General features: G+C 50.6%; 7 protein-coding genes across 11 annotated transcripts; 6 read left to right on the forward strand and 1 right to left on the reverse strand.

The window, feature by feature from the left end:
* Positions 1–2,515: 2,515 nt before the first annotated feature.
* Positions 2,516–7,419, forward strand: pbdc1 (polysaccharide biosynthesis domain containing 1). Its single transcript, XM_042344458.1, has 6 exons — positions 2,516–2,537; positions 4,025–4,090; positions 4,695–4,754; positions 5,608–5,748; positions 5,995–6,106; positions 6,765–7,419. Exons 1-6 carry the CDS (start codon positions 2,517–2,519, stop codon positions 6,920–6,922), a joined length of 558 nt encoding a protein of 185 aa, XP_042200392.1. The 5' UTR covers position 2,516; the 3' UTR covers positions 6,923–7,419.
* A 721-nt stretch (positions 7,420–8,140) lies between these two features.
* xpo7 (exportin 7) lies at positions 8,141–39,426 on the reverse strand. 3 transcript variants are annotated; one of them, XM_042344451.1, is made up of 28 exons: positions 39,356–39,426; positions 32,465–32,611; positions 31,649–31,742; positions 31,027–31,193; positions 28,901–28,966; positions 28,450–28,554; positions 26,700–26,865; positions 25,052–25,125; positions 24,172–24,291; positions 23,225–23,371; positions 22,406–22,578; positions 21,642–21,835; positions 20,901–21,006; positions 20,631–20,766; positions 19,849–19,922; positions 19,395–19,475; positions 18,571–18,634; positions 17,902–18,010; positions 16,200–16,306; positions 14,540–14,628; positions 13,904–14,011; positions 13,484–13,566; positions 12,445–12,659; positions 12,004–12,142; positions 11,061–11,221; positions 10,325–10,423; positions 9,671–9,798; positions 8,141–9,428 (listed from the first exon to the last, which is right to left on the reverse strand). In XM_042344451.1, exons 1-28 carry the CDS (start codon positions 39,371–39,373, stop codon positions 9,335–9,337), a joined length of 3,264 nt encoding a protein of 1,087 aa, XP_042200385.1. In that variant the 5' UTR covers positions 39,374–39,426; the 3' UTR covers positions 8,141–9,334. The 3 variants fall into 3 exon arrangements, with proteins under 3 accessions (XP_042200385.1, XP_042200384.1, XP_042200386.1); XM_042344450.1 differs by having other exon boundaries at positions 22,406–22,581; XM_042344452.1 differs by lacking the exons at positions 31,027–31,193; positions 31,649–31,742; positions 32,465–32,611; positions 39,356–39,426 and adding an exon at positions 29,054–29,073 and having other exon boundaries at positions 22,406–22,581.
* Positions 39,427–43,025: 3,599 nt separating this feature from the next.
* On the forward strand, positions 43,026–55,710 carry LOC103172320 (docking protein 2). The gene is made up of 5 exons (XM_042344456.1): positions 43,026–43,179; positions 48,645–48,947; positions 50,438–50,552; positions 53,883–54,055; positions 54,657–55,710. The coding sequence occupies exons 1-5, from the start codon at positions 43,120–43,122 to the stop codon at positions 55,668–55,670; spliced, it is 1,665 nt and encodes a 554-aa protein (XP_042200390.1). The 5' UTR covers positions 43,026–43,119; the 3' UTR covers positions 55,671–55,710.
* A 9,180-nt stretch (positions 55,711–64,890) lies between these two features.
* gfra2b (GDNF family receptor alpha 2b) lies at positions 64,891–72,718 on the forward strand. Its single transcript, XM_042344457.1, has 10 exons — positions 64,891–65,118; positions 67,143–67,400; positions 67,582–67,665; positions 68,267–68,553; positions 68,802–68,863; positions 69,134–69,243; positions 69,751–69,882; positions 70,865–71,037; positions 71,514–71,567; positions 72,459–72,718. The coding sequence occupies exons 1-10, from the start codon at positions 65,088–65,090 to the stop codon at positions 72,597–72,599; spliced, it is 1,332 nt and encodes a 443-aa protein (XP_042200391.1). The 5' UTR covers positions 64,891–65,087; the 3' UTR covers positions 72,600–72,718.
* A 16,504-nt stretch (positions 72,719–89,222) lies between these two features.
* anxa4 (annexin A4-like) lies at positions 89,223–102,545 on the forward strand. Of its 3 annotated transcripts, NM_001292807.1 has the most exon segments (14): positions 89,302–89,396; positions 91,311–91,342; positions 94,130–94,217; positions 94,756–94,850; positions 96,861–96,974; positions 97,566–97,656; positions 97,878–97,957; positions 98,857–98,913; positions 99,072–99,165; positions 99,707–99,802; positions 100,575–100,633; positions 101,210–101,332; positions 101,635–101,966; positions 102,246–102,545. In NM_001292807.1, coding segments are annotated over 12 exon segments (966 nt in total). In that variant the 5' UTR covers positions 89,302–89,396; positions 91,311–91,333; the 3' UTR covers positions 101,695–101,966; positions 102,246–102,545.
* Positions 102,546–106,133: 3,588 nt separating this feature from the next.
* gmcl1 (germ cell-less, spermatogenesis associated) lies at positions 106,134–123,424 on the forward strand. Its single transcript, XM_007912052.2, has 14 exons — positions 106,134–106,305; positions 106,862–106,985; positions 109,979–110,075; positions 110,528–110,625; positions 111,107–111,219; positions 111,797–111,862; positions 112,653–112,737; positions 113,400–113,490; positions 114,817–114,957; positions 115,438–115,507; positions 117,537–117,612; positions 118,620–118,765; positions 119,422–119,509; positions 122,388–123,424. Exons 1-14 carry the CDS (start codon positions 106,175–106,177, stop codon positions 122,526–122,528), a joined length of 1,467 nt encoding a protein of 488 aa, XP_007910243.2. The 5' UTR covers positions 106,134–106,174; the 3' UTR covers positions 122,529–123,424.
* A 4,075-nt stretch (positions 123,425–127,499) lies between these two features.
* On the forward strand, positions 127,500–139,260 carry tgfa (transforming growth factor, alpha). Its single transcript, XM_042344545.1, has 6 exons — positions 127,500–127,572; positions 133,003–133,053; positions 135,765–135,882; positions 136,522–136,671; positions 138,075–138,178; positions 138,972–139,260. Exons 1-6 carry the CDS (start codon positions 127,533–127,535, stop codon positions 138,977–138,979), a joined length of 471 nt encoding a protein of 156 aa, XP_042200479.1. The 5' UTR covers positions 127,500–127,532; the 3' UTR covers positions 138,980–139,260.
* The last annotated feature ends 1,056 nt before the right edge of the window (positions 139,261–140,316 follow it).

Here is a 140,316-nt window from a genome sequence, read left to right on the forward strand (position 1 = left end):
GGGGGGGTGGGAGGGTGGAAGGTGGGGGGGGGGGGGGGGGGGGGGGGGGGGGGGGGGGGGGGGGGGGGGGGGGGGGGGGGGGGGGGGGGGGGGGGGGGGGGGGGGGGGGGGGGGGGGGGGGGGGGGGGGGGGGGGGGTGGGGGTGGGGGGGGGGGGGGGGGGGGGGGTGGGGGTGGGAGGGTGGAAGGTGGGGTGGGGTGGGGGTGGGAGGGTGGAAGGTGGGGGTGGGGTGGGGGGGGTGGGGGGGGGGGGGTGGGGGTGGGGGTGGGAGGGTGGGGGTGGGGGTGGGAGGGTGACCGAAGGTCCATCTAAAGATCTTGCACTTTAACCATTGCCTTCTGCTTGTTCCTCGTCCATTCCGCTCCACCATTCGCTGCCGCTTTCGCCCACAAATATACAGTCAATTCACTTTACAGTCTATTCTGTGAAGCGCTTTGAGATGTCGAGAAGACGTGAAAAGTGCGATATCAAATGGAAGGATTATTATTATAACATATAACATATATTATTATCATCTGGAACTCTCTCCCTCTCCCTCCGCCTCGCCCCCTCCTTGTCTATCTTCAGATCACACCTAAACACCTTCCTCTTTGACAGTGTCACCCCCTCCCTCCCCCCGACTGGGTATCGTGCTCCGCCACTGTCAAGCGCTCCGTCTGAGCCGCGCTGTGTAAATGCAAGTTGTTGTTGTCTCTGATTTAATGATATAGATATAATGCGCTGTGTGTCTCAGTCGCAGTCCGTCCTGATCTGTTCCCCCACATGTTATATTGTCTCTAATATACTATACATATATATAAAGTTAACAGAAAGACATAATGATATAAAGACCTGTGCGATGTGTGTCTCAGTCTGTTTGTCTCCCACAGTCTGTTACATTGGTATTGTCTGACATTATAAAATAATAAAATAATAATATGAAGATAAGTAATAAAACAGAGTACAATAATGTAAAGAGCTGCAGTGTGTAGTGTTTCTGTCTCTCTGCCCTCAGTCTGTGATCTGTTACATTCTATTTTCTTTCCGATATAACAACAATGTAAAGGTTTTATATAAATACAATAATACCTGTTCTCTGTGTCGCTCCTCACTATTATACAAATACAATATAAATAATAAAGATTTGTCTGTCTCTCTCCTCACTTAGTCTGTGTTATATCCTCACTCTGATACAACAGTAATAACATAATAATAATCATTGAATGTCTCAAAGCGCTTCACTTTAATCCACAACTGTTTGTGGGGACACCGCTGTGTGCAATCGGCTGCCGCATTTCGCCCACAAAACACAGTCACTACACTTTACAGTGTATCCTGTGAAGCGCTTTGAGACGTCTCGAAGACGTGATCAGGTGCTGTATCAAATGCGGGGATTATTATTATAATATTAAGGTTTTATATAAATAATAATAAAGATTAGAAAGACTTGTATCTCTCGGTGTCTGTCTCCTGCTGTCGTGCTCTCTCTCCCTACAGTCTCTTATATACTCTCTCTCTGATATGGTAATGATATAAAGGTTTATATAAATATAATAATATCAATACTACAAAAATCTGTGTGTATCTGTGTCTCTCAGTCTGAAACACTGTAGGTGTCTCTCTCCCGGTTGTGAAATACTCTCTCTCTGTCCAATAATAATATAAAGGTTTATATCAATATAATTGTATAAATATTATAAAAATCTGTGTGTGTGTATCTCAGTGAGAGCCACTGTGGGAGTCTCTCTCCCCCCAAACTGTGATGTTAAACCCTCTCACTCTGTGATATAATAATATAAAGGTTTATATCAATATATTATAAAGATCTGTGTGTGTGTTTGTGTGTATCTCAGTGACAGTCACTGTGGTTCTCCCCTCAGACTGTGTTGTATTACACCCACTTTCACTCTGTGATATAATAATATAAAGATCTCTATAAATATTATAATATAAAGATTATAAAAATCTGTGTGTGTGAGTGTCAGTCACTGTGGTCCCCCCTCTCCCCCTCTCCCCTCAGACTGTGCTGTTGTATCGCTTCCTCTCTGTCTGTGATATTACACATATGACAATAATGAGTGATGTAAAGGTTTATATGAACAAAATAATAATAATATAAAGACAATACAGACCTGAGAGTGTGAGAGAGAGTGTCAGTCGGAGCCGCTGCGGTGTCTGTGTGTGTGGGGGGAGGGGGAGGGAGGGGGGGAATGGGGGGAAGGAATGACGGGAAAAGATAATAAAAAAGGGGTAATTTTTTATTTTTTTAAAATAAACAACTCCACTATTTTCTGAATCGGAGGGAAAAGGCGGGAAATGTATCAAATAAAGTAACAAAACCCCCAAACAAACAAAACGATACAACGTCGCGAAAATGTATCCGTTTGCGGCGCGCGGCGACCCCTGACCCCGGGCCCCGCCCCCGCCCCGCCCCCGCCCCCGGGCCCCGCCCCCTGACCCCGGGCCCCGCCCCCTCCCCGGAGAGAGAGAGAGAGAGAGGCGGAGCCTCACACTCACTGTGACTCACACTCACCGCTATGGCGGCGCTCAGAGCACTGGTCAGTGACTGTCTCTCATATCGCCATCTCTCTGTCTGTGTCCCTCTGTGTCTCCCCCTCACCTCGTGACTGTGTCTCACTGTGTGTCTCCCCCTCACCCTCGTGGCTCTGTGTGTGTCTCACTGTGTGTCACTGTGTCTCACCCTCACCCTCGTGGCTGTGGGTTACATACAATCTCTCTGTGTCCTCACATGTGCGTCTCTCTCTCTCTGTCGTTGTGTTATATATAATCTCTGTGTGTGTGAGTGTCTCTGTGTCTGAGTGTGTGTGTGTGTGAGTGTGTCTGTGTGTGTGTGTCTCTGGGTGTGAGTGTGTCTCTGTGTGTGTGTGTGTGTGAGTGTGTCTCTGTGTGTGAGTGTGTGTGTGTGTGTGTCTCTGTGTGTGAGTGTGTCTCTGTGTGAGTGTGTGAGTGTGTCTGTGTGTGTGTGTGTGTGTGAGTGTGTCTCTGTGTGTGAGTGTGTGTGTGAGTGTGTCTCTGTGTGTGAGTGTGTGTGTGAGTGTGTCTCTGTGTGTGAGTGTGTCTCTGTGTGAGTGTGTGTGTGTGAGTGTGTCTCTGTGTGTGAGTGTGTCTCTGTCTGTATCTGTGTCTATGTGAGTGTGTGTGTATCTGAGTGTGTGAATGTCTGTCTGAGTGTGTGTGGAGTGGGGGCTGTGGGGTGGGTGGTGTGTGGAGGGGTTGGAGGGAGGGATGAGGGGCGGGTGGTGTGTGGGGGGTTGGAGGGGGGGCTGAGGGCGGGTGGTGTGTGGGAGGGTTGGAGGGGGGGCGGGTGGTGTGTGGGAGGGTTGGAGGGGGGGCTGAGGGCGGGTGGTGTGTGGGGGGGTTGGAGGGGGGCTGAGGGCGGGTGGTGTGTGGGGGGTTGGAGGGGGCTGTGGGGTGGGTGGTGTGTGGAGGGGTTGGAGGGAGGGATGAGGGGTTGGGGGGTTGGAGGGGGGGAATGAGGGGCGGGTGGTGTGTGGGGGGTTGGAGTGGGGGCTGAGGGCGGGTGGTGTGTGGGGGGGGTTCTTATGGGCCAATCTGCCTATGTCGGCCGGTGTGTAAAATTGCTGACGCTGACCGGTCAGCGAGTGACAATATCATCTGGTGACTGACTCAACAACAACAACAAGATTACATTTGCATTTACATTGACTCACTGCCTCTAATGCTCACAGCATCTCCCTGATCACCTTTCCCCTCCCCATGGGGGCCACCAGCTCAGCTCTGACCCTTTTCATAGTGGCGGGGGCTGTGTCTATAGCTATTTCACTCACGAAATACACAGTCACTACACTTTACAGTGTATCCTGTGAAGCGCTTTGAGAAGTCTCGAAGACCTGATAAGGCACTGTATATATCAAATGCGAGGATTATTATTATGTGGGTGTTATTCCCCTGGAGGTCAGCCTCCCCTGGAGTGTGTGGGAAGTGGGTGTCCGTCGGCTCCATTTCCCCCCCGCCTCCCCCGGGGTTGCTGGGCTCTGGCTAATTGTCGCTGTCTGTCCCTCAGGGTGCTTCTGAGCTGATGCCTGCGGCTGCCGCACTCTCTCACTCCGCGGAATCATATGGCAATGACGTGAGTATCTACTTCATCATAATGTCCCTGTAGCTCAGGGGTTAGAGCCCTCGCCTCGCCCCAAGGACCCGGGTTCGATTCCCGGGCGGGTCAGGTCAGGGCGAAACATTGGGCAAGTTTCCTTACTCCCCCCCCCCCCCCCCCCCCCCCCCCCCCCACACACACACATCTGTTCACCAGCAGTCAGTAGGAACCCGGTTGTTAGTCGATTGGCGGATCGCTTTTCCGGGGGTAATAATCCCTTCCAAAAAATAATGATAATAATAAACTGGTCACTCAACCCACGGCTGTTTGTGGGGACACCGCTGTGCGCAATCGGCTGCCGCGTTTCACCCACAAAATACACATTCAATTCATTTTACAGTGTATCCTGTGAAGCACTTTGAGACGTCTCGAAGACGTGATGAGGCGCTGTATCAAGTGCCAGGATTATTATTATTATTATTATGGACTTTAGGAAAGAGGGAGAGACAGAATCGTTCCAGTGGGAATACAGTGGGAAGGAGCTGGAGAGAGAGGGAGTAACTTCCTCTTTGTGGGTAAAGCCACAGGGAGCCTGGCCCGGCCTCTCATGTGAGCTGATGTTTCTGTTTGTGTTTTTCAGCCGGAACTAGAAATGATGTGGGCGATGAAAGCCTATCAACACGCCGAGATCTATTTTAACGTACGTAACGATTTGTCGTGACAGACACCAGAATGGGTGTGTGGTGAACTGTGAACTGTGCTCTCTGACCTCAGATACTAGCGAGAGGGCACGGGTTTGATTCCCGGGCGGGTCAGGGCGAAACTTTGGCAAGTGTCCTTACTCCACACACACACACACACACACACACGCCTCTGTTTACCGGCAGTCAGTAGGAACCCAGTTGTTAGTCGATTGACGGATCGCTTTTCTGGGGGTAATAATCCCTTAAAAAAAAGAATAATAATTTGGCCACTCAATCCGCAGCTGTTTGTGGGGACGCTGCTGTGCCCAATTGGCTGCCGTGTTTTGCCCACAAAATACACAGTCAATTCACTTTACAGTGAATCCTGTGAAGAGCTTTGAGACGTCTCGAAGACGTGATCAGGCGCTGTGTGAAATCCAAGGATTATTATTGTTGTTATAGTGTCGGTGTGCGTGAGTGTAGGGAAGGTCTGTGAGCCAGACAGGACAGTGTGACTTAAAATCAAGTAACTGGTGTCAGTATTTGTGATGACTCTGTTTTTAGTTAAGAAATAGTGAAAACTTTACCTTTGTGTCTCACTATTTGACCATAAAGTACCCTCTCGCTGCCAGTAGGGGGCGCCCACGTTCTTGATTTGGAATGCTCTTGTCATTCTACGGCTGTTTGTGGGGACGTCGTTGGGTGCAATCGGCTGCCGCGTTTCGCCCACAAAACCTACAGTCACTACACTTTACGGTCTATCCTGTGAAACGCTTTGAGGCGTCTCAAAGACGTGATAAGGCGCTGGGTCAAACGTAAGGACGATTCTGACGTAAACGTGAACCCTTGCACTTTCCTCTTTCCCGGCAGCTGATCTCCTCAGTGGACCCGAGATTCCTTAAACTCACGAAGAGCGACAGTCGGATCTACTCGGAATTCCGAAGCCAATTCCGAGAGCTGAACGTCCGTCTCCTGAATCCTGAGGACCTGAAATCGGAGGCCGCCAAAGCCGTGAGTCTGGCCTTCGCTCTTCCCGGCTCACAGCCCAGCTGCTTCCTGTTGGCTGTTGAGACAGTTTGGGAAAAAATACATGACATTTATGCAGCGCCTTTCACGTCAGGAGGATCCCTGGTTGGGATCAGGAGGGTGGGGGTAGGAGGGTAACCGAAGGCGCGGTTGAAGAGGAGAGTTTTGAGACGGGTCTCAAAGGAGGCAAGTGGGGGGAAGAGAGGCGGTTGACGTTGTATTGTATTGCAGGCATGGAGGTCATTCTGCATGCAGTTTGAGGGCGAGGTCGAAGATTTCAACTATGGAACACTCCTCCGCCTGGACTGCTCGAAGGACTACACAGAGGAGAACACCATCTTCGGTAAACGGGTCAGGAGTTTAGGAGCTCACTCAGCCCGAGCCAGGCTGATACAGCAGCAACAACTTGCATTTACACAGCGCTCCCCCTCATATAGGGCAGCGCGTCACAGAGTGGGGGGTGGAGGTGACCATAGGTACGGTTGAAGTGGAAGGTCTTCCGGCATTTTGCCCAAATTACACAATCGTTACACTTTGCAGTGTATCCCATGAATCGCTTTGAGACGTCTTGAAGACTTGATAAGGCGCTGTGTCAAATAATAATAATCCTTGCATTTGATATAGCAAATGCGAGAATTATGATTGTCTAAAGGAGGAAGGAGGGGGCAAAGGGATGGGTGGGGGGAGCGGCTGAAAGTGCGGTCACTGACAGTGGATCAAAGGGGACAAGCAGGAGGCCGGAGCCAGCCGAGCATAGACAGTGGGGAGCTTAAGGTGGAGAGGGAGGGAGGTGTCAGGGCCTGTAATAATAATAATAATCCTGGCATTTGATGCAGCGCCTCATCACGTCTTCGAGACGTCTCAAAGCGCTTCCCAGGATACACTTTGAAGTGCAGTGACTGTACACTTTGTGGGCGACACGTGAAGAGGTCGCTCTTAACAGACAGGACTTAACGCTCAGCTCCGACTCTGTTTTTTTTCCCCCCTTTTCCCCCCCGCAGTGACGAGGATCCAGTTCTTTGCCGTGGAAATAGCCCGGAACCGGGAAGGCTGCAACACAGCGGTGTACGAGAGCTCGGCCAAGGGGAAAACCGGGAACGTCGGAAACGGGAATCCACAGGAGGGAGAGGATGAAACAAAGTCGGTGGCCGGCACGTAGCTAGCCTTGGTCTCCGCTCTGGGAGCCAGCGAGTGAGCCTGGCACTCGGATACCATTGGGGAAGACTGTTTGGAATCTTAACGTGGCCTTTAAGTCACCCGGAGTGTTACTGGAATCTCGCACACACACACACACACACACACACTCGCCATGGGCAGGAAAAGCTGATGGCATCGAACAGTGGTTTTACAAGGTGTACACAAAATCCTGTTACCCTGTTAATTGTGTCCAGCAAAGGGGGTGGATGGGTCTGCATTATAGTCAGTGTTGGGAGTCACTGAGCCCTCCCTTCCCAGGTTCCCACGTTGTTGTGTTAGACCCTCAGGCGTTTCCTTCCTCGTCAATCAGCCAACGAGAGGTATCACAAGCTTTTCTCGCTGAATGTGGGTGAACCCAGATTTTCTTTCTCTCTCCCCCCCACCTCCAATCAAATCTTCAGGTTAACTGGAACATCAGTTGTGCTATTTAACCCTGAAATAAAAAAATGGCCACAGTAATCGTCTCATTTGTTTATGACATTGACACGTTGCCTGCGAGGGAGGGGGAGAGGGGGAATGGAGGATACCTGGACGAGCGCGAGCGACACAAGCAGAGAAAGAGAGAGGATGTCTGACAGCCTCAGAATTCGAGGTCCTGAAGGATGCAGTATCGCTGCTGCCTTTGCCAACATATAACACTCACTGCCCTCCGCCCTCGCTGTAAACCGCGGTGAGATGTTCCAACAGCCACAGAGAGAGGTCTGGATTGCTGTTGGGCGGAGCCCTGTTGGCACATCAAGATCAGTGACCTGCCAGCGCCACAGCCCGTTGAGGCACTGCAAACATCCACTTGCAGCCACAAAGCCAACAGACCATTTTATCTACAATAATAATATTGTAGATAATCCTTACACTATACAGCGCATCACGTCTTCGAGGCGTCTCAAAAGAGCTTCACGGGATACACTGTAAAGTGAATTGACTGTTTTTGGATGAAATGTGGCAGCCAATTGCGCACAGCAGCGTCCCCACAAACAGCCGTGTATTGAGTGACCGCATTATTTTTTATTTTGGACGAATTATCACCCATGGAGGTGAGGGCTCTAACCACAGGACTACACAGGACTAAAAGCTCAAAGCCTACAACTCCACCCTCTGCTACCGATCTTACCATCACCAATACTGCTGACTGCAGTCCTCGATTCTGATGTGATGAAAGTCAGTCCACTCTCAAGGCAAATTCAGTACAGATCATTAAAGTTTATTTGCAATCACAATGCGTACACTATAGGCTTCAAACATCCTGACACATCAACCAACCCCACTCCCCTCACTCACTCACACAAACACGTACTTGGGTTTGTTGTTGAAAGGGGGCATTAATAAAAATATAATTGGTGTTTTTTTTTCTCTCCCTCTCTCTCCCTCTCCTTCCTCCCTCCTTTCTCTCTGTTCATTTTGATGTGGTTTAAATGAGCTACGCTCAAGACACAATTAGCAGCAACAAATTTCTTTATAATCTCTTCCTTTCCATCTATCCATCTGTTCATTATCGTTTGTGGAAGGCAATTTACAGAGCGTTAGAAAAATATCACACGCACACACACGCACTCAAAATGGACCCAAGTAAGTGGTAAATTACCCCAGTTATCGGGAATGCTTGAAATCCGGACTCGATCCCATTTTTTCATATTCAAGATTTGTTATTTTTGTATTCTCTCAGCTAGTTTTGTACATCTGTCTCTAACAACCCCTTTGCCCCCTCCCACCCCCCGCGCCCCCACCCTCCCACACACACACATTCTGTTTCTCGCACTGACGCATTCCCCCTCTTAAAACATTCGGTTTCAAATTCACGGGGGAAGGGGGGGGAATGGGGGAAGAAAATAATCCCCACTGCCCACATCCCCCACTTTCGCTTACACCGCCTCTCGTGACTGCCCATCCTTCCATCTCTGTAAAAATGTCAATCACAGCAACTGTTCTTTCCATTTTTAATTGATTTCATATAAACATTGTTCAAAATGTTTTTTTAAGAAAAAAAATGTACAAGTTTATACAAGGCAGAGCCGTGCTCGCTCGCTCTCTCCTCTCTCTCTCTCTCGCCCGCCCAGGGTTCTCGTTGCCAAGGGGCGGGGGGGGGAGCAGAAAGTGGGGCAAGAGATCGGGAGTCCCTCAGTCCGATGCCCCGGAGGGCAGAGAAGGGGGGAAAGGAGAAAAGGAGTTTCGTACCCCTTTACGCCTCACCCCCCCCCTTGGAGAAGGAGGTGACACACACCAACCGACTTCCCTCTACCCCCCCACACTGCCCGCCCCTGCCCCTCCCCCTCCCCACACATACAGAGAGTCAGAGACGCACCCCAACCGACACCCCCCGCACCGGCTGGGGGGCGTCCCCCACCCCCACAGCCGGGGAGGGAGTCTGCGATGGACGTCAACTCATCATGTCGTTGCTGTTGACACCGTACGACGAATTCTTCATCGAGTCGTTCACTTCTCTGCGAAATACTGAGAGGTTTTGTGTGAACCTGAGAGAGAGAGACGCACGTTAGCTGGTGTTATTCCACCAATATCGCTATGTCTTTCTTTCTCTCTCCCCTGCACCCCCCCTCCTCTCTCTCTCCCCATTGTGTCTGTGCTGGGGATCGCTCCCGCACTGGAGCTCTCTACTCTCACCCCATTCCCTGCTCTCTCCCCATCGTGTCTGTGCTGGGGCTCGCTGCCCCTTTAGCATAGGATGTGAAGGAAACTGCTCAGGACTCTGACATACCTGTCTCTGTTTTTTGTAAGTAGGTTTCGTTCAATTCCTTCCATGAGGTTCTCAAAGCAGAGGTGCATCGCCTGCTGTTTCTCTGGTGGTTGGCTGTTCACTATACTGTTCCGTAAGTCGGCAAAGTACTGAAACACGTACAAAAGCACTTCATTTAGCGACGAATCACACGGCGAAGGCAACACCTCTGACACAGTCAGTCGTCCTGCGCTGGCTCAGCCACTCGCTCTCTCTCCTCTGGGTGACAAGTTTGTGGGTTCAATGCTCAACAAGATTCACTGTAAAGTGTAGTGACTGTGTATTTTTGTGGGTGAAACGCAGAAGCCAATTGCGCACGGAGGCGTCCCAAACAGTTGCATGTTGAGTGACCAATTTTTTATTTTTTGTATTTTGATTATTTTATTTTTTGATTATTACTCCTGGTAAAGCGATCCACCAATCGACTCACAACCCGGTTCCTACTGACTGCTGGTGTGTGTGTGTGTGGAGTAAGGAAACTTGCCCAGTGTTTCGCCCTGGGCTGACCCGCGCAGGGATTCAACCTGGGTCCTCTCGCTTGTGAGGCGAGGGCTCTAATCCCTGAGCTGCACGATTCCACTGACTCACTTACTTACTGCTCGTGGTAAACGTGCTGGCGGTTTGACGGAGACGTACCTTCTCGTTCAGCAGGATTAACCCGAGCAGAGGCCGTGACATGGACCACTGGTTTCTGCAGTCTTCAAATATGATGATGTTTAGAACAGTGGAGAGCATCTGCAGGAGTGCGAGTGAGTGAGCGACACAAACAAAAACACATTACACCATCACTCCACTGGCTCCCCATCACAGTTCAAGATCCTGGTCTTCACCTTCAAAGCCCTCCATGGCCTTGCTCCTCCCTACCTCCGTGACTTCCTAACCCCCTACCAACCTGTCCGCTCACCGGGCTCCAGCCTGTGCCCCCCGCCTCGCCTGCCCCACCGTCAACGGTCGGTGACTTCAGCCTCTCTTTCTGCCCCCACCCTCTGGAATTCCATTCTACAGTCCCTACGCCTCAAGACCCTATGTGAAAGGTGCCAGATAAATGTCATTAGTTGTTATAATTCACAAAGCACCTTTCTTGTCGGGAGGACATCCCAAGGCGCTGGACAGTCAAAATTTTGTGCCCAAGCTGGGAGCTGTATTTGGGAAGGGGTTGAGCACTGACCTGCTGTGGGGGTGGTGGAGGTGGAGTTTGGGGAGTGTGGGGGAGGTAGGGTTTGGGGGATGTGGGGGAGGCGGGGTTTGGGGGAGGTGGGGCTAGGGGGTGTGGGGAGGTGGGGCTGGGGTGTGGGGGAGGTGGGGGTGGGGGAGGTGTGGCTGTGGGTGTGGAGCTGGGGGGGTGGGGTTGGGGGGTGGGGTGAGCACTGACCTGCTGGATCATCTCTGGATGCTGTTGCATGATGTGCAGGAAGCGGTCACTCTCTTGGCTGATGGGCGCTGTGCGCTTCTTGGTGCTGCGTGACAGCTGTTTGAACAGGTAGGTGACGATGTGGTCCAGACTGGAGCAGCAGCCCGTACACACCATGGTGTCTGCAACACAACACAACACAGCACAGCACAGCGTGTGTCAGAGTCACCCACAACAACTTTATATAGTGTCACCTCACGCAGGGTGGCGTCTCAGAGCGCCCGAGGGAAGTAAGCAGGGGGGCTCCTCGGGGCTGAACTGGCTCCATGGTGACACGCTTGCCAATGGAATGTCGGAATGGAGCCCCCGGTTCCTGAGGGGCCGCAGAATTCCAGGGCACTCACTGCTAATGGCAGCACAGCACAGCCCGGCCCCGGCTCATCAGCAGGACCTGGAAGGGCCGACCAGTCACTGGGGGCAGGGAATCCTCCCCCTCAACTCCTGGTCACCCCGCAGTCATAACGGGGAGGGGGGTCGGAGCTGCACAAGCAGCGGGAAAGCTTGGCCAGACAGTGATATCAATGGCCAAGCTCTGTGTGGGTTCACCTGGTTAGACTCCAACACACACTCTGGGCTCCCCCCACAAAGCCTTGGCTCTTGCCAACCTGCGCCTAATATTCTCCGGAATTAGGTAAACAGGACCTCCAGAGAGAGAGGGAGAGAGAGAGAGAGAGAGAGAGAGAGCATTCCATTCCAAGAATCTGTCTCTGGGATTTCCATGTGTAGGTGGGATGTGAGGAAATCTCAGTTTGGTTGAGACTCTTAAGCAACGGTGATAGGTTTCCGAGTGTGTCAGATTCCCGGCTGATAAAAAAAAGAATTGATCAACATCCTCAAACCCCTTGCTTTCACTTCCTCAAAGCCGTAACGCGCTGCCTCCCTCCTGCCCGCCCGCCCGCCTTACCCAGTGCGGTCAGCCCTTCGGAGATGGAAGAGAGAATGTACATGATAACGTGTGGCTCCAGGCTGGCAATAAAGTTCATATGGTCCTGGGTGAGAACTTCTAACAAGGAGTAGTATGACTGGCTGAGTTTCGGATAATCCTGGCAAACAGAAAGATCACAACGGAGGGTCAGGCAAAGACACCCGCATATATCGCTGGGCAAAAACAGAGAAAAATAGAGAGACAGAGAGTGAGAGAGAGAGAGAGACAGAGAGAGAGAGAGAGAGACAGAGAATCAGGGAGAGACAGAGAGTGAGAGAGAGACATTGAGAGAGACAATGAGAGAGACAGAGAGAGAGACAAAGAGAGAGACAGAGACAAGAGTGAGAGAGACAGAGTGAGACAGAGAGAGAGAGAGAGAGAGAATGAGACAGAGAATGGACCAGACACACACGCACTAACCAACAGGTCGCTGTGCGGGATTGACAGCAGGAGTTTGATGAAGGTTTGTAGAGCGTTGTCCAGTGCGTCGTCGCCGTAGAGACGGAAGACCCCGAAGTTGACGTAGCTGCCGCTAAGAGCGGCCTTCAGCATGGAGAAGCAAACCGAGATCCCCTTCAATTTTAACCCATACACTTGGTCCTTCGGCACCTCTCCCAACGTGAGGATACGGTTCCCTGGTTCACACGAAGGGGGAAGGAAGTCAGCATCAACAACTGTCCTGCGCCTTGGGACTCCTCCCGACATGAAAGGCGCTCTATAAATGAAATCTTGTTGTATCTTGTTGTTGTGTTTACACAGCGCACCCTCCCCCTCTCTGGGTAGCATTCCAGAGTCCTTGAGAGTAGCGGAGCACGACTATGAGCTGGGGGGGGGGTGATGGGGGATGGTGAACGTAGACACGGTCGAAGAGGAAGATCTTCAGGGGACCTGAAGATGGGGGCAAGGTAGGGGGCGAGACAGAGGGAGGGATTGAGGGAGAGTGTTCCAGAGTTTTGGGGCGTAGTGGCTGAAAGTGCGGCTGCCGTTGGTGGAACGGACGGCACAAGGGACAAGCAGGAGGCCGGAGTCAATCGAGCTGAGGCAGCAGATAGAGGGTTGGGGGGTGAGCAGGTGGGCGAGGGAGGGAGGTGCGAGGGCGCGAAGGGGTTTGAAAACGAGTGAGAGGACCTTGAAATCGATCTATTTGATGATAGGGAGCCAGGGCCTGGCGAGCGCTGGGGTGATGGGGGACAGGGTTTAGGGTGTGTGATAGGGAGCCAGTGGGGCCGGGCGAGGGCTGGGGTGATGGGGGACGGGGTTTAGTGTGTGTGAGGGGGAGCCAGTGGGGCCTGGCGAGGGCTGGGGTGATGGGGGACGGGGTTTAGGGTGTGTGATAGGGAGCCAGTGGGGGCTGGCGAGGGCTGGGGTGATGGGGGGACGGGGTTTAGTGCGGGCGAGTACACGACACTTTATAGTATATGACGTGTACAAATAACTGTGCTCAGTGCCCAGAGCTTACCGTATGTCGTGATCATCTTGCTGGTCTCCCTGAAGAGTAGGATACCATTCGGTGAGGACACGTCAAACTGCAATCGCTGTGACCTGCCACAGAGTAACACACACACAGAGGCTCAGAGGCTCTTCAACTCAAGCGAATTCCTACTTCTACTTTGAAGTGACAGGAGGGAGAGAGGGTGCGGGGAGGGAGAGCAGGTTGGGAGGAGTGGAGGCAGGGGAGAGGGCAGGTAGGTGGGAGAGGGGTGAGGGAGAGGGCAAGAGGGAGAGGGGGCAGACAAGGGAAGAGATAGAAGGTGGGGTGGGGGGGAGGAGAGGGGGGATGGGTGGGAGAGAGTAGAGAGAGAGAGAGAGCGGGGGGTGGGGAGAGGGTAGAGAGAGAGAGAGAGGACAATGATTCCACACTGCCCCCACATGGCTGTACCTGTTATGGACCAGTTCTGCCATGAGTTTGAGTATGGGGGTGGTACAGGCTGGGTCGTGGTACCACAGTTCTACGGCTCGCTGCAGGATGGGCATGTAGGCTGGGTAACTGAGAGTCCGAGGATAAGGAAACCACAGCCACGGCTCAACAACAACAAGTGACATTTATACGGCGCCTTTCACGTTGGGAGGACGTCCTATGGCGCTGAACAATGAGGGATTTGAACTCGAGCTGGGGATCGGGATTGGAGGGCGGGGAGGGAAGGGGCAGGAGAGTGACCGAAGGTGCGGTCGAAGGAGTGTCTTAAGACGGCCCTTGAAGGAGGGAAGGGAGGGAGCGAGGCGGAGGGAATGAAGCGGAGGGAACGTGGGATGGAGTTCCAGAAGGTGGGGGCAGAGAGGCTGAAGGCCCGAAGGTTGATTATGGGGTGGAAGCGAAGATGATTGATGGCATAGTTGATAAAGGAAGGCCTTGACTGAAACGGCTTCACAATGAGGGGAGAGACATCTAAGTGAAGCACTCTGAGGCTTCTCAAAGACCTGATAAGGCGCTGTATCAAATGCAAGGATTATTATTATAATTATTATTGCTATTAGTATAATGGCGATGGGACAGACTGGTTTGGGGGAAGGATACATCCAGTCAAATAACATCATGAAGCTAGTCTTGGCGTTGAAGGCGAAAGCGATGCCCCTTAGATCCCTCACCAGCCCCACCAGCGTCCGCTGTAAACAAGCAGAACCTCAGTCAATTCAGCAACTAAAAGCAACTGTGCTATAAACACAACAGGACACCAGTGCAGAGCGTTCACAAAGTCCTGTTACCCCCCCATGTTTTTCTTTCTACAATGACTTTTTTCCTTTCTGCTGCTGACGAGTTGGAGCAATGTCTGACACTACCAACTCCCTCCTTCCTCACCGACTCCGTCCACGTTACGGAAAACATGGCCCCGAACATGGCAACGGATAATTATCTGTGTGAAAGTGCTGGTGCTGACACACCCCCCACACTCACCCCCACCCACACCGCTGCTCTCACACGCACACCGCCCCCCCTACCCCCGCTCTCATCCCACCCACACAGCTGCTCTCACACGCGCACCACCCCCCACCCACACAGACACACTCTCACACCCGCCCACACCCCCACCGCTCTCAACACAAACACCTGCTCTCATACACACCCACATCCCCGCTCTCACACACACACTCTCACACACACCCACATCCCCGCTCTCACACACACACTCTCACACACACCCACATCCCCGCTCTCACACACACACTCTCACACACACCCACATCCCCGCTCACACACTCTCACACACACCCACATCCCCGCTCTCACACACACACTCTCACACACACCCACATCCCCGCTCTCACACACACACTCTCACACACACCCACATCCCCGCTCACACACTCTCACACACACCCACATCCCCGCTCTCACACACACACTCTCACACACACCCACATCCCGCTCTCACACACACACTCTCACACCCCCCCGCACCCCCAGTCTCACACACACACCTCCCCGTTCTCACACACACACTCACACCCACACACACTCGCACCCCCGCTCTCACACACTCTCACACCCCCACACCGCCGGTCTCACACACACACATCTCCCCGCTCTCACACACACACTCACACCCACACACACTCGCACTCCCGCTCTCACTCTCACACCCACACCCCCGCTCTCACACACACTCTCACACACACACCCACATCCCCGCTCTCACACATACACATGCTCTCACACAAATACACCCTCACACACACATACACCCACCCACGCGCGCGCACGCTCTCATACATCCCCACACACGCTCTCACACACACACACGCGCACACCACCCACACGGAGAAAGGCCTGGATCAGATAGAAATGTAGACACAGGAGGCCATTCAGCCCCTCGAGCCTGTTCTGCCATTCTATCAGATCACTGCTGATCTGTACCTCAACTCCAATTACCCCCCCATATCCCTTGATCCCCTGACCTGACAGACATCTCTCCACCTCAGTCTGGACAATGTGAATGGATCCAGCCATAATCCACAGCCTTTTGGGGGGAGGGAGAGAGAGAAACAGATTCCCACTAAACCTTTGGGGTGAAAACTGCTCCCGATTTCACTCCTAAATGGATTAGTTCTGATTTTAAGATGCTGCCCCCACCCCCTGTTCTGGATTACCCCCAACCCACCAGAGGAAATATCAATCAGATCAAAGGTTTACTATAAATATTATATGATTGTTATAATTATTTTTGGCGTCTCTGTACCTTGGCGTCTTGTTCGTTGTACGTGCTGGAATTGAACATCTGAGCCACGGTTTCGAACGCCGCTGTTAGAGGCAGCATGAACTGTTCAAACTGATCTTCATCTTCACCTGTGTGTGTGTATGTATGTGTGTGGTGGGGGGGACATGTGGGGAAACAGATACAAGGCACTGCATCATTGTCCACTCTTTGTACTTCTTTCTCCTGCTCTCAAGGTTTGCCTTTCCGCCCCCACCCTTTGGAACTCCATACCATCACATTCCCTTTGCCTCTCTCCCTTCCTCTCTCCCTCCCTACCTTCAAGGCACATCTCAAGACCCTCCTCTTCGACCGTGCCTTCGGTCACCCTCCACCCTTCCTGATCCCAACCAACTCCCCAAATCTATGACTGTCCAGCACCTTGGGACGTGCTCCCACACTCACAATTGCACTTAAATATCCTGAGTTTTCTCATTCCCTGCCAGCGCGGAGCTCAATGCCGTGCGTGTGGGACCTTGTTGAGTCTTGTAGCTCAATGGTTAGAACGCTCGCCTCGCAAGTGAGAGGACCTAGATAGAAGCCCATGGTATAAAAGGGACAGTGGCAGCATGGATCCAGAACTGTGGTGAACGGCTGCATTTCTGACTGGAGGGAAGTGTACAGTGTCGTCCCCCGGGGATCGGTATTAAGACCACTGCTCTCTTAATATACATAAATGATCTGGACTTGGGTAGAGCATACCATTTCCAAGTTTGTGGACGACACAAAGTTAGGGAGGGGGTAAACAGTGAGAAGGATATCAGACAACTGCAGGAAGACATAGACAGAATGGTAAAATGGGCGACACATGGCAGATGAGTTTCAATGTGGAGAAATGCGAAGTAATGCATTTTGGTAGAAAGAATGAGGGGCAATATAGGCGGTAATACAATCTTAAGGGGGTAAAAGAACAGAGAGACCTGGGGGGGCAGGTAAATGAATCCTTGAAGGTGGCAGGACAGGTAGACAACGCTGTAAAAAGGGCATATGGGATACTGGGCTTTATAAATAGGGGCATAGAGTACAAGAGTCAGGAGGTTATGATTAACTTATATAAAACACTGGTTAGGCCTCAGTTAGAATACTGCCCCAGTTCTGGGCACCGCACTATAGGAAGGATGTTAAGGCATTGGAAAGGGTGTAGAGGAGATTTATGAGGATGGGACCAGGAATGAGGGACCGTGATGATGAGGAAAGGCTGGAGAGGCCGGGATTATTCTCATTGGAGCAGAGAAGGTTACGAGGACCTGATAGAGGTCTTCAAAATCATGAGGGGATTTGATAGGTTAGAAAGGGAAAAACTGTTCCCACTGGTGGGTGTGTCGGTGACTCGAGGTCACAGATTCCAAATAGTCTCTAAAAGAAGACGAGGGGCGGTGAGAAGACATGTTTTCACGCAGCGAGTTGTTAGAATCTGCAACGTATTGCCTGAAAGGGCGATTGAGGACGATTCCATAACTACTTTTAAAAACGCGGTGGACGGGTATTTGAGGAAGACGGATTTGCAGGTTATGGGGAAAGGGCCGGGAGTGGGACTGACATTAATTGCTCTTTTCAGAGAACCGCACAGACACAATGGGCCGAATGGCCTCTTTTTGTGCTGTACGATTCTATGATTCTATGATCGGGGTTCGATTCCCCCCCCCCTCCCCCCCCCCCACACACAACGTCCCCAAACCCGTCTTACCCAGGTCCACCATCAGTAGCCGCCCGAGCGCTGTGTAGAAGGTAGTGCGGCACCTCATGTCACTGAGGTTTGACTGGTTATTGATGCCCAGGAATGAGAAGTGTTCACTCTGTCAATATATTGAAAAAAATGTAGTCACTTAACCCATGACTGTTTGTGTGACGCTGCTGTGCACAATTGGCTGCCGTGTTTTGCCCACAAAATATAGAGTCAATTCACTTGACAGTGTATCCTGTGAAGCGCTTTGAGGTGCCTCAAAGACGTGATGAGGAGCTAAATCAAATGCCAGGATAATTATTATTATTAATAACAAGACGGCAAATAGACATCAGCCAGGGACTGTAAGCTGGGAAGGTAACACGACAGGAGGAGACTGGATCTCCCCTAGATAATACCACTTGGTCGCTTCTCAGCTGTTTATGGGATGTTGGGGTGCACAAAGTGGCTTCAGGGAATGGGGTTAGAGTAGAGAGCTCCAGTGGAGGAGCGAGCACCAGCACAGACACGATGGGGGTTGGGAGAGAGAGAGAGAGAGGGAGGGAGGGAGAGAGAGAGAGCAGGGAATGGGGTTAGAGCAGAGAGCTCCACTGGGGGAGCGAGTGACTTCTTTGAGCTAGAACGACTGATGAAACAACACAAAGAGAAGAAAATCGTAAATAAAGTACTTACTGTGTGGTTGTTCAACATGAACTGAACAGCGGTGAGTTTGACCAGTTTCCTGACACTGCTATACGTGCAGGTGGTGTCAAGGAGAACAACAAATTACATTTGTAAATCGTCTTTCGCATTGGGAGGAAGTCCCAAAGCCCTGAGAGTCAGTGTGTGTGTGTCAGCCGGGGTCAGGCACTGTGAGTGTCATCCTGACACTGACAGTGTGGGCCAACGCAGCCTGACGTTACCAGATCATTACCAGCAATGCCTGAGCCTTCAGTCACTACATCCCTCCCTCCCTCCCTCCCTCATCTTTCTCTCTCTCTCTCCACCCGTTTCCCTCATCTCTCTCTCTTCCTCATCTCCCTCCCTCCTCATCTCTCTCTCTTATCTCTCGCTCCATCCACCCCATCTCCCTCCCTCCTCCTCTCTCTCCCTCCCTCCACCCCGTCTCACCGTCCCTGCACTCCCATTTCCCTCCCTGTTCTCTCTCCAACCACATCTCCCTCCTCATCTCTCCCTCCCTCATCTCTCTCCCTCCTCATCCCTCTCTCTCCTCATCTCTCTCTCCCTCATCTTTCTCTCCCTCATCTCCCTCTCCCCCTCCTCATCTCTCCCTCCCTCCTCATCTCTCTCTCCCTCCTCATCTCCCTCTCCCCTTCATCTCTCCCTTCCTCCTCATCTCTCTCTCCCTCAACTCTCCTTCCTCAGCTCCCTCTCCCCCTCCTCATCTCTCGCTCTCTCTCAACTCTCTCTCTCTCCTCATCTCTCTCTCCCTCCACGTCTCTCTCGCTCCGTCACCCTTCCTCCCTCCCCACCCAGTGGCTGTGTATAAAGGATATCCGATGGAGAGGTCATTTAGGAGTTGCAGGGTTTTGGAGGTGATGGGCTCACATCGTCCCCAGTATTTCAGGTTGGTGATTCTAGTCAACGGCAGATAAAGGACATTCAGTGAATCACAAGCTCAGCAAAAGGCAACCTCACACACGTCTCTGGGCGAAACAAGGTCAGACAGGAGCTGGATCGAGCACAGCGCTTAACAGGGAATTGAGACAATTAATAGGTCCAGAGAATAGCTGAAAAGGAGAGTGGATAAGTTGGGGTTGGGGGGAATGGGTATGTGGGGGTTGGGAATGGGAGCAATGGGCTATGGTGGGGGCTGGGGGCAATGGGCTATGAAGGGGGCAGTGGTGTGGGCAATGGGCTATGGTGGGCCAGGGGAAGGCGGCACTGGCTATGGTGGGGGTGGGGGCAATGGGCTATGGTGGGGTGGGGTTGTGGCGGGCAGATACTCACATTTTGCCGATGAAGACACTCAGCACCATGGTCTCGTCATTTAGCCCCAGAACCTCCGACAGTCTCCGGTACAACTGCGGGGAGGCCAAAACACAGGGTCATCAGTGAGAGGGCGGGGCCAGCACAGGGTGCGGCCACCAGTCAGAGGGCGGGGCAGGGCCACAAGTCAGAGGGTGGGGCCACCATTGACACAGGAGGAGGCCATTCAGCCCCTCGAGCCTGTTCCGCCATTCTACAAGATCACGGCTGATCTGTACCTCAGCTCCAATTCCCCGCCTTTGCCCCATATCCATTGATCCCCCGACCTCACAAACATCCATCCACCTCAGTCTGGACAATGTGAATGGATCCAGACATAATCCACAGCCTTTTGGGGGAGAGAGAGTAACAGATTCCCACTAAACCCTTTGTGTGAAAAACTGCCCCTGACACCCTAAATGGAGTACTTGTAGTCCTAGCTCAGTGTTAGAGCACTCGCTGCAAAGGCCTGGCTCAGCCTGGCATTCTTACTACAAGATAATAATCCCTCCACCCATAATAATTGGTCATTTTCATCTACGACTGTTGTACATTGCTGTGGCATTGCTGCCGCGTTCGCCCACAATATACAGTCATCACTTTACAGTGTGGTGAAGCGCTGGACGTCCTCTCCTCTGGTTATCTATACTACTATCAAATCCCTTTATTATTTTAATAAAACATACCAACCCAAGGCACTACTGCAAAAGCAAACAAAGTAGGTAAAATCACGGAAAGGTGGGACTACCTTTCGGACCGTTTACCTTGGAGGATTTCTGCACCTGGTCCCCGATGTAAATCTTCCGGAACTGCTCGAAGAAGCTGAGCATGGCGAGCTCCAGCTTCTCATTCCCCGCCTGAGCCAAGCGCGAGTCCGTCAGGTTCATCAGCTGCAACACACTAGCGGGGCGCACAAGAGACAGTGAGAGAGAGAGAAAGAGAGAGAGACAGAGAGAGGGAGACGAGAGAGAGAGAGAGAGAGAGGCAGAAAGAGAGAGAGAGAGAGACAGAGAGAGGGTTAGGGTTAGACTCACCGACACACCAGCTCCCCATCCATTGCGTCTTGCTCGTCTGTGCTCGCGAACGAGACCCGACCCCCGATCACAGCCCCGATGATGTAAACCAACCACGTCAGGCGGCCTGCAACACACACAGCATTATAATCCTCACCTTTGATATGGTGCCTTATCACGTCTTTGAGACGTCTCAAAGCGCTTCATGCTGTAAAGTGGATTGTATATTTTGTGGGCGAAATGCAGCAGCTAATTGTGCACAATAGTGTCCCCACAAACAGTCGTGGATCATGTGACCACTTTTTTTTAATGACAAAGGGATTACTGCCCCCGGAAAAGCGATCCACCAATCAACTAATAACCGGTTCCTACTGACTGCTGGTAAACAGAGGCGCGTGTGTGTGTGTGTGTGGGGGGGAGTAAGGAAACTTGCCCAACGTTTCGCCCTGACCCGACCCGCCCGGAAATCAAACCCGGGTCCTCTCTCGCTTGTGAGGCGAGGGCTCTAACTCCTGAGCTTTCCTTTGTCAACAGCAGCAGCTCCCATTTACCCAGCGCCCTCCACACGAGGTGGGGAGGGGAGTGACTCAGGGGTATGTGCAGCCCGGCTGGTCAGTGTTGTCGTTGCTGTGTTACAAGGCCCAGCTTGGAGTCAGGAGGGGAATCCTGCAGTGGTTAGACGCTCACCTCGCAAGCGAGAGGACCCGGGTTCGATTCCCAGCTGGGCTAAGACTGCACTACAACTCTCCGTGGGTCCCTTACCTTCCTGGACAGCGATATCCATGGCGCTGGCGTTCGCGCTCTGCAGTAACTCCTGGTAGCTTTGCGCCGACTGGTCGAAGAGCTGCACCAACAGAGCGCACGTCTTCTCGTATTCGCACCGGCCTATGGTGGACAGCTGGTCAAGCTGCTGCTGGACAAGCCCCGTGTCGTCCAGAGGATCCTCCAGCCCGTCCCTGGGGAGCACACACAGCCCTGGTCAACAGGGGAACTCGCTGTGACCACCTCACCAAGGACACTACCCCCAGTAACACACTGATCATTCATCACATCACATAGATTCAAGATCCTTTTTTACACACGGAGTTATAATAATAATAATCCTTGGATTTGATACAGCGCCTTATCACGTGTTCGAGACTTCTCAAAGCGCTTCAAGAATACACTGTAAAGTGTAGTGCCTGTATATTTTGTGGGCAAAACGCGGCAGCCAATTGCGCACAGCAGCGCCCCACAAACAGTCATGGTTTGAGTGACCAATTTTTTTTTTTTTGGAGGAATTATTCCCCCTGGGAAAGCGATCCGCCAATCGACAATCAACCAGGTTCCTCCTTACTGCTGATAATCAGGGGCGTGTGTGTGTGCGTGTCCCTGGATTGAGGAAACTTGCCCAATGTATCCCTGATCCGCCCGGGAATCAAAGCCAGGTCCTCTCGCTTGCGAGGCGAGGGCTCTAACCACAGAACTCCACAATCAAGCTGAAGGTAGATCTAACTCAATGGGAAGAGCACAGCGCTGTGTCTCACCTCAGAATGATGTGAAGCGACTCCAACCTGGAGGTGATGTACGCTTTGGTGACTTCAGGTGTGTAGGTCTCCAGCATGTGGGGCTCCGTGGCTTTGACGTAGGGGACGGAGGCTGCCAAACGCTGCCAGAGGCTCAGCAGGTAATGGACGCTGTTGGGGGCAAATTCCCAATGCTGCTGGAGACCGGGGTGGGTGGGGGGGGGGGGAAAGACGGTCGTGCGTCAATGCAGTAATACTCACACACCCTAAACTCTGTACCCCCCATCACATCAGTCCTCGCCAGGCTCCACTGGCTCCCAAACACCGAGCAGATCAATTTCAAGATCCTCTCACTTGCTTTCCAATCACTTCATTCCTTCGCAACTCCCTTCCTCTCCCACCTGCTTAACCACACCCCCCGCCTCCCCACTCCACTCCACTACCTGCTGCCTCCGCTCAGCTGGCTCTTGGCCTCCTATTTGCCCTACATGCCCTCTGCTCCACCATCAGTGGCTGTGCCTTCAGCCACTAAGCCCCGAAACTCGGGAACACTCTCCCTCTATCCCTCTGCCTCGCCCCTTCCTTCCCTATCTTCAGGTTGTGGCTGAAGACCTTGATATTCGACAGTGTCTACGGGATCACCTTCCGCCCCCCACACCGGCTTGGCATTGTGCTCTGTCACTGTGAAGCCCACTGGGACTTGAAGATGGGGAAGGAGGGGGCAAGGATTGAGGGAGAGAGTGAGAGTTTTATGGTATAGTAGCTGAAATATCCTCCCAATTTGCAGGGGGTGAGAAGCGTCATCCCATTACCATGGGCAATCACTGGGCTGGCCGGTACCTGAAGGCTGGTCACTGTGAAGTTGGCAATCAGGCGGATAACCTCCGGGTAATTCTCCACCTTCACCAGCTCCCCCAGCTGGTAGTTGCTTTTCAGCCGTGCCAGCAACCGGCAGAACTCGTGATAGTTGTTGGGGTCGGACAAGCTCTGCAGAGAGGAGACGTTCTCTGTTACACCCTCAGATTCAGGACGACAACACATTACATTACGCAGTGCCTTTCACATCGAGACGACATCCCAAGATGCTGGACAGCCAAGGATTTGAACCTGAGCTGGGGGTTGGGATCAGAAGGGTGGGGTTAGGAGGGTGACCAAAGGCATGGTCGAAGAGGAGGGTCTTGAGCCATGACTTGAAGGAGGGGCAGGTTGGGCGGAGAGGTTGGTACGGTTTGAGGTTGCAGGTTGGGAGGAGCAAGGCCGTGGAGGGCCGTGAAGTCGAGGACGAGGATTTTGAACTCTATCCTCTGGGGGATGCAGAGTTGGGAAAGGCTGGGGGTCACGGAGCCTGGTGCGGGAGAGAACACGAGCTGCAGAGTTCTGGATGATCTACAGGTTGTGAAGGGAAGAGTTGTGGAGGCTGACAAGCAGGGCATTGGCGTAGTCAGCCTGGATGTAATAAATGCGTGGTACAGAGGCACCCCGTTACAGCATGGTGCTTGTGAGGGTGTAAACGCAGACGCCACATTATGTCGAGGCATGCTAAAAAAATGGCCGCCAGCAAATCGTTGCAAGATGACATCAGCGCCACTTCCTGCGTACAGCAAGCAGGAATTGTGTGTGACCTTAACCGTCGACAGGGCAACCGTCAGAACAGGTTGATTGGCGGGAACTGCGAGGGATGACAAGGACTCTAGGACAAAGGAACACGAGGAAGGCGTGAAAGGAAAGTGGCGGAGAGAGAGAGAGAGAGAGAGAGAGAGAGAGCCCCAAATTGCCTCCCAAATCACCTGTGGGTTTTCAAGTATCCGTTTGACTCCATCCACGAGGTGCGATAGGAACTTGGCTCGCTCGGCATTGTTAAACAACGATCGCCGTACTGAGGCGATCTGCACTAAACAGGACAACACCTGCCAGGGACAGGGAGCACCAGTCAACAACAACAACTTGCATTTACACAGCGCCCCCTCACGCAGGGTAGCGCCCCAGAGCGCGTGGCAGTAGCGGAGCACGACACCGAGTTGGGGCGAGGGGAGGGGAAGTGACCGTACGGCACGGTTGAAGAGGAAGGTCTTCAGGCATGGCCTCAAGATGGGGAAGGAAGGGGGCGAGGAGGAGGGATTGAAGGGGAACACATCTGCTCATTCATGTCCCAGGGACTGACGTTAAGAAGTTGCAGATTCGCTTCGCCGTGAATCCCTGTTATTGTGCACCATTATTCACAAATGATTTTCAGACTGTACACTTGTAAATTGCCCATTTGGCTCAACCAGTGCTTATGTCACAAGTCACCACCCGCTCCTTACATCCCTGTTGCAGTCTTCGCCCTCATGCAGCTGTCAACAAAAAGTTATTTCCCTGCTCTGATATCTTGCAGACTCCCTCTCTAACTCCCTCTTGGACGATGACAAATTGCATTCACACAGCGCCTTAATGTCGGGGGGACGTCTCAAGGCGTTGGCTGGACAGTCAGGGATTTGCAACTGAGCTGGGGACTGGATTGAGGAGTGATTCCTTGAGGCAGAGGAGCTCCGGGATGGAGTGCCAGTGAATTGGGGAAAGAAAGGCTGAAGGACAGAGGAGTTGGGGTGGGGTGGAGGCAAAACGAGTCCAGTCAGAGAGAGGAGTCTGCTGGTGGCTATCCTTAAACGTGGACAAAGAGCGACTTACCAGAGGAGAGAGTGACGGAGGAATGGAATGATACAAGTCAAAGAACAGCTGCAGGGTTGATGAATCGAGGAAAGCTGTGAAAATAAACAGTGGTTTTACTGAGACGCCTCTCCCTGACCCTGTGTGGAGGACACGGTGTATAGACTTGCGATAAGTGCAAGGCAAACCCTCCCATAACATGCCCTCCCTCCCTCCCTCCCGAGGGTCAAAGCCACAGGGACCAGTCGGCTAAGGTGGCTGCGAGTTGCTGCTGAGATCACTTCCTGCGCACCGCACCAGAAGTGTGCAGAAAGAGTCGCTGATGTCACTTCCCGAAGGAAGTGATGACTTGATGACCAAGAAGTCGGCTGTGTTTTCGCGTTCCGCTTATATTGGGGGCCTGGGCGACCGGGTTCATAACGGGGTCGTCCTATATTCATTAGTTCCTTCAAGCCACATCTGGATAAGCCACACTGTAATAATAATCCTTGCGTTTGATACAGTGCCTTATCACATTTTCTAGACGTCTCAAAGCGCTTCACAGGATATACTGTGTAGTGACTGTGTATTTTGTGGGCGAAATGCGGCAGCCAATTACGCATAGCAGTGTTCACAATGAATTATGGATTGAGTGACCAATTTTGATTTTGATTTTGGGGGGATTATTATCCCCAGAAAGCGATCTGCCTATCGACTGACAACTGGGTTCCTACTTACTGATGGGTAAACAGTAAGGAAACTTGCCTAAGGTTTCGCTCTGCCCAGGAATAGAACCTGGGTCCTCTCGCGTAATCAGATCTGCTGTAAACTCTTCCAAGTCAGAATTTCTTTAAATCTACGAATGTAGTGACACCTCTATATAGTCTGATATTAACACTGATATCTCTATATAGTCTGATATTAACAGTGACACCTCTATATAGTCTGACTCTGGGGTTTGGTGAACTCCAATGTAAAGATCTGCCAGGATATAATAAGCAGATGAAAAGGGTGAATGCGGGTGGGTGGGGGGAATCTGATTTGCAAGCGGAACGTCTGTTCATGAACCTTATGATGCAGGGAGAGTGACCAACTGAGGCAGGAATTGAGGAACCTTTCCCTCTTTATTAGTCACAGTCAGTAAACGGGTAAAACAACAGCAACGACAACTTGGATTTCCACAGCGCCCCGTCATAAAGGGCAGCGTCCCAGAGCGTTTGGCAGTGGCGGAGCACGACGCCGAGCCTAGGGGGAGGGGGGAGGTGACCATAGGCACGGTAGAAGAGGAAGGTCCTCAGACGCGACCTGATGACGGGAAGGAAGGGGCCAGGGTGGAGGGATAGGGGGAGAGAGTGCCAGTGTTTCGGGACATAGTGGCTGAAAGCTCGGCCACCGATGGTGGAAGGGAGGATACGAGGGACAAGCAGGAGGCCAGAGCCAACTGAGCGGAGACAGCGGGTAAGTGGGTTAGGGGATTAAGAAGGTTGGAGAGGTCGGGAGGTGCCAGGGCGTGAAGAGTGTGAGGATTTGACACTGACACTCTGATACCCATAATTATCCTTGCACTTGATACAGCGCTTATAACGTCTTTGAGACGTCTCAAAGCGCTTCACAGGATATTACTGTAAAGCGAATTAATTGTGTATTTTTGAGCCGAAATATGACAAACAGCTCGGAGCAGGGACCATACCTGACCTCCAGCTGGTTGGAATCTGGACGGTGCAGAGATCATCAGACGACTCGTCGGTGGAGGTACCGATGAAGTCGAAGTTCAGACAGTTGTGAGCCAGTTTGAGCAGCTGCATGAGGAGTCCGTGCTGGCTCTCATCGTTCAAGTTTAGGGTCTTCCCGGAAGCCTGGAAATGGGCACAGGTTCCTGAGTGAGCATAGCCAGCACACACACACACACAAACACGTACACTCAAACAAATACCCACACGTATACACGCACAAAAAAGCACACACAAAACAGGTGTACATACACCCACGCACAAACCCACACACACTCAAACCCAGAACTTTCTGATTCAGAGGCGAGAGTGCAAGAGCCTGAGTCACAGGCTGACACGTTGACCACTGCACTTATTGTGAGAAGCACTCAAGACGTGAGGAACCTTTAAAAGCATTCCGGCTCCAGCATCATTATAACAGTGTTTACCTGTAAATGGTAGTGGTGAGCGAGCCTTAAGCTAGTGAGGAACTAACCAATGTCTGCAGCCCAGTGAGGCAGAGCCAGACTGAGGAGATGTAGAAACTGGAAGCCATCACAGAGTTTTTCATGCGAACAGTAATAGTAATCCTTGCATTTGATATAATGCCTTATCACAACAACAACAACAAAATGACATTTATAGAGCGCCTTTCCCGTCGGGAGGACGTCCCAAAGCGCTGAATAGTCAGGTGTCGGGGCCCGAGCAAGGGGGGGGGGAGGGGTTGTAGAGGTAAAGGAAGGCAGAGAGGTGGAAGGGAAACCAAAGACGCGGTAGAAGAGAAGGGTCTTGAGACCGGCCTTGAAGGAGGCAAGGGAGGAAGCGAGGCAAAGGGACCATGGGATGGAGTTCCAGAGTGTGGGGACAGGGAGGCTGAAAGCCCGGCCACCGATGGGCGGGAGACATGGAGCAGATCAGACCCCGCTGAACGGAGGGAGCGGGCAGGTTGGTAGGGAGTCAGCAGGTCAGAGAGGTAGGAGGGGGCGAGGCCATGGATGGCCTTTAAGGTGAGGACGAGGATCTTGAACTCGATCCTTTGGGAGATGGGGAGCCAGTGGAGTCGGGCGAAGGTGGGGGTGATGGGGTCGGGGAGGGTGGGAGTGATGGGGTCGGGCGAGGGTGGGAGTGATGGGGTCGGGCGAGGGTGGGCGTGAGAAATTTTGGGTGATCTGCAGGTTGTGAAGGGAAGAGGTGGGAAGGCCGATGAGGAGAGAGTTCCTGTAATCGAGCCTTGAGTTGACGATTGCGTGGGTGAGGGTTTGGGGGCCTGAGGGGTGAGGCAGTGGCGGAGTCTGGCAATGTTGTGGAGGTGGTGGTAGGCAGTGCCGATCATGACGCGTCTTCAAAACGTCTCTAAGCGCTTCACAGGATATACTGTAAAGTGGATTCACCTTATATTTTGTGGGCAAAACTCAGTAGCTAATTGCTACCCTCTGTTTCCCCAGTAAGTAACCCGGTTGTTAGTCGATTGCGGATCGCTTTTCCAAGGGTAATAATCCCTCCAAAAATAAATTTGGTCATCCAATCCAGGACTATTTGTGGGACGCTGCTGTGTGCAATTGGCTTCCGTGTCTCACCCACAAATGACAAAATTATTCCATTTGACAGTGTATCTTGTGAAGCGCTTTGAGACGTCTCAACGACGTGATGAGGCGCTGTGTCGAATGTGAGTACTATTATCATCATTACCAAACAGCAGCTTGTGCGCAAACAACACATCAAAATACCCACCTGCTTCAGTAAATTGCACGAGAGCGTGAAGATATCAAAGAGAGAAGCATCCCTGAAGGACGAAGCGATCTTCCTATGTTTAGTTAGTGGATGTGTAGTGTCAGCCTGTGGAGCAACAGAGCCAGAGCGATCAGCTTGTTCTCAGCCCCACCTCACAGAGAACCATAGCGCCTTTCGGAAGGCGCCTATCAATCTATCGACCCGCACTAAACTCCGTTTCCTCCCATCACACCAAGCTCCACCGGCTCCACCCTATCACCAAATAGGTCGATTTCAAAATCCTCACACCCGTTTTCAAGTCCCTTCCTACCCTGGCACCTCCCAACCAGTCCATCCTCTTACCCTCCACCCACAACCTGCTGCAAGAAACTGCCCACTTCAAGACGTGGGAATGGAAACCAATGAGGAGAAAAGGGACACTTACTTCGCTTGAGTTTGCTGCAGGACTTACTTGGTTTATTTCATTCGTTAACTGAGAAAGGATCATTACTCCTATAACGCAGTGCTCGACGGTATCCTGCAATGACAGACAAAACTTTCATCGCTGTCTCAACAACAAAGGAACCATTAAAGAGATGTGTGGGTTGATCTAAATAATACTTGCATTTATTTGACACAGCGCTGGTAACATTCAAACATCACAGGGAATTGCTGTCAAGTGTAGTGACTGTGTATTTTGTAGGCGAACGTTGCAGCCAACTTGCACACAGCAACGTCCCACAAACAGCCATGAAGTGAGTGACCGAATTATCTGGAGGATTGTTGGCCAGGAAGGACACAGTGAGAAACTGCCTTTTCTTTTCCAATAGCACCGCGGGATCTTTAACATCCACCTGAACAGGCAGACAAGACCGCTGTTAACGTCTCATCTTTAGGACGGTGCCACCACATGCATTGAAGTCAGTGTCAGCTTTGACGATGAGTTTAAAATATCCAACCCGACGCTTGAACCAATCACCTCTGACGTGGAACAGTTCTTTCAATGCCCAAATCCAGAACAAAACACGAGGGCATAATTGAACGGTGATTAATCTGTAATCGGGAAGATTTTTGAGCCAATAATCGTAATGCCAAATAATAATAATCCTTGTGTTTGATACAGTACCTTATCACTGAGCTTCACAGGATACACTGTAAAGTGTAGTGACTGTTTATTTTGTAGGGATGTAACGTGGGCAACCAATTATTGCACACAGCAAATAGAATGAAACTGGAGTTGGTCTTGAGATGTCGATTAAGGAAGTCAGTACAGGGCCTCAGCTTGGCTCAGTTGTAACGCGCTGTAAACTCCGAGCTAACAGGTTGTGGGTTCAAGCCCTACATCAGAACTCAACAAGCCCGAGGTCCAACTCAGTCTTTCTTCTGCCTGTTGGACAATTTTTCACCTTAAGATTTAAGGTGGGTCAGAAACGGGTGAAAAAGCCTTGAATCTGAAGCTGTTTTTTCCACAGTGGGTTGAACAGAAAACTGTCTGGATTTTCCATGGCTCTCCACCACCTTAATTATTAAGGACTGCTCTCGCACACTTCACATCAAGCTGGGCTGTACCCCAAGGAAGCTGCTAAGGAGTTCCTGGTACCTGCCATCCACCTAGTGAGTGCTTCAAACCTACACTCGTTGGATGTTAAATGACTAACTATTGACCATCCTCCTTTTTTGAAGAGGGAGTGGGTGTAATGTTAAATGGGGTCCCCTTAAATCTCAGCTGGCTCAACAGAGACATGCTTGACAGTGGAATGTTGGACCCGAGCCCACCTCTGTGACACCTCGTCTCTGACACAAGACGCGGAAGTCCGTCTGAATCCCACAGGCAGAAGCTAATAATAATAGTTTTCTCATTTGATACAGAGCCTTATCACGTTGTTGAGACGTCTCAAAGCACTTCACAGAATACACTGTAAAGTGAATTGACCGTGTATTTTTGTGGGCGAAACACGTATTCTCATTATAATAATAAATGAGCTTGTCTGTCTGTGCATTCACTGGGCTGGGCAGGTAACAACAACACATGTTTACACGGCGCCTTTCACATTGGGAGGACGTCCCAAGGCTCTGGACAGTCAGGGATTTGGACCCGAGCTGGGGGTTGGGATCAGGAGGGGTGGAGGGTGGGGAGGGTGGGGGGAGGAGGGTGACTGCAGGCGTGGTCGAAGCGGAGGGTCTTGAGACTGGCCTTGAAAGAGGCAAAGGAGGGGTCGAATCGGAGGGAATGTGGGAAGGAGTTCCAAAGGGTGGGAGGCAGAGAGGCTGAAGGCCCGACCACCGATAGTGGGGTGGGCCGGACGGAGGATGTGGAGCAGGCAGGAGCCTGCTGAGCAGAGGGAGCGGACAGGTTGATACGGCCATCCCAGAAAGGCCTGTGTGGACAGTTCCTGAGGTTAGTACAAAGCATCAGAAGCTCTGTATTGTCAGATGATACTCCAGTGCCTCCATCATCACTGTGGTCATTCATCTCATTGCAGTTTGTAGGCGCTGGAGACACAGATGAAGTGGATGCAAAGTGGATGAAGCTCTTTAACAAGTTTCCACAGCAAAGAGGGAGGGAGGGAGGGAGGGAGAAACACTGATCCATCCAACCTGTAAGAATCTTGTGACGTCGGTTATGACGTTTCGAAACACGTACTCCTCCTTCTGACAGTCAAACCAGCCCAGTTTGGTGATCCTGGCAAACAGTTGGATCAAGGCCTGTGTGACGAAGCTCGCCAACTTTGGCCTCGTTGCCAGATAATTCAGAACATAGTTTCCTGCCACGAAAAAATAAAACACAAAAGTATTTTTTTTATTAAAAAGATACCTTCCGTTCCACCACCATCGGCAGCCGGGCTTTCAGCTACAACGCCCCGGAAATCTGGAACTCTCACCCTCCCTCCGCCTCGCACCTCCGCTTCCCCATCTTCAGATCGTGCCTGAATTCTCACTCTCTGCCCTCCGCAACTCCATCCCGGAGCTCCTCCTCCTGCACCCCACACCCGCCACCAACTCCTTCAAATCCATCTCAAGACCTTCCTCTTCGACTGCGTCTACTGTCACCTCCCCCAACTCCCTCCCCCCAGCTTGCCTGTTCCATATTGCCGGTCGGGCCTTCAGCCTCTCTGCCCCACTGTGTTGTGAATACAGGTGTAGTGCAGAAAACAACTTGATGAAATCTATTTATAGTTATAGATAATAATAATATATTTATTAGCAGCATCCCACTTACGTATATCGATGCGCTGTTCTAAAGGCAGAGGGTTGGTTGTGCGAGACACCAGTTTCGTAAGGCAGGTTGCTGCCAGCAACTGTGAATACGATGACTGTAAGAAAAAAAATGTGTTAAATAATAAATAATTATTATTATAATAATAATCCTTGCATTTGATATGGTAGCCTTATTACATCTTTTGAGATGTCTCAAAGCACTTCATAGGGTATACTGTAAAACGAATTGACTGTGTATTTTGTGGGCCAAACAAGATAGAATCATACAGCACAGAAGGAGGCCATTTGGTCCATCATGCCTCTACTGACTCTTTGGAAGAGCTACCAAATCAGTCCCACTCCCTCCCCCGCTCCTTCCCCATATCCTTGCAAATTTTTCTTTTTCAAGTACCTGTCTAATTCCCTTTTGAAAGTTATTATTGAATCTGTTTCCACCCCCTGTTCAGGCAGTGCATTTCAGACCGTAACAACCCTCTGTGTAAAACATTTCTCATCTCCCCTCTGGTTCTTTTGCCAATTATCTTAAATCTATGTCCTTTGGTTATCGACCCACCCACCCGCCAGTGGAAACAGATTCTCCCTATCTGCTCTATCAAACTCCCCTCGTAATTTTAAAAACCTCTATTAAATCTCCCCTCAACCTCCTCTGCTCTAAGGAGCACAATCCCAGCCTCTCTAGTCTCTCCACATAACGTTGAGTACCATTCTGACAAATCTCCTCTGTACCCTCTCTAAGATGTAAAACAAAGTTCATTTGATCACTCCCAACCCTCCGAGAATGGCAGGTAAATAAATCATCGCAGTGGATTATACTTACGCTTCCTCTCTCTAAAAGCAGCTGGCATTTGTTCAGACAGTCGGCGCTGTTGGTAAACTCCACCAGGGCCTTTTCTGCCTCTAGCCTTGTGGATGTCTCCGTCGTTTCATAGAGCTGCTTACACAGGATCTCTAGTTGCGCCAGGCTCTGTAACAACACGCTCTCTTAATTTAACTCACGTAAGTCGCAGCCGAATTTGCAACGCTGTAAAACTTTGGACTCTCGTAGTGCAGTGGTTAGAGCTCTTGCCTCGCAATCGAGAGAACCCGGGAAGGGCAAAACTTTAGGCACGTTTCCTTACTACAAACACACACACACACATACGCCTCTGTTTACCCAGCAGTAAGTAGGAACCCGGCTGTTAATCGATTGGCGGATTACTTTTCCCGGGGGTAATCCCTTCAAGAAATAGAAAGAAAATTGGTCCCCTCGAAAAAAATAATAATTTGGTCACTCGATCCACGACTGTTTGAGGGACACCGCTGTGCGCAATTGGCTGCCTCTCAGGTCGTGATCAGAGGCTGTGGGTTCAAACCCTCTGTGTGTGAAGCCGCAATATAAACGCAAGTTGTTGTTGTTGACACTCCAGCAGAGGGGAGTGTGGGTGGGGGAAGGGGAAAGAGCATCCGATTGTCATAGGTACCGTCTTTCGGATGAGATGTTAAGCCGAGTCTGTGCCTGTTTCTTCAGAAGATGCTGAAAATCAATTTGAAATGGAAAGGGAGTTTCTCTCAGTGTTCCTGGGCCAATAATCTTCCAGATAAATGGCTGGCTGCCAAATGGCCATTGCGTTTGCCTGTGAAGAATAGTCACTGCACTCACTGCTGATTGTTGTGAAGAACACTTAGGTGACGTGTCTCACAAGTACGCAAATTCTTTCTTTGTTAACCATTCCACAGATAAAGCCAGTTTTAATGGCTGGACAGGAATACAACAACCACTTGCATTTATATAGTGCCCTTTCACATGGGGGGAGGTAACCGTAAGCATAATAAAAAAGGAAGGTGTTTAGGTACGATTTTGAAAGTGGGGAGGGAAGGAGGGGGCAAGGCGGAGGGATTGAGGGAGAGAGTTCCAGAGTTTCGGGGCATAGTGGGTGACAGCCACCGGAGGTGGAGTGGAGGGGACGAGGGGCAAATAGGTGGCCGGAGTTAACCGAGCTGAGGCAGCGGGTGGGAGAGTGGGGGGGGAAAGCAGATCTGAGAGGTAAGGAGGTGCTAGGACATTGGTAGATGCTGTGCTACATGGCCTGCAGTTATAATAAAATAATAATAATCCTGGCATTGTGGAGTCCTGTAGCTCAGTGGTTAGAGCACTCGCTTTGCAAGTGAGAGACCTGAGTTCAATTCCAGGCAGAGGGCGAAACCTTGGGCAAGTTTCCTTACTCCACACAGAGCCTAATAATAATCCCTCCAAAACCAAAAACAATAATAAATTGGTCATTTTCAATCTACGACTGTTTGTGGGACATTGCTGTGTGCAATTGGCTGCCGCGTTCGCCCACAAATATACGGTCAATTCACTTTACAGTGTGTTCTGTGAAGCGCTTTGGGACGTCCTCCCGACGTGAAAAGCGCTATATCAAATGCAAGTATTATTATTATTATTATTGTTGAACTGCAGTGCGATCTCTCTGCCAGCCAGCCTGTAATATAGCGTAATGCAGTGTGTGGGGAGTTAGCGTGTGACACTGGAATCACCCATGACACATTACTGTTCAGCTCTCTCACTGAAAGCATCCTGAAAAGAGATAGCTGCAGGCTGCGGACTGCTGGGCACTGCAGATAAGAGTTTCCCTTCTGTCAGGCTGGCTCAGTGGTAGCACTCTCACCTCCCAATCGGAAACTTTCCCATGTTCAAGCCCCCATGCCAACACTTTGAAATCATATAATAATAATCCATTCTTTTGATACAGCGACTTATCGCGTCTTCAAGACGTCTCAAAGCACTGTAAAGCGAATTGACTGTATATTTCGGGGGTGAAAAGCGTCAGCCAATTGCACAGCAGTGTCCCCAAAAACAGTCGCGGATTGAGTGACCAATTTGTTTTTTTTCTTCAGGGGATGATTACCCGGAAAAGCGATCCCATCTGCCAATCAACTAACACTCGGGTTCCTACATACTGCTAGGTAAACAGAGGCGTGTAGAGTAAGGAAACTCACCCAATGTTTTGCCCTGCCCGGGAATCGAAGCGAGGTCTCTCGCTTGCGAGGCGAGGGCTCTAACCACTGATGCAAGTAAAGCAAAGGCTTGCCGAGATTGATTTGGAGCCGAGCAGCCCAGCAAGGATTGGGGATGTTGGGTTCACAAACTCAGGAGCGGTACAGGACATGGGCTTGGAGTTCTGGATGTTTCTAGGAAATTAATTCCTCTCCGCCGCTCTATACAAGCAAATGGTTTATCCAACCGGTTCAGAACGTAATGACACAAGACATGCCATTGGTTGGACCAACACCCTTTCTTTTCAGCCAGGCGTTGAGCCCTGAATTCACCGCAGAACAAAAGGAGTTGAGACTCAGCTGGTCCTTATACACTGGAACAGTTTCATCAGCACATGTGCATGTTGTACCAGTTTCTCTCAAAATATCTCCTCAGCAACTTTTTCTGGTTGGTTTCCGATCAGAACATGATGACCAACGTGCTGCTTACTGCAGGTGGCCAAAGCCACATGATATTTGTCTGTCCTGCATTCTAACATCGCAATCATTTCACCTTATATCAGTAGAATTTATTGTGTAGTCCTGGTTACAGCACTCGACTCGTAAGCGAGAAGACCTGAGATTGATTCCCGCCCGGGCAGGGTGAAATGTTGGGCAGGTTTCCTTACTCCACACACACGCCTCTGTTTGCCTAGCAGTAAGTAGGAACCCGGTTGTTTGGCTGATGGGATCGCTTTTCCGGGAGTAATAATCCCTTCAAGACAATAAATAAATTTGAAATTTTTTTTAATAATTTGGTCACTCAATCCACGACTGTTTGTGGGACGCTGCTGTGTGCAATTGGGTGCCATGTTTCGCCCACAACATATACTGTCAGAGTTCTGAATGATCTGCAACTTGTGGAGAGGAAGAGTTGGAAAGGCCGACAAGCAGGGATTTGGCAGGGATTTGGCCGAGATGTAATAAGTGTGTGGATGAGGGTTTCAACGACCTGAGGGGAGAGGCAGTGGCGGAGCCGAGAGATGTTGCAGAAACGTTTATGCTGAGCTGCCTGTCCCGGTCAGTGTGAGCACAGCTCGGCCTGGGGTTAGTTACACTGACTCTGGAACATGTCCTGCCAATGTCAGGGGAACCTGGTGGCAGAATGAGTGCCAAAGGCAAAGATATTAGTCAGCTGGGGAATATTGCTGAGCTTTCTCCTACAAATCACACAGTCACTACACTTCACAGTGAATCCTGTATTGAGATGTCCTTGCAACCATTTTCGGGGTGGGGGGGTGGGGATAATAATCCCTTCAACAACAAATAAAATTATGATAATTGCGCACAGCACTGTCCCACAAACAGTCGTGGATTGAAGTGACCAATTATTACTATTTTTGTTTGAAGGAATTATTAACCCCAGAAAAGTGATCCGTCAATAGACTAACAACCGGGTTCCAACTTACTGCTGGGCAAACAGAGACGTGTGGAGTGAGGAAACTTGCCCCACGTTTCACCCTGCCAGGAATCGAACCCGGGTCGCTCGCTCTCTCTAACCACTGAGCTACAGGGACTGCACTCCTCGCTGCTCACTGACTCTGTGGCGTTCACCACAAACACAACACAGCTCAGAGATAACTTCTGTGAAATCTACTCTGTCAATGCCGAATATGTTGACTTGAAATATTACACCACTGGGACGGACATCTGTCCCCTGTACCACATGCCAGACTGTCCACCATCAAACAATTTCAATAAACTTTCAGTCACTCAGACCGCAATAAAACCGAATCCCCATCAAAACCTCTTTAACAGCCATCACAATAGATTGCAATAATGAATAAAGCTTTCTGGAAAAGACACTGTGTTCAATTAAAATGTCACTAATGATTTAAAACCTCAACGAATTACATCATTAACTTACCCAGTGCCCCTCATACAGCATAGCGCCTCAGAGCGCTGCAAATGACAGCTGGGGGAAGGTGGGAAAGAGACTGCATAGGAGGGCAAAAGTGAGAGATGTACACGTGGCGTGTATTTGAGAGTGTGTGTGAGCGCGGGGGGGGGGGGGATTTGTGGGGGAGCTCTTTTGAGAGTTACATAATAATCTTTGCATTTAATATAGGGCTTTGTCATATCTTCGAGACGTCTCAAAGCACTTCACAGAATATACTCTACATTGATATGACTATATTTTGAGGGTTAAACGCAGCGGCCAACTGCGCACAGCAGCGTCCCCACAGTCGTGGATTCAAGTGGCCAAATTGACTGCCGCGTTTCGCCCACAAACTATACAGTCAATTCACTTCACAGTAAATCCTGTGAAGTGCTTTGAGACGTCTCGACAACATGATACAGCGATCAACACAAGTAATAATATTATAGGTGCGGGGGGGGGGGGGGGGCAGGAGCTGTGTGTATTTAGATCAGGGCTGTGCTGTGCGAAAGTTAGCATTAATGAGAGAGGGTTGGTGTGTGGGGGGGTGGGAGCTGTTTACATGAGGCAAGGCTGTGAGGGAGGGGCAGGTACTGTGTGTGTCGAGTGCGGGGAATGTTGTTGCATGAAAGGGGTGTGTGTGGGGGGGGTGGGTGTGGGGAGTGTATTATTTTGGAGGTGGCTGTGTATGTGCATGTTGTTGAGTGGGGGGAGGGCTGTGTGTGTGTTGTTGGGGTGTATTATTATTTGGTGGTGCTATGCTGTGTCTGTGTGTTGGGGGATGTTGTTGGGGGCTGTGTGTGTGTTGGGGTGTAATATTTGGGGGGGCTGTGTGTGTGTCAGGGGTGTATTATTTGGGGGGCTGTGTGTGTGTAGGGGTGTATTATTTGGGGGGGGCTGTGTGTGTGTGTGTAGGGGTGTATTATTTGGGGGGGCTGTGTGTGTAGGGGGTGTATTATTTGGGGGGCTGTGTGTGTGTAGGGGGTGTATTATTTGGGGGGGCTGTGTGTGTGTAGGGGGTGTATTATTTGGGGGGGCTGTGTGTGTGTAGGGGTGTATTATTTGGGGGGGGCTGTGTGTGTGTAGGGGGTGTATTATTTGGGGGGGGCTGTGTGTTTGTGTAGGGGGTGTATTATTTGGGGGGGCTGTGTGTGTGTGTAGGGGGTGTATTATTTGGGGGGGCTGTGTGTGTGTGTAGGGGGTGTATTATTTGGGGGGGCTGTGTGTTTGTGTAGGGGGTGTATTATTTGGGGGGCTGTGTGTGTTGTGTAGGGGGTGTATTATTTGGGGGGGCTGTGTGTGTGTAGGGGGTGTATTATTTGGGGGGGGGTGTGTAGGGGGTGGGGGGGCTGTGTGTGTGTGTAGGGGGTGTATTATTTGGGGGGGGCTGTGTGTGTAGGGGGTGTATTATTTGGGGGGGGCTATGTGTGTGTGTAGGGGGTGTATTATTTGGGGGGGGGGCTGTGTGGTGTGTGTAGGGGGTGTATTATTTGGGGGGGGCTGTGTGTGTGTGTAGGGGTGTATTATTTGGGGGGGGCTGTGTGTGTGTGTGTGTGTGTAGGGGGTGTATTATTTGGGGGGGGCTGTGTGTGTGTGTAGGGGGTGTATTATTTGGGGGGGGGCTGTGTGTGTGTAGGGGGTTATTATTTGGGGGGGCTGTGTGTGTGTGTGTAGGGGGTGTATTTTGGGGGGCTGTGTGTGTAGGGGGTGTATTATTTGGGGGGGCTATGTGTGTGTGTAGGGGTGTATTATTTGGGGGGGCTGTGTGGTGTGTAGGGGGTGTATTATTTGGGGGGCTGTGTGTGTGTAGGGGGTGTATTATTTGGGGGGGGGCTGTGGTGTGTGTAGGGGGTGTATTATTTGGGGGGGCTGTGTGTGTGTGTGTAGGGGGTGTATTATTTGGGGGGCTGTGTGTGTGTGTGTAGGGGGTGTATTATTTGGGGGGGGCTGTGTGTGTGTGTGTAGGGGGTGTATTATTTGGGGGGGCTGTGTGTGTGGTGTTAGGGGTGTATTATTTGGGGGGGCTGGTTGTGTGTGTGTGTAGGGGTGTATTATTTGGGGGGGCTGTGTGTGTGTGTGTAGGGGGTGTATTATTTGGGGGGGCTGTGTGTGTGTGTGTAGGGGGTGTATTATTTGGGGGGGCTGTGTGTGTGTGTGTAGGGGGTGTATTATTTGGGGGGGGCTGTGTGTGTGTGTGTAGGGGGTGTATTATTTGGGGGGCTGGGTGGTGTGTTTTTTGTGTGTGTGTGTAGGGGGTGTATTATTTGGGGGGGGCTGTGTGTGTGTGTGTGTAGGGGGTGTATTATTTGGGGGGGGCTGTGTGTGTGTGTGTAGGGGGTGTATTATTTGGGGGGGGCTGTGTGTGTAGGGGGTGTATTATTTGGGGGGGCTGTGTGTGTGTGTGTAGGGGGTGTATTATTTGGGGGGGGCTGTGTGTGTGTGTGTGTAGGGGGTGTATTATTGGGGGGGCTGTGTGTGTGTGTGTGTAGGGGTGTATTATTGGGGGGCTGTGTGTGTGTGTAGGGGGTGTATTATTGGGGGGGCTGTGTGTGTGGTTAGGGGGTGTATTATTTGGGGGGGCTGTGTGTGTAGGGGGTGTATTATTGGGGGGGCTGGTGTGTGTGTGTGTATTATAGGGGGGGGTGTGTGTGTGTGTGTAGGGGGTGTATTATTTGGGGGGCTCTCCTGTGGGTGAGGGAGCAGGGTATGGGGGGGGGCAGGAACCGGGCTGACACGGCCTCTGGCTGTGCGCGGGAAGATGGGGGTGTGAGCCCCGGGGGGGGGGGAGGGGGGGAGGGGGGAAGCGGCCGTTACCTGCACATGATCCGCCATTTTCCTCCATTCATGCTCGCCTCAGCCGCCGCGCCTGCGCAGTGCGCGCTCCCCACACGACGCAGGCGCAGTGCACACTCCCCGTTGCCGCGCACGACGCGCCCGCCCTCGCCACGTGATCGTCCCCCCGTCACGTGAGCAGGTGAGCGCGCGCCGCCCGCCCTCGCCACGTGATCCCCGACTGACTGATGAAGCCGCTGCTGTCTGAGCCCCGCCCTGCTCACGTGACCAACGTGAATCACATCACAGCGTGTGTGGCACGTGGCTACAGTGAATGGTGAACACAGAGCTCTTCTTATACAATAACAACAATAATAATAATCATCCTTGCATTTGATCACAGGATACACTGTCAAGTGTAGTGACTGTGCAATTTTGTGGGTGAAATATGGCAGCCAATTGCGCACAGCACCGTCCCCACAAACAGTGGTGGATTCTGTGAAGCGCTTTGAGACGTCTCGAAGGCGTGATAAGGCGTTATGGTAAATGCAAGGATTATTATTGGGGTAATTATTATTATTATTGTTATTACCACCTTCACGGCATACCTGCACGATACAGACCAAACTGCACCGGCAGCAAGTCAACAATCAATTCCTTAATCATCATCCGAGCATTATCCAGACTCTATAATAATAATAATAATAATAACTCTATCCTTCAAGGACAACTGTTGGTGTCCACCACGGCTCGAGGTACCGATAAGAGTCGACTATTGGCACTGACACCTCATGTATCTTCTAATCAATGTCTTCCCTTGGGCTGTGCAGAACCAGGGTTCCACACCTGGGGACACCCACCATCATGTCCCACCGGTTGGCCCAGTGTTCTAGATGGCGGGGGCAGCACGGAAGGTCCCCAGGGAGGCTGCCAGCAGCACAATATCACTCGCAACAGAAGTGCTGCAATTCTGTCAGAGAGATCTGGAACAGATACACCAAGTCCTTCACCCTCGATATCATCCAACAAGTCATTGATGAACACATCAAACAGGATGGGTGACAATGGGCAGCCATGAGCCTTGACCTTACCCCCTTTCCCAAGGGATGGGCTTAGTAAGTCCAGTGTCACTTATATGGATGTTGGAGCTGGAGTACACATTCCGGATAAAATCCAGGATACAGCTAAGTACTCCCATGGCCGCCAGTTTCACCATGAGGGCTTCATGAGGCCCTAAAGACTTGGTGAAGACAATGAACGCAACGTAAGTGATTTTCCCCTCTGCTTTACGACCTTCTACAATATAATACAAAGTTACCACCTGTCCCACATAGAATGTCACTTCTTGAGCAAGTGGAGTCCTGTAGTGTAAGTGCTGTTTTTTTAAGGGATTACTATCCCCAGTTAGTGATACTCCAATCGACTAACAACTGCTTAATGTCACTTCCTATTAGGCAAACAGAGGCTTGTTTGTGGGTAAGGAAACTTGCCTGTGGTTTCGTCCTGCTTGCCTGGGAATTGAACTCAGGTCCTCTTGTTTGCGAGGCGAGAGCTCTACAACAACAACAACAACAAGATTCCATTTATAAAGCGCCTTTCACGTCAGGAGGACGTCCCAAGGCGCTGCACAGTTGGGTCATGACCCGAGCAGGGGGGAAATGGTCAGGGTGAGGGGAGGGAAGGGAGGGAGCGAGGAGGGGGGAAATGGTCAGGGTGAGAGGAGGGAAGGGAGGGAGCGAGGAGGGGGAAGAGAGTCGAGCTCTAACCACTTCGCGACAGGTCACACAATCTGCTAACCTCATATCCTTGTCTACTTCCTCTTTGAACCCCAAGGAGTGGGGGCTGAGATGGCCCATGGGGGTGGGGAATGGGGATGGAGTTTTGTAGCATAGTAGTTAGCGCGCTTGCCTTGCAAGCGAGTGGATGTGGGTTTGATTCCCAGGCATGGTGGGGCAAAACCTTAAGTTTCCTTACTCCACACATATACACACAGACACACACGCATGTGTTTACCTCACAGTCAGTAGGAACCCTGTTGTGGCGACATTTGTGTAAACTTGCTGTAAACACAGTTGATGAAGTAGTGGCTGGAGGAGGAAGCCAGCCTGGCGATGCTCTGAGCTTCCTGTTTTTCAGCCAGAGGCTGTTTAGAAGGTGTGTGTTCTCTCGCTCTCTCTCTCACTCTCAGGGCCTCATCGCAATGGATCAGATCAGTGAAGGACATATGATTTTCTTGTTTCTGCCCTTCACACTTCCTCTTTCAGACAGGACAAAACCAAAGACAGAACTCTGTTTCCAGGCCTGACTGTTGACGTAAATTTGAGGTGCTCCTTAAACTGTTTCTCATCATAGTTCATCACAAGAAAAGCCTGACAGCAACACATATTATTATAATAATCCTTGCATTTGCTGTATAGCACCTTATCACGTCTTTGAGACGCCTCAAAGGCCTTCACAGAATATACTGTAAAATGTAGTGACTGTGTAGTGCCCTCCATGGCCTCGCCCCACCCTACCTCTGCGACTTCCTAACTCCCTACCAACCCGCCCGTTCCCTCTGCTCAGCCGGCTCTGGCTGCTCCACGTCCCCCGACCCAACCGCCCCACCATTGGGAGAGCCTTCAGCCACTCTGCCCCCAACCTCTGGAATTCCATCCCCCAGTCACTCTGCCTCGCCCCCTCCTTACCTTCCTTCAAGTCCCACCTTAAGACCCTCATCTTCGACCATGCCATCGGCCACCTCCCCCATCCCCTCCCCTTCCCCCCTGACCTCAGCTCGGGTCTGAAATGCTGTCACTGTCCAGCGCCTTGGGACGTCCTCCCGACATGAAAGGCGCTGTACACATCTAATCTTGTTGTTGTTGTTGTGTATTGTGGGCAAAATGCGACAGCCAATTGCCACAGCAGTATATCCCACAAAGAGTCGTGGATTGAGTGATCAAATTATTATTATTTTTTCAGAAGGCCAATTAACCCCGGAAAAGCGATCCGCCAATCGACTAACAAGCGGGTTCCTATTTGCTGCTGGGTAAACAGAGGCACGGGGAATAAGGAAACTTGTCCAACGTTTCACCCTGAACTGACCCGCCAGTCACTACACTGCACACTTTATCCTGTGAAGCACTTTGAGACGTCTCGAAGACGTGATAAGGCACTATAACAAATGCAAGCATTATTATATTCTTTTTAGCGGGAGTGAGCCCCCTCTGGCCCCCAGCTCCCCGCAGCTGCCTCTGGATTGATGAGGAGGGTCAGGGGGAGAAGGGGGTGGGGGAAGGGGGCAACGGGGGGAACAAATGAGCTGTTAGAGAAATGAACAGCTTTAAAAAAGTGTGATCTTGAAAGAAGGCAACAAAATCTGCATTGGGCTGAGTGGGGTGAAGAGGGGAGGGGTTGATGGAGGGGTGGTGGCACTGTTTGGCATAGAGCATCACATAGTGTCAGCGTCGTGAAGCCGGCACCTTCTATTCAGATTAATAATTATAATAGTAATAATCCCTGCATTTGATACAGTGCCTTATCATGTCTTTGAGACGTCTCTTTGCAGGATGCACTGTCAAGCGGATTGGCTGCGTATCTTGTAAAACTATAAGTATAAGCATTTTACGAAGTGAATCGGTGTAGTTTGGGGACCGTGGCTGAGCGAGAGGCTGTGGCTGAGTGCAGTGTTGAACAAGGAAGTACAGCAGTCAGTGTGAGAGCACCTCCAGAGCTGTGTCAGTGGAACGAGTGACGTGTGTGTCAAATTCTAACCACAGAACTGATCACCGATTGCAGTCTGACTCCAGCGAACGCAACATGACAAAATGGATGAAATAACAAAGCAGGGAGCTCTGTACATTCAGCAGCAACAGACCTTTGGAAAGGTACCGTGCTCTCACTCTCTTTCTTTCTATCTTTCTCTCTTTCCCTCCGGCGCTGTTTGTGTGCGTGTGTGTGTGACCGAGCCTGGTGTGGCAACAGTTTCTGCACCAGTGTCCACCACCTCAACCACACAGCAGGTTTTTGTCTAATGTGGGGGCTCTCAATCACCAAAGCGCTGTTTGCTTGTGTGTCAGCCCATCTCAGTGTGTGCGTGTGTGTGTGTCAGCCTGGCTCAATGGTAGCGCTCTTGCAAGTGAGCCAGAAGTTTATGGGTTCAAGCTCCCACATCAGGACTTGGAATCACACAGTCTAAGCTGACGCTCCAATGCAGTGCTGGGAGGTGTTTACTTTGTCGGAGATCCTGTCCTTCAGACGAGACGTTAAAATGAGGTCCCTTCTGCTTGTTAAAGATCTTGTGGTGCTATTCGAAAAGAGAAGGGAGTCACTCTCTCTCTCTCTCTCTCGGCATCCTGGCCGACATCCCAGAATAAAATTGGTCGCTCGCTCCATGGCTGTTTGCGGGATGATGCTGTGTGCAAACTGGCTGCCGCATCACCCTACAAAATACACGGTCGCTGCACGTAAAGCGCTTTGAGACGTTTCAACGACTTAATAAGGCGCTGTATCAAATGCAAGGATTATTATTATTACGCTGATCTGGCAAAGAACTGGCTATGCCTCGTACATCTGATAAATGCACACTGAATTATCTGCTCACACACTTACTCGCAACTTGTTGGCTCATACTCTCGCTCACTAATATGCTAACTCAACCATTTCCTTGCACGCTCGCTCATTGCCTTACTCACTCACCCACACCCCATGTCTCTGAGCTCACAGTCCAGGCTGATGCACTAGCCTAGAGTTGGGTGAGCGAGAGAGGGAGAGAGAGAGGGAGCGCCATATTGTCAGAGATGCCATCCTTTAAATGAGACGTTAAACTGAGGTCTCATCTCTTGTTCTGTTGATTCATAGTCAGCTAAACTTAATTTAGGGACTGGAGCTCTCAACCCTAATCCCATTCCTTGCTCTCTCTCTCCCCATCTCCCCATTGTGTCTGTGCTGGGGCTCACTCCCCCAATGGAGCTCTCTATTCTCACCCCATTCCCTGCTCTCTATCTCTCTCTCTCTCCCCATCAGGTCTGTGCTGGTGCTCGCTCCCCCCCTGGAGCTCTCTACTCTAACGCCATCACCTGCTCTATCTCTCTCCTCATCGTATCTGTGCTGGTGTTCGCTCAGTCCCTCCTGGAGTACCCTGCACCTCAGCATCCACCCCCCCCCTCGGAGTCTCTCTTCCTTGCCCCCCCCATCTGTCCTTACCTTTAAAGTCCATCTTAAGATTTGTCTTTTCTATTGACCCATCACTGTGTTCCAAACCTGACTGTGACAGTCACCTACATGTAGAAATTTCTCTGTTTCTCTCTCTCTCTCTCTCTCTCTCTGTCCCTGAAGCGATGCACCCTACTTGACACTCGAGAATATTAGGCACAGGTTAGTGAGAGCCAAGGCTTGGGGGAAGCCCAGAGTTTGTGTTGGGGTAACTGCTAGAGTCTAACTGTTTGTGGGGACATTGCTGTGCTCAATTGGCTGCCACGTTTTGCCCACAAAATATACGGTCAATTCACCTTACAGTATATTCTGTGAAGTGCTTTGAGACGTCTCAAAGATGTGAAAAACGTTATATCAAATAATAATAATAATAATCCTTGCATTTGATGTAGCGCTTTTCACGTCGGGAGGACGTCCCAAAGCGCTTCACAGAACACACTGTAAAGTGAATTGACTGTGTATTTGTGGGCGAACGCGGCAGCCAATTGCGCACAGCAATGTCCCACAAACAGTCGTAGATTGAAAATGACCAATTTATTATTGTTTTTGGTTTGGGAGGGATTATTATTAGGCTCTGTGTGGAGTAAGGAAACTTGCCCAAGGTTTCGCCCTCTGCCTGGAATTGAACTCAGGTCTCTCACTTGCAAAGCGAGTGCTCTAACCACTGAGCTACAGGACTCCACAATGCAAGGATTATTATTATTAACCAGCTAAACCCACATAGCTTGCCATTGAGAGAGCGCTGTCTGGCAAGATTTCCCGCTGCTTGTCCAGCTAGGACCACCCCACCCATTAGTTAGGGCTTTGGCTGCAGAGTTAACAGGAGCTGAGGGGGAGGATTCCCTGCCCCCAGTGTCTGGCTACATAGCTTGCCAAGGCTGTTCCTCAGGGTGAGGTAACAGGAGCCAGAGTGAAAAGGCCAGAGTATAACACTGTCAGCATTCACCAGATGTCCATTTGCATGAGATTTTCATAGGGTGTGGAGGCCTTTCACAAACTCTTCCACACTGTGACATTGAATGCAACCCGTCAGCATCAACACAGCAAACAGGATGCTGGGCTGTGTCATCAAATTAGCACAGATCAGATCTGCACCACACTGAAACCAGGCTGCGCTCTGGTCAGTCCACATCGGAGCACAGTACCCAGCTGTTCTTGAGATACACATACACAATAATTAATAACAATAATTCTTGCATTTGATACAGCGCCTTCTCATGTCTTCGAGACGCCTCAAAGCGCTTCAAAGCATATGGTGTAAAGTGAATGACTGTATTTTGTGGGCGAATCGCAGCAGCCAATTGCACACAAGTTCGATTTCTGGGCAGGATAAAACCTTAGCCAAGTTTTCTTACCACACAAAGTTAGGGAGGGGGTAAACAGTGAGAAGGATAGCAGCCAACTGCAGGAAGACATAGACAGAATGGTAAGATGGGCGACACATGGCAGATGAGTTTCAATGTGGAGAAATGCGAAGTAATCCATTTTGGTGGAAAGAATGAGAGGCAATATAGGCGGTAATACAATCTTAAGGGGGGTGAGGAAACAGAGAGACCTGGGGGGGCAGGTAAATGAATCCTTGAAGGTGTCAGGACAGGGAGATAACGCTGTAAAAAGGGCATATGGGATACTGGGCTTTATAAATAGGGGCATAGAATACAAGAGTCAGGAGGTTATTATTAACTGATATAAAACACTGGTTAGGCCTCAGTTAGAATACTGCCCCAGTTCTGGGCACCGCACTATAGGAAGGATGTTAAGGCATTGGAAAGGGTACAGAGGGGAGTTACGAGGATGGGACCAGGAATGAGGGACCGTGATGATGAGAAAAGGCCGGAGAGGCCGGGATTATTCTCATTGGAGCAGAGAAGGTGACGCGGACCTAATAGAGGTCTTCATCATCATGAGGGGATTTGATAGGTTAGAAAGGGAAAAACTATTCCCACTGGTGGGTGTGTCGGTGACTCGAGGTCACAGATTCCAAATAGTCTCTAAAAGAAGCCGAGGGGCGGTGAGAAGACATTGCTTCACTCAGTGAGTTGTTCGAATCTGGAACCCATCGTCTGAAAGGGCGGTCGAGGCCGATTCCATAACTACTTTTAAAAACGCGGTGGACGGGTATTTGAGGAAGACGGGTTTGTAGGTTATGGGGAAAGGGCCGGGAGTGGGACTGACATTAATTGCTCTTTTCAGAGAGCCGCACAAACTCGATGGGCCGAATGGCCTCTTTTTGTGCTGTACGATTCTATGATTCTGTGATTCTATCATACCACACACACACCTCTGTTTAACTAGCAATAAGTAGGAACCTTGATGTTAGTCAATTGGCGGATCACTTTTCTGGGGGTAACAATCCTTCAAAAAAAAATTATTATAATTTGGTCACTTCAATCCATGACTGGTTGTGGGACTTTGCTCTGTGCAATTGGCTGCCATGTTTTGCCAAAAAAATATAGAAAATTGACTTTACAGTGTATTCTGCGAAGCGCTTTGAGACGTCTCGAAGATATGATAAGATGCTGTATCAAATGCAACGATTATTATTAGTATTATCAGCCTCACTGTCTCCTCTGTCTCTAACACTGGGATCAGCCTCACTGTCTCCTCTGTCTCTAACACTGGGATCAGCCTCACTGTCCCCTCTGTCTCTAACACTGGGATCAGCCTCACTGTCCCCTCTGTCTCTAACACTGGGATCAGCCTCACTGTCCCCTCTGTCTCTAACACTGGGCTCAGCTTCACTGCTCTCTTCAGCCGGGCTGACACAAATGTACTTGTGTCTCCACTCAGTATGAAGCGATCTGTTGTGTCTCTCTCCCTCTCATTTAGTGTAAAGTGACTGTGTTTTGTGGATGAATGTGACAGCTAATCTGTTCCGTCTCTTTCTCACTGCGATCAGATCAACAATCTGACCAGGCGCAGTGAGCCTCTGTAAGTGATTCACTAAACAATGGAAGTTCAGTGACTCTCAGACAAACAGTGAGAAAAATAAACTAAAATAATCCTTGCATTTGATACAGTGCCTTATCACGTCTTTGAGACGTCACAAAACGCTTAACAGAATAAACTGTAAAGAGAATTGATTATATTTTGTGGGTGAAACACGGCAGCCAATTATGCACATTAGTGTACAGTCGTCGATTGAGTGATTGATTTAGTATTATTTTTTGGGGGAGGAACTGCTGGGAAAGCAATCTGCTAATCCACTAACAACTGGGTTCCTACTTACTGCCGGGGAAACAGAGGCCTGTGAGTGGAGTAAGGAAACTTAACGAAGGTTTTGAAAAGCCACTCACAGAATAGTCTCGTGTGAACCGAACCTCACCAGTGGTCACTGAGCACATAACTGCAGTCACTCAAAAAGGGAACTGGATACAACCTACTAAGGAAACCCTTAACAAGCCGTTTGAGTCAGAGGGGGGGAGGGTGGGAGAGTAGAGAGAGGGAGAGAGGAGGAGAGAGGGGGGGTGAAAGGGAGAGGGGAGATTGGGAAAGAGGGAGAAAGGTGGGAGAGAGAGGAGGGAGAGAGGGAATGTAGGATAAATAAAAAAAAGGAATAACAGAACAAGGGGCAAAGACACAATGGGCTGCGAGTGACCCCAAGGTCTTGATTTCAAGGTGAGAGAGCGTGAGTGTCTGAGCCGGGCTGACACATGGATGATATCAGCGCTGGAGGGTAGGGTTGTGGGTGTGAAAGGCATGGAATAATTGAAGTAACCTGTGATCGTATGTGTGATCCCTTCATCTTGGCTCAGTGCCTCACACTCGCACCTGTGCAGGGTGTGAGCCCAACTGCTTGCCACGTTTGGTCCACAAAATACACACTCACCACACTTTACCGTACATCCTGTGAAACGCTTTGAGGCGTCTCGACGACGTGATCAGGCGCTGTAACAAATTTAAGGACTATTATTGTTATTATGATTATTTGTGGTCGATGTTGGTATTGTTGTTGTTATTGGGGGTCAGTCTGTTAAGTGCTCCGGGACATTAAGGGCGCTATATAAATGTAAATTGTTGCTGTTGATGTTTTTGTTGTTGATTTTATTGTAAATGTTGATGTCGATGTTGTTGTTGATGTTGTTTTCGATTTCTTGTCGATGTTGTTGTTGTTGTTGATGATGTTGTTTCTTGGCAGAAATGGCGGAAGATCTGGGCCTCTCTGTACGGGGAGACCGCTCGCTCGGCTGCCCGGCTGGAGTGCTTTGACTTTAAGGAGGGTCCGGTGGGGGGAGAAAAGGCAGGGTCCCGCCGGGCAGAGAGCAAGAAGGTGATCAGGCTGAGCGACTGCATCCGAATTGGAGAGGCCCCGGCAGAGAGCTGCTGCCTCCCAGACTGTCGGGCGTTCATCCTGGAGACCACAGACAGGGTCATCATGTTTGCGGCTCACAACGCAGAGTTCCAGGCCTGGAACCAGAGTCTGTGTGAAGCCACCTTCCCGGTGAGCAGCACCACCTTCATCACCACCATCATCATCACCACCATAATAATATCAACAATAATAATAATAGTAATGATAATGTAATAATAATATTAATGTGAAGCCTTCCATAATATTGATAATATAATATCACCATCATAATAATATTATGATAATGATGATAAAATAATAATGTGAGCACTACTGATTTGATGATTTGATTCATCCCACACAAAATAGCAATAAATAACAATATTAGCAATAATCACAATAATAGCAATAGTAACAACAATAACAATAGTTAGAATAAAGTAATTTAAAAATAACAACAGTAATAATAATAAAAATAATAACAGTAAAACTTACATGAATCTTATTAGTCAGGAACAGGACATTCAAAATGTCTGAGTTGCAGGCAAACTGTAAATCGTATAAAATCCGACTTAATCAATAATCTACAGTGCACTTGGGAATTTCAGTGCATATGTATTGATGGGTCAAAACTACACTTCCCACGACTCATCGCAGCCAGCAATAGATTCATAGATGTAGAAACAGGAGGAGGCCATTCAGCCCCTCAAGCCAGTTTAATAAGATCATGGCTGATCTGTACCTCAAGTTCAGTTACCCACCCCCTTGCCCCATATTCCTTTATACCCTAACAAATATCTATCCACCTTAGTGTTCAAGAGTGGGAGTAATGGAGGTCATTGGCAGAACCAAGGAGGGCTGACCAGTCACTAGGGGCAGGGAATCCTGCTAACCCTGTTAACCCCGCAGCCAAAGCCCTAATGGGGAGGGGGGCCCTCGCTGGACAAGCAGCGGGAAAGCTTGGCCAGACACGCACACTCTGGGCTCCCCCCAAGCCTTGGCTCTTGCCAACCTGCGCCTAATATTCTCTGGAATTAGGTAAGCAGAATATATTCCTATGTATGTCAGACTGATCACAGTGACAGGTTTCTCTGAGTGTCAGACACCTTGACTGTTTGCTATCTGTTTATCAGTCCCGATCTCTGGGTTCTGAGTCAGTCCTTCCAAGTTCCGGTGACCCAGTAAAAAGTGTGAGTCAGAGGGAGTCAAACTGGGAGATTCTGCAAAGAGAACTGCAAAGAGACGAGAGAAAGAGCAAGACGCAGAGAGAGAAATGAAACAGAGAGAGAGAGAGACACACACTAACAGAAAAAGAGAGGAGACAGAGAAAGAAGCACAGAGAGACGTAGTTAACGACTCCATGGCAGTATTCCAAAAGTGAAGGGAGTTTCTCTCTCTCTCTCTCTCTCCCGGTATCCTGGCCGACAGTCCCCCAGATACAATCTCTTGTTCGCTTCAGGGTTATTAGCAGCGACGTCGCTGTGTGCAATTGGCTGCCGCGTTTCTCCCACAGAACACACAGCCGATTCCCTTTACAGTGCGTCCTGTGAAGCGCTTTGAGACTCTCAAAGACGTGATCAGGCGCTGTGTCAAACACAAGGATTATTATTGTGATTATTATTATTTATTATTTGCCACAGATGAGCCGGAATGACTGGACGATGCAGAGTAAAAGTGAAAGCAGGCAGCAGTCGCTCAGGAAGAAATCAGGCGTCCTGATGGAGGACAATGAGCTGTACGCCAGCCGGGAGGGAGGTGAGACCACCACCCCTTATTGCCCCACCCCTCACCCCTCAATCCTACCCCCATCACCCTCAACTCCACCCGCGTCACTCCTGATCGGTCCTCACCCCCCCAAACACCGCCGACATCACCCCAACCCACCCCTGTCATCCACTCATCCTCAACCTACCCCTGACCCCACCCTGTCACCCCTGATCTCATTCCTTCACCCCCCCTCCCTCAAAGCTTAACCCTGACACCACCCCTCCTCTTTGGCCACTCTCCTACCCCCACCCTCCCCGCCCTCCTGATCCCAACCCCCAGCTCGGGTCCAAATCCCTGACTGTCCAGCGCCTCGGGATGTCCTCCTGATGTGAAAGCCGCTGTGTAGAAGTCATGTGCTGTTGTTTGCGGGATGTCACTGTGTGCAAATTGGCCGCAAAACACAGCGGCTTGTTGGTAAATTAAGTATTTTGAGAAGCATTCGGTGTGCGGCAGGAAAGCTGATGAATAACATCCATCGCCAGAATCAACCACATCCTTCCTCTCAGTCCCTTAAAATACTCCAGTAAGGTGTAAACTCAGGCAGGTCAGGTATCAGGATCTGCTGCCAGTCCTGGCTCTGAGACACGGCACGCAGTCTTCGGCTGCTCTCACACCACCAGCCATTCTGACCAGCCTCTGGTTCATCACCAGATCTGGCTCCACCATCTCCTGTAGCTCAGGGGTTAGAGCCCTCGCCTCACGAGTGAGAGGACCCGGGTTCGATTCCCAGGCGGGTCAGGTTAGGGCGAAATGTTGGGCAAGTTTTCTTACCCCCCCCCGCCCCACACACACACACACACACCTCTATTTACCAGCAGTCAGTAGGAACTCATTGTTTGTCAGTTGGGGGATCACTTTTCTGGGGGTAATAATCCCTTCAAAAAAAAACAATAATAATTTGATCACTTCAATCCACAACTGTTTGTGGGGACGCTGCTGTGCGCAATTGGCTGCCGCATTTTGCCCACAAAATACACAGTCAATTTCCTTTACAGTGTATCTTGTGAAGCGCTTTGAGACGTCTCGAAGACGTGATGAGGTGCTGTGTCAAATACAAGGATATTATATATTATATATTATATTTTATCTTCCCCTCACCAAATCCAAACTTCCTGCTTATCCCCAGGTCATGCCACAGAACGTCCAGATAAGACATTAAACTGAGCTCCCGTCTGAATTTGGTACAGTGCCTTATCATGTTGTTGAGACACCTTAATGTGCTTCACAGGATACACTGTAGAGAGACTGTGTGCCCTGTGGACAAAATGCCAGCTGGCACATCAATGTCTCATAAACAGCCATGGGGTGAGCCACTCATTTTATTTGAGGGATTGTTGGGCAGGAAACCACGAGAGAGAGCGAGAGAGACTCCCTTCTCTTTTTGATCAGCGTTGTGGGATCTTTAACGTCCACCTGAACAGGCAGACGGGGAGGGAGTGAGGTTTAACGCCTCATCTTGAAGGACGTCGTCTCCAACAATGTAACACCCCCCCAACCCTGCACTGGGGCGTCAGCTTACACTGTGTGATTCCAAGTCCCGGCTGACACACACACTCACTGAGCCGGGCAGATACACCGACACACTGAGCCGGGCACAGACACACTGAGCCGGGCAGACACACACACACACACACACACTGAGCCGGGCTGACACACACACACACACTGAGCCGGGCAGACACACACACACACACACACACACTGAGCCGGGCTGACACACACACACACACACACTGAGCCGGGCACAGACACACTGAGCCGGGCAGACACACACACACACACACACTGAGCCGGGCAGATACACAGACAACAACAACAACAACTTGGATTTATATAATGCCCTCCACACCGGACTGCGTCTCAGAGCTTCAAAGTAACGTATCCCGGGGCCGAGCCAGGGGGAGGGGGAGGGGGAGGAAGGTGACCAAAGGCGCGGTTGAAAAGAAAGGTCTTCAGCCGAGATCTGAAAATAGGAAGAGAGGGAGCGAGGGGAAGGGAGTGAGGAAGGCAGTATCCAGAGGGCCAGGACTGGGGTCGGGGAGAGGGGTTTGGGGGTGGGGGGGAAGGCCAGGACTGGGGTCGGGGAGAGGGGTTTGGTGCGGGTGAGAATGCCGGCGGCAGAGTTTTGAATGATTTGGATTGTATGGATGGTGGTGGAGGGGAGACCGGTGAGGAGGGCGTTAGAATACTCCATCCGAGAGGTGACAAAGGCCTGGACCAGGGTTTCAGCGGCTTTTGGGGCGAGGTATTGGCGGACACACTGAGCCGGGCTGACACACACACACTGAGCCGGGCTGACACACACACACTGAGCCGGGCTGACACACACACACTGAGCCGGGCTGACACACACACACTGAGCCGGGCTGACACACACACATACACACCACACACACTGAGCCGGGCTGACACCACACACACACACTGAGCCGGGCTGACACACACATATACACACTGAGCCGGGCTGACACACACACACTGAGCCGGGCTGACACACACACACTGAGCTGGTGGAGGTTTGTTCTCATGGGAAGTGTACAGAGACCGTGTGCTGATAAGAGGCAAACGGCATCAGTCACGTCATGGAAAAGATGTTCAACTGACTTCCTGCCTCGCGGTTCACAAAGTGCTGAATACCTTCTTCGCGCTGCTGAAGTGTGCACAAGTGGTCAACACACACATACTGGTCACAGCACAAAATAGCAGCTATTATAACCAACAGTTTCCTTCTCAATGACAACTCAAAGACATTTAAAATAAGAATCGTTATCCTGACATTTGATACAGCTCCTTATCACGTCTTCGAAACATCTCAAAGCGTTTACAACATAAACTGTAAAGCGAATCGACTGCGTATTTTGTGGGCGAAACACGGCAGCGAATTGCGCACAGCAGTGTCCCCACGATTGAGTGACTAAATTATTATTAATTTTTGGGGGAGGGATTATTATCCCCGGAAAAGCGATCGGCCAATCGACTAACAACCAGGTTCCTAATTACTGCTGGTAAACAGAGGCGGGTGTGTGTGTGTGGAGGTGTGGGTGTGTGTGTGTGTGTGGGGAGTAAGGAAACTTGTCCAAGGTTTTGCCCAGCCCTGACCCGACCGGCAACCGAACCCAGATCCTCTCGCTTGCGAGGTGAGGGCTCTATCCCCTGAGCTACAGGACTTCAGGCTAAAAAGCTCTATATCAAATGCAGGGGATTATTATTATTACATCTTCAAGACGTCTCATCGATGCTGCGATGGGGGGATAGGTGGGCAGGTGGGGGGTCTATGTGTGGCAGCTCCCATTGACATGTCTCCTTGTTCATTTGCAGTGAAGGAATTCCGGGTGACAATACACAAAACGGTAGCGGCTGAGAGATGTCAACTGTGGGGAACATTCAACCTGAACGCGGAGAAGGAGGGCTTGGAGCTACGAGATGTGAAATCAGGGGAGATTCTCTACACCTGGCCTTACAGGTTCCTCAGGAGGTTTGGCCGGGACAAGGTAGGCGGCTACTACTCAACAACAACAACAAATTACATTTGCACAGAGGTTAGAGCCCTCGCCTCGCAAACGAGAGGACCTGGGTTCGATTCCCAGGAGGGTCAGGTCAGGGCGAAACATTGGGCAAGTTTCTTCCTCCACACACACACACACACCTCTGTTTGTTCAGCATTACGTCGGAACTTAAAGCTTGTTAGTTGATTGGTGGATCGCTTTTCCAGGGGTAATATTCCTTCAAAAAAATAATTGGGTCACTCAATCCACGGCTGTTTGTGGGGGACGTCGCTGGGCGCAATTGGCTGCCGAGTTTCGCCCAGAAATATTCTATGAAGCGCTTTGAGACGTCTCGAAGGGGTGATGAGGCGCTGGATCAAATGGAAGGATTATTATTGTTATTGATATTATTAACAACAACAACAATAAGATTGTATTTATAGAGCGCCTTTCACGTCGGGAGGACGTCCCAAGGCGCTGGGCAGTTGGGTCGGGACCCGAGCAGTGGGGAAATGGAGGAGGAAAGGGAGGAAGCGGCGAAGGCACTCGGGGATGGAGTTCCAGAGCTTTGACCCACCCACGATTGCTCCTGATTATCTTGTTACAGGTGACATTTTCCTTCGAGGCGGGGAGGCGCTGTGTGTCTGGGGAGGGCAGTTTCGAGTTCGACACCAGACATGGCAACGCCATCTTCCAGGTCATCGAATCCGCCATCAAAGTCCAGAAGCAGCTCTCCAGCGAGGAGGTTGGGCGTCCCAACAGCTTGGAGAACGAGACCCTTTGCACGTCCCGGGGGTTGGCCTGCGGGGGTCCCGAGGTCGAGCACAGCGACCTCCCAGGCGAGGAACAAGGTCAAAAGTCAACTAGGGTCAAAGGTGAAGGGTGTTCGGCCACCTTGCCCCCACTCAGAGGGCTGTCGCTTGACACAACGTCTGAGCCTCGTAACGTGCCCCGTAAGCACCCCCCAACTGCCTCAGCCACCCTCAAACCCCAATCGGTGGGACCCAGGCTTGGTCTGCCGCAGCCCCCCAAGGCAGAATCCACCTACAGCCAGGTGCGGGCTCCCAGCAACAAAAACCCTCAACCCCAGGCGAGTGAGGCCAACTCGGAATACGCTGTGCCCTTTGATGCCATTGCTCGCTCGCTCATCCTGACCAACAAGGGCTGCTTCACCCTACGGGGGGCCATGGGCGACGGCTCGGAGACAATGTCCTTCAGCACCTTCCTGCCTCAGAGCTCGCCCACCGGCCCCGCCCCGTCCGATCCCCTCTACGATAGCATCGATGAGTCGCTTCTCCATCCCCGCCCCAAAGCCCGGCCGACCAAGGACCCCATTTACGACGAGCCGGAAGGGGTGGCCGACTCGTGCCTGTACGACATGCCTGAGGAGATGAAAGGCCACGCCTGGAAGCTGCAGGGCTTAGCGGGTGACCCCGGGGGTCACGAAGTGCCCTATAACCCCCAAACCGATGACTACGCGGTGCCCAAGGAGGCTGGAGCCAAGCACGGACCCTCCAAGCAAGGATCCAGGGAGAGACTTCGAGACAACGCCAGTTCCCAGTGCGAGTACGACAATATAATGTTCAAATTTCAGGACAAGAAGGGAAATCAGTTAGTGTAATAATAATAATTAATAATAATCCTGGCATTCGATACAGTGCCTTGTCATGTCTTCGCGACGTCTCAAAGCACTTCACAGGATACACTGTAAAGTGTAGTGACTGTGTGTTTTTGTCTAGGCGGGAAATGCTGCCAAATGCACGGATTTTAGTGAAAGCCTAGCGAACGATGCTTTAAATCGCTAACTTGAGGGGGCGTGATATATTTTCCTATTTTTATAAAATATCCTCATTTCTTCCAAAAGCTCCATTGCTGCGTTTCCCCATTTACAATTACCCTTTATTATTTTACTCCAAAAAATACCCCCAAATAAAGTGTGAGGAATGGGCACCAACCATCTCATGCTAATAAAGTAATAATAATCCTTGCATTTGATACAGCGCCTTATCACGTCTTTGAGACGTTTCAAAGCGCTTCACGGGATACACTGTAAAGTGTAGTGACTGTGTATTTTGTGGGCGAAAGGCGGCAGCCAATTGCGCACAGCAGCGTCCCCACTAACAGTCATGGGTTGAGTGACCAAACTATTATTATTATTATTTGGGGGAGGAATTATTACCCCCTGGAAATTGATCTAACAAGCAGGTTCCTACTGACTGGTAAACAGAGGCGTGTCTGTGTGTGGAGTAAGGAAACTTGCCTAAGGTTTCACCCTGACCTGACCTGCCCGGGAATCGAACTTGGGTCCTCTGGCTCGCGAGGCGACGGCTCTAACCCCTGAGCCACAGGACTCCGGGAATCATAAAACCAGCATTCTCAGAACAAGCTGATCTGACTGGTATGTGGTGACTAAGCACTGTCTCGACAGCAGTGATGGAGTGAGTTTCAAAACTGATGCTCAGGGATGTTTGCTGGTGATATTATGGTTTGGGGGGTTGGCAGAGAGCATTGAACCAATCACATTTATGGGGTGTAATACCCCATATTACTCTAATTCCCCCTTCTTGCCCAGTTCCACTGCTCCTCATTTCCCAGAGGATCAAGTTCAAGATCCTCGTACTCACCTTTAAATCCCTCCATGGTCTTACCCCCTGGTCTTACCCCTCCTTCCTCCTCCACCCACCCCTGACCAGCCTGACCTCCTCACACCGTACCAACCCACTCGCTCCCTCCCTTCGGTGGACTGCAGCCTGCTTCACATCCCCCCACCCTGCCCACTCCACCATCAACAGGACAGATTTCAGCCTCTCTACCCCGACCCACTGGAATGCCATTTAACCCCCATCCTTCCCTCATCCGCTCCCTCATCCCATCCCTCCCTCCCTCACCCTTCCCTCTCTCCCTCCCTCTCTCACTCCCGCCTCCCTCCATCTCTCCACCTCGCCCCCTTCCCTTCCAGAGTTCCTCCCCTTGGCCCCCTCCCTCTTTGAGACCCTCCTCCCTGGTTCCTTCCTCCCCATCTTTAAAGCCTGTCTCGTTTTGTCCGTGCTCTCTCCTCTCCCCTCTGCCCTCCCCCCAGTATCTCTGAGCCATGCTGTGTGTCTGTGTTGGTATCAGCCATCAATCACATGGAGAGGAACTCTATTGAGAAATCTCACAGGCTGGACAATTGACTGTGACACTTTGACTACGTTTTTACTCAAAATAAAGACATCTTCGTCGTTTGAGATTCAGAGTCAATTATTTCTGACCCTAATCCTAATCCTCACCCCTTAAACCATGTTTCCCCTTTACGCTGACACACAGGCCACACGCAGCCTGTTTCCCCCGGGAGTGAACTAACTATGAGGAACTAATAATCCTTGCGTTTGACACAGTGCCTTATTGCACCGTTGAGATGTCTCAAAGCGCTTCGCAGGATTTTTAAATGGAGTGACTGTGTTTTGTGGGCAGCCATTGCACTCAACAGTGTCCACAAGCAGCCATTGAACGAGCCAGCGAGCGATTTTATCAGAGGGATTAAGAACATAAGAACATAAGAATTAGGAGCAGGAGTCGGCCATTCGGCCCCTCGAGCCTGTGCTCCGCCATTTGATTAGATCATGGCTGATCTTCAGACCAACTCTAATTACCCGCCCTATTCCCATATCCTCTAATCGCTCTGTTTTTTAAAAATCTCTCAGTCTCAGCCTTGAAGATGTTCAAGGACTGACATCTACAGCCCTTCTGGGGGAGTGATTCCATAAAGTCACTGCCCTCTGAGTGAAGAAATGTTTCCTCAACTCTGTTCTAAAAGGCTGACCCTTAATTTTCAGACTGTGACCCCTGGTTATAGATTCTCCCACCGGGGAAACAGACCCTCAGTGTCTACTTTATCAGCCCTTATATGTTTCAATAAGATCTCCCCTAATTCTTCTGTACTCTGGAGAATACAGCCCGAGTTTATTCAGCCTCTCCTCATAGGTCAGTCCCCTCATCCCAGGAACTAACCGAGTGAATCTACGCTGCACCCCCTCGGGCAAGTATGTCCTTTTTTAAATAAGGAGACCAAAACTGCACACAATACTCTCGGTGCGGTCTCACCAAAGCCCTATACAGTTGCAGCAAGACTTCCCTACTCTTGTACTCTAAACCTTTTGCAATGAACGCTAACTGCCGTTCGCCTTCTTAGTTGCTGCTGCACCTGCAAACTAACTTTTTGAGACTGGTGTACAAGGACACCCAAATCCCTTTGAACACTAACACTATCTAATCTCTCGCCCTCTAGAAAATGATCTGTTTTTCTATTTATTCGGGTGAATAACTTCACACTTCCCCACATTAAATTCCATCTGCCACCTACTCGCCCACCCCCCGAGCCTATCTATATCCCGTTGCAATCTTTTTGCATCATCCTCAGAGCTCACTCTCCCACCGAGTTTAGTGTCATCCGCGAATTTAGATACGTTACATTCAATGTCCTCGTCCGGATCATTGGTGTAAATGGTAAATAGCTGAGGCCCAAGCACTGATCCTTGTGGCACTCCACTAGTCACATCCTCCAATTCGAGAAGGACCCGTTTATCCCTACTCTCTGTTTTCTACCCGTTGGCCACTCTTCAATCCGTGCTAATATATTCCCATTAATCCCGTGGGCCTTAACCTTGTGCAATAGCCTTTTGTGTGGCACTTTGTCAAATGCCTTTTTAAAATCTAAATATACTACATCTACTGGTTCCCCTCTCTCTAACCTGCAGATACATCTTCAAAAACTCTAAAAGATTAGTGAAGCGTGACTTTCCTTTTGTAAAGCCGTGTTGACTGCCTAATCTTGTTATGGTCTTCCAGGAATCCCATAACGACATCTTTAATTAAGGACTCAAGAATTTTCCCTCCCACTGATGTCAGACTAACTGGTCTATAGTTCCCCATCTTTTCTCTCCCACCCTTCTTAAATAGTGGTGTTACGTTTGCAATCTTCCAATCAATGGGAACCGTTCCAGAATCCAGAGAATTTTGGAAGATCAAAGACAAGCCATTCACTACCTCAGTAGTCACCTCTTTTAAAACCCGAGGATGTAGGCCATCAGGTCCAGGAGATTTATCAGTTTTAAGACCTGACAATTTACCTAAAACCATTTCTTTATTAATATTAATTCCCAAGTTGCTCGCTAACATTGTCTTCTTGGTTCCTCTCTATTGGTAGGTTTTCAGTGTCTTCTAAGGTGAAGACAGTAGCAAAGTACTTGTTTAATGACTCTGCCACGTCTTTGTCCCCTACTATAATTCCCCCCGTCTCTGCCTGTAGCGGACCCACATTTACAGCCTCTTCCTCTTTATATATTTATAAAAACTGTTGCAGTCTGTCTTTATGTTCTTCGCTAGTTTACCCTCATTGTCGGCCAGGACACCGGGAGAGAGAGATAGAGAACCTCCCTTCTCGTTTCCCGACAGCGCCGCAGGAGAGATCTTTTATGTCCACCTGAACAGTGCTGTTTGGGAGGTTGGCGGAGAGCATCGCTCTGCTCCGTCTGCTCCGAAGGACGGTGTCTCTGACAATGCAACACTCAGCAGGAAAGATCGGCTCTTTTTGATCCGCCTCTCAGACTGAAGTGAGCGAGAAACACGGAGTCACTACATGTTACAGTGAATCCTGTGAAGGGTTCGAGCCGTTAACGTTCTGGGCGAAACGGGTCTGTGTTTTGTGTGTAATTGCAGATCACCTCCTGTAGGGGGCGGAGTGTCACTGCATCCGCCCACACACCAGACCATGACAGCACTGTGTGCGATCGTTCCACTCAGTTCCCCGTTATTGTCTCCTCGTTAACTGTCCGTCTCATTTCCTGATGAAAGGGAATTCTGCCTCAACCACTGCTCCCCACAGAACAACAACAATCCTGGCGCTTGTTGTAACAATCGTTGCAATTGACACAGTGCCTCATCACGTCTTCGAGACTGTCTCAAAGCGCTTCAAAGGATGCACCGTCAAGTGTAGTGACTGTGTTATTTTGGGGACGAAACGCGGCAGCCAATTGCACACAGCAGCGTCCCCACAAACAGCCGTGGGTTGAAGTGACCAATTTTGTTACTGTCTTTTTTTCTTGAGGGATTATGATCAGGCGTGTGTGTGTGGGGGGGGAGTAAGGAAACTTACCCAACATTTTGCCCTGACCTGACCCGTCTGGGAATGGAACCCGAGTCCTCTTGCTTGCGAGGCGAGGGCTCTAACCCCTGGTCTACAGGACTCCGTTGTACAAAAGTGTTGTTGTTGTTGGTGAGTCTGTTGCTCACAATTATAGCTCAGTTGCCTTTCCTGGAACGGCGGAGAAACAAGGTGCCTTTCTACAGCACCCCCTCATACAGGACGAGAGAGAGAGAGTGTGAGAGAGAGCAGGCGGAGAGACCGGACACTGAGCAATTTCTCTGTCTCTCTCTGACGTGTTCATCTAAAGACGATTTCTCTCAATCTGTGCCAGTGAGTCTCTGTAGGTTCCCACTGATCACCATTAAGGAAATGATATCAGACACAATCAGTTCCCATCTGCTGCATTAGAATAGCCTTAGTCTCAACAAAACAGCTCATCATTTCATTACGATCAGGTCATTCCTGTCCAGAAAGGAGAGCCAAGCCGGCTCCCACCCTCCGCCCAGCCCTCAACCACCAACCCAGGCCACAGCCCTCAGTCCCCAACCCCATTCAGGTGAGATGTTAAACCAAGGCCACTACACTGAAGTCCTGTAGCTCAGTGGTCAGAGTCCTCGCAAGCGAGAGGACCTGGGTTCAATTCCCATGTGGGTCAGGTCAGGGCAAAATGTTGGGCAAGTTGCCTTACTCCCCCCCACCCCCCCCCCCCCCCACACACACAGACGCTTCTGTTTACCAGCAGTCAGAAGGAACCCAGTTAGTCGATTGGAGGATCGCTTTTCTGGGGGTAATAATCCCTTCAGAAAAAAAATCACTCAACCCACGGCTGTTTGTGGGGACACTACTGTGTGCAATTGGCTGCCGCCTTTCGCCCACAAAATACACAGTCACTACACCTTACAGTATATCCTGTGAAATGCTTTGAGACATCTCTCAGATGTGATAAGGCGCTGTATCAAATGCAAGGATTATTATTACACTGATTGCGATTATCTGTGCTGAGAGTGTGCGTGAGAGTTTGTGTGTGTGAGTCTCTCTCTCTCTCCCAGTCTCTCTCCTTATCTCAGTCTCACTCTCTCTCGCTCAACCTTTTCTTCACCCTCAGACAGTAGGAGACAGACCACCACAGCCCCACGTGTAATTGAATTAAACGTCGCTCTCAGTATCAATCAGGAATTAATTTCCTCTCTTCTATCAGATTAGCAGCAGCTAATTATCCGGAATTCAGTTCCCCTTTCCCACTGGCAACTTCAATAAAACATTGTCCAGTGTTGAAAAGAGGCAGCAATCCATGGGTCTATACTGAGGGAGCGAGCCCCAGCACAGACATGATGGGGGGGAGAGAGAGAGAGCGGGGAATGAGGTTAGAGTAGGGAGCTCCAGTGGGGGAGCGAGCCCCAGCACAGACACGCTGGGGGGAGAGAGAGAGCAGGGAATGGGGTTAGAGTAAAGAGCTCCAGTGGGGGAGTGAGCCCCAGCACAGACACCATGGGGGAGAGAGAGAGAGAGCAGGGAATGGGGTGAGAGCAGGCTGTTTGTTGGGATGTCGTTGTGTGCAAATCGGTTTTTGCGTTCACTGCAAAATATACAGTCAATACACTCTCTATATCTCTCTCTCTCTCTACCCCCAGCGCTGAACTGGAGTATCAGCCTGGATAGTGACCTCAGCCGCCCTCCTACCCCCTGCCCCTCCCTCACCCCAACCCTGCACACTACATCCCCCTACACCACACTCAGGTCCTAATCCCTGATTGTCCAGCGCCTTGGGATGTCTTCTCGATGTGAAAGGCGCTTTATAAATATAATTTTGTTGTTGGTGCCTCAATACCCACAAATATGATGATGAGAAAGTTAAATTATGATTCTAAAATCTATAGAGAATTGGGGGAAATTCATAATTCATGCTTCTGCGTTCGGAAAGCTTTCAAACTCGTTTCCTCAAGCAGGATTGGAATCATTCCCAGGTTCCGGTGCAATTTCCGGATAATAATGGGAACCATTCACGCCGCGAGGATGTCTCAAAGCACTTTACAGGATTCACTGCAAAAACATTGTGTTTTGCGGACAAACACAGCGGCCAAGTTGAGTGCAGCAAAGTTTTCCACAAACAGCCGTGAAATAACGAGCGAGGGATTTTATCTGGGGAGGGTCGGCCAGGCCAATGAGAGAAACTTCCTGCTCTTTTCCGACAGGATCTTTAACGTTCCACCTGAACAGGGCAACAGATGAGGTGTGAGGGAATCCGCTCCGCGGTCACTTCCCCTCCAACTTCCACCCACCACCCACCCCTTCCCTCCCACACTCCGACTCCTACCCATCCTCCCCTACACACCTTTGTACCCGTTTCCCCACCCTCTGTCACTGAACTCATCCTATCCCTAAAACCAACCACCTGCTCCCTTGACCCCATCCCCACTCCACTCCTTATCTCCCAGCTCCACTTTCTTGCCCCACATATCACTGACATCATCAACCTGTCCCTCTCCTCTGGCTCTGTCCCCATTCCATTAAAAACTGCCATCATCACGCCCACCCTGAAAAAACCCTCCCTTGATGCGTCGCAGCTATCAAGCTACCGGCCCATCTCCAACCTCCCCTTTCTCTCCAAGGTCTTGGAAAGAGTTGTCGCCTCCCAACTGCGCTCTTTCCTTTCCACCCATTCTCTTTTGAACCCCTTCAGTCAGGTTTCCGTGCTGCCCATAGCACAGAAACTGCCCTGGTCAAGGTCACCAATGATATCCTGACCATCTGTGACCAGGGCTCCCTCTGTCTCCTCGTCCTCCTCGACCTATCGGCAGCATTCGATACGGTCGACCACGCTATCCTCCTCCACCGCTTGTCCTCCCACCTCAACCTTCAAGGCACTGTCCTTGAATGGTTTAGGTCGTACCTTTCTCACCGTCTTCACTTTGTCTCGACGAATGGCTTCTCCTCCACCCCCCGTACTGTCTCATGTGGTGTCCCTCAGGGCTCTGTCCTCGGTCCCCTCCTCTTCACCCTCTATATGCTCCCCCTGTGGTGACATCATCCGCAGACATGGAGTTAACTTCCACATGTATGCGGATGACACCCAACTCTACCTTTCCTCCTCTACTCTCAACTCCACGACCCCCGATGTCCTGACAGCTGTCTGTCCGACATCGAGTCCTGGACGAGAGACAACTTTCTTCAGCTCAACGTGCGAAAAACCGAGGCCCTCCTGATTGGCTCACGTCAGCGCCTCCGCACCTCAGGCGCTGACACCATCAGCATCCAAGGCTGCACTCTCCACCTCTCAAAGCCAGTCAGGAACCTCGGCGTTTTGTTCGACCCTGAGCTGTCCTTTCTCCCTCACATCCGCACCACAACTGGCACCGCCTTCCATCACCTCCGGAACATCGCCAGACTACGGCACTACCTCACCCCTCACGCTGCTGAAACCCTGGTCCACGCCTTTGTCACCTCAAGGCTGGACTACGGGAACTCTCTCCTCGCCGGCCTTCCCGGCCCTCCCTCCACAAGCTGCAGGTCATTCAGAACTCTGCAGCTCGTGTACTGTCCCGCACCAGGCTTCGGGACCACATCACACCCACCCTCGCCCTCGCCCTCACCCTCACCCTCACCCTCACCCTCACCCTCGCCCTCGCTCGCCTCCACTGGCTCCCCATCCCCCAGAGGATTGATTTCAAGATCCTCATCCTCACCTACAAGGCCATTCACGGCCTCGCTCCCTCCTACCTCTCCAACCTACTATCCCCCTACCTACCTGCCCGTACCCTCCGTTCCTCTGGCTCCGGTCTGCTCCACTTCCCCCGCCCCAACCGCCCTACCATCGGTGGTCGGGCCTTCAGCCTCTCAGCCCCGAGGCTCTGGAACTCCATCCCCAGTGCCTTCGCCGTTTCCTCCCTTTCCTCCTTCAAGGCCGGTCTCAAAACCTTTCTCTTTGACCGAGCCTTCAGCTCCGCTCTCGACTCTCTACCCCCTCCTCGCTCCCTCCCTTCCCTCCCCTCACCCTGACCATTTCCCCCCTCCTTGCTCCCTCCCTTCGCTCCCCTCACCCTGACCATTTCCCCCCTCCTCGCTCCCTCCCCTCACCCTGACCATTTCCCCCCTGCTCGGGTCATGACCCAACTGTGCAGCGCCTTGGGACGTCCTCCTGACGTGAAAGGCGCTTTATAAATGGAATCTTGTTGTTGTTGTTGTTGAGGGTAACGTCTCATCTGAACTAGAGTGGGGCAAGAGAGAGAGAGAGAGAGTGGTAGAGGGGAAAGAGTGATTGAGGGGGAGAGATAGTGTATGTGTGTGTGTGAGAGAGGGCCAGAGCGAGAAAGAGAGGGTTGGGGGGGGGGGGGAGTGTGATTGAGAAAGAGAGTGTGAGAGATGGGGGAAGAGAGAGTGTGTATGAGAGGGGAGAGTGAGTGCTTTCCCCCCAACTGTTCCCCCTTCCCCCCTCCCCCAACTTTTCCCCCTTCCCCCCCAACTCTCTCCAACTTGCACCCTCCCCCACCAGCCAAACACTCCCCTCTCCTTCCCAAACTCCTTTCTCCCAACCTAACACTCTCCATCACAACACAGCCCTCTCCTCCCAGCCTCTCCCCCCCACCCCTCCTCCCAGCCTTCTCCAACCAATCTACACAGAAACACTGGCTAACCCAACCCACACAGCACCCTCCCACCCCCACTCAGCCAAACCAAGCCAAGCCCATCCTCTCTGCCTGACACCAACCCATCCCTTCCCCAACCTAAACACTCTCCCATCTCAACCTCACCCTCCAGTGCTGAGCTGGGGCTGTTTCTCAGGGACAGTGAGAGCCTCTTCCCCCACACCCAGGGGTTTGGGACTTGGGGGCGGGAGCTGTACTGGATGGGGAGGGTATCCTGTCTGACCGACATCTCTGCTGTGACCCTGTAGCGATTGGTACCCGGGAGCCAACAATGCACCTACTCCTCACGCTCCTCTGCCTAGGTGAGAAACGCCTTCGAATCCGTGCATCTCCTTAGCGCCTTAAATCGGTTATTATTATATCAAATGTGAGGATTATTATTATTATTCTATATGTAAAGACACACAAATAAATAAATCAACAAGTTTGCTTTCAATCACGTTTCGTGTCACGGGAATGTCGCAAAACCTCACGGGATTCACTGCAGGTGACGTGTAGTGACTCTGTTTCTATCCATAGGAAATACAGAAACTAGTCTTGAAATGAATTCTTTCCCAACAAGTGAAGCGCTGTTTGTGCACATGTGGGTGCATTTCTCTGTGTCTGTGTGTGTCTAATGGGTGTCTGTGTGGCTGTGTGGTTCTCTGTCTGTGGGGGTGTGGGCATCTATGCCTTTTTGTGTGTGTGAATGCCTCTGTCTGTTTGTGTGTGGATCTATGTTGGTGTCTGTCTGTCTGTGTCTCTGTCTGGCTGTCTGTCTGTGTGTGTGTGTGTGCATGACTCTGTCTGTTTCCGTGTAGGTGGATGAGAGGGGAGTGCATGAGAGGGGAGAGTGAGTGCCCTCCCCCCAACTCTTTCCCTGGAGTCCTGTAGCTCAGTGGTTAGAGCACTCGCTTTGCAAGTGAGAGACCTGAGTTCAATTCCAGGCAGAGGGCCAAACCTTGGGCAAGTTTCCTTACTCCACACAGAGCCTAATAATATTCCCTCCAAAACCAAAAACAATAATAAATCGGTCATTTTCAATCCACGACTGTTTGTGGGACATTGCTGTGCGCAATTGGCTGCCGCGTTCGCCCACAAATATACAGTCACTTCACTTTACAGTATATACTGTGAAGTGCTTTGAGACGTTGAGAAGATGTAAAAAACGCTATATCAAATGCAAGGATTATTAATATTATTATTATGTGGGTGTCTGTCTGTCTGTGTCTTTGCTGTGTGCCTGTCTGCGTGTGTGTCTGTGTGTGTGTCTCTGTCTGTGTTTGGGCGTATGTGTGTGTGTCTCTGTCTGCGTGTGTCTCCGTCTGCATGTGTGTGTGTCTGCATGTGTGTGTGTCTGTGTGTGGGTGGGTGTGTCTATCTCTGCGTGTGTGTCTGTGTGTGTGTCTCTGTCTGCGTGTGGGTATGTGTGTGTGTCTCCGTCTGCATGTGTCTGTGTCTGCATGTGTGTGTGTCTGTGTGTGGGTGGGTGTGTCTATCTCTGCGTGTGTGTCTGTGTGTGTGTCTCTGTCTGCGTGTGGGTATGTGTGTGTGTCTCTGTCTGCGTGTGTCTCCGTCTGCATGTGTCTGTGTCTGTATGTGTGTGTGTCTCTGTCTGCGTGTGGGTGTGTGTGTCTGTCTCTGTGTGTGTGTGAGTGTGTGTGTGTCTGTCTCTGTGTGTGTGTGAGTGTGTGTGTCTGCGTGCGGGTGTGTGTGTCTGTCTCTGTGTGTGTGTGAGTGTGTGTGTCTGCGTGCGGGTGTGTGTGTCTGTCTCTGTGTGAATGTGTGTGTCTGCGTGCGGGTGTGTGTGTCTGTCTCTGTGTGTGTGTGAGTGTGTGTGTCTGCGTGCGGGTGTGTGTGTCTGTGTCTGTGTGAGTGTGTGTGTCTGCGTGCGGGTGTGTGTGTCTGTCTGTGTGTGTGTGTGAGTGTGTGTGTCTGCGTGCGGGTGTGTGTGTCTGTCTCTGTGTGAGTGTGTGTGTCTGCGTGCGGGTGTGTGTGTCTGTCTGTGTGAGTGTGTGTGTCTGCGTGCGGGTGTGTGTGTGTGAGTGTGTGTCTGCGTGCGGGTGTGTGTGTCTGTCTGTGTGTGTGTGAGTGTGTGTGTGTGTCTGCGTGCGGGTGCCTTTTTTTGTGTTGTGGCTGTTGATCTCTCTCTCTGACACTCTCTCTCTCTCTCTCTCTCTCCCTCTCGCTGCTATCCCAGCCCCCCAGCTCGGGTGCGTGAGGATTTGGGGGTGAGGGTGGGAGGGTGGTCCTCCTGATGTGAAAGGCACTGCGTAAATGCAATGTGTTGTTGCTGATCTCTCTCTCTCTCTCCCTGTCCCCCCCCCCCCCCCCCCGCTGTTTGCAGAGGTGGGGGCTCTCTGTGCTGGGGAGAGAGCTGATTGTGTCCAGGCTAGTGAGCTGTGTAAGGCAGAGCCCGGCTGCAATGACCATTACGAGACCCTGCGCCAGTGCTCGGACCCCGGTGTGCGTGGCCCTGGGGCCAGGGGCCAGTGTCTGGCCGCCGTCCTCGGACTCCAGCAAAGCCCCCTCTTCAACTGTCGTTGTCGCAAAGGGTCCCGGAAGGAGAGGCAGTGTCTGGCCATTTACTGGGGCATTTACTGGGGTAAGCTCCCCAACTCTCACCGCACACACACCCCCCCCACTCAGCCCTCACCTCAATCCCCCGCCCTCGCTCCCCCGTCCCCACCCTCGATGTCGGTGTTGTTGTCGGTGTCGTTGTCGGTGCTGTTGCAGTTTGCCCGCTGGGCTGATCGAGTGACCCCATTGCCTCTGTGACCCCCCAGGGGATAACATGTACGACAGTTCACCTTATGACCCCCTCAACTCCCAACTTTCTGACCTCTTCCCCCCGACTGGCATCAGCTCAGGTACCAATTATGTTTTGGGGTCAGGTTGGTGGGGAATGGGGGGATGGGAGTGGAGGGTGAGGGATGGGGGTGATCGGTTGGAGTTGGGGTGGGGTAAGGCTGAGGGATGGGGGTGAGAGCGGGGGTGGGGTGAGGGATGGGGGTGAGAGTGGGGGTTAAGGGTGAGGGATGGGGGTAAGAGCGGGGGGTTAAGAGTGAGGGATGGCGTTGAGAGCGGGGGGGGTAAAGGTGAGGGATGGGGGTGAGAGCGGGGGGTAAAAGGTGAGGGATGGGGGTGAGAGCGGGGTGGTAAGGGTGAGAGATGGGGGTGAGAGCGGGGGGTAAGGGTGAGGGATGGGGGTGAGAGCGGGGGGTAAGGGTGAGGGATGGCGTTGAGAGCGGAGGGGTAAGCGTGAGGGATGGGGGTGAGAGCGGGGGGTAAGGGTGAGGGATGGGGGTGAGAGCGGTAGGGGGGTTTCGAGCGCTACCCTGTGTGAGGGGCGAGTTGTTGAGGGTTGGGGTGCAGGTGGGAGCTCGGAGTCCCTGCCGTGGGCGGGTGGGCAGGTGGGCGGGTGGAGGGTGGGGGGGATTTCCCTGACACAGACCCTCGTGTTGTTGGCAGAAGCTGAGGGGCTGCGAGTGACAGGGAACGGGTGTGTGCCAGCAGCGCGGGATTGTAACCTCAACTCCTCATGTAAGAAGCATCGGTCGCAGTACATCACCACCTGCACCAGCCGAGTGCCCCCCTCCAGCATCTGCAGCCGTCACAAGTGCCACAGGGCACTACGGCAGTTCTTTACCCGCGTCCCTGTCCGGCTCAGCCACCGGATGCTCTTCTGCCCGTGCGGGAACCCGAAATGTGAGAACAGGAGGCTTCAAACCATTGTGCCAGCCTGCTCTTACCAGGGGGTAAGGATGGGGGCGAGGGCAGTGGGGCGAGGGCTGGGGGCAAGGGGTGGGGGCGAGGGGTGGGAGCGAGGGCTAGGTCTCTCGCTTACGAGGCGAGGGCTCTAACCCCTGAACTACAGGACTACACATATTCTGAGAAGCGCTTTGAGATGCCTTGAAGACGAGATCAGGCCCTGTGTCAAATGCAAGGATTATTATTATTATTTTTATTATTATGTAATACAAGTTGTTGTTCCTTCTCCCCCCAGGACGCAGAGCAACCCAACTGCCTGGCCCTACACAGGCAATGCCAGTCAGACATTATGTGCAGGTGAGAGCCGATTTTCACCATAGATTTCACCAATAATAATAATACTAACAACAATAATCCTGGCATTTGACCCGGCGCCTCATCACGTCTTCGAGACGTCTCAAAGCGCTTCACAGGATACACGGAAAAGTGTAGTGACTGTGTGTTTTGTGGGGGAAACGGGGCAGCCAATTGCACCCGGCGACATCCCCACAAACTGGGTCAAACGCGAGGATTATTCCGGTGTCGCTGAGGACCCGATGACTTGAGGTGTCGGTGTTTGGTCCCCAGGTCGAGGTTGGCTGATTTCCTGACCAACTGCCAACCGGCACTGAAAGCAATGAGCGGGTGTTTCCGGGAGAATTACCCCGCGTGTCTGCTGGCTTACTCTGGCCTGATCGGTGAGACTGACCCCCTGTCATGGGGAGAGAGGGGTGGTGGGGGGAGTGGGAGGGGGGAGAGAGAGGGGTGGTGGGAGGGGGGAGAGAGAGGGGTGGTGGGAGGGGGAGAGAGAGGGGTGGTGGGAGGGGGGAGAGAGAGGGGTGGGAGGGGGGAGAGGGCGGGGTGGGAGGGGGGAGAGAGAGGGGTGATGGGGGGCAGTCAGTGGAGGGGGAGGGAGGGGGTGTGGGGTAGAACCCGAGTGACTGTTACTGAGTTGTCTCTCTATCTCCTCCGTTTCTCTCTCTTTCCTTCTCTCTGTCTCTGTTTCTCTCTCTCTCTGTCTCACTCTCTGTGTCTCTCTGTCTGTCTCACTCTCTGTGTCTCTCTGTCTGTCTCACTCTCTGTGTCTCTCTGTCTGTCTCACTCTCTGTGTCTCGGGTCTCTCTGTGTCTCTCTGTCTGTCTGGTGCTCTCTCCCTCTCCCTCTCGCGCTCTCCCTCTCTCTCTCTCTCTCTGTCTCTCACCCAGGAAGTGAGATGACTCCGAATTACGTGTCAGGGAGTGAGGCAGTGGCTCCCTGGTGTACCTGCAGTGGGAGTGGGAACCAGCGCGGAGACTGCCACAAGTTCCTCAATTTCTTCAAAGAAAATACCTGCCTGAGTAAGTCTCTCCGTGTCCCCCCCAAACCCCCTCACGCTAGCTATCGCCCTAACCCCTCGCTCTTCCCCCCTCCCCACACTCGCTGCGTTGTTGGAGAGGCTGTCGTTCGGATGAGGTGATGGTTTGCTGCAAAGTGTAGTGACTGTGCCTGTTGTAAGGTAACCTGGCAGCTCAATTGCGCCCAGCGACGTCCCCACAAACAGGAGTGAAACGAGAGAGCGATTTTATTGGGGGGGAATTGTCGGCCAAGACACCGAGACAGAGAAACTCCCTTCTTTTTTCCCCCGACAGCGCTGTGGGAAGAGATCTTTAACGTCCGCCCGAACAGAGCACAGACAACAACAAGATTCCATGTGTACAGCGCCTTTCACGCCAGGAGGACGTCCCAAGGCGCTGGACAGTGACAGCATTTCAGACCCGAGCTGGGGTCAGGGGGGCTAAGGGAGGGGGGGGGCGATGGCATGGTCCAAGGGGAGGGTCTTGAGGCAGGGCTTGAAGGAGGCTAAGGAGGGGTTGAGGCGGAGTGACTGGGGGATGGAATTCCAGAGGTTGGGGCAGAGTGGCTGAAGGCTCTACCGCCAATGGTAGGTCGGGGGACGTGGCGCAGTCAGAGCGGCTGAGGGGAGGGAGCGGGCGGGTTGGTAGGGGGTTAGGAGGTTGCAGAGGTAGGGTGGGGCGAGGCCATGGAGGGCTTCAGAGGTGACCAGGGTCTTGAACTGGATCCTCTGAAGGATAGGGAGCCAATGGATTCGGGCGAGAGTGGGGAGTGTGAGGTTTAACGTCTCATCCGAACGTCAGCGTCTCAGACACTGGGGCGCACTCTCTTTCTCCCCCCCTCTCTCCCCTCCTCTCTCTCTCTCCGCCCCTCTCTCTCCCGTCCTCTCTCTCTCTCTCTCTCTCTCTCTCTCTCTCCCCCTCTCTCAGTGTGTGCGCAGGTGTGTGTATATCCTGTGTACCCGTTTACCAGATGCCTGTGTTGCAGGGAACGCGATCCAAGGGTTCAGGAACGGGATGGATGTGACGAGGGGAGTGATGTCCATGGCTGCAGTCGTGACCAGCCCAAGGACCCCCACCCCAGAGAGGGCGGAGTCGCGGGCCCCCGACCTCGGCCCCCAGGTGACCGCAGAGGTCAATGCTATGTGTGCCAGCCTTCAGGTACCAGCCATCAGCCACCGTGACACCGTGTGTTTGAGCTGGTTATACCCCCATTTCACCCCCACCAACTCACGCTCTGTGCCCCTTTACCCCCTTATCCCCTCTCCACTCCCCCACCCAACTCCCCCACCCCCTGAGCCTTGGCTCTCACCACCTTACGCTAACACTCCCCAACGTTGGGTGTATTGTCAGCACTGTGTTGGGAACTCTGGGACACTCTCCCTCTCTGACTCCCCCCACCTGCCCCCTTCCTTCCCCAGATCCGGGGTGCGCTTGAAGACCTTCCCCTTCGCCGGTGCCTATTCTCACCTCACACCCCCTCTCCCTCCCTCCCTCCCTCCCTCCCCGACTTGGGGTATTGCTCCCTCACTGTCGAGCGCTCTGGCACCCTACCCTGGGTGAATGGGGGGTGGTGGGGGGGTGGGGGGGCTGCTGTGTAAACCCAAGTTGTTGTTGTTGATGGTTTCTCGTTACAGGAACAAGCAGCAAAAGGCAACGGCTCCCGAAATTACGGCCTCTGTCCCCTGAAGGTAATTCCGTTTTCCTTGCAGTTTTAAAGGATTAGAGAATCACAGCCCAGAGATGGGGGAGAGAGAAGTGGGAGAGAGGAGAGCGAGAGAGAGAGTGAGCGAGAGCGGGAGAGAGAGAGAGGGAGACCCATTGTCAGAGACCTTATAATAATAATAATAATAATAATCCTTGCATTTGATATAGCGCTTTTCACGTCGGGAGGACGTCCCAAAGCGCTTCACAGAACACACTGTAAAGTGAATTGACTGTATATTTGTGGGCGAACGCGGCAGCCAATTGCGCACAGCAATGTCCCACAAACAGTCGTAGATTGAAAATGACCAATTTATTATTGTTTTGGTTTTGGAGGGATTATTATTAGGCTCTGTGTGGAGTAAGGAAACTTGCCCGAGGTTTCGCCCTCTGCCTGGAATTGAACTCAGGTCTCTCACTTGCAAAGCGAGTGCTCTAACCACTGAGCTACAGGACTCCACCTTGTTCTTCAGATGAGACGTTAAACCTCACTCACTCCCCGTCTGTGCCCTGTTCAGGAGGGCATTACAGATCTCTCCCACTGCCATGTCGGGAAAAGAGAAGGGAGCTTCTAGGAACAGGAGGAGCCATTCAGCCCCACGAGTCTGTTCCCCATTCTATTAGATCGTGGCTGATCTGCACCTAAACTCCAATTACCGGCCTTTGCCGCATATCCCTTAATCACCTGACCAAGAGATGTGAGATCTCTCTCTCTCCCCTCTCTCTCTTTCTCTCTCTCTCTGTGTCGTGGCCGAAAATTCCCCGAAAATTGGGGAATGCTGTGGGGAGGGAGGGAGGGTATGCTGAGCGGGGAGGAGGGGGGCAAAGAGATGGGGGTGTTTAAGAGGATAATTCACCCTCTGTTTTCTCTCTTAAAGACATATGTTCCTATGATGGTGAAGGGCACAGGTCTGGGGAGTGTCGTGGTGTTTAACCCCTCAAAGAGTGTCTCGCCGACCCCACCCAGCCTTGCCTGGGCAGCCATGGCCTGCCTGCTTCTCCCCCCACTGACCTCATAGAGACTCGTATCATATCTCTCTATATGTTATTATATACATATCAATATTGTTAATATGGCTCATTATTAATCCATTGTAACACGAGGTGTGTTTATGTTTGTGTGTTTAGAGGAAGGCGAGTTTGCAGAGCTATGGGGAGAGCGCGGGGGAGTGGGGTTGATCAGGGCTATGGGGAGAGCGCGGGGGAGTGGGGTTGATCAGGGCTGTGAGGAGAGAGCGGGGGAGTGGGGTTGATTTGGAAGCTCTTTCAAAGAGCGGCACAGACACGATGGGCCGAATGGTCTCCTTCTGCACTGTACGATTCTACAGTTGTCCAAAGACATCTACAAGGAATTATTGGAATTATTGTCGCCTGTGTGTCTGCAACTGCCCCCTTGTACAGAACCCCATTAAAATGTTACTTTTAAGGGTTTTGATTGATTTTAAACTACAACAGTTTGTCTCTCGGCGCTTTAGGACATTGTCCTGACGTGAAAGGCGCTTTATGAATGTAATTTGTTGTTTTCTGTTGCTTTGTCGATCGGTGCATCTGGGGTTCAGGAGGGTGTGGGTTTGAGTCATGAATATTAGCATTTTATCAAATATTTAAGTTGGGGCAGAGATCACGGACACATTAAATGCCAATTTTCTTTTTCTGCAGCTCTTAAATATAAATAGAAACTGTCTTCTAAGTAAGAGGGGGAGAGAGGGGTGGGGGGAGAGAGAAATAAGAGAGAGAGGGAAGGGGAAGGAGAGAGAGATAAGAGTGAGGGAGAGCGCGGGGAAGGGGAGAAAGGGGAGGAAAAGTCCATATCATTAGAGTTTGGGAGCCTCGACAACATCATCATCATAATAATCTTCGCATTTGATATAGCGCCTTATCACATCTTTGAGATGTTGAACTGACTGTATTTTGTGGGCGAAACGTTGCAGCCAATTGCGCACAGCAGTGTCCCCACAAACAGTCACAGGTTGAAGTGACCAAATTATTATTATTATTATTTTTTGAAGGGATTATTATCCCGGAAAAGCGATCCCCCCAATCGACTAATAACCGGGTTCCTACTGACTGCCGGTAAACAGAGGCGCGCGTGTGTGTGTGTGTGTGTGTGTGTGTGTGTGTGGAGTAAGGAAACTTGCCCAATGTTTCGCCCTGACCTGACCCGCCTGGAAATCGAACCCGGGTCCTCTCGCTTGCGAGGTGAGGGCTCTAACCCCTGAGCTGCAGGACTCCACATCCCAGTCGGTCACACGTGTCACACAAATGCTCTGGGCACTACCCGGTGTGAAGGTGCTGTATAAACACAAGTTGTTGTGTGTGCAAACGGGCATCGGGTGTAAGTACAAGGTTGAGTAAAGATGACCCTCTGGTGGTGATGTCAAGTAACTTCCACAGTAACTCAGTCTCTCTCGCGCTGAGCCCAGTGCCTGTCAGCCTTATTTGTGCCGAGCCGCGTGTCTGACACACTCAGAAACCCATCACCGTCGTTTAAGAGTCTCCAATCCAAGCTGAGAATTCCCTGCATCCCACCCACACATGGAAATCCCAGAGATAGATTGTTAGAATGGAATGCGCTCTCTCTCTCTCTCTCTCCTGCTTACCCAATTCCGGAGAGTATTAGGCCCAGGTTGTGTAAGGATTAATTGATTTTCATGACCCTGTGGTGAGGTATGGGCTGACACAAATCTTACACCATTAATTGAGGTTTATTAAATCAGAATAAATCCAATAATCCTTACGTATCCACGTTTACTGTAGTTCCCAACGATTTAAGTCAGATAATTAATGAATTAGATAATTTGTTAGATAATTATTAGGGGAGGACAAGTTTGCAGAGCTATGGGGAGAGCGCGGGGAGTGGGATTGATTTGGAAGCTCTTTTTAAAGAGCCTTTCTGTCTCCCTCCCCAATGCACAGGAGAGAGAGGGAGCAGAGTGGTGGTGAACGGTTGTTTTTCTGACTGGAGGGAAGTGGTGTCCCTCAGGTGTCAGTACTGGGCCACTGCTGTTTTTGATCTATATAAATGACTTGGACTTGGGTTTAGGTACAATTTCCAAGTTTGCAGATGATACTAAGCTGGAAAAGTAGTAAACAGTGAGAACGATGGTAGCAGACTGCAAGAGGACATAGACAGACTGGTAACATGGGCCGACATGTGGCAGATGAAGTTTAATGTGGAGAAATGCGAAGTGATGCATAAAGCTGTTAAAAAAGCATCCGGGATACGAGGCTTTATAAATAGGGGCAGAGAATACAAAAGTCAGGAAGTTACGATGAATGTTTATATAAAATACTGGTTAGGCCTCAGCGAGAGACTGTGTTCAGTTCTGGGCCCCACACGTTAGGAAGGATGTCAAGGCATTGGAGAGGATGCAAAGGAGATTGACCAGAATGGCACCAGGAATGAGGGGCTTCAGTTATCAGGAGATGCTGGAGAAGCTCGGATTATTCTCCTTGGAGCAGAGAAGTTTAAGAGGAGACTTAATAGAAGTTTTCAAAATGATGAGGGGATTCGATAGGGTGAACAGGAGAAACTATTCCCACTGGCCTTTCCTATATTTCAGTCTAATGGTAAGGTATTAAAAATTGTATATATTAATAACCTAAAATGTTTCTTGTGTCGTCACATCGGATCTGAGCTGGGGGTCAGGATTGGGGAGGGCAGGGGGGGAAGGAGGGTGATCGAAGGCACGGTTGAAGAGGAAGATCTTGGGATGGGTCTTAAAGGAGGCGAGGGAGGGGGTGAGACAGAGGGACTGCGGGATGGAGTTCCAGAGGATGGGGAGTGACTGAAGGCCCGTCCTCCACGGTTGGGGTGGGTGAAGTGGGGGATGTGAAGCAGGCCGGAGCCCATTGAGCGGAAGGAGCGGGCAGGATGGTAGGGGGTTAGGAGGTCACTGAGGTCGGGGGTAGCAAGACCATGGAGGGCTTTGAAGGTGAGGACCAAGATCTTGAACTGTATCCTCTGTGTGATGGGAAGCCAGTGGAATCGGCCAAGAATGGGAGTGAATATACCTTTATTTTTTAATGCATGACAAAGCCTACTACACGTCTCAATTGAAGTGTCACCAGTTAGTCTGTTCTCTAAGAGCTCCTCCTGCTCTTTATCTAAGTTCCCTGATGATTAACTCAGTGTAACTGAATCTCCGTATCGCTCTCTCGCCTGGGGCATCCCCAAGATTGAGTTCTCTCACTTTGACTTCCCCTTCTCTGGCCAGGGGGCATTCTGACCTTCAAGTTTGAGTTCTCTCACATTGTCTCCTGCCTCTCCCAACATGTCTTTTCTTGTCAATAAACAAGTCAACGAGAAAGAAAAGGATCGGAGCCAATAAATGAAATAAAGATCATTAGCCACCAAATAGGATCAGACAATATCTGCTAATATATCCAATTATACAGGACACAACATTGGTATAACTGCATGTCTCAGTATAATTAACTCCACCCCCATCAGCAAACACCAAAGATCAATCTCCAACTCACTGAACTTAACTTATCAAGTTACACCAATTAATTTCTAACCAACATTAAACAGTTGTATTTAATCCCACTTCAACACAACTGGGTTCCTGTTCGGGTGCCAATGTAAGGGTTAATTTATTTTCATGACTTTGCGGTGAAGTAATGTACTAATGTAAATGTACGATTAATCAATGTTAATTAATTCAGAATAAATCTATGTTTACTGTAGTTCACAACAATTTATATCGACCAAACCAACTGCTGCATGAGAGATAGAGGATGGAGCAATGTCCAATTTAACGTTCATTTTAATCCAAGTATATGTGTCCATCAAAAGGTATTCACGTATATTGTTGTACGGTTCCCAGTTCAGTATCACCCAAAAAAGTATCCAGGTATTATTGTATGTATTTATTCCAACTATATATGCCAAATGTAACTCTTTTAACTTGTTTAAATCGTAGTCTGGATCTTCCTTCTTTAGAAGCTGGAATAGAGCTTGTGTTCCCAAGTTCCAATTTCTTCAGCGAGCCCAGGAGCATGAGGAGGGAACGGGGTGAGGAGGAACAGAGTGAGAATTCTGTTTGGGAATTAGGTGAGAGGGGGAATTCGATGAGGTGAGAACTTGTAAAGCAGAAACAAAACCCCCCAAGAGCCTGCACAAAAGATCACATTCCTGTGGCGGTAGATGTTGAGCAGGCGTTTAGTATATAAGGAGTGTGTGCAAGGGAATAAAAGGGGGGAAATTACTTGTTTTACCCTGAAACAGTTGAAATATGTTACAAAACATGTCTGAGAACCTGGCAGGGCAGCTGAGACCCATTCCATGCTCACTGTGTGCCATGTGGGGACTCCAGGATGGCTCATGTGTTCTGAACAAACATGTGTAGGAAGTGCCTCCGGCTGCTTGAGCTTCAGCTCAGGGTCACTGAGCTTGAGGAGAGGCTACAGTCACTACATAGGATACGGGAGGCTGAAGAATTTATGGATCAAACTTTTCAGGAGGTGGTCACCCCACAGCCACAGAGAGATCAGGGAGTGGTCACCCCACAGCCACAGAGAGTTCAGGAGGTGGTTACCCAACATCCACAGGGAGTTCAGGAGGTGGTCACCCCACAGCCACGGAGTTCAGGAGTTGGTCACCCCACAGCCACAGGGAGTTCAGGAGGTGGTTACCCCACATCCACGGGGAGTTCAGGAGGTGGTCACCCCACAGCCACAGAGAGTTCAGGAGGTGGTCACCCCACAGCCACAAAGGGCTCAGAAGAAGGGTGAGTGGGTGACCATCCGACGTGGAGCAAAAAAAGAACAGACAGAAATCCCCTAAGAGTGTGGCACTCACACACTGGTTCTCGGTACTGGAATCCGGTGAGAACGACTTTGCCGAGAAGAGTCAGAAGGTAATGGATGTTCAGGGGGATAAGGGGCAAAACGCCAATGCTGTTGTTATCGGGGATACAACAGTTAAAGGGCGATGGCATGGTCGAAGAGGAGGGTCTTGAGGCAGGACTTGAAGGAGGCTAAGGAGCGGGCGAGGTAGAGTGATTGGGGGATGGAATTCCAGAGGTTGGGGACAGAGTGGCTGAAGGCTCTCCTGCCAATGGTGGGGTGGGTGGGTCGGGGGACGTGGAGCAGCCAGAGCCGGCTGAGCGGAGGGAGCCAATGCCTTATGCAAGTGAATACCAAACCGGGAGGATCAAACATATGAATGGCTAGCTGGAGAAATGGTACAGGAAGGAGGGCTTCAAGTTTCTAAACCACTGGGGCCACTTCTCGGGCAGATGGGACCTGTACACGAGAGATGGGTTACACCTGAGCAGGGCTCGGACCAATGTCAGTGCAACAAAGGTAACAAATGCTGTGGGGAAGCGTTTAAACTGATTTCGAGGGGAGAATGGGGATCAGAATGTAGCATCAGGGAAGGGAAACAAGTTACATAGTGGACAAGGAGAGACAAATAGAAATGAGACAACAACTTGGATTTATATAGTGCCCTCCACGCCGGACAGGGTCTCAGAGCACTTAAGGAATAGTCCAGCAAAAAGTGGAAAGAGATGGGGGAGAAATGTAGAGCGGATGAAGCCGGTATTGGAGTGCATGTGTGTAAATGCAGAGAGTGACCAATAAGCTTGGTGAGCTACGGCTCAAGTTGCCGCATTGGGTTTTGATGTAGTGGCAATTACGGAGACTTGGCTCAAGCAAGGGCAGGAATGGGAGCTGAATATTCCTGGCTACAACCTATTCAGGAGGGATAGGGAAGGGAAAAAAGGAGGAGGAGTGGCAACACTCATTTGGGACACGGTCACGGTCCTGAAAAAGGACACTGTGTTAGAGGGTCCAAAAACTGAATCTATTTGGTTAGAGTTACGGAGCAGAAAAGGAACTGTTACTCTGTTAGATATTTACTACAGACCTCCAGATAGTGGGAAGGAGAGAGATGAGCAAATCTGCAGCAGATCGCGGAGATGCAAAATCAATAGAGTAGTGATAATGGGGGACTTCAATTATCATCACATAGACTGGGAAACACACAGTGTAAAGGGCAAGGAGTGGGAGGAAATCCTGAAATGTGTGCAGGAGAACTTTCTGGATCAGCATGTTTCCAGCCCAACGAGGAAGGAAGCAGCACTGGATTTAGTTCTGGGAAATGAAGTGGGGCAAGTGGAGCAGGTTTCAACAGGAGAGCATCTGGATAACAGTGATCACAACATCATTAGGTTTAGAATAGTCATGGAAAAGGACAACAATTAATCAACTGGAAGCGGACTAATTTCAGTGAGCTAAAAAGGGACCTGGCCAAGATAGATTGGAAAGAAAGATTGGCAGGTAAGACAGCAAACGAACAATGAGCCTTAAGGAGGAGATAGTTCGGGGACAGAGCAAATACATTCCCACAAAGGGGAAAGGTAGGACAGTCTAACCTCCCTGGATGACTAAGGAAACTGGGGTTAAAATAAAACAGAAAAAGGAGGCTTATGCCAAATGTCAGGTCCAAACACACAGGATAATCAAATAGAATATAGTACAGAGGAGAAGTGAAAAGGGAAATAAGAAGGGAGAAGAGAATGTACGAGAAACGATTAGCAGGAAATGTAAAAGGGAACCCTAAAGTATTTTATAAGTATATCAAGAGTAAAAGGTTAGTCAAAGGTAGGGTAAGTCCAATTAGGGACCCAAATGGAAATCTTCTTGTTGAGGCAGAGGGCATGGCTGATGTACTAAATAAGTACTTTGCAACTGTCTTCACAAAATAAGGGGCTTAAAAGGGGCAAATGAACAGAGAGACCTGAGGGTCCACATAACCCAATCTCTGAAGGTAGCAGGGCAGGTAAATAAAGCTGTTAAAAAAGCATACGGGATACTGGGTTTTATAAAGAGGGGCATAGAATTCAAAAGCCCCAGGAGGTTATGTTGAATATTTATAAGATGCTGTTAGGCCTCAGTTGGAGACTGTGTTCAGTTGTGGACACCGCACTTTAGGAACGATGTTAGGGCATTGGAGAGAGTGCAAAGGAGGTTTACCAGGATGGTTCCAGGAATGAAGGACCTTAGTTATGAGGAGAGGTTAGCAAAACTATGATGTTCTCCCTGGAGCAGAGAAGATTAAGAGGGGATTTAATAGAGGTTTTCATGAGAGGATTTGATAGGTTGAACCGGGAACTGTTTCCAATGGCATGTGGGTCAGTAACCCGAGGACACCGATTTAAGAAAGTTGTTAAAAGAAACAGAGGAGAGGTGAGGAGAAATGTTTTCACCAGCGAGGTGTTGGGATCTGGAATGTATTACCTGAAAGGGCAGTGGAAGCCGATTCAATAACAACTTTTAAGAGAGAAGTAGATGGGTATTTGTGAGGACAGGATTGCAGGGCTATGGAGAGAAAGCCGCCAGTGGGATTGAGTTGGAAGCTCTTTTCGGAGCCAGTGGAGATGCGATGGCCAAATGGCCTCTTTCTGGGCTGTATGATTCTATAATTCTATGATTCTTTTTCTCCCAAATCGATCCGTGTTTATACAGAGGAATAGCATGGAGCTGCAACACAAGCAATAACCTTTAGGTGATCTTTCACCTATTGTCTTTTGTAAGATAGTTCCTTTGTGAGGAAATGCTGGACTTCCTTGAGTCCAAAATTGAGGGAATCCGCTCAGCTGCCACTGCCCTCCCAAGAGTCTGACCACTACCTATCCCTCCTTCCACACCTTTGAACCTGTCACCCCCTCCTCTGTCATCACCACCATATCCTCCTTGAATACTACCATCTGCTCCCTGGACCCCATCCCTACCCCTCTTCTTAAATCCCAGCTCCACCTCCTTGCCCCACTACTCGCTGACATCATTAACCTCTCCCTGTCATCTGACACTGTTCCTTCCCCCCTCAAAACAGCCACTATCAGCCCCATCTTGAAGAAACCTTCCCTCGACCCATCACAGCTATCAGCTCCCGGCCCATCTCAAACCTCCCTTTCCTATTGTTAGAATTTACACTTTTTGTATAATGTTAGAATCACAATAGATGTTGCGAACGGGTTAACTTTTAAGTTAAGTGTGAGGGCAACTGGACTGACAGTCATGGGATAGGACTCATCTGGTTTTCTCTGTTTTTGAAAGAATAACGGACAGCTTTGGAAAAGGGCCGGGGGTCACCTCTTATCAGTAAATGACAACAAGCCACAGAGGTAATGGTCCAAGGTACCGGTCGACACAGGATCTCGACTGAGCAATAAGTCACTAGATTCTGACAGGGCCGAGCGATAGAAGGCAACCCTCAAGAGTAACAACTAAAGAGCAAGTTGTTTAAACTGGAGGGCCTCGGTACCATCCCGGGATACTGATTAGGAATAACCAGTCACTTAAAAGGAATGTACTAATGATCCCACACCACAAAATAATGAGCACCAGATACAACAACAACAACAACAACAAGATTCCATTTATAAAGCGCCTTTCACGTCAGGAGGACGTCCCAAGGCGCTGCACAGTTGGGTCATGACCCGAGCAGGGGGGAAATGGTCAGGGTGAGGGGAGGGGAGGGAGCGAGGAGGGGGGAAATGGTCAGGGTGAGGGGAGCGAAGGGAGGGAGCAAGGAGGGGGGAAATGGTCAGGGTGAGGGGAGGGAGCGAGGAGGGGGAAGAGAGTCGAGAGGGGAGCTGAAGGCTCGGTCAAAGACAAAGATCTTGAGACCGGCCTTGAAGGAGGAGAGGGAGGAAGCAGCGAAGGCACTGGGGGATAGAGTTCCAGAGCCTCGGGGCTGAGAGGCTGAAGGCCCGACCACCGATGGTGGGGCGATTGGGGCGGGGGACGTGGAGCAGACCGGAGCCGGAGGAACGGAGGGTACGGGCAGGTAGGTAGGGGGATAGTAGGTTGGAGAGGTAGGAGGGAGCGAGGCCGTGGATGGCCTTGTAGGTGAGGATGAGGATCTTGAAATCAATCCTCTGGGGGATGGGGAGCCAGTGGAGGCGAGCGAGGGTGAGGGTGAGGGCGAGGGCGAGGGTGAGGGCGAGGGTGGGAGTGATGTGGTCGCGGTGTCTGGTGCGGGACAGTACACGAGCTGCAGAGTTCTGAATGACCTGCAGTGTGGAGGGAGGGCCGGGAAGGCCGGCGAGGAGAGAGTTCCCATAGTCCAGCCTTGAGGTGACAAAGGCGTGAACCAGGGTTTCAGCCGCGTGAGGGGTGAGGTAGTGCCGTAGTCTGGCGATATTCCGGAGGTGATGGAAGGCGGTGCCAGTTGTGGTGCGGATGTGAGGGAGAAAGGACAGCTCAGGGTCGAACAAAACGCCGAGGTTCCTGATGGCTTTGAGAGGTGGAGAGTGCAGCCTTGGATGCTGATGGTGTCGGCGCCTGAAGTGCGGAGGCGCTGACGTGAGCCAATCAGGAGGGCCTCGGTTTTTCGCACGTTGAGCTGAAGAAAGTTGTCTCTCGTCCAGGACTCGATGTCGGACAGACAGCTGTCAGGACATCGGTGGTCGTGGAGTTGAGAGTAGAGGAGGAAAGGTAGAGTTGGGTGTCATCCGCATACATGTGGAAGTTAACCCATGTCTGCGGATGATGTCACCACAGGGGGAGCATATAGAGGGTGAAGAGGAGGGGACCGAGGACAGAGCCCTGAGGGACACCACATGAGACAGTACGGGGGGTGGAGGAGAAGCCATTCGTCGAGACAAAGTGAAGACGGTGAGAAAGGTACGACCTAAACCACTCAAGGACAGTGCCTTGAAGGTTGAGGTGGGAGGACAAGCGGTGGAGTAGGATAGTGTGGTCGACCGTATCGAATGCTGCCGATAGGTCGAGGAGGACGAGGAGACAGAGGGAGCCCTGGTCACAGATGGTCAGGATATCATTGGTGACCTTGACCAGGGCAGTTTCTGTGCTATGGGCAGCACGGAAACCTGACTGAAGGGGTTCGAAAAGTGAATGGGTGGAAAGGAAAGAGCGCAGTTGGGAGGCGACAACTCTTTCCAGGACCTTGGAGAGAAAGGGGAGGTTGGAGATGGGCCGGTAGCTTGATAGCTGCGACGCATCAAGGGAGGGTTTTTTCAGGGTGGGCGTGATGATGGCAGTTTTTAAGGGAATGGGGACAGAGCCAGAGGAGAGGGACAGGTTGATGATGTCGGTGATATGTGGGGCAAGAAAGTGGAGCTGGGAGATAAGGAGTGGAGTGGGGATGGGGTCAAGGGAGCAGGTGGTTGGTTTCAGGGATAGGATGAGTTTTGTGACAGAGGGTGGGGAAACGGGTACAAAAGTGAGTAGGGGAGGATGGGTAGCAGTCGGAGTGTGGGAGTGAGGGGTTGGGGGGTTGGTGGATGTTGGAGGGGAAGTAACCGCGGATACAGCCCTGAACTGATCAATCCTCTATCTTAGACAATTAAGGACAATGTGTATGTGTGTTGAGGCACTACACCCCATGAGGTGCTCATGTACATCCGGTATGATTTCGACCGGGTGATCTAATGTCCGCACCATGATTGGATGAACATTGGTATAAGAGTTCCGTTAACTTTGTGTACAGAGCCGTCTCAGGTCGTGGAGACAAGGGTACGGGAGATGGGGCCGTCCCGGGCTGTGGAGACAAGGGTACGGGAGATGGGGCCGTCCCGGGCTGTGGAGACAAGGGTACGGGAGATGGGACCGTCCCGGGCTGTGGAGACAAGGGTACGGGAGATGGGACCGTCCCGGGTTGTGGAGACAAGGGGACGGGAGATGGGGCCGTCCCGGGCTGTGGAGACAAGGGTACGGGAGATGGGGCCGTCCCGGGCTGTGGAGACAAGGGTACGGGAGATGGGACCGTCCCGGGCTGTGGAGACAAGGGGACGGGAGATGGAGCCGTCCTGGGCTGTGGAGACAAGGGTACGGGAGATGGGGCCGTCCTGGGCTGTGGAGACGAGGGTACGGGAGATGGGGCCGTCCCGGGCTGTGGAGATAAGGGTACGGGAGATGGAAGACTGAGAGCTGGAAACACTAAGACTGAGGATATCAGATGGAAGATTGAAAGCTGTCGGCAAGAAGACTGAAACCATGAAGAATCAAACTTGTGGGCTGGAAAGACACAGTGTTGAACTCGAGATATCTATAGTGGTGTTATTCTGTTATAAGATCTGTTGATTGTACGGCCTTTGGTCTGACCCATCGGGATATTGGGGAATAACGAACGAATAATAATAAAACAGTCTGATATCTGGTTAGAGGAATTAGTGTTATTTCCTTACAGATTTGGCTGATTTTATTTTCTAACACTATCCAAGGTCCTTGAGAGAGCCGTTGCCTCTCAGCTTCGCTCTTTCCTCTCCTTCCACTCCCTCCATGAACCCCTCCAATCAAGTTTCTGTGTTGCAAATGACATCCTGACCATGTGTGACCAGGGCTCCCTCTGCCTCCTCATCCTCCTCGACCTCTCCACCGTCTTTGACACCGTGGACCACTCAATCCTCCTCCGCCGCCTCTCCTCCCACCTCAACCTTCAAGGTTCTGTCCTTGACTGGTTCAGGTCCTACCTCTCCCACCATCTTCATTTTGTCTCCGCTAACGGCTTCTCCTCAGGCCCCCGCACCATCTCGTGCGGTGTTTCTCAGGGCTCTGTCCTCGGTCCCCTCCTCTTCACCTTCTACATGCTCCCCCTGTGGTGACATCAACTGCAGACATGGGGTAAATTTCCACATGTATGCGGATGACACCCAACTCCATCTCTCTGCCTCCACCTTGAACTCCAGGACTATTGAGGTCCTGACCAACTGTCTGTCCGACATCAAGTCCTGGACGAGGGACAACTTTCTCCAACTGAACATCAGCAAGACCGAGGCCCTCTTGATTGGCTCACGCCAGCGCCTCCGCACCTCAGGCGCTGGATAGCATCAGCCTCCACGGCTGCACACTCACCCTCACTGAGCCGGTCAGGAACCTGGGGGCCCTGTTTGACCCCAAACTGTCCTTTCTCCCCCACATCTGCACCATGACCGGCACTGCCTACCACCACCTCCACAACATTGCCAGACTCCGCCACTGCCTCACCCCTCAGGCCCCCAAACCCTCACCCACACAATCGTCTCCTCAAGGCTCGATTACAGGAACTCCCTCCTCATCGGCCTTCCCACCTCTTCCCTTCACAACCTGCAGATCACCCAAAATTCCTCACGGCCACACTCGCCCGACCCCATCACTCCCACCCTCGCCCGACCCCATCACCTCCACCCTCTCCCGACTCCACTGGCTTCCCATCCCCCAGAGGATCGAGTTCAAGATTCTCGTCCTCACCTTTCATGCCATCCATGGCCTCGCCCCCTCCTCCCCTCTGGAACTCCATCCCACGGTCCCTTTGCCTCGCTTCCTCCCTCGCCCCCTTCAAGGCCCTCCTCTTCGATCGTGCCTTTGGTCACCCTCCCACCTCTCTGCCTTCCCTCACCTCTACCCCACCCCTCCCCCGTGCTCAGGCCCCGACACTTGACTTTACAGCGCCTTGGGACGTCCTCCCGGCTTGAAAAGTGCTCCATAAATGTAATTTTGTTGTTGTTCATAAAAAAACTGTAATGCAGCTCTTTCTCCAGCTGGAGGCCAATCCATGAGAAAATGACGGATAAGGGATAAAAACAGCTTGTGGTTTAGAGATAGTCTGTTGTTCCTCCTCCTTGAGGAAGGATCTTTTTCGAAGTTCATCCCCAAGCCTTGGGGGGAGCCCAGAGTGTGCGTTGGGATAAAAGTTATCATTGAATCTGCTTCCACCACACTTTCAGGCAGTGCATTCAAGACCGTATCAACTCTGTGCGTAAAATAAAAAAAAAGTCTCCTTGTCTCCCCTCTGGTTCTTTTACCAATTATCTTAAATCTGTATATTTTAATACATTCTAATTATTATTTTATTATTGGGACTATATAAGCAAAGTGCACTTGGTACTTAAAATAGAGTTAAATGCTAGAATTCAAATATTTGCTGTTAATGGATTTGCAACACAAGCAATAATCTGTTCCATCTCTTTCTCGCAGTGAGCCTCTGTAAATGATTTACGAAGCAACGGGCTTTTAGTGACTCGCAGACAAACAATGTCAACAATAATCTAAAATAATCTTGCGTTTGATACAGCGCCTCATCACGTCTTCGAGACGTCTCAAAGCGCTTCACAGGATACACTGTAAGGTGGATTGACTGTAATATTTTGTGGGCGAAATATGGCAGCCGATTGCGCACAGCAGCGTCCCCACAAACAGCCGTGGATTGAGTGACCAAATTATTATTTTTTTTTAAAAGGAATTATTATCCCCGGAAAAGTGATCCAACAATTATTAACAACCGGGTTCTTACTCACTGCTGGTAAGTAAGGTGTGAGTGTGTGTGTGTGTGTGTGTGGGTGTGTGTGTGTGTGGGGGGGTGTGGGTGTGGGTGTGGAGTAAGGAAACTTGCCCAACATTTCGTCCTGACATGACCTGCCCGGGAATCAAGCCCAGGTCCTCTCGCTTGCGAGGCGAAGGTTGTAAACACTGAGCTACAGGACTTCCACAATAACCTACAACAACAACTTGCATTTTTATAGCTCCCGTCACTCTGAACGGTGTTTTGGAGCACTTAACTACAGTCTATTGGATGATTAAAGATCTGAAAAATATTGAGAGAAAATCGGGGAAAGAAAGTAATTGTATCTGTTGTATCTGGGTGGGGGGAATTGCCAGCCACGACACTGAGAGGGAGAGCAAGAGAAACTCCCGTCTTTTTCCCAACAGCGCCGTGGGAGATCTTTAACGTCTGTCTCAACGGGGCACAGACGGGGAGTGGAGGAGGTTTAATTTCTCAACCAAGGAGCCTTTGTTCTCCTGATGCAGGTCAATGTCATGTCTCTGGTCAATCATTGCTCAGGTTAATGGGGAATCAAGGCCAATATTAACTTTGGTTGAGTTTCCAAGTATGTTACACTAACATCAGAGTGTCTGCTGCAGGGGAGGCAGGGGCTGGGGGGCCGGCCACTGACTCCTCGGTAAAGGAGTTCACAGGTCAGTGCTCACTCTGCCCTGCTATGCAGATTTCCTTGTGAGACAGACACCCGGCCGGTCACAGTGACGGGTTTCCATATGTGTCAGACACCGGCTGGTCATGGTGACGGGTTTCCATATGTGTCAGACACCCGGCTGGTCACGGTGACGGGTTTCCGTGTGTGTCAGGCCCCCGGCTGGTCACGGTGATGGGTTTCCGTGTGTGTCAGACACCCGGCTGGTCATGGTGACGGGTTTCCATATGTGTCAGACACCCGGCTGGTCACGGTGATGGGTTTCCGTGTGTGTCAGACACCCGGCTGGTTACTGTGACGGGTTTCCGTGTGTGTCAGACATCCGGCTGGTCACGGTGATGGGTTTCCGTGTGTGTCAGACACCCGGCTGGTTACTGTGACGGGTTTCCGTGTGTGTCAGACATCCGGCTGGTCACGGTGACGGGTTTCCGTGTGTGTCAGACACCCGGCTGGTCACGGTGACGGGTTTCCGTGTGTGTGTCAGACACCCGGCTGGTCACGGTGATGGGTTTCCGTCTGTGTCAGACTCTCTGATCCCAACCCCCAAGCTCAGGTGCAAACCCTCCTCACTGTCCAGCGCCTTGGGACATCCTCCCGACGGAAACTCACTGTATAAATGCAATTTATTGTTATTTACTTGATTAACTTCGGAAGAGGTCACAGCCTAAGCCCTGTTCAGGTGCACGTTAAAGAGAAGGGAGTTTTTCTCTCTCTCGCTCTCTCTTTCTCGGTGTCCTGGCCGACAATCCCTAAATGCAATATCTCTCCCGGTCACAGCTATTTGGGGGCATGACTGTGCGCAAATTGGCCCCCGCACTTGCCCCGAAAACACACAGTCAGTACAGTTTCCAGTGGACCGTGTGAAGCGCTGGGAGACGGTTTAATGTGTTAAGATAAAGCTGTAACCTCAACCTCCTGAGGCGGTTGTTAAACGCTCTCTCTCTTGTTAGGCAACGATTGTGTGAACAGCAGCTCCTAACAATTCTCCTGTTAGCCACGACGGCGGGCGGGAGGGGGTTTGGGGATGGGGGGGGTGTCAGCGCCAAGTCCAGTGTGAGGTGGGGTGAACAGACGAGAGGTCACTGCTCATCTGAAACACAAACCCAGCCAACGAGAGTCAGAGAGAGAGACGGGAATGTCCCACAGAATCACCTGAGGGGAGATTCACATCAGAGAGTGTTTCATCTATTTGCACCATCGACAGTCGGACCTTCAGCCCCTCTGCCCCGAACCCTTCTGAACTCCATCCCACAGCCCCTCTGCCTTGCTCCCCCCCTTCCTCGCCTCCTTCAAGGCCCATCTCAAGACCCTCCTCTTTGACCCCACCTTCAGTCACCTTCCCTGTCCTCTACTCCTCCTGATCCCAACCCTGATGATGGGGAAGGAAGGGGCAAGGCGGAGGGAGGGATGGAGGGAGAGAGGTCGGCTCGGACCACCCTACCCGCTAGGGCTTTGGTTTGCATGGTTAACAGGAGCTTCTCCCTGGAATCGAACCCGGGTCCTCACATTTGTGAGGCGAGTGCTCTAACCACTGAGCTACAGGGCTTGTTGATAGATGTTTGAGGGAGTGACAGACATGTACATGTGTGTGAGTGTGCGTGTTTATGTTTGTGTGTGAGTGGGCGTGTGTATGTTTGTGTGTGAGTGCGTTTTTGTGTGTGAGTGTGCGTGTGTGTGTTTGTGTGAGTGTGCATGTTTGTGTGTGAGTGTGCGTGTGTGTGTTTGTGTGTGAGTGTGCGTGTGTGTGTTTGTGTGTGAGTGTGCATGTGTGTTTGTGTGTGTCCATGCGTGTGTTTGTGTGTGAGTGTGCGTGTGTGTGAATGTGTGTATTTGTGTGTGAGTGTGCGTGTGTATGTTTGTGTGTGAGTGTGCGTGTTTGTGTGTGAGTGTGTGTGTTTGTGTGTGAGTGTGCATGTGTATGAATATGTGTGTTTGTGTGTGTGCATGTGTGTGCTTGTGTTTGAGTGTGTGTGTGTTTGTGTGTGCATGTGTGTGAGTGTGCATGTGTGTTTGTGTGTGTCCATGTGTGTGTTTGTGTGTGAGTGTGCGCATGTGTGTTTGTGTGGGAGTGTGCGTGTGTTTGTGTGGGAGTGTGCGTGTGTATGTTTGTGTGTGCGTGTGTGTGTGCGTGTGTGTGTGCGTGTGTGTGTGTGCGTGTGGGTTGAGCTCACACACACACAATACAATGGCTGATTCAGGTCCTGTAAGTTTAAGTTTGGTTAATGATTCTCGATCAGATAAAGGGAGTGTGTGAGCAGCTCCTGGAGGTTGACACCGTTAATTAATGATTGTCCATCAGTTACATGTCACCTTTACTTTATGGTCCTCAATAAAGGCCTCAAATTTATCATTGTCTCAGCCTTAAGCCCAAATCCACTTCAAATTTCAATCCCGCCCCAGGTTCAGCCTCTTGCCTCAGGGCTCAGGAGATTGTGGGATCGAGCCCCAACTCTCCTTCTGCCCCAATCCCTTCCAGATACAATGGCTCGCTTGCTTAAAAACGTTTGTATGCGGGGATGTGGTTGTGTGGCAAATCGGCGGCCACGTTTCGCCCACAAAACACACAGTCACTACACTTCACAACAAGTCTACATTTCAGCTTTCAATGGAAGGATTGTCACAGGGAGGGAGGAGAGAGGGAGAGTTGGCTCTGTGAGTCAGTGATCTTTCCTTTCAGTCTGTCTGAGTGATTTTCTGGGCAGGGATTGGTGTGTGGGTGCGAGAGGGGAGGAGGGAGGAGGGAGTATGAGAAAGAGGAACTGAGAGGCTGTGAGAGGCTATTGATAATCTCCCTCTCCGAGTGTGAGAGCAACTTACAACAGCTTCACTCTGTCCTCCTCTAACCTCCTGTCAAACAGGAACCAACTTCACTCGGTGAGATATACTTGCAAGCAATGCTCTCTCTCACACTCACTCATTCTGATTCACTCACTCTCTGACTTTCACTCAATCTCTGAGTATCTCTCCCTCACTTTCTGACCGTCTCACTTACTCACTCACTCACTCACTCACTCACTCACTCACCAACACTGTTTCTCACTCACTCACTCATTCACTCACTGAGACTGACTCACTTCACTCTCTCTGACTCACTCAAACTTTCTCTCTAAACTTCCTACTGCAATTTTTTGTCTATTTCAGTCTTTTATGTGTCACAGAGAGGATGGTTTTTTTGGATGGGGGAGTAATAATAATAATAATAAGCCTTGCATCTGATACAGCGCCTTATCACGTCGTTGAGACGTCTCAAAGCGCTTCACAGAATACACTGTAAAGCGGAGAAACTGTACATTTTGTGGAAGAGAGCCAAAGGCGTTTTGTTAAAGGGACTTGGGGGAGTGTGTGTGGAGAGTGTGTGTGTGGAGAGTGTGTGTGTGGAGAGTGTGGACAGTGTGTGGACTGTGTGTGTGTAGAATGTATGTGTGTGTGGTGATTGTGTGTGCGGAGTGTTTGGAGTGTGTGGTGAGGGGTGAGTGTGTGTTGTGTGTGTTTGTGTGGGTTGGGGTGGGGGGGAACGGAGGGAGAATGATTGAGAAATTGTCAAAGTGCAGGGTTAGAAGGTGAGTTGCTGTGTTTGCTCGGTGGCCGGGGAGGGGGTGGGGGGGGGCAGAGCTTTGTTGGGCTCCAGCCAGACTCTGGGAGAGTTGCTGCTATCCCGGTCGGACTAGTTCCTGCGCTAAACTCCAGTGCCACCCTGCCTCGCTCCTCACATATCCTGTTAGACCTATTTTTCTCTCGTCTGAAGCTCCCCTCAGTGAGGTTGTGCCTTAAAAGGTTGTGGGTTGGAGCCCCTCTTTCTCCCCCTCCCTTCCCACATCAGGGACTCTGAGCTCACAGACTACTGGAGCTCTCTAACTCCATTCCCTGCTCTCTCTTCTCTCTCTCTCTCTCCCCATCGTGTCTGTGCTGGGGGTCGCTCCCCCACTGGAGCTCTCTACTCTAACCCCATTCCCTGCTCTCTCTCTCTCTCTCTCTCTCTCTCCCCCCATCGTGTCTGTGCTGGGGGTCGCTCCCCCACTGGAGAGCTCTACTCTAACCCCATTCACTGTTCTCTCTCTCCCCCCATCGTGTCTGTGCTGGGGCTCACTCCCCCACTGGAGCTCTCTAACCCCATTCCCTGCTCTCTCTCTCTCCCCATCGTGTCTGTGCTGGTGCTCGCTCCCCCACTGGAGCTCTCTACTCTAACCCCATTCCCTGCTCTCTCTCTCTTCCCCCATCGTGTCTGTGCTGGGGGTCGCTCCCCCACTGGAGCTCTCCTAACCCCATTCCTTGCTCTCTCTCTCTCTCTCCCCATCGTGTCTGTGTTGGGGGTCGCTCCCCCACTGGAGCTCTCTACTCTAACCCCATTCCCTGCTCTCTCTCTCTCTCTGTGCTGGTGCTTGGTAAGGCTGCAGTCTGTTTATTGTGATGTTTAATGAGTGACAACACCCAGTTGATTATGCCCTGGTGTTGTAGGAATGACTGACAACTCGTGTATGTTCAGCTCCTCTGATCTGCTGCAGGAACCCAAACAATGAGAGGTTATAAGACTAATGTGGTCATTGTGGAGATGCTGCTGTGTGCAATTGGCTGCTGCGTTGCCCACAAAATTTACAGTCACTACACTTTACAGTGTATCCTGTGAAGCGCTTTGAGATGTCTCGAAGACGTGATAAGGCACTGTATCAAATACAGAGGTGCAGGATTCTAGGCTGTGGCTGTCAGTAATCAGAGAGCAATTGGGTGAATGTTATTCTGAGGATGATAATTGGACATCGCTGAGCTCTCTGTGTCTCTTTCTCTTTACAGGAAGATCTTCGCGTAAAGATATCATGGCCGCAGTAAGTCCTGAGGTTACCGACCCTCTTATCAGCCTCTCCCCCCCTCCCCACTCCCGGTCCAGTCAGTCACACACACTGAGCCGGTCTCGCACACACGGACGCGCACACACTGAGCTGGGCCTGTGTAAATCTGCATGTGGTCCCCCACCTGCGGGTGGGTTTGGGGTTGGTTTAGACAGGCTGGGAGCTGGCTCCGCAATGGGACTATCAGCTGATTGTAACTAAGACAAAGCCGGAGCGTTCCTTACACCAACAACCAACTGCAGAGCTACAGCTGGGAGAAATCTGCTTCTTGCTCTGAACCAATTTAACTCTTCACGGCACAGGGGTGGGGGGGTAAGCAGTGAGTGGGGGGGTAAGCAGTGGGGGTGGGGGGGTCTCACTCCTGTCTGAGGCACCTCCATACTTCTCCCACCTGTTACCCCCACAGCCCGCTGCCTCTGCTTGTCTGGCTCCCGCCTCCTGCTTGTCCCTTGTGCCCTGCGTTTCCCCCCCCGATACGATCACTCGCTGGCTTCGCGGTTGGGGATGTTCGCTTTGCGCACAAGCTGCCCGCCTTGTTTGCCTACATTACAGCGATTTTCCCTGCGAGGTTCCGCTGGGGGGGAAGTGGGCACCGGTGTGGGCACAGCCTTTCACGGTTCACACACCAGAGGGTGGAGCTTTGCTTTGCTGTGTGAATCCGCTTGTGTTTATGCAGCAGAGGAGCTTTTGATGTCTCGTGACCCTGAGTCACCAGATGGCAGACCCGGGGGGCGGAGTGGCACTGAGTAATCCTGACACATTCCTTCCACAAGGTCCTTCCCTGGCACCTCCCCTACCCCTCTGACCTGCTCACTCCCCCTCTCCACCACCTGCCCCCCTCTCTCCCTCCCTCCCTTGTGCCCCCCCACCCCCCCACTCTGCCATCGGGGGCTGCGCTTTCAGTCACTGCACCCCCAAGACTCTGGAACTCTCTCCTCCAATCCCTCCGCCTTGGCCCCTTTCCTCCCCCTTCCTCACCCACTGTGCTTATGATCATCTCCTCGCTCCCTACGTCAGGCTCCATCATTAGTTAGTGCCCCGAGTCCCTGCCCTGGTTGGCGGGCGCTGTGTTGTTGTTTATAATAATAATAATAATCCTTGCATTTGATATAGCGCTTTTCACGTCGGGAGGACGTCCCAAAGCGCTTCACAGAATAGACTGTAAAGTGAATTGACTGTATATTTGTGGGCGAACGCGGCAGCCAATTGCGCACAGCAATGTCCCACAAACAGTCGTGGATTGAAAATGACCAATTTATTATTGTTTTATTTTGGAGGATTATTATTAGGCTCTGTGTGGGGTAAGGAAACTTGCCCAAGGTTTCGCCCTCTGCCTGGAATTGAACTCTGGTCTCTCACTTGCAAAGCGAGTGCTCTAACCACTGAGTTACAGGACTTGGAGTGGGAGTGAGTGGGTTTTATAGGCAAATGCGGCAACAAAAGTTACACACAGATGGTTTGGGGATTGGTTTGACTGTACCATTGGCTTCCGTCCAACAGTCACTTAATTCATTGTTCCCTCTGTGTCTCTCTCTCTCACACACACACACCACACGCTCACTCACACACACCACACGCTACACACACACCACACGCTACACACACACCACACGCTACACACACACCACACGCTACACACACACCACACGCTACACGCACACCACACGCTCACTCACACTCACACCACACACTCACTCTCACACACACACACGCTCACTCACACACACACACCACACGCTCACTCACACACTCACACCACATGCACACACTCACTCTCACACACACACGCTCACTCACACACACACCACACGCACATTCAGTCTCACACACACCACACACGCACACGCGCTCACTCACACACACACACCACATGCACGCTCACTCACACACACGCTCACTCACACACACACGCACTCACTCACACACGCACACTCATTCACACACAAACACACACGCGCGGGCTCACTCTCACACACACACGCACACTCACTCTCACACACACCACACACACGCTCACTCACACACACCACAGGCACGCTCAGTCTCACACACACACACCGCACAGACACACCGCACACACGCTCACTCACACACACCACACACGCACTCACTCTCACACACACACCACACACACGTGCGCTCACTCTCACACACACACACCACACACACGCTCACTCTCACACACATAACACACACACGCTCACTCACACACACACAACACACACACGCTCACTCTCACACATACACATCACACATGCGTTTACTCTCTCACACACATCACACACACGTGTGCTCACTCTCACACACATACGCTCATTCTCACACCCACCATACACGTGTGCTCACTCTCACATGCACACACGCTCACTCTCACACACACCACACATACGCACGCTACTCACACACACGCGTGCACACTCTCACATGCAGACACACTCACTCTCACACACACACACCACACACACATCCGCATACCACAGTCACGAGCTCACTCTCTCACACGCGCACTGACTCTCATGCACGTGCTTTCACACGCATCACACAAACGCACACACACATATACCGCACTTTCAACCACTACTCCCCAAAACTCTGTGGCTCTGTCCCTCTCTCCCTCCCTCCTCCTCGCCCCCTTCCTTCCCCATCTTCAGGTCACGCCTTCCTCTTCGACCAGTGCCTACAGTCACCCCCTCCCTCCCTGTCAAGTGCTGTGGGACGCTGAGGGGGTGCCGTGTAAACACATGTTGTTGTTGTTGTTTGCAGGTGGGTTCCCGAGGCACCGTGAGAGAATTCCCCTCCTTCAACGCTCAGGACGATGCTGCCAAACTGAGGAAAGCCATGAAAGGGATCGGTGAGAAACACAACCAAATCTCCCTCCATTTAGCCGCCTTGTCAGCATGTGGCGCTCTCTCTCTCTCTCGCGTCTGAGTCAGTAGGATGTGGGTTCGAACCCCCACGTCCAGGGTCACGGTCCAGGTTTAGGCTCTAGTGCAGCGCTGGGGTGGGAGAGAGAGAGAGAGAGAGAGATGCCGTCCTTCAGATGAGAGGTTAAATCTCACTCACGCGCCCCCGTCTGTGCCCTGTTCAGGCGGACGTCAAAGATCTCCCCCATGGTGCTGCCTGGAAAAGAGAAGGAAGTTTCTCCCTTGCTCTCTCTCCCTCTCTCTCTCACACACACGGTGTCCTGGCCCAACACTCCCCCCCAGATAAAGACCTTCCTTTCTGATCGTGCTTACGGTCACCTCCCCCTCCCTCCCTCTCCCCCGTGGCTCAGGGTCAGACTCCGCCACTGTCAAGCTCTCTGGGACACTAGACAACATGAGGGGCGCAGTGTGAATGCAAGTTGCTGTTGTTGTTGTTGTTGTTGTGAGCCTGTCTTCTCCTCTCAGGCACTGATGAAGATGCCATCATTGAGATCCTGGCCAATCGCACTGTCGCACAGAGGCAGCAGATCCTTCAGAGCTTCAAGACTGCGTACGGCAGGGTGCGTGTGCCAACTGTGGGAGGTGGGGGGAACAGGAACAGGGGGAGGCCATTCAGCCCCTCAAGCCTCGAGCACCAGCGCAGACACGATGGGAGACAGACAGGAGAGAGAGCGAGAAAGAGAGAGCAGAGAATAGGTTGGAATGGTTTGCATTTTGGTTGACATTCTCAATAGCTGGGCTTCACAGTGTAGAGTTCAACTCATAATGCTCAGGGGTTAGAGCCCTCACCTGTAGCTCAGGGGTTAGAGCCCTCACCTGTAGCTCAGGGGTTAGAGCCCTCACCTGTAGCTCAGGGGTTAGAGCCCTCACCTGTAGCTCAGGGGTTAGAGCCCTCACCTGTAGCTCAGGGTTAGAGCCCTCACTGTAGCTCAGGGGTTAGAGCCCTCACCTGTAGCTCAGGGGTAAGAGCCCTCACCTGTAGCTCAGGGGTTAGAGCCCTCACCTGTAGCTCAGGGGTTAGAGCCCTCACCTGTAGCTCAGGGGTTAGAGCCCTCACCTGTAGCTCAGGGGTTAGAGCCCTCGCCTGTAGCTCAGGGGTTAGAGCCCTCACCTCACAAGCGAGAGGACCCGGGTTCGATTCCCGGGCGGGTCAGGTCAGGGTGAAACGTTGGGCAAGTTTCCTTACTCCCCCCCCCCCCCCCCACCCCACACACACAGACACACGCCTGTTTACCAGCAGTCAGGAACCCGGTTGTCAGTTTGCTGGTGGATCGCTTTTCCAGACATAATAATCCTTTCCAAAAAAAAAATTGGTCACTCAATCCACAACTGTTTGTGGGGACACTGCTGTGTGCAATTGGCTGCCGCATTTCACCCACAACACAACACAGTCACTACACTTTACAGCCTGAACTGTCCTTTCTCCCCCACATCTGCACCATGACCGGCACTGCCTACCACCACCTCCACAGCATTGCCAGACTCCGCCACTGCCTCACCCCTCAGGCCCCCAAACCCTCACCCACACAATCGTCACCTCAAGGCTCAATTACAGGAACTCCCTCCTCATCGGCCTTCCCACCTCTTCCCTTCACAACCTGCAGATCACCCAAAATTCCTCACGGCCACACTCGCCCGACCCCATCACTCCCATCCTCGCCCGACCCCATCACTCCCACCCTCCCCGACCCCATCACCCCCACCCTCGCCCGACCCCATCACTCCCACCCTCGCCCGACCCCATCACTCCCACCCTCGCCCGACCCCATCACTCCCACCCTCGCCCGACCCCATCACTCCCACCCTCGCCCGACCCCATCACTCCCACCCTCGCCCGACCCCATCACTCCCACCCTCGCCCGACCCCATCACTCCCACCCTCGCCCGACCCCATCACTCCCACCCTCGCCCGACCCCATCACTCCCACCCTCGCCCGACCCATCACTCCCACCCTCGCCTGACCCCATCACTCCCACCCTCGCCCGACCCCACTGGCTCCCCATCCCCCAAAGGATCGAGTTCAAGATCCTCGTCCTCACCTTTAAGGCCATCCATGGCCTCGCCCCCTCCTACCTCTCTGACCTGCTGACTCCCTACCAACCTGCCCGCTCCCTCCGTTCAGTGGGCTCTGGTCTGCTCCATGTCTCCCGCCCATCGGTGTCCGGGCTTTAAGCCTCTCTGCCCCCACACTCTGGAACTCCATCCCACGGTCCCTTCGCCTCACTTCCTCCTTTGCCTCCCTCAAGACCGTCTCAAGACCCTTCTCTTCGATCGTGCCTTTGGTCTCCCTCCCACCTCTCTGGCTTCCCTCACCCCTAAAGCACCCCTCCCCCCTCCCCCTCTCCCCCCATGCTCGGGCCCCAACACTGGGACGTCTTCCTGACGTGAAAGGCGCTCTATAGATGTCATTTGGTTGTTCTGTTGTTGTATCCTGTGAAGCGCTTCGAGACATCTCGAAGATGTAATAAGGCGCTGTATCAGATGCAGGGATTATTATTATTGTTATAAGTTTGTAACCGGGCACTAATGTGTTGGTTTCCCTCCCTCCCCACCCGCCATTTTGGATTAGGACCTGGTTTCAGACTTGAAGTCGGAGCTCTCCGGGAATTTCGAGACCGTGGTTGTCGGAATGATGATGACTCCTGCTCTGTATGATGCTCACCAGCTGAGAAACTCAATCAAGGTTGGTTTTAGTGCCTCACTGAGGAGTCCTGTAGCTCAGGGGTTACAGCCCTCGCCTCACAAGCGAGAGGACCCGGGTTCGATTCCCGGGTGGGTCAGGTCAGGGCAAAACCTTAGTTTCCTTACTCCTCACACACACACACACAGCGCCCCCTCCCCCACACACACACACACACACACATATATGCCTCTGATTACTTAGCCTTAATTGGGAACCCACTTGTTAGTCGATTGGTGGATCGCTTTTCTGGGGGTAATAATCCCTTCAAAATAATAAATAATAATAAATTGGTCACTCAATCCTCGACTGTTTGTGGGACGCTGCTGCGCACAATTGGCTGCCCCATTCCACCCACAAAATATACAGTCACTACACTTTACAGTATAGTATGTGAAGCGCTTTGAGACGTCTCAAAGACATGATAAGGTGCTGTGTCAAATGCAAGGATTATTATTATATTATTACTGTAGTCAGAGACAGAGTGTCTGAGTGAGAATCACTGTTAAGCGCTCTGGGACGCTGCCCTGTGTGAGGGGCGCTGTGTAAATGCAAGTTGTTGTTATTGGTGAGTGACCGGTGGTCTCTGTGCAGGGCGCTGGCACGGACGAAGGCTGTTTGATTGAAATCCTGGCATCAAGGAAGAACAGAGAGGTCCAGGAGGTTGTCGCTGTGTATAAGAAAGGTACGGACAGCATTTAAAATAGAATAAAAAAATAATAATAATAATGTGGTTGACGACTGTTTGTGGGGACGTCGCTGGGCGTAATTGACTGCTACGTTTCGCCCACAAAACACCCAGTCACTACGCTTTACATTAGAGTCCCTGAAGCGCTTTGAGACGTCTCAAAGACATGATTACGGCGCTATATAAACCCAAGTTGTTGTTGCTGTTGTTGTTCCTAGAGTTTGGCAAGAGTCTTGAGGATGACATCAGCGGAGACACATCTCAAATGTTTAAGAGAGTGTTGGTCTCTCTGTCAACTGTAAGTACCTCATTGTCTCATTAACTGATCCACATTCAGATGGTAACCTGACAACGAGAGCAATATTAATGGCAAGCTGTGGGTTTAGCTGGTTAGACTCCTGTAGTTACACCAACACACATTCTGGGCTCCTCCCCACCCCCCCACAAAGCCTTGGCTCACGCCAACCTGCGCCCAATACTCTCCAGAATTAAGTAAGCAGTACGGGTCCCTCCAGGGAGAGGGAGAGAGAGAATTATATACCTATTTCCAGTGTAAGGAGATGGGTGGTGGAGTTTGGAACTGGTTGGATTTCGTGAATAGTGGAGCCTGGGCAGAGCGGTGAGGAGGGTGGGAGGTGATGAATTGTGGGTGAGGGGTTTGGCTGTGTTGTGTGTGTGTGTGTGTGTGGGTGGGTACCCCGAGCCTCGCCAGGCTCCCACTGGCTCCCAATTATTGAACGCATCGATTTCAAGATCCTCTCACTCGTTTCAAATCCCTCCCTCTCTCTCCCTCTCCCTCCCTCCCTCCCTCCCTCCCTCCCTTCCTCTCCAACCTGCTTACCCCCATTTCCCTCACTCGCTGCCTCTGCTCGACTGGCTCCAGCCTCCCTCGTTCTCCCTCCGCTCCACCATCGGTGGCCCTGCCTTCAGCCACTACGCCCCGAAACTCAGTCACTCTCTTCCCTCAATCCCTCCGCCTTTCCCCCTCCTCTCCCTCCCCACTTTCACATCCTGACTAAAGACCTTCCCTTTCTGATTACGACCATGTCCCCCCTCCATCTCCCCCCCCCCCAATCCCGGCTTGGGGCCAGACTCCGCCACTGTCCAGCACCCCAGGAACGCTACCCCACACGGGGCACGATATAAACACAAGCTGTTGGTGTTTGATTGTATCGAGTGTCTCTGTGTTGCTCTCAGGGGAACCGGGATGAAAGCAACAGCGTGTCAATGGATCAGGTCAAAGACGATGCCAAGGTGAGTCCTCTCCCTACCTCTCGGACCTGCTTCCTCCTGCGCCCCAACCCCCACACCCACTCCTCTACCCGCTGCTTCCGCTCGACTGGCTCCGGCTCCGTATTTCCCCTCCCGGTGCTATACAAATGTAATCTTGTTGTTGTTGTTGTTGGGTTCAGACGCTGTACCAGGCCGGGGAGAAGCAGTGGGGAACCGACGAAGTCGCGTTTCTCTCTATTCTTTGCACTAGAAACCCGGCCCACCTGAACCAGGGTAAGCGAACAACAGTAATAATAGCTACAGCCACAATAATAATCCCCGCATTTTACACAGTGCCTCATCACGTCTTCGAGACGTCTCAAAGCGCTTCACAGGATACACTGCAAAGTGTAGTGACTGTGTGTTGTGTGGACGAAACGCGGCAGCCAATTGCAAATAGCAGCGTCCCCACAAACAGCCGTGGGTTGAGTGAACAATTTATTTTTTTGAAGATTATTATCCCCGGAAAGCGATCGGCCAATCAACTAACAACCGGTGACTGCTGGTAAACAGAGGCGTGCGTGTGTGGGTGTGTGTCTGTCTGTGTGTGGGTGTCTGTCTGTCTGTGTGTCTGTGTGGTGTGTGTGTGTCTGTGTGTGCAGTAAGGATGTTGCACCCTGAGCCCAGGTCCTCTTGCCTGCGAGGGGAGGCTGTCAGCGCTGAGCTATCACCTCTGCAGTGAGCAGTGCAGGTGTTGGATAAATTGCCTTTTCTCTCTGGACTTTGCTCACAGCCGCCGGTGTGGAAACTAATCATCTCTTCCTTGTCTCCTCAGTGTTTGACGAGTACAAGAAAATAGCCAAGAAGGACATCGAGAGCAGCATCAAGTCCGAAATGTCAGGCAGCCTCGAGGATTCTTTGCTGGCCATCGGTTAGTCTCTCCCTCCCTCCCGCCCGCCCTCCCGCCCTCCTTTCCTGTCTCCCTCTCTTCCCTTCCAGTTGTCTCTGTCTCTCCTGCTCTCGATCGACTTCAAGATCCTCTCACTCACTTCCAAATCCCTTCCTGCCCTCACACCTCCTTCCCTACCTCTCCAGCCTCCTTCCCCCCCACTCCACTGCCTCCTGCTCGTCCCTCGTCCCTCGTCCCCTCCACTCCATCATCAGTTGCCGTGTCTTCAGCCACTACACCCCAAAACTCTGTCACTCTCTCCCTCAATCCCTCCGCCTCGCCCCCTTCCTCCCCACTTTCAAATTCCTGCTTAAAGACCTCCATTTTTGGATTGTGCTTACAGTGACCTCCCCACTCCCTCCCCCCCCCTCGGCTCAGGGTCAGACTCCGCCACTGTCAAGCGCTCCGGGACGTTGAATAAATGCAAGTTGTTGTTGTTGTTTTCCTCTCTGGGGTCAGGGTGTGTTGTGGGTTTGAGCTCACAGACCAGGTTGACGCAGTGCAGTGCTGGGAGGAGCTACAATATTATCTCGCGTGATAATAAAATGATAATAATAATTAATAATAATAATAATAATCCTTGCATTTGATACAGCACCTCATCACGTCTTTACGTGATAAGTCGATCCACTCCACTGTGTCCTGTGAAGCACTTTGAGACGTCTCGAAGACAGGATAAGGTGCTGGATCAAATGCAAGGATTATTATTATTATCTTTCAGTCTGTCTCTGAACACTTTTGTTCTTTCTTCCAGTTAAGTGCATGAAAAGCCGTCCTGCTTACTTTGCTGAAAGGCTCTACACCTCCATGAAGGTCAGTGACTGCTTCTCCTTTCACACTTACTGTAACGTGAGGGTTTGTGTCAGGCTTCACACTTACTGTACGAGCTTGTGGAATAGGGGTGTGACAGATTGAGTGATGCCCGGCTCAGTGTGTGTGTGTGTGTGTGTGTGTCAGCCCGGCTCAGTGTGTGTGTGTGTGTCAGTCTGGCTCAGTGAGTGTGTGTGTGTGTGTGTGTGTGTCAGTCCGGCTCAGTGTGTGTGTGTGTGTGTCAGCCCGGCTCTGTGTGTGTGTGTGTGTGTGTGTGTGTCAGCCCGGCTCAGTGTGTGTGTGTGTGTCAGCCCGGCTCAGTGTGTGTGTGTCAGCCCGGCTCTGTGTGTGTGTGTGTGTGTGTGTGTCAGCCCGCCTCAATGTGTGTGTGTATCCACTGCTGTTTGTGGGGACGCTGCTGTACACAATTGGCTGCCGCGTTTCACCCACAAAGTACAGAGTCACTACACTTTACAGTGTATCCTGTGAAGCGCTTTGAGACGTCTCAACGGCCTGATCAGGCGCTGGGTCAAATGCCGGGATTATCCTTATTATAAGCCGCTGCTCTTTCGTTTCCAGGGACTTGGAACTGAGGACAGCACTCTGATCAGAGTGATGGTGTCTCGCTGTGAGATTGATATGCTGGACATCTGCTCTGAGTTTAAGGCCAAGTACGGCAAAAGTTTGTACTCCTTCATCAAAGTAAGAGCTTCCTTACTCCGCACACCTCTATTTACCTACCACCTGTGTGTGGGGGGGGGGGTGTGTGTGTGGGGGTGGGTGTGAGTGTGTGTGTGTGGGTATGTGTGAGCGTGTGGGTGTGTGAGTGTGTGTGTGTGGGTATGTGTGAGTGTGTGAGCGTGTGTGTGTGGATGTGTGAGTGTGTGTGGGTATGTGTGAGTGTATGAGCGTGTGTGTGTGGATGTGTGAGTGTGTGTGTGCGCGCGTCTTGTGTTTAGCGGATTGCTTCACACACCTCTCTCGCTCTCTCTCTCTCTCTCCAGGGTGACTGCTCCGGTGATTATAAGAAGATCCTGCTCCAGCTCTGCGGTGGAGATTGCTGAAGGGGATTTTTCCCGAAACCTCTTCCCGCACGTGACAGCTTTGCCGAGACCTGATCTGCTCGCTCACTAATGTTACAGTCGCGATCTTCTAATCACGTGTGATGATGGTGCTGTGTAGTTAGCCTGGCATTAAGCCTGATCCATCCATAACGTTTTTACGTTTACTGGAATACATGTCTGCGTGTGTTATGTGCATGAGTCGTGTGTGTGCATGTGCATCGTGTGTGTGTCGTGTTGTGTGTGTGTGTCTTGTGTGTGGGTCTTGTGTGTGAGTGTGTGTGTCGTGTGTGTCTTTTGTGTGTTTGTGTCTTGTGTGTTTGTGTCTTGTGTGTTAAGTGTATGTGTGTCTTCTGTGTGTGTGTCTTGTGTGTGTCGTGTGTGTGTTTTGTGTGTGTGTGTCGTGTGTGTTTTGTGTGTGTGTGTGTGTTTTGTGTGTGAGTGTGTGTCTCGTGTGTGTGTGTTTTGTGTGCGTGTCTTGTGTGTGAGCGTGTGTGTCTTGTGTGTGCGTGTGTTGAGTGCATGTGTGTCGTCTGTGTGTGTGTCTTGTGTGTGTGTGTGTGTCGTGTGTGTGTTTTGTGTATGTGTGTGTGTCGTGTGTGTGTGTGTGTGTTTTGTGTGAGTGTGTGTCTCGTGTGTGTGTGTGTTTTGTGTGAGTGTGTGTCTCGTGTGTGTGTGTGTTTTGTGTGTGTGCGTGTCTTGTGTGAGTGTGTGTCTCGTGTGTGTGCGTGTTTTGTGTGAGTGTGTGTCTCGTGTGTGTGTTTTGTGTGTGTGCGTGTCTTGTGTGAGTCAGAGTGATTATCCATTCGTGAGCTGAAATCCGCCGCTGTCTACCATTAAAGATCACTGATTCGAGATGCCACTGCACAATTCTTTGAAAATGTGACATTGATTTGAAGGTCAGTTTCCCCCACTCTCTACCCCCACATCATCAAAACAAAAGTAAGACTAAATTTAAGGATTTTCTCCCCTTCCCCCAAAAACAAATCTTGTCCAAAACTCATAGATAATCATCATGAGGGTAAGACCAGATGGAATTTGGACACCAGGAGAGAATAATAAATAACAACCCTGGGATTTGATACAGGGTCTTATCACATCTTTGAGACGTCTCAAAGCGCTTCACTAAATGGAATGACTGTGTAGTTTGTGGACTTTTCCATAAGCACCGCGTTCACCTACCGAACCCACAGTCACTACGTTTAGGTTGCTAGTTTTGCAGAGAAGTTTTTTTGGGTGGGGGCTCGGGGGTTGGCGGGGAGAGAATCACGGTAGCTGACCTGCTTTTCCTTTATTACTTTAATAACCAGAGCGCTTTGGGCTGAATCTAACCTTTGTTTTCGAAAGAAAATTTGAAATTAATGAAATTAAAAAGAATGAAGAAAACTTGGGAAGTGATGTGAAATCATTCTTTTTCTCTCCAATCCTCGGAAAGATATCCTCGCGCTCTCCTCTGGGGTCAGGAGATTGTGAGCTCGGACTCCCCCTCCCCCTCCCCTCCCCTCCCACACACGGTGGACTCTGAGCTCACAGTCCAGGTTTGCACTTACAAATCATAATCACTTAAAAAAAAATTGGGTCACTCAAACCACGGCTGTTTGTGCGGACGCTGCTGTGTGCAATTGGCTGTCGCGTTTCGCCCACAAAATATACAGTCACTACACTTTACAATGTATCCCATGAAGAGCTTTGAGACGTCTCGAAGACATGATAAGGCGCTGTATAAATGCAAAGATTATTATAAATAGCCGAAATACCCCACAGAGTGCACCACAAGGGGCTCAGCAACACCTCAGTGTAATAATTATGGGTGAAACGTGGCAGCCAATTGCACACAGCAGTGTCCCCACAAACAGCCGTGAGTTGAGGGACCAATTTTTTTTTGAGGGATTATTACCCCCTGAAAAGCGATCCCCCAATCGACTAACAACCGGGTTCCTACTGACTGCCGGTAAACAGAGGCGCATGTGTGTGTGTGTGTGTGTGGTGGGGGAGTGTGGGGGGGGGAGTAAGGAAACTTGCCCAACCTGACCTGACCCGCCCGGGAATCGAACCCGGGTCCTCTCGCTTGCGAGCCGAGGGCTCTAACCCCTGAGCTACAGGACTGCACATGTTCCATAAACAGGCAAACAATTAGGAAGGCGGACGATATGTTAGAGTTCATTATGAAAGGATTAGAGTATAAGAGTAGGGAAGTCTCACTGCAACTGTATAGGGCCCTGTGAGACCACACCTGGACTACTGTGTGCAGTTGTGGTCTCCTTATGTAAGGAAGGACGTACTTGCCTTGGAGGGTGTGCAGCGTAGATTTACTGGGTTAGTACCAGGGATGGAGGGGATGAGTTACGAGGATAGGTTGACCAATTTGGGCCGATATTCTCTAGAATATAGAAGAATTAGAGGGGATCTTATAGAAACCTATAAGATCATCAAAGGGCAATGATAGAGTAGACAGTGGGAGATTGTTTCCTGTTTGGAGAAACTAAAACCAGGGGTCACAACCTTAAAATCAGAGGTCAGCCCTTTGGCACTGAGTTGAGGAAGAACTTCTTCACTCAAAGGGCAGTGAATGTATGGAACTCACTACCCCAAAGGGCTGTTGACGCTCAGTCCTCGAACATATTCAAGACTGAGAGAGATAGATTTCTTGTTGCAAAAGGGATTAAGGGATATGGGGATAAGGCAGGAGGGGGGGTGGGGGGGAGGCTGGGGGTGGATATGGGGGTAAGGCGGGGGGGGGGGAGGCTGGGGGTGGATATGGGGGTAAGGCGGGGGGGGGGAGGCTGGGGGTGGATATGGGGGTAAGGCAGGGTCAGGTTATTAGCTGGAGTTAGATTAGAAGATCAGCCATGATTGAATGGCGGGGCAGAGGCTCGAATGGCCTCCTCCTGCTCCTACATGTTATGTTATGTTAAGTGAATGCATTTACTCCTTCAACCTAAGGATCTTTGAAGGTCACCATAAACACGAGGGTTTTATTATAATAATAATAATAATAATAATAATAATAATAATAATAATAATAATCCTGGCATTTGATGCAGGTCCTGGTTACATCTTTGAGACGTGTCAAAGCGCTTCCCAGCATACACTGTGAAGTGTAGTGACTGTGTGTTTTTGTCACGTGCGTGGATTTTAGTGAACGCCCGGCGAACGATGCTTTACATTGCTAACTCGGGGCGGGGGGGGGGGGTGGGTGGGGGCGCGATATATTTTCCTGTTCAAAGCGCTTCACGGGATTCACTGTAAGGTGTAGCGACTGTGTATTTTGCGGGCGGCCAATTGCGCCCCCAACGACGTCCGCACAAACAGTCGTGGATCGAAGTGAGAAGATTATTATTATTATTATTATTTTTATTTTTTAACCGTACAATATGACAGTCTGCGGCCTCCTGGGACAGGCCCGGGGATGGCTCTCTCCGGCCAGAGTCACGTCATTGCAGTGTAAACCTGCGGTGACCAGTCACACTGACACCAGGCAGCGCAGCGCAGCGCAATTACGGTCCGTGGCCGTATATTGGCCGCCAGCCAGGGGGGGGCGCGGCGATCGGGGACGTCCTCGCTTTAAGCGGCTGCTGGCTCCTGATTGGCTGGTGGCGCCGCGGCCCGGCATGCCACGCGGCACAACATGGCGGCGCCGTCACCGTCACCGACCGTCAGATCAGCGTCAGAGCCGCGACCGCCCGACAGCCGCCACGTCACCGGCACTAACCGGCAAACACCCGCCGCTCACCGCCACTGACCCGCACAGCACCGGCACTTCCTGTCACTGACCGTCACCGTAACCCACAGTCACCGTCACTCATCGTCACCCACAGTCACCGTAACCCACAGTCACCGTAACCCAGAATCACTGTCACAGTCACCGACAGTCACCGTCACCGACAGTGACCATCACCCACAGTGACCGTCACCCACAGTGACCGTCACCCACAGTGACCGTCACCGTCAGTCACCGTCACCCACAGTGACCGTCACCGTCAGTCACCGTCACCCACAGTGACCGTCACCCACAGTGACCGTCACCCACAGTGACCGTCACCGTCAGTCACCGTCACCCACAGTCACCGTCACCGTCAGTCACCGTCACCCACAGTGACCGTCACCGTCAGTCACCGTCACCGTCAGTCACTGTCACCCACAGTGACCGTCACCCACCCGGGGTTACCGTCGCCCTCCCCTGACTGTTAACAGCCGTCAAATAAACCGGAGCAAACTAACCGTCACTAACGGTCAGTGACGGACTGTGTGTCGCTCCGCACCGCACAACACACCGGCAAATAGCCATCACCTCCTAACGATCACGTGACCGTCCACAGCAACTGCCAACAGCGCTCAAACAACTGTCAACCACCGTCAGCACCGCTCGAATAACCGCTAACGGTCACTAAACTGTCAACAACCGTCATCCACGGTCACAGCGAGACACTGACACACGGTGCCGAGGGGGTGAGGAGGGGGAGGGCGAGGGGGAGGGAGGGGGATGGGCTCTCTGGGCAGCCGGTTGAGTCTGCCCCGAGCACCCGTGTGCGAGTGTGAGCGGAGGAAGAGGAAGCGTGAGCAGGAGTGCGAGTGCTCGGAGAGCGAGGCCGAGGAGCTGAGCGTCCCACGCAGGTCGGTGACACCCCCCCCTCCCACCCCCCCACCCTGTCTGGCTGCTCCCCATTCCAGATGGACTGTTGTTAGGAAACTGTTTGGGGCTCACCCCCTCGTTCTCTCACCTCCAGGGTCAGGAGGTTGTGGGTTCAAGCCCCCTCTTCCCCCATGTCAGGGAGTCTGAGCCCAAAATTTTGTGAGCCCACAGTTTGCTTTGAGTGAGCTCGGCTGACTCCGGCCTCGGCCCTCGTCCCCTCTCCGTGCTTTCAGCCACAACTTCCTGAAACCCTGTCACTCTCCCCCTCAATCCCTCCGCCTCGCCCCCTCCCTCTCCTCTGGCTCGGGGTCAGACTCCGCCACTGTTGAGGGCTCTGGGACGCTACCCCACGTGAAGAGCGCAAACTGTTGTGATCTGAAACTCTAATGTTAGTTGTGCAATTGATTGATTGAACTCTTAGCCCCCCCTCAGTCTACAGACCACTCCCAAAGCTGGCAGGACATGAAGCCAAGTTTGCTGACCCCAACCCTAACCCTACACCTGTTCTGAACAGTTCCTTTTTTATTGTTGTTCCAGAAAGAAGCTGAAGAGCACATCCAAGTACATTTACCAGACCCTTTTCCTCGCCGGAGAGAACAGCGACATCACCATTTGCGCTCTGGGACAGGAATGGAACCTACACAAGATCTACCTGTGTCAGGTAGGGCTCCGCACCTCCTGTTTTCCAATTAAGATCCGTCAAAAGGTGGAGAGGATCGATATCGCAGCAACAGATGAGACCAATGAGACTATATTCACCTGGTCAGACCCAATATTTTTTTCCCTCATTTCAGACTCACCTACAAGTGGAAACAGCCTAAAACGTCCACCTTATCAAATTATTCATAAAAGATCCAATAATTTTCCAAATTAACTGGCCATTCATCTCGTGGTGGTTTATGGGATCTTGCTCTGTGGGAAGTGGCTGCTGTGTTTGCTTGTGAAAAGAATCACTACATTAGATAATAATCACTGTAACAACAACAACAAATTACTTTCACATCGGGAGGACGTCCCAAGGCACTGGACAGTCAGGGAGGGATTGGAACCCGAGCTGGGTGTTCGGATCAGAAGGGATTGGAGGTGGGGAGGGTGACTGAACGCGGTTGAAGGGAAGGGTCCTGAGACGTGCCTTGAAGGAGGCGAGGGAGGGAGCGACTCGAAGGGACTGTGAGTTCCAAAGGGTGGGGGCAGAGAGGCTGAAGGCCTGACCTCAGAATAAAGCATTTTAAGATATTCCAACGTAAAAAAATGCAAGTGCTTTTCTTTTCATCAGTGCATAGAAAATACCTTCCGTGGACCAGAAACCTTGCAAAAATATAGCAAGCTTGTTTTCTGCTAGGGGAGGAGGAATCCTGAATCCTGAATCTTATGAACATGCAACTGGCCCAGATCATTGGAATGCGGCTAAATTAAAAGGCGGAATTGTAGATAATGCAGAAATAGATGTTGCTATTCTCAGACCAAGCGACAGTTCAAATGCTATAGGATTCTGATTTAATTACTGAGCCTAAAAAGGGCACAGCAGGATGATGAAAAGGATTGGTTAAATAAAATCCTGTCCCAACAGTGGAGATCAATTACTGCGAGTCTCTGCTGTGTAATTTTCCAGACTGAAGGAAATCACACACAGCTCGTTTTCCAACCTTCAAGGCAAAGTTCCTGGCAGTGGTTTGACCTTAGCCGTAAGCAGATGCACCAGTTTTTTTTTAATGTGACTTAAAAATACACATCCGAGTGTTTGACCATCATTTGGTAGCCCTCTTGATGTCTGATAGTCTGCTGAGAACGCTGAAATGAATAGCCTTGTATTGTACAACATGATTGTCGTGGTTGCAGCTGCTAGTTACAACTTTAAAGACAGAGGTGTAGGCAGCTGCTGTGTTTTCATTGGCACAGGCTTTTAAAATCCCTTTCCACCCAGTCAACAAAGCGACTGAAAATAACCAACCTCCTTAAAGTTCTAGGAATTTCCATTCCATTGTAGAACACACACACCCTTCCTCTCTCCCCCTCACACGAGATGCAGAGCAGAAAAATAAACCCAGCTCGATTTGTCAATAAACTTCATTAAGTGACTGTTATGGCTTTCTTCCCCTTCTTTTCTCCCCTTCTAGTAGCTCAGTGGTTAGAGCATTTGCCTCGCAAGTGAGAGACCTGGGTTCGATTCCCAGCGGGGCGAAATGTTGGGCAAGTTTCCTTTGTCCACATGCCTCTGTTTACTGAGCAGTAAGTAGGAACCCGATTGTTAGTCAATCGGTGGATCACTTTTCCGGGGATAATAATTATTACCGGAGTAATAAATCCTTAAAAAAAGAATAAATCGGTCACTCAATCCACATCTTTTGTGGGACACTCCTGTGCTCAATTGGCTGCTGTGTTTTGCCTGCAAAACACACAGTCACTACACTTTACAATATATCCTGTGAAGCGTTTTGAGAAGTCTCAAAGACGTGATACGGCGCTATATCAAATGCCAGGATTATTATTATTATTATTATTACTTATATACAGTAGCACTTTCATCCGGGCAGGATGAGCATCACAAAGAGTTTCACAAAATTGAATGATAATTATGGAGGGACAGTTTAGAGGCTGTTTTGTAAGAGGCTTGGTTGTTTGAGCACCAGAGTTAGTAACTTCCTTAGCAAGAAGAAACATGAGGTTTATGCCCCTCAGTTGAACATAAAAAAAAGTTTCATAACTCTAAAAACAGAGAACAGAAAGTTTTTAAGATCAGTATCTTTAGATAAAAGGAACGTGATGAACGCAGGAGTGATGAAACAAGGAACATGAAAGGTCAAAACAAACTAATTCATGGAAATTAATAGGAACAGATGACAATAATGATAAAAATAATCCTTGTGTTTGATGTAGCAACAGCAAAAAAACAGGAACAAGGATTCAAGTTTCTGGAATCCTTAATAAAATATCTTACTGCGGAAATTGTGTCTTTCCAAACTAAATACTTGTAAAACTGAGTAAATATCAGTCGCCGCATCAGAGAACGTAAGTCAGGGACAGTAACTCCCTATGAAGCGTTTTGAGATGTTATAATAGTCCTGGCATTTGATACAGCGCCTTATCACGTTTTCGAGACGTCTCAAAGCGCTTCACAGGATACACTGTGAAGTGAATTGACAGTATATTTTATTGGGGGAAAATGGCTGCCAATTGCACAGTCATGGATTGAGTGATCCAATTTTTTTTTTGATTTTTATCCCCGGAAAAGTGATCTGACAATCAACTGACAACCGGGTTCCTACTGACTGCTGGTAAAGAGAGGTGTGTGTTTGAGTGTGTGGAGTAAGGAAACTTGCCCATCGCTTTACCCTGACCTGCTCAGGAATTGAACCCAGGTCCTCTCGCTTGCGACTGAGTGCTCTAACCACAAAACCGTAGGTATATTGCTGCTGTGTGCTGAAATGAATGATACCTTGATGCTTGTAATGTATTCTCAATCACTGCTGTGTACGCTTGATAAATGCCAAATCTAATTTCTCCCGATTTCACTCCTATACGGCCTGGCTCTAGTTTTAAGCTGATACACCCCACCCCTTGTTCTGGATTCCCCCATCCACCAGAGGAAATAGTTTGTCAAAGAAATCAGGCATGCTGTTCAGCCATTTGATTTGTATCTTTTGTGTTTTACAGTCTGGTTACTTTTCAAGTATGTTCAGTGGATCGTGGAAGGAGTCCAATATGAACTACATAGAGCTGGAGATCCCAGATCAGAACATCGACACTGAAGGTAAGCTTTTATTGCCAGTTCTCTTTTAACGTAGTGTTTATTTTTGACCAGCCGGGTGTCTGACACCTGCGCAAGCTCACCATATTTAAGAGTATCCAAACTAATCTGAGGTTTCCATGCTGTTTACCAGCAGTCAGTAGGAACCCGGTTGTTAGTCGATAGGCGGATCGCTTTTCCAGGGCTAATAATCCCTTCAAAAGAAAAAAANTGTGTTCAGTCAATCCACAGCTGTTTGTGGGACGCTGCTGTGCGCGATTAGCTGCCGCGTTTGGCCCACAAAACATACAGTCACTACACTTTACAGTATAGTCTGTGAAGCACTTTGAGATGCCTCAAAGACGTGATAAGGCGCTGTGTCACGCAGAGATTATTATTCTTTTCTGTTCAGGTTTCCCCCTGACCGAGGCATTTGTGACTTGACGAGAGACTTATTCCATTGTTGTTCCTCACAGCACTGCAGGTGGCTTTCGGCTCCTTGTACCGGGACGACGTGCTGATCCAGCCCAGTCGGGTGGTGACTATCCTGGCAGCGGCCTGCATGCTTCAGCTGGTGAGTGCCACACAAACCAGCCAATACAGACCATGGCGACAACTTGGGAGTCCTGTAGTGTAGCGCCAGCCGCTAGAGCCCTCGCATGTGTGTTGTTCATGTCCGGTGTGCCCTCCCCTCCCCCACCGTTCCACCATTGGCGCCCACGCTTTCAGCCAATATCGCCCCGAAACTCTTGTCACTCTCTCCCTCTATCCCTCCCTCCTTCCCCATCTTCATGTCGCGCCTGAAAACCTCCCTATCCGAGCCTACGGTCACCTCCCCCCGCTTTCCCCCGGCTCGGAGTTCAGCTCCGCCACTGCCAAGCACTCTGCGACGCTGCCCTGCGTGGGGGAGGGGCGGGGGGGTGGGGGGCTGTGTAACAAGTTGTTGTTGTGACAGTATTGATGAGTTCAGTGCTTTAGATAGCAACGGATGACACCTCCTGTGCCCTGCATTTTCACTCACACTCCCTGCCTTTCCTCCTGTTTAATTGCTGAAGGATGGTTTGATTCTACAATGCGGAGAGACCATGAAGGAGACAATCAGTTCAAAAACAGTCTGTGGCTTCTACACAGCAGCCGGTACCTATGGGCTGGATTCAGTCAAGCAAAAGTAAGTGGTCAAATTGGCTTTTCTGCTCGTCCTCTTCAGTCACATTGCTTTTATACAGTAAATCGGATTGCTCTTTACACCACTGGTGTAAAGTATTATTATCCCCAGCAGGGATAATAATAATAATAATAATAATAATCCTGGCATTTGACCAGAGCCTTATCGCGTCTTCGAGACGTCTCAAAGCGCTTCACAGGATACACTGTAAAGTGAACTGCCTGTGTGAAATCAAGCGCTCTGGGACGCAGCCCGGCGTGAGGGGCGCTATATAAATACAAGTTGTCGTATGTGTATTTTGTGGGTGAAAGCCGACAGCCAATTGTGCACAGCAGCGTCTCACAACAGCCGTGGGTTCAGTAACCAATTTTTTTTGATTATTAACCCGGAAAGCGATCCGACATTCGACTAACAACCAGGTTCCTACTTATTGCTGGGTAAACAGAGAGGAGTAAGGAAACTTGCCTAAGGTTTTGCCCTGCTGGGAATTGAACCCAGGTCCTCTTGCTTGCAAGGCGAGTGCTCTAACCACCGAGCTACAAGACTCCATGTATCTAATGTCTTTTCTCTTTTATTTCAGATGCCTTGAATGGCTTCTGAACAACTTAATGACTCACCAAAGCGTCGAACTCTTAAAGGAACTGAGGTAATTGACAATAACAGAGAATCCTTTTCCTGGATTGTCTGGCAGAACAGAACTGAATCCTGTTGCATGCTAACATGATTGCTGCTGAAATCCCCATTAAATGCCTTTGGTCATCACCCGACCCTTACCCATCCCCGCCCTCTACCCCTCCTGATCCCAACCCCAAGCTCAGGTGGGTATCCCTGACTCGTGACGTGAAAGGCGCTGTGTAAATGTCATGTGTTAAAAACATTAGAATCCGTTAGAATATACAGCACAGAAACAGGCCATTCGGCCCAACTGGTCTGTGCCGGTGTTTATGCTCCACATGATCCTCTTCCTGCCTTTCCTCAACTAAGCCTTCAAGCATAACCTTCTATTCCTTTCTCCCTCATGTACCTCTCCAGCTACCCCTTAAATACATCTGTGTTATTTGCCTCCACAATCCCTTGTGGTCGCAAATTCCACATTCCCACTACTCTCTGTGGGAAGAAATGTCTTCTTACTTCCCTATTTGATCTGGCCACTGGTTTTGGTCTCCACCACAAGCGGAAACATCGACCCTATCAAAACCTTTCATCATTTTAAAGACCTCTATCAGGTCACCCCTTACCCTCCTCTTTTCAAGTGAAAAGAGTCCAGGCATGTTCAGCCTTTCCTGATAGGTATGTTGTTGTTGATCGGTTACTGTGGCATTCACAATGTGTGTAGCTTTGATCACCAAAAATATCAATAGAGTCTGGAAATATTTGTTAACTACAATTGGTTTATCAGCAGCTACTCAACATATTCTGTCATTGTTTTGGTCCAGCATAGGCTTAATGGAGAAGCTGATCAGTTCCCCAGACTTGTTTGTGATGCAAGTCGAGATGGATGTGTACACGGCTCTGAAGAAGGTATTTGTATTTCACTGATGTTTTGCTGCTGTCAATCTGAAGCTCCAACGCGTGAAAGGGGTGATAATAGGATTAGAGAGGGAGGGGGAGAGAGAGAGAGAGGGAGAGCGCGAGAGAGACCAGGAAATGGGGTTAGAACACAAGTGGGGGAGCGAGCCCCAGCACAGACACGATGGAGAGAGAGAGAGAGCAGGGAATAATAATAATACTAATAATCCTTGCATTTGATATAGCGCTTTTCACATCGGGAGGACGTCCCAAAGCGCTTCACAGAACACACTGTAAAGTGAATTGACTGTATATTTGTGGGCGAACGCGGCAGCCAATTGCGCACAGCAATGTCCCACAAACAGTCGTAGATTGAAAATGAGCAATTTATTATTGTTTTTGGTTTTGGAGGGATTATTATTAGGCTCTGTGTGGAGTAAGGAAACTTGCCCAAGGTTTCGCCCTCTGCCTGGAATTGAACTCAGGTCTCTCACTTGCAAAGCGAGTGCTCTAACCACTGAGCTACAGGACTCGGTTAAGTAGAGAGTTCCAGTGGGGGAGCGAGCCCCAGCACAGACACGATGGAGAGAGAGAGAGAGCAGGGAATGGGGTTAGAGTAAAGAGCTCTACTCGATTGCAGGTTCTGTTTGAGCTAACCCTCCCTGTTTTCTCAGTGGATGTTCCTGCAGCTTGTGCCATCCTGGAATGGGTCTCTGAAGCAGCTGTTGACAGATGCAGATGCCTGGTTCACCAAATGCAGGAAGGGTGAGCTGTCTTTACTCACTGCTCACGGAAATCACTGGCTGTGGTGGTGTAGATTAATGCGGTTCTGCAGCCAATTGCGCACGGCAGAGTCCATACAAACACGTCGTGGATTGAGTGACCAAATTAATCTTTTTTTCTTCTTGGAGGGAGTATTACCCCCGGAAAAGCCACCCGCTAATCGACTAACAAGCGGGTTCCTACTGACTGCTGGTAAACAGAGCCGTGGGTGTGGAGTAAGGAAACTTGCCCCACGTTTCACCCTGACCCGCCCGGAATTGAACCCGGATCCTCTCGCTTGCGAGGCGAGGGCTCTAACCACTGAGCTAATGTGAGAATGTGGAATTCTCTGCCACAAAACATTGTTGAAGCTGAAACCACATCACATAATATTTTGACAGGGAATTAGATAGCTGAAAGGGTGAGACCATAGTTACGGTGACATAGTTCTTTTTATCAGTGGAATAGAGTGTTCTGTGCAGATTAATGGTCCATCAGTAATAAAGCAAACTGTAGCTTTGAGGTGCAGTACTTGCTGTGGTATATAAGGTGTATTGTCTTTCATTTCGAGAGGACTTCCAAGGCAATGTTCCGCAAACAAATCCCCCAAATAAAACCACTCCCTCCCTCCATGGCTGTCTGTGGGACAGCACCTTGGCGCTTTACAAATATAATCTTGTATTGTGTCACTTGCTGTGATTTGGCTCTTTCTCTCAGCCACCAGGAGAGAGAATTGCAGAGTGTTATAGCTCAGAAAGATACATTCCTTCATTAAACTTCTGCACTGTATATTTCTCCATATGAGTCAAGTGTGCCATCCTGGCACTCGCGCTCTCTCTCTCTCTCTCCTCCGAGTCAGAAGGTTGTGGGTTCAAGCCCCCACGTCAGGCTCACACAATCTAAGCTGATGCTCCACCTCAGCGCTGGGAAGTGGGTGTTGGATTGTCAGAGACCGTGCCGTTCGGGTGAGGCTTAAACCAAAGTCCCGTCTGCCTGTTCAGGTGGACGTTAAAGATGTCACACAACATTATTCAGAAAGAACAGTTCCTCTCTCTCCTGGTGTCCTGGGCAACAAACCCCCCAAATAAAATCGGTCACTCACTGCACAGCTGTTTGTGGGATACTGCTGTGCGCAAATGGCTGCCGCGTTTCACCCACACAATATACTATACGGTCAATTCACTCGACAGTATATCCCGTGAAGCGCTTTGAGACGTCTCGAAGACCTGATAAGGTGCTGTATCAAATGCAAGGATAATTATCCTAATTATTTGCGGTGCTGGAGAGGAGTAATGGTGGAGCTGTTGGCTTTCTCTTGTACACTCACAGACACCTACAGCTGTGGCAGTTTCCTGGACACAGAACAAGGGCAGCCCTACGCTACGGTCTTCAAGCATATTCGATTGCAGTACGTCATCAATGATCTGACCTCTGCTAAAATCATTGAACGGGACAGGATTATTTGCTCAGGTAGGTACCTGGGGATTTGACACACTGCAGTGACCCCATGCCATCATCCACATTCAGAGCTTCACATTGGTCAATACAACAACAACAACAGATTAGTGCCCTCCCTTCACCTCCCAGGGCGCTGGACAGTCGGGGCTTTTTTGGGACCCGAGCTGGGAGTTGGGGTCAGGAGGGGTGGAGGACAGGGCAGCAGTGGGGGTGGGAAGGTGGTCGAAGTCCCGGTCGAAGAGGAACGTCTTTAGATGGGACTTGAAGGAGGCAAAAGAGGGCGTGAGATCCAGAGGGTGGGGCGGGAAGTGCGGGAAAACTTGAAGCAGCCGGTGTCCGCCGAGCGGAGGGAGCGGACAGACTGATACAGGGTTAGGAGGTGGGAGAGGTAGGGTGGGAGCAAGTCAGTGACCGAGGTGAGAAGGTGATGTAGAATGCTCCGTGTGCTTGTTGCAATAATGTGGTCTATGTCTCTATGTCTCTGTCTCCTAGATTGGCTGTGTTCGGTGTACAAACAACAGTGGTTTGCGATGCTGAGGACAGAACAGGACAATGACTTGGGGTAGGTACTTGTGTTATAATAATAATAATCCTGGCATTTGACACAGCGCTTCATCACATCTTCGAGACGTCTCAAAGTGCTTCACAGGATACACTAAAGTGGATTGACTGTATATTTTGTGGGAGAATCGCGGCAGCCGATTGCGCACAGCAGCAACAACAACAAGATTCCATTTATAAAGCGCCTTTCACGTCAGGAGGACGTCCCAAGGCGCTGCACAGTTGGGTCATGACAAACAGCAGCGTCTCACAAACAGCCGTGGATTGAGGCGACCAATTTATTATTATTTATTTTTTTGAACGGTTTCTCCGTCTATCCTTAATTGGCAATCGCTGAGTTCTCGAATGGGCCCCGGTTTAAACACAATGACACGCTTGTGACAAAAAATACACAGTCACTACACTTTACAATGTATTCTGTGAAGCACTTTGAGACGTCTCAATGCCATGATGTGGCGCTGTATCAAACAGATTATTACTCCACGCGCCTAATAATAATCCCTCCAAAACCAAAAACAATAATAAATTGGTCATTTTCAATCTACGACTGTTTGTGGGACATTGCTGTGCGCAATTGGCTGCCGCGTTCGCCCACAAAATGTACAGTCAATTCACTTTACAGTGTGTTCTGTGAAGCGCTTTGGGACGTCCTCCCGACGTGAAAAGCGCTATATCAAATGCAAGGATTATTATTATTATTATTATTGTTGAAAATGACTGTTGTGCTTGCTTTCAGCCGGCATCAGTAACACTGCCAGCAAACAGCCTCTTGTTTTGCCTACGTATTTCTGGCAGTTAGTGAGAGGACTTGGTCGTTGTGTTTATCACCGTAAACAAAGCGGAACACTCTCCAGGTGAAGGTTGATTGTGCGGAGTCGAGTCTGGGCTTGCACTCCTCTGACACCGCGTTTGAGCAGTGAGGCAGAGAGACAAGCGTCACAGCATTGAAACAATGCACATTTCCCGAGTAAAACATCAAAACTTTACCCTGCCACATGCTCCTTGTACAGGTACTCAACCTGGTACCTACCATCCACCTGGTGAGGGCTCAAACCCTCTCAGCTCCAGTTAACACTGCAATCCAAAGCCCTAACGGACAAGCAGTGGGAAAGCTTGGCCAGACAGCGATATCAATAGCAAGCTGTCCGGTTTAGCTGGGTTGACTCATGGCGCACACTCTTATTCGGATTTCCGATCCCTGAGTTCGAAATATGACCCATCAATCCAAATTGGTGCAACAGAATTTATGAAACAATAGTTGAAATACAAACAATTACAGAATTAAAGGCATATTTACCAATTCAGAGGATCCTGTTACACTTGTGGGCAGTTCCTTGCAGCAACTTAATTTCCCATCTCTCTCTAACTCCTTTGGCCACTGCCCAGAATCCTTGCAAAGCTCTATCTTATACCTAAACTGATCTCAGTTTGTTCCGTTCATGTAAAACATGGATTCAATGGTGTGACAAATCACAGCCCTTCTAGTCTGATTATTGACCTTTTTACCCCAATCCTGGTTTATCTCGTGTCTTCCCCCACAGCCCCTCGGCTATCCGGTACCGGCCTCTTCCAGCTGGTTTAAGCTATTCATACTGACCTCCAGTAACACGTAGTTTGCGACTACACTTTCAGCTTTGCAAGCAGTTGTCTTTTACTTTGCGCACAACCTTAGTTCCTTTAAGTAAGCATATTCTAACACTCTGGGCTCCCCCCAAGCCTTGGCTCTTGCCAACCTGCGCCTAATACTGTCCAGAATTAGGTAAGCAGAAGGCGTCCTTCCAGGGAGAGAGAGAGAGAGAGAGAGAGAGAGCGCATTCCATTCCAACAGTCTATCGCTGGGATTTCCATGTGTAGGTGGGCTGTGGGGAATTCTCAGCTTGGTTTGGAGCTCTTAAGCAATCGTGATGGGTTTCCTTCTGGTTATGTCAGACACACCCGGCTGACCACAAAAAAATAACACCCCTAACTTCCCTGGGGTTCCGCACAACGAAGTCGTTTTTTTTTAATGGCCTTCAATTCTACCACTCCAGCCCGAAGGAAATCAACAAGGAGGATTTCGAAATGCACAGCATGCGGTGTGGGAGGAAGCTGGGCAAGGACGGAGATGTGAGTCTGCCATTTGCTGTCAAAATTATTCATCATTACGCATTCTAGGGCCAATATTCTGACTGTTTGGTCAGCGTTTTGCTGATCTGGAGTTTGGTGAGGAGTTCCTGGAATGTGTGTGGTGTATTTGAGGAGACGGACCCGAGGGGAGGGGGGATGGCGGGGGAGAGGATCTGCAGACTCGTCCGATTCCACTGGCTCCCCATCACTCAGAGGATACAGTTCAAGACCCTGGTCCTCACTTTCAAAGCCCTCCTTGGCCTTGCTCCCCACGACCTCCGTGATTTCCTAACCTCCTACCAACCTGTCCGCTCCCTCCGCTCAGCGGCTCCAGCCTGCACGTTACCCGCCTCGTTCGCCCCATCATTGGCGGCCGGGCCTTCAGCCTCTCTGCCCTCACCCTCTGGAACTCCATCCCACAGTCCCTCCGCCTCGCCCCCTCCCTCGCCTCCTTCAAGACCCATCTCAAGACCCTCCTCTCAAGACCCTCCTCTTCAACCAACCGAGCTTTCGGTCACCCTCCTACCCCCCACGCTCCCTGTCCTCCACTCCATCCTGTTCCCAGTCCCCAGCTCGATGCAGTTCCCTGACTGTCCAGTGCCTTGGAACACTCTCCTGATGTGAAAGGCGCTGTGTAAATGTCATGTGTTGTTGAACCAGACTGTATATGTGCGGTGGGGATGTAATGCCACTTCCTGTCACTGGAGGGCGATGTTGTCTGTCGGGCATTGGAAGCTCAGACAGTGATGTTGGGCTGATTGCTGCAAATTGTTGGAGGACATAAGACTCCAAATTCCTCCCAGTCTTTGCCCTTAGTTCATTGTCTTAGAACAAATAATAATAATAATCTTTGGGTTTGACACAGCGCCTCATTACGTCTTCGAGACGTCACCAAGCTCTTTGCAGGATAAAGTGGAGTGACTGTGTTTTGTGGGCAATATGATGATGATGATGATGATGATACAAGGCAAGGCACTGCAGTAATTGGCTGGTGTTTCTCCCCCCAGTATTGCTGGCGTTGGACAGGCTTCAGCTTTGGGTTTGACCTGCTGGTGACTTATACCAATCGCTTTATCATATTCAAGAGGAACACGCTCAGCCAGCCCTGCAACGGAGCAGTCAGCTTACTGCCCCACAGAAACATCGCCTACAGGTAAGAGGAGCCCCTTACCATCACAGAACAATTTGAGAGAGAGTAAGGGGTGCAGGTGGGCGAGCGGGGGGAGATGTAGTGAGTCGGTGGGCATGAAGAGGAAGATGTTGCCAGGCAGTTTGTGTGGATGTTTACCTCCATACTGTTTGTATTGCATCTGTCCATCGCTTTCTCTCGCCCCCGGCTGTGATGAGCTGAGGAGGCACAACCCCTGAGACACCACCCTGCGTGGAGGGCGCTATATAAGTGCAAGTTGTTGTTGATGCAATAATTCTTCTCCTTCACACCTTTGTCACTTCCAGCCTTGGTTTACTCAAACAAATTATTATTTGCAGTTGACATTAACGCAGGGCATAATATCATGGAAATTTGAGCAGGTGCGTACGACAAGAGCATAAATAACATACAGGAAGATCTGGGGACAGTTAGTGTGAGCTCAATCAAGTCCCTGATGTGGGGCTTGAACCCACAGCCTTGTAACCCAGAGGTAAGGGATTCTTGTAACTAAGCCAGACTGGCAACTGTGAAACAACACAGATCTTACAGAAAACAAAGCGAGGCATTGTACGTTGCACAATGGGTACCGAGGGCTTAAAAACACTTGTTGAATCATCATTATCTGTGGCCTTGCTCAATGTGAACATTATCTCTCGCAGATTAAGACTGGCATCTTTTGACAGCAATGGGAAAGTCGTCTGTAGTCGGACAGCTGGTTACCAGGTTCTGTCATTGGAGAAAGATCAGGTACAGTCATGGGAAGTAACTGGATATCTTGAGAAAAAGGTTGTGATGTTAATCACGAGGGAGATCTATTGTGGCCGGCATTAAGGAGCTCTGTGATTATTCAGATGAATGTGTCTGACTTAGACAAGGCTGATCTGTCAGCGTTTCACACACACACATGCAAGGGATTGCTAGCCGAGGAATCAGGTGAGAGGTTAGAAGGATGCTCTTCAGTCACTGTAAGGGTTTGGAATTGATTTGCACGAGTGGCTTTTGATGCTGGGTCAATAGAATGGTTCAAAGGGAACTCGATCAGCACCTGAGCAGTAATGACATTAGGGCACATGGGGAGAGAGAGAGTTGGAGAGTGGAATTTGTTTTATTTTCAATAATAATAATAATAATACTGGAGCAGTCTAATCACTTTCCCCAGCGCTTTCCCTTGTCGTGTGTGTGTTGCTACTCACACCCCCACTGGAGCTTTCAATTGGCAATGTTATGTTTTGGGGAGTCCGTATTTCAGTGGTTAGAGCCCTCGCCTCGCAAGTGAGAGGACCTGGGTTTGATTCCCGGGTGGGTCAGGGTGAAATGTTAGACAAGTTTCTTTACTGCTCACACACACGCCTCTGTTTAGCAGCAGTCAGTAGGAACCTGGTTGTTAGTCGATTGTCGGATCACTTTTCCAGAGATAATAATCCCTTCAAAAAAATAATATTAAATGGATACCTCAATCCACAACTGTTTGTGGAATGCTGCTGTGCGCAGTTGGTTTCGCCCACAAAACATTCACTCTACAGTATATTCCGTGAAGCGCTTTGAGACGTCCCAAAGACGTGATAAGGCGCTACGTCAAATGCAAGGATTATTATTGTTATCATAATATTTGTGTTCAGTAATGTGGTTGAGATACACGAGTTAAAGTCAAGAGTGGTGACTGTTTTGGTAGGCAAATAAAATACACACTTGTACCAGCAAAACCTCGAAATATTTGTGAAATGAATACGCTCTTTAAACTGGAGTAGTTTTGTTCAGGGCACAGGGAGAAAACACCCTGCTCTCCTCCCAACAGTGTCATGGGATTTCTAATGTTCACCTGAACAGGCACAGACAGGACTTGATCTAATGTTATGAGCAGATAGAGCGAGAAACCGTTTCCATTTGCTGGTGGGTCGATGATCAGAGGACACAGATTGAAGATAATTGGCAAAAGAACCAGAGATTTTTTACACAGAGTTGTTAGGATCTGGAATGCACGGCCTGAAAGGCGGGTGGGAGTAGATTTTAAAATAACTTTCAAAAGGGAATTGTATAGGGTCTTGAAAGGAAAAAATTACAGGGCTATGGGGCAAGAGCGGGGGAGTGGGGTGAGCTGCTTTGTTGAGCTGACACATTAAACCTGTTTATGCCAGCATCTTATCGCTTAAGTCTCGAAATTAATGTATTTCAGTTGTAGGTGGAATGAAACGAATTTAAGAGAAAATTTGGAATAAACATTTTCTGTCTGGGTATCAGCCCACAAACTATACAGTCACTACACTTTACGGTATCTTCTGTGAAGCGTTTTGAGACTCTCAAAGACGTGATAAGGCGCTGCGTCAAATGCAAGGATTATTATTATTATTAGGGAATTGGTACTTAAAAAGGAAAAATGTGTAGGACTAGTTGGGGTAAGAGCGGGGGAGTGGGACTAGTTGAGGTAAGAGCGGAGGGAGTAGGACTAGTTGGTGTAAGAATGGGGGAGTGGGACTAGTTGGGGTAAGAGCGGGGGGAGTGGGACTAGTTGGGGTAAGAGTGGGGGAGTGGGACTAGTTGAGGTAAGAGCGGAGGGAGTAGACTAGTTGGGGTAAGAATGGGGGAGTGGAACTAGCTGGTGTAAGAGCGGGGGAGTGGGACTAGTTGGGGTAAGAGTGGGGGAGTGGGACTAGTTGGGGTAAGAGTGGGGGAGTGGGACTAGTTGAGGTAAGAGCGGAGGGAGTAGGACTAGTTGGTGTAAGAATGGGGGAGTGGGACTAGTTGGGGTAAGAGCGGGGGAGTGGGACTAGTTGGGGTAAGAGTGGGGGAGTGGGACTAGTTGGAGTAAGAGTGAGGGAGTGGGCTAGTTGGGGTAAGAGCGGTGGAGTGGGACTAGTTGGGATAAGAGCAGGGGGAGTGGGGATTAGTTGGGGTAAGAGTGGGGGGAGTGGGACTAGTTGGGGTAAGAGCGGGGGGAGTGGGGACTAGTTGGGGTAAGAGCAGGGGAGTGGGACTAGTTGGGGTAAGAGTGGGGGTGTAGTGGGACTAGTTGGGGTAAGAGTGGGTGAGTGGGGAGGAGTTGGGGTAAGAGTGGGGGAGTGGGACTAGTTGGGGTAAGAGTGGGGGAGTGGGGAGGGGTTGGGGTAAGAGTGGGGGAGTGGGAGGGTTGGGGTAAGAGTGGGGGAGTGGGGAGGGGTTGGGGTAAGAGTGGGGGAGTGGGGAGGGGTTGGGGTAAGAGTGGGGGAGTGGGGAGGGGTTGGGGTAAGAGTGGGGGAGTGGGGAGGGGTTGGGGTAAGAGTGGGGGAGTGGGGAGGGGTTGGGGTAAGAGTGGGGGAGTGGGAGGGTTGGGGTAGAGTGGGGGAGTGGGGAGGGGTTGGGGTAAGAGTGGGGGAGTGGGACTAGTTGGCAGCTCTTCCAAAGAGTCAGCAGCACAGGTACGATGGGCCAAATGGCCTCCTTCTGTGCTGTAAGATTCTACGATTCTATCATTAATAATAATAATAATGGCACTTGACCCGGAACCTCATCACGTCTTTGAGATGTCTCAAAGCGCTTCACAGGATACACTGTAAAGTGTAGTGACTGTGTGTTTTTGTGGGCGTAATTGTACTGTGCGCCTTTTTCCTTTGACGCATGTCTTTCCCCCCGACTCGTGTTGGACACAAAGGAACAGATCGTGTTGAATCTGGACAGCAGACTCCTTATCTTCCCGCTCTACATCTGCTGCAACTTCCTGTACACATCGCCAGGAGCCAAACCCGAGAGCGGAGACGAGACGGTTAACCCCGAAAACTCCGGGCTGGCCTGAGAGCAAGAGAGAGGGAGGGAGGGAGGGAGGAGAGAGAGCGCAGGCCCACTCTTCAGACTCCCCAACCAACAGCAACAGGAAAGCCTCTGCATTTATTGTAGGAGACATTTGAGGTCTTGTTCGTTCACCGCAGTGGCTCCAGAGAGCAATTGTTCCCAAGGGAAACGAAGAAGCTCTGCACGGACTGTGTGTGTTGTTTATTTTGTTTTCCCCCCTTTGTATAGTTTGTTTTTTAAAAGCAGAAGTGCCTCAGCCCGGGATTGGGAGCTGCTCCGTATGGAGTTCACCCTGAAGCCCGACTTACACTCGAGGGATGTTACCGTTAGTTTGGCCGGAGATGCCTTGAAACAAACTTGTATTGTCTGCCGTGTTGGACTACAGTGCAGTCCGTCAGAACGTTTCCAGAACTCGTGCCTCCAGCTATCAGACTACCACCTTCGCACGGCGACACCGACAGACCTTCTTTGTGGGTTATTAGAGAGTGTGAACCGCGAAGCGCTTTGAGACCTCTCGAAGACGTGACAAGGCACTGCATCAAATGCAAGGATTATTATATTCCGAATACACTAAAATACACGAATGGAGAGTTTTCCCGTTAATCCATGCCAGTTTAGCAATCTCCGACAAGCACACAGGCCCCAAATTCCTTACGGTCTTCGTCTTGAGGTTGAAACACGATCTTAGATATTGTGCGTTGGATTATTAAATGTCTGTATTTTTGACAGTCGGTTTTCCTGCGGCTCTTTCGAAGAACTACGTGATTTTAAATCTTACTCTGATGGGCTTCAGGTGAGGTGTCAGTCGGCCCGGCTCAGCGCACTTACCTTGCAGTCAGAAGCTTGCGCATTCAGCCACCCTTTGGAACTCCATCCCACACTCCCTTCGCCTTACCCCCCTCCCTTGCCTCCTTTAAGGCACGTCTCAGACCTTCCTCTTCGACCAACTGCACCTTCAGTCACCCTCCTACCCCCCACCCTCCTTACCTCCCCACCCTCCCTACCTCCCCACCCTCCCTATCCCCCCACCCTCCCTACCCCCCACCCTCCCTATCCCCCCACCCTCCCTGCCCTCCTGATCCCAACTCCCAGCTTGGGTCCAAATCTCTGACAGTCCAGCGCCTTGGGACGTCTTCCCAACATGAAAGGCTCTGTGTAAATGTCATTTGTTCATACACTATGTAGAGTCCTGTAGTTCAGTGGTTAGAGCTCTTGCCTTGCAAGCGAGAGACCTGGGTTTGATTCCCGGGTGGGCAGCGCAACTTTCTTTACTCCACACACGCGCATTGGTTACCCAGCAACCGGTTGTTAGTCAATTAGCGGATCACTTTTCCGCGCGGTAATAATTCCTTCCAAAAATAATAACAATAATAATTTGGTCACTTCAATCCTCGAATGTACACAATTGGCTGCTGCGTTTTGCCCACAAAATACACAGTCAATTTACTTTATATTCTGTGAAGCGCTTTGAGGCGTCTCGAAGCTGTGATAAGGCGCTGTATCAAATGCAAGGATTTTTATTATCATTATCATTGAAAAAGAGAAGAGAGTGTCTCTCTCCCAGTGTCCAGGCCAACAATTAAATCAGTCATTCATTTGTGTTGTGACTGTTTGTAGGACATTGCCAACAAACACACAGACAGTCACTACACTTGACAATAGTCACTGGTGAAGCACTTTGAGACATAATGTTAAAGGCAAATATGTCAACTGTAGAGATTATTTATTATTACCATGAGGAACGAGGTGTGTCTGGCCCCTCTTTGTCTTTCTGTCCCATTGCTCCATCTGTAATTCACTGATATTTTAAGCTTAGACGATTGATGTAAATACAATACAAAATTACATTTGTATAGCGCCTTTCACATCAAATTGTTGTCCAATGTGCATAAGAGCTCAGCATTGCATATTCTCTCTCTTCAATATCCATATATATTTGGTATTTTAAATACAATTAATTTTATCAAACTTGAACACAAAGTGATATTTATCCTCATTACAATTATTTCCAGGGCTTCTGTTTTTTGGTGTTTTATTCATATAATTTTCCTTTTTCTTATTTTATTTAAAAAACCTCAATCAGATCATCCCTCTACCTTCTGAACTCAAGGGAATAGAGACAAGGTTTCTGCAACCTGTCCTCATAATTCAACCCTTTAAGCCCTAAATTAAATCACTGTTTATAGGATATTTCGTCCCCAAATATACAGTCACTACTTTACAGTATATTCTGTGAAGCACTTTGAGACATCTCGAAGACGTAATAAAGCGCTATATCAAATGCCAGGATTATTATTATTATAAACAGTGATTTTTTTGTTGTATCGAGGGGTGTTTTAGCTGCGTTTATCTGTTAAAAGTAAAAATCAGAAGCCCTGATTATTTCTTACCACACTTTGTAACTACCTCCTTTTAGTTACAGTGTAATAAGTAGAATTTAATTTCTTTTCTGGTTCTCCCGACTCCCCCTCGCAACAAGGAGACCTGCGGGGAAATGCAAGTTGGGGAATAATTGTGTGATTTTATTTCATTTTAAAATGGCAGCAGCCAAGGTCTCCCCGTGTGTTTGACATTATTCTGTACTCTGTCATCATTAAATGGATTTGTTTTGCTTCCAAACATTTGACTTGTTTCTCAATGATGCCCAGAGGATTACACGGTGATTTTGGCTTTGCACTGTACATTTCCAGTATAGTCCTGTAGCTCAGGGGTTAGAGCACTCGCCTCACCAGCGAGAGGTTCTGGGTTTGATTCCCGGGTGGGTCCGGGCGAAACATTGGGAAAGTTTCCTTACTCTACACGCACACACACACACGCGCGCCTCTGTTTACCAGCAGTCAGTAGGAACCCGGTTGTTAGTTGATTGGCGGATCACTTTTTGGGGGATAATCCCTCGAAAAATAATACTAATAATATGGTCACTGGATCCACGCCTGTTTGTGGGACGCTGCTGTGCGCAATTGGCTGCCACAATTTGCCCACAAATATCCAGTCAATTCACTTTACAGTGTACCTCGTGAAGCGCTTTGCGACGTCTCGAAGATGTGATGAGGCGCTGTGTCAATGCGAAGATTATTATCATTATAGACTTCTTCAAATTTCAGATATTGGAAAATTCTTAAATTCAGTTCTCTGTAGATTACAGAAATACTGAAATACTAAGGAAACAACAGCAGCAATTAATTACAAGGCGTCCCAAGGCGCTGGACAGTCAGGGGCTTGGACCCGAGCTGGGGGTTGGCATCAGAGAAAGGGTGGAGGGCACGGAGGGTGGGGATAGGAGCGTGGGCGAAGGCACGACCGAAGAGGAGGGTCTTGAGATGGGCCTTGAAGGATCAAGAGAAGGAGCGAGTGTATTATATAATGTTTTGTCTTGTGAAGCCTGTAAATAAATCGCCAGATGGCGCTGTGAGACAAGTCCATCGCTGGAGGGTCAATGTGGCATTTCATTGCAAATATAAACTTTGCCATTAATATGTTATTGGTGAAAAATACTGTATGTGATATGATCATTATCACTGGTAGTCATTATCACATCTAAGGTTGAGCTCTGAGACTCTCTGCCCCCACCCTTTGGAACTCCATCCCACATTCCCTCCGCCTCTCTCCCTGCCTTGCCACCTGCAAGGCGCCCTCCACCTTGACCGTGCCTTCGGCCACCTTCTCTGCCCTCCACACCCCTCCAAACTCCCCTCTCCCCCCCCCGACTTGCATCAGAACAATGGCCGGAGCTGCATCCACTGTAACCTGAGCCAAGGGGACTGTAAGGGTTGAATTCCTTCACTGGCAACAGAAAAGCCTGGGGATTCAGTCAAATCGAGTAATCTGTGGATCCCAACAGGCTCTTCTGCATTCCACGTATACGCTCCCAAAGAGTGATCGTTGTGATACCATAAATGTAGCTGATTATCCACAGGTTCAAGGGTCTTGCTCCCCCCTCCCTCTGTGACCTCCTAACCCGCTACAAGCCGGTCCTCTCCTTCCGCCTGCTTCACGTCCCCCTGTCTCGCCCACTCCACCAATGGCGGTTGGAACTTCAGCATCTCTACCCCCACCCTCCTGAACTCAATCCCGTAATCCCTCCACCTCTCCCCCCCCCCCCACCACTTGTCTCCTTCAAGGCCCATCTCAAGACCCTCCTCTTTGACCGTGCCTTTGGTTACCCTCCCACCCCCACCCTCCCCACCCTCCACCCCTCCTGATCCCAACCCCCAGCTCGGGTCCAAATCCCTGACTGTCCAGTGCCTTGGGACGTCCTCCCGACATGAAAGGCGGTGTGTAAATGTCATTTGTTCTTGTTGCCTTTTAAATGCTGCTCGGTCTATTATGGCGGTAAATTAGCTGCTTCAAACCCAAAAACAATCTGCCCAGAGCCAGATGATGCCAACAAATTATTATAATAACAAAGATAATAATAATAATCTTTGCGTTTGATACAGCACCTCATCATGTCTTCAAGATGTCTCAAAGCTCTTTGTAAAGTGAATTAACTGTTTATTTTGTGGGTATATTTTGTGAGGAAGGGTATTGAGGTACGTTCCTGTCTGAAACCAATTCATTTCCTAGATTTCCAGAAAATCTTAGCACTCTGGATTTAAACTACAGTATTTAAACTATAATAAATAATAATAATCTTTGCAGTCGATGCAGTGCCTTATCACGTCGTCGAGATGCCTCGCGGAGGTAAAACTCAACTTACATTTTTAGGTCAGATGCACTTTATCCAGATCTTTGACGTTTTTGAGTAATAATAAAGATAATAATAATCCTTGCATTCAATACAGCACCTTATCACGTCATCGAGACACCTCAAAGCGCTTTGTGGGATACACCGCAAAGCAGAATGACGCTGTGTTTTGTGGGTGACAGAGCACTGTAGCTTTAAGAGTGGGATGGTACGTTTCTGGTTTTTTTTGCCTTGAAGGTCACAAATGCCTCTCGTCTCTGGTCTGTCTCTCCCCGAACGCAGCCCAACCCTCCACACAGCACCCGAGAGCCTCGCAGTACAATGTTCACTTTGTGTGTGGACGTCGCTCTTGTTATATCAGGTAAGAAAATGACCACTTTGCCGGCATTTATTCCTCGCCTTTATCATTTGCTCGCATTTCCCCCCCTTCCTCCCCCAACCCCTCACCCCCATTTCACTTAGAAACCCCTCGTCCGCAAACTTTGACAATGTGGGTATCAGCTTTGTGTTTGCTCTCCGCTCAAACAATTCCTCATTCGAGGCGTAGGGTATCTTATTTATGTACGTACGCCTCACTGTGATTTCTCAGCCACGATCTCCACCTGGTCTGTGACTCAATCTGCCTTATCTGGAGCCTTGTAGCTCAGGGGTTAGAGCACTCGCCTCGCAAGCAAGAGAGGACCTGGGTTCGATTCCCGGCTGGGCGTGCAAGACGAAACGTTGGGCAAGTTTCTGTGTGTTTCTCAACACGCCTCTGTTTACCAGCAGTAAGTAGGAACCCGGTTGTTAGTTGGTTGGCGAATCTCCTTTCCAGGGGGATAATAATCCCTCGAAAAATATATATATTTATAATAATAGTGGTTTGATCACTCAGTTGAGGGCTGTTTGTGGGGACGCTGCTGTGCACAATTGGCTGCCGCGTTTCGCCCACAAAATACAGTTAATTCACTTTACAGTGTATCCTGTGAAGTGCTTTGAGACGTCTCGAAGATATGATGAGGCGCTGGGTCGAATGCCAGGATTATTATTATTAAATGTTAAAATAAACTAGACTCACGGGCTGCGACGGTAGAAACACAAGTCTCTGCCGTATTAATTAACACTCGGATGAAGTGAAAACACTTCAGGACTGTGGAATACACTCAGGTTCCTTCATTTCAAATCAAATTACAGGATTTGAAGTCTTGAAAAGATTTCAATTACAGGGAACACAGTGGTTTGGGGAATCTATTAAACATAGCAGCCACAGCTCTAATTGATGTGAAGTCTCTGCTTTCCTTTGAAAATCAAAATTACGGCACAGAATGATTTGGTTTATGTGATGCTAACTCGCTGACCCGCGAGACCTGCCCCCGCTAATCCCCGCTGCTTCCCCCCATTTACATGCAAATTAATTTGATTTGCACAGAATAAGACAGTGGGGGCAGCGAGGACCACCCTCCCCATTAGTTAGTTAGTTGGTTAGTTAGTTAGTTAGTTAGTGCTTTGCAGGATTCCCTGCCCCCATCAGCAGGACCTGGAAGGGCCGACCAGTCACTGGGGGCAGGGAATCCTCCCCCTCGGCTCCTGGTCACCCCACAGCCAAAGCCGTAATCACGTTCCATTCCAACAATCTATCTCTGGAATTTTCATGTGTAGGTGGGATAATAATAATAATAATCCCGGCATTTGACACAACGCCTCATCACGTCTTCGAGACGTCTCAAAGCGCTTCACAGGATACAGTGTAAAGTGAATTGACTGTATATTTTGTGGGTGAAACACGGAAGCAAATTGCACACAGTAGTGTCCCCACAAACAGCCCAAAGGCAATATTAAACATATTGTGGTGGATTTTGCAACATTTCAGCGTTCCTTTGGTTGATTATGAAATGGCACAAATACCACAATCTCTGCCCCCAGAAAAACAGCTGTGAAGCTTGCAAAACTCAAAGCGCTTCACAGAATATGCTGTAAAGTGTAGTGACTGTGTATTTTGTGGGCGAAACGCGGCAGCCAATTGCGCACAGCAGCGTCCCACAAACAGCCGCGATTTGATTGACAAAATTATTATTTTTTTTTGAAGGGATTATTACCCCCGGAAAAGCGATCCCCCAATCAACTAACAACCGGGTTCCTACTGACTTTTGGTAAACAGAGGCATGTGTGTGTGTGGGGGGTGTGGGTGGGTTGGGGGGTGGAGAGTAAGGAAACTTGCCCAATGTTTCACCCTGACCCGCCCGGGAATTGAACCCAGGTCCTCTCGTTTGCAAGGCGAGGGCTCTAACCCCTGAGCTACAGGACTCCACAAAGCTACCATATCTCGCAACTTACCTGAACTCACCTAAGCGCTCTGGGACGCTATCCTGCGTGAGGGGCACTATATAAATGCAAGTTATTATTACATTTTCCAACTGAACGGCAGCTACAGAAAGGCTGTATCTGAGCATCATTAGCAAATCTTTACAGATTTAAAGCAGTTGCCAAAAGAACCAGTTTTGGTGAGAAGAAATGTTTCCACACAGCGAGTTGTTGGGATCTGGAATGCATTGTCTGAAAGGCCGGTGGGAACCATTCGATAACAACTTTTAAGGGAGAAGCAGACAGATGTTTGGGGAGGACAAGTTTGCAGGGCTATGGGGAGAGAGCGGGGGAGTGGGGTTGATCAGGGCTATGGGGAGAGAGCAGGGGAGTGGGGTTGATCAGGGCTATGGGGAGAGAGTGGGGTTGATCAGGGCTCTGGGGAGAGAGCGGGGAAGTGAGGTTGATCAGGGTTATGGGGAGAGGGGGAGTGGCGTTGATCAGGGCTCTGGGGAGAGAGTGGGGGAAGTGGGGTTGATCAGGGCTATGGGGAGAGAACGGGGGAGTGGGGTTGATCAGGGCTATGGGGAGAGAGCGGGGGAGTGGGGTTGATCAGGGATATGGGGAGCGGGGGAGTGGGGTTGATCAGGGATATGGGGAGAGTGGGGAGTGGGGTTGATCAGGGATATGGGGAGAGTGGGGAGTGGGGTTGATCAGGGCTATGGGGAGAGAGTGGGGTTGATCAGGGCTCTGGGGAGAGAGCAGGGGAGTGGGGTTGATCAGGGCTATGGGGAGAGAGTGGGGTTGATCAGGGCTATGGGGAGAGATCAGGGGAGTGGGGTTGATCAGGGCTTGGGGAGAGAGCAGGGGAGTGGGGTTGATCAGGGCTATGGGGAGAGAGCTGGGGAGTGGGGTTGATCAGGGCTATGGGGAGAGAGCGGGGAGTGGGGTTGATCAGGGCTATGGGGAGAGAGGGGGAGTGGGGTTGATCAGGGCTATGGGGAGAGAGGGGGAGTGGGGTTGATCAGGGGGGAGGGGGGAGGGGGAGGGAGGGGAGTGGGGTTGATCAGGGATATGGGGGAGCGGGGAGTGGGGTTGATCAGGGCTATGGGGAGCGGGGGAGTGGGGTTGATCAGGGCTATGGGGGGGAGTGGGGTTGATCAGGGCTATGGGGAGAGTGGGGAGTGGGGTTGATCAGGGCTATGGGGAGAGTGGGGAGTGGGGTTGATCAGGGCTATGGGGAGAGTGGGGAGTGGGGTTGATCAGGGCTTTGGGGAGAGGGGGAGTGGGGTTGATCAGGGCTATGGGGGGGGGAGTGGGGTTGATCAGGGATATGGGGAGAGTGGGGAGTGGGGTTGATCAGGGCTATGGGGAGAGTGGGGAGTGGGGTTGATCAGGGCTATGGGGAGAGCGCAGAAGCTCTTTCAAAGAGACGGCACAGACACGATGGGCTGAATGGCCTTCTGTGCCGTGTGATTCTATGATATGATACTCCCACTGGAGCTTTCAATTGGCAATGTTATGTTATGTTTTGTGGAGTCCTGTAGCTCAGGGGTTAGAGCCCTCGCCTCGCAAGTGAGAGGACCCGGGTTTGATTCCCGGGCGGGTCAGGTCAGGCCAAAACGTTGGGGAAGTTTCCTTACTCCCCCCCCCACCACACACACACACACACACACACACGCCTGTGTTTACCAGCGATCAGTAGGTACCCGATTGTTAGTCGATTGGCCAATCGTTTTTCTGGGGGTAATAATCCCTTCAAAACTATCTTTGTGGGGACGCTGCTGTGCGCAATTGGCTGTGCGTTTCGCCCACAATACAGTCACTACACTTTACTGTATATCCTGTGAAGCGCTTTGAGACGTCTCGACGATGTGTTAAGGCGCTGTGTCAAATGCCAGGATTATTATTATCACTATATGATTCTGAGTGGCAATGAGAACCAATAAAATGAGCTATAGCTGATGCCTCACTCACCTTCAAACCAAACTGGTGTTCATTACACTACACGATCACAATTTAGGCCTAACTTCAAAGGTCTGAAATCCCTGGAGCTCAAATGCCATTGTAAACCCTCGGAGCTTTGTTCTTGCAGCATCTGGTGCCACTGGAACCTGGTGAGTAGATTAATGCCTTGTGATTGCTGCCAGACACGTTTATATCCAGGTGCAACGGTAACCAATCTATAGATTGGTCCCTATACCCTTGTGCTTTGAGTCAGGAGATCAGTGGTGAGAACAGACAGTGGTGTAAGTGGAACAGGTGCTGACAAAAGGAATCAAGTTAACTCTTTGAAGCCATCCTAAGATTATTGTGCAGTTCTGCAGCTCAGTGGTTAGAGCACTCACCTCGCAAGCGAGAGGACCCAGGTTTGATTCCTGCCAGGTCGAACTGTTGGGCAAGTTTCCTTACTCCACACACACACGCGCGCCTCTGTTTACCGGCAGTCAGTGGATCCCGGTTGTTAGTCGATTGGCGGATCGCTTTCCGGGGGTAATAATCCCTTCCTACAGGATTTATGCCCCATCCTTGAAATGTCTCCAATAATAATAATAATAATAATCCTCGCATTTGACCCAGCGCCTCATCACATCTTCAAGACATCTCAAAGCTCTTCACAGGATACACCGTAAAGTGTAGTGACTGTGTATTTTGTGGGCGAAATGCGGAAGCCAATTGCGCACAGCAGCGTCCCCACAAACAGCCATAGATTCAGTGACCAATTTATTCTTTTTTTTGAAGTGGTTATTCCCCCCCGGAAAAGCAACCACCAATCGACTAACAACCGGGTTCCTACCGACTGCCGGTAACCAGAGGCGCGTGTGTGTGTGGAGTAAGGAAACTTGCCTGAAGTTTTACCCGCCCAGGAATCAAACCCGGGTCCTCTCACTTGCGAGGCGAGGCCTCTAACCACTGAGCTACAGAATTGCACAAGATTAAGGCTTAAATATGAATATGTCATGTCCACACTGAAGTTTCGCCTTGTGTGGAATGGAATGTGCACTCTCTCTCTCTCTCCCTGGAGGGACACACCCTGTTTACCTAATTCCGGAAAGTATTAGGCGCAGGCTGGCAAGAGAAGGGGTAAATGCAAATTGTTGTTGTTGGTGTTATGTTCCTTAACTGCATTTAAGAAAACGTGTTTGGTGAAAACAGTGAATTTTACTTCCTAGAATTTCACAAGATAGACAAGTCCATCAATCCCACTCACTGCCTTTACTCCCACATTTGTGTATTGATTTTTTTTATTGACTGATTTTCCCCCCAAAGTATATAATAATAATAATTTGGTCACTCAATCCGCGGCTGTTTGTGGGGACGCTGCTGTGCGCAATTGGTTGCCGTGTTTCGCCCACAAAACACACAGTCAATTCACTTTGCAGTGGATCCTGTGAAGTGCTTTGAGATGACTCAAGGACGTGATGAGGCGCTGTATCAAATCCTAGGGTTATTATTATTATTATTAAGCTCAGAGCCTTGTTAACAGTATATTTACGATCTCTCTTGGCAGGTGTCCTAGTTGTTTGCAATGCTGTGGAGAACACAACCTCAACATTGACAGGTAAGTTTCATTTTCCGAGCAGTTTTTCTCTCGTTTTAAGACCTCAATGTCATTTATTCAAGAATTTCCTTCTCTATAATGGGGCAACTTCATTGGCAGATTAAACTGTCTGTGTGAGTGAGTGTAAATAGGAACAGTTTTCTGTTCTTGAGAAAGTAAGGGAAAAGATAATAATAATAATCCTGGCATTTGATACAGCACCTCATCACGTCTTCGAGACGTCTCAAAGCGCTTCACAGGATACACTGTAAAGTGTAGTGACTGTGTGTTTTATGGGCGAAACGTGGCAGCCAATTGCACCCAGCAGCGTCCCCTGAACAAAAAGGAAGGTGGTTAGGTGGGATTTGAAGTTGGGGAGGGAGGGGGAGAGAGTGACAGAGTTTCGGGGGCATAGTAGCTGAAGGCACAGCCACTGATGGTGGAGCGGAGGGGACGAGGGATGAACAGGAGGCCGGAGCCAGCGGAGCGGAGGCAGTGGGTGGTGGAGTGGGGGGGGTAAGCAGATCGGAGAGTTAAGGAGGTCTGAGGGAGTGAAGGGATTTGTGCAGTAAACAGCATGACGATGAATTTTAATTGAACTGGGGAACCATGTCCTATCAATTTATCAGATTATTTAATCCCAACCAATATTCTCCATCCCTGTTGGAAATACTCGCCTTCCATCTGGTGAGATGGTTTTATCTGCTAAACAGAGCTTACACAGACCGGATTAATTCAAAGCGAAGTAGGAACTATTCTGGGAGTCAATTAAAACTCTAGGGATAAACTCAACACTTCATTAAAATGAGTAAAGACGTCACCAATCCCTCTCTGCTGTGATCTGCGCTCATCTGTTCCGTGTTCATCAAGTGCGTTTGAAAGGGCATTTGAGCTGTCTTACACCACTCCAAGTCCTGCTGGAATCATTGGATTAACTAGAAGCTCCACCAGGCAAAACTGATGGGCTTTAGTCTATAAATATTTCAACCTGTCCACTCCCTCCGCTCAGCAGGCTCCATGTCCCCTGACCAGCCTGCTCCCCCATCAGCCGTCAGGCCTTCAGCCTCTCTGCCCCCATCCTCTGCAACTCCATTCCACAGTCCCTCCGCCTCGCCTCCTCCCTTGCCTCTTTCAAGGCCCGTCTCGAGACCCTCCTCTTCGACCGCGCATTCAGTCACCCTCCTACCCCCACCCTCCCTGCCCTCCCACCCACTCCCTGATCCCAACCCCCAGCTTGGCTCATAATAATTATAATAATAATAATCCTTGCATTTGATACAGAGCCTTATCACGTCTTTGAGACGTCTCAAAGCGCTTCACAGAATGGACAGTATATTTTGTGGGTGAAACGCGACAGCCAATTGCGGACAGTAATCATAGAACTGTGCTTTTATACCATTATATGGAATGATCTGCTTGAAAGGGCAGTGAAGTCCGATTCGATAACAGCTTTTAAGAGAGAACTGGACAGGTATCGGGGGAAGACGGGTTTGTCGGGTTATGGGGAGAAAGCTGGTGATTGGGGTTAGTGAAAGTGATGCTCTGTCAAAGAGCGACACAGACTCGATGGGCCGAATGGCCTCCTTCTGTGCTGTAACATTCTATGAATCTATGAATTAAAAGTGATGATCTGTTTATCGGTCAGAGATTTCCCAGCACAGGGGGATGAAAAAAACATTCCTGAAAGTAGTTTTCAAAAGGGAATTGGATAGGTAGGAGTGGGGGAGTGGGACTAGTTGGGGTAAGAGTGGGGGAGTGGGACTAGTTGGGGTAAGAGCAGGGGAGTGAGACTAGTTGGGGTAAGAGCAGGGGAGTGGGACTAGTTGGGGTAAGAGCAGGGGAGTGGGACTAGTTGGGGTAAGAGCGGGGGAGTGGGACTAGTTGGGGTAAGAGCGGAGGAGTGGGACTAGTTGAGAAGCTTTTTCAAAGAGCCGGCACAGGCCCAATGGGCCGAATGGCCTCCTTCCGTGCTGTAAGATTCCATGATTCTTCCTACTAACGATCATCACCCACTGAGACTTTTACTCTAATCCCAATTCCCTGCTCTCTCCTCGTTACTCCTCTCTCTTTCGAATGACCTAATTCCTTTCGAATGTTGTGTTACGCCCATGAGCGGTGACTTGTTCTGGAACAATGAAGGTCCTGCCTTAACTCCAAGCAAAGCCATTAATTCCACGTTAATTCATCTACAACTGTAATTTGGGCTCAGCTGTGCTATTTTTGAAAAAAATTGTTTTGTCAGCTGGGTGTCTGACACACACTGAAAGCCATCACCGTGTTTAAGAGTCTCCAAACCTGCTTGTCCCGCTAAGACCACCTGCCGGTTGTCCCTTGCAGGGTTAATAGGAGGATTCCCTGCCCCCAGTGGCTGGTCGGCCCTTCCAGGTCCTGCCGTTGAGCCGGGCCGGGCTGTGCTGCCATCAGCTTCAAGAAAAATAATAATAATAATAAATTTGGTCGCTCAACCCACAACTGTTTGTGGGAACGCTGCTGTCCGCAATTGGCTGCCGCCTTTCGCCCGCAAAATACACAGTCACTACACTTTACGGTCTAGCCTGTGAAGAGCTTTGAGACGCCTCGAAGACGTGATAAGGCGCTGTATCAATACAAGGATTATTATCATTATTATTATTATACAATTTATAAAGATACGACTTGTGTGGTTTACCGGACGCAGTGGGAGACCGGGTGAAAGCGCAGGACGGCTGTTATTTCTCTTGGTCCTGTTGCAGGTGCCCCTGTAGCCGCCGCTGTGCGCTCACACTTTTCCGACTGCCCTGACAGCCACCGGCAGTTCTGCTTCCACGGATCGTGTCGCTTTCTGGTGCAGGAGGAGACGCCAGCTTGCATGTGAGTGCGCAACACATAGGAGCACAAGGAATGCCAGTGAAAAAACACCCAGGGTCATCCAGTTGGTCTCTGGCTGCGCAAGTGTCCCAAACTACCTATGTACTGTATCCTGTCCTTTTCACACAGATACACAAGGCAAATAAATACCCCTCTCCCTCTCCCCCACCCACCCCTCTCTCGGCCCCCAAAAAACACTCACACCTCACTCTCAAAAGGTCCCATTGTTGGAATGGAATGCACTCTCTCTCTCTCTCCCTGGAGGGACGCCCCCTGTTTACATAATTCCGGAGCGTATTAGGCACAGGTTGGCAAGAGCCAAGGTTTGGGGGGAGCCCAGAGTGTGTGTTGGGGTAACTGCTGGGGTCTATCCAGCTAAGCCTACACATAGCTCGGCCATTGATGTCGCTGTCTGGCCAAGCTTTCCCGCTACTTGTCCAGCTAGGACCCCCCTCCCCGTTAGTTAGGGCTTTGGCTATGGGGTTAACAGGAGCTGAGGGTATCGACTCCCAGCCCCACCCAGTGACTGGTCGGCCCTTCCAGGTCCTGCCTATCAGCCAGGCCGGGTCGGGTTCTGCCGATGAGCTTGGGGTGGATGGTGGTGTGAGTGTTTGTGTGACTTGTTTTTCTGTGTTTTTCCAGATGCCACTCGGGGTTTATCGGGATTCGGTGTGAACACGCGGACCTCCTGGCGGTGGTCGCAACTAATCAGAAGCAGCAAACAATCGCAACTTTAGTTGTGGTGTCTATAGTCGTGTCAGTCCTTCTGATCGCAGTTTGCGTCTTAATACAGTAAGTTCACAGAGAGTTACGTGAGAGTTACAAATCATCTAAGCCCATCCTCCCGTTCTCGCCCACGAAATACACAGTCACTGGACTTTACAGTGTATCCTATGAAGCGCTTTGAGACATCTCAAATGCCAGGATTATTACTATTGTTCTCAGTGACTAGACAGCAATTTAATATCGGAAAAAGGCTCACGCAATGTCTTGTGGCACAAAACCCTACCTCCCAACTACCCCACCCCAACCCCCAACCCCGCCTCCAAACATCTCACCGCCAACCATCCCAGCCCCAAACTCAACCTACCAAACCCTTCTCCAATTGCCCCGCCCACATCTGCCCCAAACACCCAACCTTGCACCCCCAAAGCCCCTCCCCAACTTTCTCCACCCTCAAGGCCCCTCCCCAACCTGCCCCACCCCCTAAGGCCCCTCCCCAAACCCTCCTTCCCATCTTGTCTAAGAATTCCAGATCCTATCACTCTGAGAATTTCATCCATGTTATTCCCTGACTCTAAGGTCACACACCTTTTGGTAACTGATAACCCCCCCACTACCCCCACCCCCCCCACCATTGCCCCCCCCATTGCCCCTTCTCGGGGGAAACCGAGAAATCTGTTTAATCTGACGGGTTCAGCGAGACATTGAGCAAAACGCCTGATCAGAGTAAGTGAATGAGTTCACAAATCATGGTTGCTTTTGATGTGATATAATAGGCAGTTTGCTGACGGGGAAGATTTCTATGGGGTGGTGAGTGGGGGGGGGGTGGGGTGGACGCGGGGGTGAGGTGAGTGCAGTGAGTCAATTATGCTATCGACCTCTCCTCTTTCCCCCCCACATCTCTCCCCCCCCCCCACCACCCCCCCGTCCCCGACTCCCTGAGGAATCCTAAGTTGAAGGCAAGACGGTATTTCCTTTTGTAGAAAGCTCCACCAGGTAATTCAACACCGACAGAAGACACCACATCAAAGAGGAGCCACTTACAGCAGATGTTGCTCTCCGAAGCTCCTGAGTTCCTATTGTCCTGTTGGGGTTTGGTCGAAGGACACACTGCTTCCCAGACCGACTTCCTATCGTCAAACAGCGAAGCACTCAGTCGCTTTGAAGTTGGCGATCTTTTCAGTCGGCTTAACTTGCGAGTCGGCTTAACAGCCCGTGGGCAAAGGTTAGCAGCTTGAGTTGACCGTGTGCAAATCAAAGAATAAATAATAATAATAATCCTCGGTTTGATACAGCGGCTTATCACGTCTACAAGACGTCTCAAAGCGCTTCACAGGATACACTGTAAAGGGACTATAGTGATTATATATTTTGTGGGCGGTTTAGATGTCTCGAAGATGTAATTTCAAGATATTTCAAATGCAAAGATTATTGTTTTATTGTTGTTATTAATACCCACTGATGTTCCGCAGCTGCTGTCGAAAGCGCAGGAAATGCGAATTCTGCCAAACACTGTTCTCTCGCCACGAAATCAGTCTCCTGAAGAGCGGAGCAGGAGGCAGTCACAGTGACACAGGCAAGTCAACCTCGCTCTCACTCACTCACTCACTCACTCACTCACTCACTCACTCACTCACTCACTCACTCACTCACTCACTCACTCACTCACTCACTCACTCACTCACTCACTCACTCACTCACTCACTCACTCACTCACTCACTCACTCACATCTCACTCACTCACTCACTCACTCACATCTCACTCACTCACACACATCTCACTCACACACATCTCACTCACTCACTCACTCACTCACTTACATACTCACATCTCACTCACTCACTCACTTACTCGCTCACTCACAGTCACTCACTCTCACTCACTCACACACTCACTCACTCACACAGTCACATACTCACTCACTGCCCCCAGCCGACTAGCTCCGGCCTCCTCCTTGTCCCCCGCCTTCAACCCTCCGCTCCACCATCGTGGCTATGCTTTCAGCCATTACGCCCCAAAGCTGTGGAACTCTACCTCTCAATCCCTCCGCTTTGCCCCCCCTTTTCTCTCTCTCCCCATTTTCAGGTCGCGCTTGAAGATAACCCTCCTTGATCGTGCCTATGGTCACCTTCCCCCTCCGCCTGGCTCCGCCACTGTTAAGTGATGTAGGGAATCAAGTGTAGTGACTGTATATTTATGGGTAAACATGGAAGCCAATGTCCAACAAACAGCTGTGAAGTGAGTGCATTTATACACGCGAGGGGCAGGAAGGTGGAAGGCAAACTGGATGGACCTTGGTCATTTTTTCGTCTAGAATTCCTTACGTCCTTGTGAGTCACCAATTCTTTTGCCTTTCGTCCCTGTGCAGGAGTGTGAGAGGGAGCATAATGCACAGTGCTGGCCACGTGACGTACAACCGGCTCTACATTGCCATCAGAAGACAACACAACACAACAGGCAAAGGAACTTTCATCTCTAGGAAGAGAGGGACACTTTGCTGAACAACCTCTTAAGAAGATATTTTATATTCGTGGGGAACTTTTTTTTAGTTTAATTTAATTGTATTTTATTATTGTCCGCTTAACTTATAGACACGTCGAAATAAGGGCATCACTTCCCCGCGTATGTTGTATAATAATAATAATACTTGCATTTGATACAGCGCCTTATCACGTCTTTGATACAAAAGGAAATCAACTGTGTATTTTGTGGGCAAAACGCAGCAGCCAATTGCGCACAGCAGCGTCCCCACAAACAGTCGTGGATCAAGCAACCAAATTATTATTATTTTTAAATTATTTTGAAGGGATTATTACACCCGAAAACGCGATCGGCCAATCTGCTAACAACTGGGTTCCTACTTAATGCTGATAAACAGAAGCGTGTGTGTGGAGGAAGGAAAGATTTCACCCTGTTTTAGGAAACTTGCCTAAGGTTTCGCCCTGGCTGGGAATCGAACCCAGGCCCTCTCGCTTGCGAGGCGAGGGCTCTGGTAAAGACAAGGCAGCAGTGAGCATCAGCTGCTCCCTCTGGCTCTGTAGAATTCCGTTTTTTATCTTAAATATATATATTTAATCGGAAGTGAAATTAATCTTTAAAAACAAATGAAACTTACTCTTCCCACCAAACCATCGATGTTAAGGTAATCCCGAGCCCGATAATAGCCCCCCCCCCAAAAGGCATCGAAACATCCCAGAGTACTTCACGGGTTATTGTTGTAAAGTGTAGTGACTGTGTGTTTTGTCTGTGAACATGCTACTTTCCCCATAGCGCAACGGATTCTTTCATGTCCACGAGGACAGCAACGGACGAGAAGTTTGTCTAATGGACATTCAAAAGACATTAGCTGTGAAATTGCAGGGCTGTTCCCCCCAGGACTCCACTGGAGTTTCAGCCAAGACTGGCAGCTCAAAGCCTCTGATGTGAAGCTTGATCGCACTGCTAGGCTGAGCCCAGCATCATTTATAATGACCACAAATTGCATCTACGTGGTGCCTGCCTTTCATGTTGGGAGGACACCTCAAGGCGCTGGACATTCAGGGGTTTGCACCCGAGCTGGGGGTTGGGATCGGAGAGACGTGGCGGGCAGGGGTGGGGGGGTGAAGGGGGAGGACAGGGTGAAGGAGGGTGCCTGAAGGCACAGAGAGCGTCTTGAGATGGGTCTTGAAGAAGGCAAAGGGAGAGGAGGCGATGGGGAGGGACTGTGGGATGGA

Source organism: Callorhinchus milii, unplaced genomic scaffold (genome assembly GCF_018977255.1).
Source record: "Callorhinchus milii isolate IMCB2004 unplaced genomic scaffold, IMCB_Cmil_1.0 Scaffold28, whole genome shotgun sequence".
Classification (NCBI taxonomy): Eukaryota; Metazoa; Chordata; class Chondrichthyes; order Chimaeriformes; family Callorhinchidae; genus Callorhinchus; species Callorhinchus milii.

Excerpts from the sequence above, each read along its gene's own strand:
- pbdc1 (XM_042344458.1), top strand. The coding sequence starts at position 2,517 with ATGGCGGCGCTCAGAGCACTG. Across the intron at positions 4,755-5,607 it reads ACGCCGAGATCTATTTTAAC|CTGATCTCCTCAGTGGACCC; the intron begins GTACGTAACGAT and ends CTTTCCCGGCAG. Across the intron at positions 5,749-5,994 it reads AATCGGAGGCCGCCAAAGCC|GCATGGAGGTCATTCTGCAT; the intron begins GTGAGTCTGGCC and ends ATTGTATTGCAG.
- gmcl1 (XM_007912052.2), top strand. The coding sequence starts at position 106,175 with ATGGGCTCTCTGGGCAGCCGGTTGAGTCTGCCCCGAGCACCCGTGTGC. Across the intron at positions 112,738-113,399 it reads TGTACACGGCTCTGAAGAAG|TGGATGTTCCTGCAGCTTGT; the intron begins GTATTTGTATTT and ends CTGTTTTCTCAG. Across the intron at positions 117,613-118,619 it reads AGCTGGGCAAGGACGGAGAT|TATTGCTGGCGTTGGACAGG; the intron begins GTGAGTCTGCCA and ends TTCTCCCCCCAG.
- anxa4 (XM_042344408.1), top strand. Across the intron at positions 96,975-97,565 it reads AGCTGAGAAACTCAATCAAG|GGCGCTGGCACGGACGAAGG; the intron begins GTTGGTTTTAGT and ends GTCTCTGTGCAG. Across the intron at positions 98,914-99,071 it reads AGGTCAAAGACGATGCCAAG|ACGCTGTACCAGGCCGGGGA; the intron begins GTGAGTCCTCTC and ends TGTTGGGTTCAG.
- tgfa (XM_042344545.1), top strand. The coding sequence starts at position 127,533 with ATGTTCACTTTGTGTGTGGACGTCGCTCTTGTTATATCAG. Across the intron at positions 135,883-136,521 it reads GAGGAGACGCCAGCTTGCAT|ATGCCACTCGGGGTTTATCG; the intron begins GTGAGTGCGCAA and ends GTGTTTTTCCAG. Across the intron at positions 136,672-138,074 it reads GCAGTTTGCGTCTTAATACA|CTGCTGTCGAAAGCGCAGGA; the intron begins GTAAGTTCACAG and ends GATGTTCCGCAG.
- gfra2b (XM_042344457.1), top strand. The coding sequence starts at position 65,088 with ATGCACCTACTCCTCACGCTCCTCTGCCTAG. Across the intron at positions 67,401-67,581 it reads TTACTGGGGCATTTACTGGG|GGGATAACATGTACGACAGT; the intron begins GTAAGCTCCCCA and ends GTGACCCCCCAG. Across the intron at positions 71,568-72,458 it reads ACGGCCTCTGTCCCCTGAAG|ACATATGTTCCTATGATGGT; the intron begins GTAATTCCGTTT and ends TCTCTCTTAAAG.
- xpo7 (XM_042344450.1), bottom strand. Across the intron at positions 31,194-31,648 it reads AGAACAGCGCATCGATATAC|GAAACTATGTTCTGAATTAT; the intron begins GTAAGTGGGATG and ends TTTTCGTGGCAG. Across the intron at positions 9,799-10,324 it reads TAATCCTGCTGAACGAGAAG|TACTTTGCCGACTTACGGAA; the intron begins GTACGTCTCCGT and ends TACGTGTTTCAG.
- LOC103172320 (XM_042344456.1), top strand. The coding sequence starts at position 43,120 with ATGGATGAAATAACAAAGCAGGGAGCTCTGTACATTCAGCAGCAACAG. Across the intron at positions 48,948-50,437 it reads TGTGTGAAGCCACCTTCCCG|ATGAGCCGGAATGACTGGAC; the intron begins GTGAGCAGCACC and ends TATTTGCCACAG. Across the intron at positions 54,056-54,656 it reads GGAGGTTTGGCCGGGACAAG|GTGACATTTTCCTTCGAGGC; the intron begins GTAGGCGGCTAC and ends ATCTTGTTACAG.